We start from the raw sequence: 132,298 nt of genomic DNA, 5'->3' as shown, positions 1-132,298 counted from the left end.
CATTGAAGATAGAAATCATGCACCGATGGCATTGATAAAAGAATCCTGGTGCAAGATAACAGGTGACGGTAATGGAGGTGGTGAAGGAATGGTCACTGGCGGGATCTCCAGGGCATCAAGCGGAGGAGGGAAAGGATGAGAGTGCTGTTTCCTGATAGAGAATTGATCTCGTACGAAGGGAGATATGTCATGCACATATGCCTTGCCTGCGACTAGAACAGTAATGTATAGACAAGAAAAAGATGCTTTCCCCTTTGCAGTTCTAAGAAAAATCAAATGGGCCAGAAACTAAGACACTAATGTCATCCTCCCACATCCTTTAACAGAATCGGATTCCACAATATATAGAAAAGAGAAGGATCCTGTTGTAAATCAATCTAGATAGAGAAACGTCAATAACCCATTAGCCTTTTTTTTTTCCTCTCAAATTCTATTATTGCCTTTCCTATCGTCTTTTCCATCACCGGATCAACCTGTCCTCATCCCGGCACCCGCGTCCAGGGAAGGTCATCCGACCAAGAGGATTAATGCTGTAATGGCTTTTCATGGTTTCTGCTACTTTGCAGCTGTAATGAGACCTCGACCAAGAGGAGAGCTACGTTGGCTGTCTATGAGCTTGTTATGAACTGAAACCAACAACCACTGTAATAGGAAACAAAAGAGGGGTGTGGAAGGTGAGTGTTGTTCGGCCTAAAGGTAGAGAAGATAATGAATGGTGTCTTTATTATTCCAGAATCTCAAACACCCCAACTGGTTCAGTCTCAAGGTACAAGATAATGAACAATGTCTTATTTTGAAGAAGGATAGTTTTGATATTTTCAAAAAATTTCCGTTAATGGAAGTGACCAACTTTACACTTTTTGAAAGTTTAGATGTAGTGACACATTTGAAAGTTCCAATACTAACTTGACACTATCCCCAAAGTTCAGGGTACTAAAGTGAAATTTTCCCTATAATTTAATATAGTCATTTTTTATTGGGCTTTATGGTCCAACTAAAGAGTAGAATTGAGATTTCTTTTGAAAATATATACATGTACACATGTATATATAATAAAAAGAAAGATATTTTCATATAATATAATACATATATTTATAAATTTGTTTGGGTGGGCTTGGATTGATATAGGGTTGGGTTGGGTTGGGTTAGACTTAGATCGGGTTCGGGCTAGGCCTCAACCCAAATTCAGGCTAGGCCCGATAGTTTCTAGCCCAGGCCCAACCCATGCAAAAACTTGGGGTTGGGCTGGGCCTGCCCAAGTTGCACCTCTACAATTCTGTCGGTAAATAAAAGGGATAGAGGCTAAATTACTAAAATTCCCTTTGGGGTTTCATTTATATGCTAAAACCTCCCTTGGTAGTTACCTATTCCTCTCCTTTGCTAGTTATTATTAATTAGTTCATTAATGATTGAAAATATCAATTTGATGATATTTTAGGCTGCTTTTGGCATCCCTTATTTTAAGGACTTATCTCCTTTTTTGCAGTTAAAAACTCAGTGTTCATAGAGCATTTTAACTGTAAAGAAGAGACAAGTCCTTAAAATAAGGAATGCCAAATGCAGCCTTAATCGTTTTAAAAATATACATACATTTTTTGGGAGATGGTGAAATTTGCAATTGGTGGAATCTCAAAAGAGGTATAAGTAATTTACTCCAAATAACAAAAATAATTAATTGTTTATAAAAAATCCAAAAGCGCCTTTTGATAAACAAAAAGTAGCCTGAATTGAATGACTTATTACTTTGTATTAAGTCATTTGGCTAGTTCAGCCACTTCAGCAATTATCAAATGGCCTCTAATATTACTACATTGAACCGGTGGCGAGTTATGTCTATCAGGTTCAGGCTGCTCAGCTAATTCTTTGACATGAAAGTGATGCTACGGGTGCAATTTGGGCAGATCCGTCCCAATGTCTAGACCAATCTAGTCCAAAAATTTTACATTGGTTAGGTTTAAATTTTCGGTCCCTGGGTTAGGCCTGGGTCTCAAGGTTTGTTTATTATTTATTTATTGGGTTGAATTCAACTGTCTAGATATAGCCCTTAGATAGCCCATCGTGGCTCCATTATATATATATATATTGGAATTGGCGTTTGCATTTATTATATTTGGGAAGAAGGTAAATTTGTCAATACAAAATTAACCAATTTTTGCAATTTATATGGACTATTTTACATTCTACATATTTGCATCGTTTTGTAAACGCAGCCTTATATATATATATATATATATATATATATATATATATATATATATATATATAGATAGATAGATAGATAGATAAATAGATAAAGAGATAGAGAGATCTAGATCGAGATCAGATTATTCCATATATAAATAACAGATAAAGCCACAATATAAATCGTCAAGTCAATGACAAACACTGTAATAATAATGCTTAATTAGCACAATAATTAATGGTGACATAATTAGGCAACGAAACCTTTCTGCACGAATTATTAGTTATTGGTTTGGTGCTGTGTTAATTAAGGACGTGGCATCGGTTGGGTGGAATTTGAATTCTTTGCAAAGCGGCCCTTTACCCGTGGTTTCATTTCAGCATTAGCACTTCTCACTGCATAACGAATTTGCTTCTCATACCTTCTCTTACTCTTCTTCTCTTTGTACCTTAAGACCCTTGCTTCTCTCTGTGCTGCATTGTCACCTTGGCCCGTTGAAGCCGCTGAATTCCCCATGTCGTTACTGTAAGTATTTCCACTTGAAGCGTCCAAATACATTCTCCTCGACGATGGGACCTACCAGCAAGAAAAATTCAGTCGTTAGATGGGAAAGTGATCATTCCAATGGAATCTTTTAAGAAGAACTAGCTCATTGAGATCGTTTTGTTAGTCGGTCGATTATGTAAAACTTTGCAACTAGATTTTTGAATATCAATCTTCTTATTTCTTGGAAATGTTGGAGAATAAAAAACTATGCAGGGACACCTTTACTAAAAGCTCTTCCTTTTAGCTAGGAAAGGTTCCTGAATGGATTTTATTCTCTAGCTAGGTATCAGGAAAGAAGTTTTTGGTAAGACAAAAAGTGAATTTATCACAGAAAAGAGCAAACTACACTGATTCTCCTTCTTCAGCACTGATATCTTCTAATAGTGTGCAATTTAAATGAGTCATGGGTGAAAGAAACAAAGCTTAATTTCAGAGAAAAAGAGAAGCATTAATTTACTAGTTGTATTGAAAAACTAGGTGCATGCATGGTTAATACTACGCAATTCAATAGATCAATCTTTAGTTGTTAAGCTGATTGAATGGGTTGAAAATTCAGATTTCCTGTCTACGTTGCAATCCAAGATGTATTTGATTGGAGCTATACTAAAAATATTCCAAATGATTCAAAAAAAAAAAAAGAGAAAATCTGTCAGATTGGCAAAACAAGGTAAAAGAAACTTGTTAATTTGCTTGATGAAGGCCAAAAGACAGGACGAATATGGAGTAAATCATGCATAATATATATAACAAGACGGAGACTGTAATGAAGCCATTTACTTGCACCAGAAACCAGTTCTGCTTTTAGTACTTATGTTGTGATACCGATTTCAAATATTCTTAGATTTTTAGGGGAGAACTGTATACTTTCCACCAGGGATCTTATTGATTTCATGAACAAAACTATCAACAAACAAAAGAAAAGAAAAGAAAACGATCAGAGAGAGAGAGAGAGAGAGAGAGAGGTTGTTTGTAAATAGAAAATCTAGAACGGGCCATGCAACTATAAAACAGTAATAATCCCCTCTAGATATATACTAGGTCCGATTATATTACTCACAACGGTGGCACTAGAAGCAGCCTTTCCAAAAACGGACACCTCTGCCGGAGATGATCCACGAGAAGAATCCGACAAACTAGTGGTGGTGGAACAAACACCAAGTGTCAAATAGCCGGAGTTGTTGTGTAGGCTTTCCTGATACTTGGTGACTGGTTCCTTCTCCAGTGAAGGTCCTGATCCATGCAACCATGTTACTGCATCATCATGTTCGAAGAATGAAAATTCATCAAATCCACTCTTGTAGTGCTTGGCCGGGGAGAAGGTTACTGCAGGCTGACTACTGTCATGATCATTAGCGACCTGGGGCATGTATAGTAAGCTGAGAAAAGTAGAGGCATGGCCACAAGAAGTCGTCCCGGCGGAGCCATGGCATGCATTACATGACTCAGAAGATGGAAATGAGGTGGTCATGGTGCTGAGGCCGGCGACGGCGTAGCAGGCGAAGGAGAGGGACGGGAAATGGTGTAGGATTTTGGTCTGGAGTCTTGGAAATTTAACTGAGGGAAGGGCAGTGAGAGAGAATGAAGGGGGAACCAATGAGAGCCAAGCAACTGATTTGAATGATCTATGTTCTTCCAACGTAGCAGATTCTGTATGACACTTGTTCGGGGATAAAGAATTGGATGAGAGAGTGAGAGGCAGCTTCCTTGTTTGGATAAGTGGATCTCTATGTGGAGTTCTGATATGCTGACCACAAGACTCCGGCCACATATCCTACAGCCGCAAACAGGGAACATCCTTGCTACTTTTTATGTTATGTTATGGACAAGAGAAATTCGAACTTGTTTGAGGGTGACATTAAAAAAATCATTCCGTACTAGCTTGGGATACTGCGTGATGAGTAGGATCACAATTTCTACGAGGGTGTTTGGTTTACGTTTGTTGAGTAAATATTTTTTAATTGACCTTAAAATCGTGAATAATAATTAATGAGAGCAATTATGACACACATAGTGCTATTTGACAGTGTATCAGTAAAATGCCAATAAATGCCTACCCATATCGGAAAGGTTCATTAAACTTCAAAATGAAACTTTCTCAAATGGGGAGAAGCTAAAGTTAAGCTTGTTTTTGTAAACTCCAATACATACAAAGGCAATTAATGAGGCATTTGCTGCCGGGGCGGCTATGTGGCACCATCAATAAACATATGCTCAATTAAATAGAACCAAACATATACTATGTCTAGTGTGATGGGTATTCGCTTCTTACCTTCTAGGGATGACAATTTCTAGTATGATGGGTATTTGTTTCTTACCCGTTGTCATGGGGTGGGTTTTTTATTATTATTTTTTTTAAAAGGACAGATTTTTGGGTGGACATGGGTTTTGGGATTCTATGACCTATACAGGTATGGATAGAATATGGTATTAGGCTAAACCAGACCCTCACCAACTTGTATATTAATTATTGGAAAATATATAATTTTATGTATTAAGTTTTGAATTTAATAATATTTTAAATTTCATGTGAAAGATAATTGAAATAAGATGATTGTAAGAAGGGTAGGGTTGGGGGAGGTTTTCTACTTTCATGTGTGGGATTGGTTTGGATTTTCAAAATCCAATCGACTATGGGTTCTTGAGGCATATACAGGTTGAGAGGGTTAGGGAGGTGGATAGGGTCTAGGATTTACAAAACCCTCCCGAACCCACCCCATTGTCATCCTTAGTGATGACCTTAGAAGTAAAACACAATGGATATATTTGGATAATCATGGCCAGCCTGGCCTGGGCTTTGGGCCTGAAGCACAAGTTGGAAGAGTCTCATTACAGGCCTAAAGTTTTTGTGTAAAACATTTTAAATATATATAACATTTTATATTATTTATGCATATAACCTATAAATTTTTGTATCACGTAAATTAGATACTTGCATTGGTTTTGGTATAGGTTGTAAAAGTTAATTTATAACTTATATTTTTACCATTTTGTTGGGACACAAACTAAAGAAATACAAGTGTACAAGAAAAGGCCACGACATCCTTTAAAGATTGTAACTAACATCCAACCACTAGATCAAAGATTGTAACAAACTAGACAAGTGGACTGACAGGTGGAGAGGCTGGTACAACAGAACTGTAACACCTGTATAAAAATTGTAACTAACAGCCAACCACTAGATCAAAGATTGTAACAAACTAGACAAGTGGATTGACAAGTGGAGAGGCTGGTACAACAGAATTGTAATAGTTGTATAATAGCAGTGTATAAATAACATCAGGCTATAATCGAATGGGATTATTGAATTGGGAATACAACCTCTCTTCTTTTCTCTCTCTCTCTCTCTCTCTCTCATTCTGGAGGTAGGCTCCCTTGAAAGAGTCCCTGAGTTAGGCAGTTCCTAACAAGTTGGTATCAGAGCCAATTCAGAGCCAAGATGCCAAGCACAAAATCATCAGCAATGGAGAACATAGTCGATTACATGGAAGGAGAAATGCAAAGAATATCAGCCGATGTCAAAGAAAGCTTTGCATTCTTGCTAGAAAGATTGGCACAGGCACCACCGGCGCAAATTCAGGAAGAATGCAATGACATCAGTCATTGAAGTGGATCAAGAACTGCAAGAATCGAGTTTCCCATCTTCATAGGAGGAGATCCCACTTCCTGGCTTCTGCGAACAAAAAGATACTTTGATTACCACGACACACAAGGCCCTGATCGTGTTCCACTAGCCTCTACACACCTGCAAGGAGAGGCGATCTTCTGGTACCAATGGTACCGACGAAGACACCCAAGGGCCACATGGACCGACTTCACTGACGCCTTAACCATGCGATTTGGGGTCTCAGCCTTTGAGAGTTATGATGAAAGCCTCGCTAAGCTACGACAGACCAGCTCTGTCCAAGATTATCAGATGGCGTTTGAAAGATTGGCAGTGCGTGTGCAAGGCTGGCCGAAAAACGTGCTCGTCGGCAGTTTTGTGGGAGGACTTAAGGAGGAATTGCAGCTGGAGGTAAAAGCCATGCAACCCACCACCGTTCTTGAAGCAGCAACAATAGCCCGATTACATGAAGACAAAATAAACCGGGCAAGAAGGATCAACCGACCCTTGGGAGCTACGATCAGACCTGGTGTAACCAACCAAGAACCTAGAATCTTGGGTAAACCAGAGCCTAGATCAGGAGTAGGAATCACAAGCAAGGATGCCAGCTCTGGTTCAGGCCCCGGCTCAGCCAAGAGGTTAACCTGGGTTGAGATGCAAGCCCGACGAGAAAAGGGCCTTTGCTACACATGTGGAGACAAGTTCAGGCTGGGCCATCGCTGTAAGGTCCCGCAAGTTTTCTTCCTGCAACCTGAAACTGAATATGTCGAGCAATCAACCGACATTGAGGAGCCAAGGGATGACCAAGAATGGGTACAAGGGACAAAGGAATTCCCGAAAGTATCCCTGCAAGCCTTGACCGGTCTTGCTTCTTCTCAAACGATGCGAGTAACTGGACTGATACAGGGGCGCCATGTATCGGTTCTGATAGACAGTGGCAGTACCCTCAATTTCATCACCCAAACCTTGGTCAGGCAACTAGGGTTTCCAGTCCAACCATGTGCAGCCTTTCGGGTGCACGTAGCTAATGGGAGCAACCTGGTATGTGACAATACATGCACAAAATTAAAGATAAGGATACAAGGACATGAGTTCGAGGTGGATCTACACCCCCTGGAAATCAGTGGAGCAGATGTCGTTCTCGGAGTCCAATGGTTAAGGCAACTAGGGCCGATGATATGTGATTGGGCCCGCCTCACCATGGATTTCCAAATGGGCAGCTCACAGGTACGTATTCAAGGGCAACGATCTAAGGGCCCAGGACCTATCAGCCTTGCCTCCCTAAGGAAGCAAGCAGCAGACCCAGCCCACATCGTTTTAATGCAGATAGATTCCCATACAAATGGCCCCATTCTAGCCCAAGACAACAGATCCGAAGAGGGCCGCACACAACTAAGCAGCTCCTTCAGAAGTTCTTAGTGATCTTCCAAGAACCTAAGGAACTACCACCAAAGCGTGCCCATGACTGTCACATCCCCTTGCTGCCCAGGGCTGCACCTACAAATGTAAGGCCCTATCGTTACCCCTATTTTCAGAAACTAGAAATTGAGAGGCAAGTGCAAGAGATGCTTGATAGAAAAATCATACAACCTAGCCAAAGCCCATTTTCCTCGCCAATATTACTTGTGAAAAAGAAGGATGGGACGTGGCGGTTTTGCATAGACTATAGGGCCCTGAACAATATCACTATGAAGGATTGGTTTCCGATACCAGTAATCGATGAACTACTGGATGAACTTGGCAGGGCCACCATATTCTCTAAACTAGACTTGAGATCAAGATATCATCAAATTCGGGTCCAAGAAGGAGACATCCACAAGACTGCCTTTCGTATACACGAAGGGCATTATGAATTCCTAGTTATGCCGTTTGGGCTTACCAATGCACCAGCTACATTCCAGGCCCTTATGAATGACATATTTCAACCCCATTTGCGCAAATTTATACTTGTATTTTTTGATGACATACTTGTATGTAGCGCTACATGGGACGAACACCTAATACATCTACAAATCACCTTGGAATTGTTAAGGAATCATAAGCTCCTTGCAAAGGAGTCAAAGTGCGCATTTGGACAAACACAAATACATTATTTGGGGCACGTGGTCGAGAACGGCAGGGTAGCACTAGTAGCAGACCTGGAAAAGATCTCAAGCATGAAAAATTGGCCCCGACCTCAAAATGTTAAGGAGTTACGAGGCTTCTTGGGATTAATAGGATACTACCGGCGATTCATTAGAGGGTATGGACTGATTGCTGTCCCCTTGACCAATTTGCTTAAGAAAGATGGGTTTTGCTAGACTAAGGAGGCCTAACAGGCCTTCAAGACACTCAAGACAATTGTCTCCTCCCCGCCAACGCTCGTACTTCCCAACTTCTCAAAGGACTTCATCATTGAATGTGATGCATCAAGCCAAGGAGTGGGTGTAGTCCTCATGCAAGAAGAAAGACCATTAGCATTTTTCAGCAAGGCAATGACCGCACAAAAATGGGCCAAATCAGTATATGAACGCGAATTGATAGCAATTGTTCTTGTAGTTCATAGATGGTGTCCCTACCTCCTGGGAAGGAGATTCATCATACGAACTGACCACCAGAGCTTGAAATTTCTGTTGGAACAGCCCGTACTCTCCCCAAAACAGCAGCGATGGATAGCCAAATTACTTGGCTACGATTATGTCATTAAATACAAGGCCGGACACGCTAACAAGGTGGCAGATGCATTGTCACGCCAGCCACAACTGTTCCCATTACTTCTCACGAGCCCTACATGTTCCATCATGGGACGGCTAAGGGAGGCAGTTGAAAAGGCACCCACAACTGTGCAAGCTGCGCACAGAGATCCAAGAAGACCCTACTAGCCACCCAGGGTACACAGTGGAAAACAACTTACTATATAAATGCTGAGTGGTGATACCACAGGATTCAGCCCATATTCAGTAGCTCCTAGAATTGTTCCACTCATCCCCAGTAGGAGGGCACTCAGGGATCCTACGCACTTACAAGAGACTAACCACCCAGTTCCATTGGAAAGGCATGAGAAATTTGGTCAAAAAATTCATAGCTGAATGCGTCATTTGCCAGAAAAATAAGGCGGATACCTAGTCTCCAGCGAGACTGCTACAACCACTCCCAATCCCAACACAAGTATGGGCAGATATATCCATGGACTTTATAACGGGACTCCCCCTTTCCTATGGCAAGTCCATCATTCTCGTAGCAGTTGATAGATTCACCAAATACAACAATTTTCTCCCTTTGCCCCACCCCTTCACAGCCTCCATGGTTGCTGAAATTTTTACTAAGGAGGTGGCACGACTACATGGTACCCCCAACTCTATTGTCTCCGACCGTGACCCTATCTTTATGAGTCAATTCTAGGCAGAACATTTTCGACTACAAGGAGTGCAACTCTTAAAATCGACCAGCTACCACCCTCAAACAGATGGACAGACTGAAGTGGTCAACCGGAGTTTGGAAACCTACCTAAGGTGCTATGCAGGGGAAAGGCCCTGCCAGTGGCTCAAGTGGCTTCATTGGGCTGAATGGTGGTACAATACTACATATCACAGTGCAGCCGGAATGACTCCCTTCCGGGCTCTATATGGTCAGGACCCACCTCCCCTACTTCCCTATGAGAAGGGTCTATAGCAGTAGCCGCAGTAGAAGACCAACTCCTCCAACGAGATAGGGTGTTACAAGATCTCAAATCCCACCTCCAGCGAGCCCAACAATGGATGGTGGACTCCTACAACAAAAGACATAGACCTGCCCAGTACCAAGTCGGGGAGCAAGTCTTCCTTAAATTACAACCATACAAGCAGGTTTCAGTAGCAGGCCACCGGTGGAACAAACTGAGCCCGAGGTACTTTGGCCCATTTCGGATTGTGGAGCGCATCGGATCAGTGGCATACAGGATGGACCTCCCAGCAACATCAAAATTACACCCTGTATTCCATGCATCCCTATTAAAGAAATGGCCAAAAACAGGAGCAATAACAACAACCACCCTCCCATCATTCTCGGAAGAGGGCCAAGTTCAAACTAAGCCCACTCAGATAACAGATTTCAGGTGGCTACACAAAGGGAATCACATCGAACCAAAAGCCTTGGTGGTATGGTCAGGCCTCCTAATTGAGGATGCAACTTGGGAACCTTACTTGGAGTTACATAACAGATTCCCACATCTTGACCTTGAGGGCAAGGTCGAATTTAAGGGGGGAGGGACTGTTGGGACACAAACTAAAGAAATACAAGTGTACAAGAAAAGGCTACGACAGCCTTTAAAGATTATAACTAACAGCCAACCACTAGATCAAAGATTGTAACAAACTAGACAAGTGGATTGACAAGTGGAGAGGCTGGTACAACAGAACTGTAACAGCTGTATAATGATTGTAACTAACAGCCAACCACTAGATCAAAGATTGTAACAAACTAGACAAGTGGACTGACAAGTGGAGAGGCTGGTACAACAAAACTGTAACAGCTGTATAACAGCAGTGTATAAATAACAACAGGCTGTAATCGAATGGGGTTATTGAATTGGGAATACAACCTCTCCTCCTTTCTCTCTCTCTCTCTCTCATTCTGGAGGTAGGCTCCCTCGAAAGAGTCCCTGAGTTAGGTAGATCCTAACACATTTACTAATTGCACACTTGCCATTATGTGTGGGTTGGGTCTGAACACAAAATTTGGGACTAACCCTAAAATTTCTAGGTTGGGTTTTGCAGTTTTAAATTTGTCACTTAGGTTGTGTTTGGAAATGGTGCAAATAAGTGTGAATGCAAATGTGTAGAGTGTAAAATGGTCTGTATAAATTGCAAAGTTAGGCTAGTTTTGCATAAACAAATTTACCTTCTTACCAAATAGGCTTTTAGCTACAATGGATGCAAACACAAATTCCAATAAAACATATGCTTTTTTTTATCAAAAGCCCACTTGAATGCAAATTTACTTATTTTTTATTGATGTACTTTTACATCTTATTATCAATGTAAATATGCATTGGGAAATGTGTTTTTTGTCATTTGTCAGTGCATAAATGTAATGCTGTCAAACACAAGCAAATGTGAACTAGAATGCAAATTTGTCATGAACCGAGATTTACACTCCATTTGCAACGTTTCGAAACACAACCTTAGCATTTATGGATGGCATGGGACATTATTATTGGCAAGGTTTTTAAAATTGACCCAGAAACCGAACCGGTCCGGGGTTCGGATATCGGGTTGAACGGTCCGACCGTTCGGTAGAATGCAAATTTGCCATGAACCGAGATTTACACTCCATTTGCATCGTTTTGAAACACAACCTTAACATTTATGGATGGCGTGGGACATTATTATTGGCAAGGCTTTTAAAACTGACTTGGAGACCAAACCGGTCAGGGGTCCGGTTTCCGGGTCCAATGGTCCAATCGTTCAAACTGAACGGTCAACCCATTCTAACAAAGAAAATAAAAAAATGGTCAAAACCGTTCAAACGATTAACCGCCCGAGTTAGCGATTTATTGACTAAAATCAATGGTTTTTGAAGAAATTCCGGTTTTAAGGAAAATCGAAACCAGTCACCTGATCGATTCTCGATTTTTGTGATCCGATCGTCCGATCTGATCCGATTTTAAAAACCATGATTATTGGTTCACAGCCTGTTAGACAGCCAAATGCGTGTTAACTTAATCCAAATTTCGCCAATGACCCAGTAGTTGAGATGGTGCCTATAACTTTGTTTTGCAACAAAGAGGACGCCCCTATATTTCTGGATTCTGAACACTTTATCCCCGTCTCGTTAATGACAGTTGACAGCAAATGTAAAATTATTAAGTTGTCCATTTCTTTGAATTTAAAAGTTAAAACAATTCACTTCCCAGTTCCCACTATTAAAATATGAAAAAAGAAAAAAAACTGTTGACATGCAAATATCCTGAACCAGCAGACCTGACTCTGACACTTTATCAAACTCAATGAGCATATAAAACTATCTCAGGAGAGAGGACTACAGTCGATGGTGGCTCATTGTCCAAGGCTTCTTCATTGTAATAGAAATCAAGTGTTGCGAACAGCTATGGTTTGTATGAAACGAACTCGGTTCCACATCAAAGGTTGATTAGGAGTGGCACTATTAGTGACCTCTTTATAGAACATAGTTTTGCTCAATTATTCCACACTTAAATCAAGAAAGGAGCAATAGAACTCAAAAACGCCACCACATTCTTCAATATAATTAACCAACTCTTCTATATTATTAATTAAAGGGAAGTAGCCAATAATGGGTTTGATTTAATGAGCGTTTATTAACGCCATTACATCATTGCTACATAGGTATTGGCATTTATTGTGCGTAAAACCATTGTTTATCAAATAAAGACTGTGTTTGGAACTGATATCATAAGTGTAAAAGCATATCAATGACATTTTATAGCGAGCCATTTGAATTTTGAAAAGCATGATAAAAAAAAGAAATCAGAGTTTTACTCTACTTTAGATGAAGTTTTACATCGATTTATGATACAAAAATCCATTCCATCAAAATACATGCAAAATCGAACCGAAATAGAGTTTTATGTTAATCTTGATTTACATTCCTTCCAAATGCCGATAAAACCGAACCAGTGTAAATATTTACATTGATCTTGATTTACACCACTTCGAAACACTGCCTAAAAATCATAAGCGCTTGGATTTTTGTGTAGCATTTGGGGAAACATAAAAAAATCTTATTTCTCAGAATGCCCTAATATTTCTTAAAACTAAATGATTATGTGGCACACTTGTATGGGGTGTTGATATGAGGTGAAAAGTAAAAAAAATGTTTAAATAATGTCCAACCAAACAAAAACAAGGTGTTGTGCAAAAAACATTTAAAGCAACAAGTGACCCTTCTATAAATGCCGACCGAATGAAACATATAATATGTCTTAGCTTTCAGCAAACATGGAAAAATCCTTTCGAAAATAACTCCAGAAGCCATCGGTTAATACGTATGAAAAGAGAGGAACAACATTGCCTTTCAAAATCTCTCTCTCTCTCTAAGAAGTTTGCGCCAAAGTTGAGAGGGGCTTGGTTAGATGGGCATTCACTTAGGCTTGAAGTTCTATCATTCTGTTTCTTATCGGGGCAAGTTGATTAGGGAAGGATATTTCAGTTTGCAATTGCTCTCTCTTGTATCTGGTGCTTTTCTTCTTCCTGTATGATGGGGAATCTCTCCCTTTTTTTATCCTTCATTAATACAATTTAAACATTCAAAAAAAAAAAACACTATATCTATGCCTATTAGTAGAATACTTAAAGAATTCTTTAGCAAATCATTTGAACTATTCTTTATTTTTCTGACAATTGACAAATTCTTTCCCTACTGCTTGGAATGTTGATTTTACCATCCATTGTTTTTTTTTTTTTCAAAACAAAAATCACAAGATCCAAAATTTTAAAAACTTTTGACATTTTATTGGAGAAAGAAAGAAGGAAAAGAATTTTCTTAGAGATCCACTTCAAAAACTTTTGGCATCTTGATTTGTAGATTAATAGCGGCAGGTCTTACTCGTCAAGCAATTCGTGCATTTGATGACATGGAAAATTTCATAGAGGTTTTGACAAGATTTTGCATCTAGTGAACATCCAGACATAAGCTGAATTTGCAAAATTAGCTTTCCTCCACAGTTGGTGCAGAAAGCTTAAATCAGTTACTATACATACCCCACTAGATTCCTTCCTTTCCTTTGGAGGAAGGTGCTGCACTGTTTTAGTGAATATTGAAGCTGATGTTTCTGAAAAATTGGCATGGTTTTTAAAACCGACTTGGAGACTGAATCCCGATTATCGAGTTGGTCGGCCCGTTCTAACAAAAAAAATTTTAAAAATAAAAAACGATCAATACCATTCGAATGATTAACCACCCGGGTCAGTGGTTTTCTGACCAAAATCAATAGTTTTTTAAGAAATCCCAGTTTTGGGGAAGAACGAAACCAATCACTTGACCGATTCTCAATTTTTCCGGTCCAACTGTCTGATCCAGTCCGATTTCGAAAACCATGAGAATTGGTGCTGCTGGAGGACAAGGCTATGGATGTTTCTCCATACATATTTTCTGTGAATTTATCATCTCCGCACAAAAAGGGCTTTTGCCCAACGCTGGTCCTATTATCCTAGGTCTTGGGAAGGGTGGACATACAGAACCTAATCACTGGCCTTTATTCACACAAAATGTAGTCTTTCTCTACTCAAATCAATATGTAGTTTAATTCTTATCAGCATGAGATTTTTACCATTGCACCAACCAAATGTATGTCTCCTAATTTATCATTTCCCTATCTATGTTATAGTTACTTTCTTTTAGAATGAAGAATCTTAACAAATTCTTTAGCATTCCATATGCTACACTCTCAAAGGGCAAACGTAATTATAAAAATACATTGCAGTAATAAAAACAAAACGGAATATTCATATCCATCAATATCTTTACATTCATTTTAAATCTCCAATAGATTAAGTACCTGTTAGAAAAAAAAAGATGGATGACAATTTACCAATTACCATCAATAATTGATTATTAAATATGCTTCAGCATTCTTCCTTTATAAAGGTGGAAAGGTGGCTTTCTTGTCCATTGCTACTCAGGGTTTTCTGTGAGTTTACTAAATAATGACTTTTACTTAGTATGGGGCCATTAATTAGACCCATTTTGTTTGACACCCATTATTAATATTGTAAATTTAAGTCAGTTTTTTTATTTGTTTTTCTTTTAATTTTTTTTGGTAAAGGACTTTTTGATAGATAAATTTCTTATTTAATTTAAGAGACTAAATCATGTTTTATTTGTCATTAATTAATTACCCACTTTATCTAGGAGAATAGGTCCCACATCATTGACTGTTTTGTTTGAGATTCACTACTTATGCTGATGTGGTAAAGTTGATCTGTGTTTCTTATTTAATTTAATACACGAGTCTTTAATTGGATTAGGAAATTGAATTGAAAAAGTTAACTTGGGTCTACATCATTTGAAGTAGGTAGTTATTTTTATTTATTTTTTGATATGTAGCCTTGTGCATGAAGAGAGACTTTTTTGAGAGTGGAGTTACTCCCTTTTTTTTCTAAGAGTGGAAAGCACCCCTCCTTGAATGTTATTTCTTGAATTGGTAGTTGACTGTTAGGCTGTGTTTGGAAACGATGCAAATAAGTGTGAATAAATATGTAGAGTGTTAAAAGGTTCATATAAATTGCAAAATTGAGTTAGTTTTGCACTGACAAATTTACCTTCTTACTAAATAGACTTTTAGCTGTAATGGATGCAACCATGAATTTCAATAAAGCATATGCTTCTTTTTTATCAAAAATCCACTTGAACGCAAATTTACTTCTTTTTATTGATGTACTTTTACATATTATTATCAATGTAAATATGCATTGATCTGTCATTTGTCAATGCATAAATGTAATGTTGCCAAACACAGGCAAAAGTGAACCAGAGTGCAAATTTACCCTGAACTGGGATTTACACTCCATTTGCATTGTTTCCAAATGCAACCTTAATTTTTATTATGTAACTAGTGCTTTTTAACATTACTACATATATGCATGGCCATGTTTTAATATATACAGATTTGAGCAAGACAACCAAATGATTTCTAATTGGGTTATATTGTACCTTTGTTACTAAAACAACATTGATGACATTTGAACCAGTACCGTTTCAATGATAAATGATCTAAGGGCCTATAATGAATGCCATAAATGGGACAAGACTATGATGATGATGATATAATAATTTTCCTTTTGTTAAAAAAGGAAATTAAGATCCAAACTTGCATGAATGAATTGCCATTTTATTTATATTAACATAGCGAAGGGGGCCCTGCCTTGCAGGGGCTCGCTCACAAACTATTAGGTTCAAGATCGATTCGAATTAGAGGCTTGAGCTTGAGCTCGGCTTAAGTCAAAAGCTCAGAAGTTCAAGCTCAGCTACCTTTGATTGCATGTCTCTCAAGTAGCCGAGGTCTCCCTCAATTGTTGAGGTGCCAAATTGAGGTCTCCCTGAGAAGTTCGAGCTCAGCTCAGCTCAAGCTTAACTTCCTTTGATTGCAAGCCCCTAACAACCAAGATGTCGAGCTGAGGTCTTCTTCAGTTGGAGAGAGAGTGGCATTCTTGTAATTTATAAGGAAAGAGAGAGAGATGGTAGGAGAGAGGTGACATTTTTGTAATTTGTAAGAAAAAGAGAGAAAGAGAGAGAGAGAGAGAGAGTCGGTAGAGAGTGGCATTCTTGTAATTTTGATGAAAAAGGCAAAAAATACTGTTATATTCCATTTCCCTCATCCTTAGGCCTTCTTACGTACACATTTTAGTTTGAGCTCGAGGCTCGAGCTCGAGCTCGAGCTCAACTCGAGTCAAAAGCTCAAAAGTTTGAGCTCAGCTACCTTTGGTTGCAGGCCTCTCAAGTAGCCGAGGTGTCAAGACGAGGTCTTCCTTAATTTCCGAGGTGCCAAATCGAGGTCTCCCTAAGTTGTTGATGTGTCAAGCTGAGGTCCTCCTTAGTTGTCGAGGTGCTGAATCGAGATCTCCCTCAGTGATTGAGGTGCCAAACCGAGGTCTCCCTCAGTGGTCGAGATGTTAGCTAGCTCGAGCTCGATTCGAATTAGAGACTTGAGCTTGAGCTCAGAAGTTCGAGCTCGACTCGGCTCGAACTCGACTACCTTTGATTGTAGGTCCCCTAACAGCCGAGATGTCGAGTTGAGGCCTCCCTCAATTGGAGAGAGAGTGACATTATTGTAATTTATAAGCAGAGAAAGATGGCAAGAGAGAGAGATGAATTCTTGTAATTTGTAAGAAAAAGAGAGATAGAGAGTTGGTAGGAGAGAGAGTGGCATTCTTGTAATTTGAAAGAAAAAAAGCAAGAGAGAGAGAGAGTTGATATAGAGAGAGTGGCATTTTAGTCCAATTAGGGGTGTCAATTAGATTGGATTTGGTCCAATCTGATCCAGTCCAATGTGACTCCATTATAAATGGACTAGGTCCAATCCAATGAATGTTTTAGACCATTTGGACCAGTCCAATTCAATGTCTAGACCGTCCAATCTATTTAAATTCATTTTGATTTAGATTAGTTTCAACCCGAACCCAATCCATTGACACATGTATTCTTATCTTATATCAATGGACCAGATATTGGCTTAATCCAATCCAATCCCATATAAATTTGTTGGGGACGGACCAGGTCCAGTCCAATCTAATAAATATTTTGGACCAGATTGGTCCAATCCAATATGTCTTATTGGTCCATCCAATTGATTTTGGACTAGACATGGTCCAATCCAAAACTGGCCCATTGACAACCTTAACTCCAATCACATCTAGATCTACACTCACAGGACACTGCAGTTGTATATTGATAACTATAATATACAAGTACAAAAGATGTTCCCAATATTCGACTATAATGTCTTGTGGGTAATGTTGTTGTAGATAGCGGATCCAAGTGCACTCCAAAACCAGATTTCTTCCTTTTTTCTCTTGACTTGAGCAGAACCTTTGAGGTAGAGAGGTCGACATGTCTTAGTTGTATGAACAAGGCATAATAGATAATAAATAATTATATAGTATTTTGATTACTAGCTTTTATCTCTCTCTAGCTTGGGGCAACATAACATGGGGTAGTCCATCCCCATCCCATTAACATGGGATTTGATCCTAGGTCTCTACTAGATTGAGTTAGAGAATAGAGATCCTATCCAAGGTTCAAAGTATCGACATGTATCGTCCCATATCAACCAATACATATCGTTTTGGGACCCCTCCAATATGCCCCTACAGTGGATGTATCAGGGTTCTGACCAGTTCAAGGGGTGGAGGAGCCCTAAAACGACCCCCCTGAACCAGTTTTGAAAAAAAAAAAAAAGTAAAAGAAAAGGTATCGACTCGCATGATACGCCCCTACTGGCGTATCGGGCATATCAATATTTTGAACATTGATCCTATAAACTAAGGCCATGTTTGGTTTATTGCTCTGAGCCACGTTTTTTTTTTTAATTCTGGCTCATTATGGGCAAGAATGAATAACATTAGAGCATTTGGTTACAAAATTCTTGACATGAGACTCATTCTTTTCAGAATGAAAAATAATCATGCCCCATCTTGATCATTTCCATTCTTTAAAGAAACTCTATGCCATAGTTTTCAAGGCATCAAGGCAATAGGGGGGTGCTTAGTCACTGCCCGCCTCCGCATTGCCTAGGCGATGGGTTTTTTTATGTAGAAAGCATAGATCCTAGGGTAGTTCCCTAGGCACCATAACCATATTTCCTTAATAATTATTCATAAGAAAAGTATAGAGTTCATGTTGGAGTATAGAAAATCAACATATTAATGAGAAGTAGAAAAAGAACATTCAAAAAATATAAGGGCTGAAACCTTATTATAATAGGAAAATAAGAAAAAAAGTAGTAGTAGAAAATGTGTTGATTAGACAAAATTTTAAGCTCTTTCTTACTTTGGTTTAGGTTTTAAAGTCTTTGAGGGTTCAATACAGTATTTAACAATGTTTGTATTGATTAAACCCTAACAAATGAATATATATAAACACACAAAATGAATATTTTAGTTTAATAGTGCCTATTTTATAATTATAATGTCAAAAAATAAAGAATAAAAAGTATTTTATAATACATAGTACAAAACTACTTGGCAATTAAGCAAGGTGAGCCTCAAAGGGCGCCTTGTCACTTAGGCATCGCCTTGACAACTATGCTCTATGCCAACGTTCATAAACTACCATCATATATGTTTACTAACAGATTGTCATGAAAACTTACACTGTAGGACATTGACAACCATCCACTGGTAAACATCTATGCCAATGGTTTTGGAGACTTGGACAGGTGGTTTATGACCACTGACAGAATTTTCTTTTTGAAGAATGAAAATGAACAACATAAGGCACTTCCAATCTGAAAAGAATTCAATTTTTAAGAAAAAAAAAATATTTGATTCATAGCAATGTTCTCATTTTGCCCAATTTTTCCATTTTTGTCCATATTATAATTTTATCTTGGATAAAAATGAGAATCGAACCAAACATGACAAAAGCCACCATCAGTTGGAAATACCCTTAGCACTATCATTGCTCCTTGAAAATGCTTTGCTACTGTGGCAAGCATGGTCTACATGAATCATACCTAAGAACATGGAACTGTTGAACACCATACTTAAAATGCACAATTCGTGAATTATAGAATCCTGCTAGATTGGATCAGCATACCAAAATTTACCCTCGAGGACAAGGGTGTTTCCAAGGGAAATGTTACGTACCCATTGTGACATGGTTGCTTACTCATACATGTGGGTTATGTTGGAGTTTAGTTTGCTTGAGTCAAAGTAGTGGAGTCATTGAAACCTGCCGAAAATAAAGATGTGAGATTTATGCTAAAAACATATCTATACTACTTATAAAAGAGTGAATTCCTCTTTTTTCTAGAAGTTTGATTGGGCGTTTTCTATCCCTCTTATCTAAACACAGCAGGCATAAAGAGGGCATATATATATATATATATATTCCTTTACTCTCACTTCAGAAATTGCCCACTCATAACTATTTAGAAACTACCCATTTATAAGTTATAACCATTCATAAGCTGTCCATGAATTATAAATAGTTTTATTTTAGAAATACTGCTATGTACGTGTAAATGCAGTACATATTTACTAATAGATAAAGGTATAAAAACCGGATGGTGTTCAAAACTTAGGAGCATCAATGAAAACAAGGCTCTTCCGTTATGAATTAAAAGGGGACCGGGTAAGCTACCAGAACTGGCATATTCAAAGGAAATGGTGGTGAGGGAAGATGCAATGTGGGAGGTCAAAATCCTTTTATCTTTTTCTTTATCTGTTTGGTGTACAACTTTGACAAGGAATCTACACTTTACTCGTTGAGATTGGTGGAATTGAGGTGGGGCCGTGGGGGAGAGAGAGAATCTTGTTGTGCTCCATGCGGCTTTAGTTGATGACCAGAAGATTTCCTCGCTCAACACCACAAAGGGAAAATTGAGAACAACTTCTAAAGAGAATAAAGCAGAAGGTTCTTTATGGCCACGTCTTTTATATGACATAATAGATAAGTAGTCTGGAAATCATGTCTAATTATGATGTTAAGTAAAGTACAAGCCAAAAGAGAAATTAATTAAAAAAACAATAACCCACCGGTTATTATCGCCCAACGTAGAATGTTGGAACTGTTTTTATGGAGGTTGGATGGACTTCAACAGATAAATGTTCGAGGATACCAAATTTCGTCCAAAGAGGTTACCGGCACCTTTCTCTTTACTCTTGGCTGCTGAAGAGGACGCTGCATTATGAGCGCACCATCACAAGTTTTCTTTCTTTATTCGACTCTTGGCAGCTGTGGAGGGCAGCGCATCATGATAAATCATTGAGCGCACCATTGATTTTCCGACAAAAAAAGGAACGCACATCACTGTCTAAGTTCCAGGCACATCCAAATTCGATTCAACTTTTGAAATTCAGCCCCAATCCAATTTAACTTATACAAATATAATAAATTTATATAAGTATAAAATATATAATATATTAGTTTCGTGAATAAATCATCTGTCACCCGTTAGAAGTGATTTATAAATTGAAGGGACCTGGGGACAGGCCAAAGATTTAGATAATAATGATTTAAGTATTCATAATTTAATAATGAATATAATACCAAACAGGTAAAATAGGATTCATGCAGGCAATAACATTTTGACCTTTAAATCTTATTGTAACTTTTATGGGTAATAGTAAATTGGAAAATTTATGGCATGTGAGTGTTATGGGCTCGGGCGTAGGATCTCATCATGGGTCGGTCCATCAGAAAAGACTCCTGTTTTTCCTTACCCTTCTCCTTGCGTACAAACCCTATTGTGCCAACCGAGTGGGTGATTTGTCCAAGAGATCACCCGAACTCTCCTGACACCTTTCTTGAACGAAAAACTGAATGCCTCTATTTCAACTCAGCGTTCCTTAAATAGGAGATTACAAAAGGGAATTCTTTGTTGGATTCGGCTAGGCTAGAGTAATCCAACTCAAACTCAAACTTCTACTTCTAAATAAATTACCTACGTCTAATGGTAACACAACTCCTACTTCTAGTGGTAAACAGAACTCTTACTAAGAAGATAAGATAAGATAAGGATAAGGGATGAGGGATCATGCAGCTGGCGGCGAGTTGGCGAGCGGAGCTGTTGTGCCAAGATAAGGGTGGTCCCACCTTGCTGAGCCGTCGTGTGGGTCCCTCTCTAGTGCTGCTGCCGGATGGCAATGCGTGCGTCTCCTAAGTGCTGCTGCCGGGCGGTGCATGTTGTTGTGCGTGCTGCCGCCTATGGTTGCGCGCATCCATAACATCACACCCCTCTTGGACAATGAGCTTGTCCTCAAGCTCAAGATCTAGGTAGGCATTGTGAAGATCGGTCCAGGGAATCCAGGTGGCCTCAGCTAATGGTAATCCGTCCCATTCCACTAGTACCTCGAAGGTACCCTGATTGATGCGTGACCGAACAAGGGCTCGAGGTTGGAGGATGGGTCTGTCGTCCTTTTGAGGGGGTAGGGAAGGCATTTGATCAGGGGGAGTCCCTGTAAAATGCTTCAGTAGGGACACATGGAAGGTGTCATGGATTCTGCTATGCTCCGGTAGGGTTGGAGCTTCAGCCAAACAAACTGTCCCAGCTCAAAGGTGACTTCATGGTGGTGATGATCGTAAACGTGCTTCATGCGCGCCTATGCCTACTGCAAGCGTAAGGAGACTTCGGCCAAGAGGGCATCGCGATCTTGGAGGCTGCGATCCACTTCTTCCAGTAGTGGTGAATCGGGTTCGTAAGATAAAAGACAGGGAGGGTCTCGGCCATACACCACCCGGAAGGGAGTCATGCCCAGGGAGGAGTGGTAGGACGTGTTGTAACAGTATTTGTCCCACAGAAGGCACTCCACCTAACGTTTGGGCTGGTCTCCCACAAGGCAGCGGAGGTACATCTCTATTGTTCAGTTCACCACCTCTGTTTGGCCGTCAATTTGTGGATGATAAGTGGAGGAAAAGGCCAGGTCTGTTCCCTGCAGTCGGAAGAGCTCCTTCCAGAAGGCGCTGGTAAAGATCGGGTCCCTGTCACTTACAATGGATTCGGGTAGCCCATGTAATCGGAAGATGTGGGCGAAGAAGTTGTGGGCGACTGAAACCGTGTTGTAGGGGTGAGATAAGGGAAGGAAGTGAACATACTTGGAGAAGTGGTCCACCAACACAAATATCACTGATTTCCCTCCAACCTTGGGTAAGCCTTCGATGAAGTCCATGGAAATATCTGCCCAGATCTGAGTGAGGAGTGAGAGAGGTTGGAGAAGGCCTACTGGTGCAAGTTTTCCCACTTCTGTTGCTGGCATGACGAACATCTCTGGATGAAGTCCCGTACCGAAGCCTTCATACCTTGCCAATGGAAATCCGCATGGATGTGGTGCAGTGTTTTCTGGATACCCTCATGCGTGGCGTTGTGTATGCTGGAGATAACGGAGGGAATTAAGGGGCAGTCGGTCGGGAGATAAATTCGTCCCTTGTATAGGGCCAAACCGTCGTGCACGGACCATTTTGGGTTTGTCATTCCGGCTTGTATTCTCTTGATCAGATCGTTCCATTCGGGTGATTGTGGCAGTTCGTTCCGAATGTCTTCCAGCATGGAGGCTCGAGGCTATGAAATTGCATGGAGGAGCATATCTTCTTCTTGGTGGGACAAGGCATCGGTGGCACGGTTCAAGGCTCCTACCTTGTAGTCTACCTGAAAGTCGAACCCAAGAAGTTTGCTGACCCAATGCTGTTGCGGCGAGGTGGTGAGCCGTTGTTCCATTAGATACTTGAGGCTGTAGTGGTCCGTCTTGACTATGAAGGTTCTCCCCCACAAGCACGGCCTCCAGTGCTACACTGCCTTAGCTAGTCCAATAAGCTCTCGCTCATAGGCGGGTGACTTAAGGTGGTGGTCGGCCAACTTGCAGCTGAAGAAAGCAATGGGGTGCCCTTGCTGCTATAGTATGGCGCCTAGGCCAGTGCCGAATGCATCACACTCCACTATGAACTCAAGATCAAAGTTTGGCAATTGTAGAACCGGTGTGGAGGAGAGGGCTTCTCTTAATTTTACAAAGGCTGCATCAGCTGTACCGTCCTAGAGGAAGGCATTTTTCTTGAGCAGATTTGTTAGTGGAGCCGCCAACAGTCTGTAATTGTGAAAGAACTTGCCGAAGTAGCTTGTCAGCCCTAGGAAACCTCAGAGAGCCTTGGCCGATTGCGGTCTGGGCCATTCCTTGATGGCCTGAATCTTGGAGTCATCCACAGTGACCCCTTGGCCATTGATCACATGTCCTAAGTAAAGGACCCTGCGTTCCCCAAAGGAGCATTTTGATCACTTGAGGAAGAGTTGATGTTGTTGTAGGAGTTCAAGAACGATCCGTAGATGCTGCACGTGCTCTACCCACGATTTGCTATAGACTAGGATGTCGTCGAAGAATACCAAGACAAATCTGCAGAGATGGGAGTGAAACACCTCGTTCATCAGGGCCTAGAACGTGGAGGGAGCGTTGCTAAGACTGAAAGGCATGACCAGGAATTCGAAGTATCCATGGTGTGTTTGGAAAGCTGTTTTCTCTATATCTTCTAGTCATTCTGACCTGGAAGTATCTTGATCAGAGGTCTAGCTTGGAGAAATACTGCACACCATGGAGCTTGTCCAACAGCTCTTCTACGATGGGGATAAGAAATTTATCCTTGACCGTCCGACTGTTAAGCTCCCTGTAGTCTACACAGAATCTCCAAGTTCCATCTTGCTTGGGTACCAAAAGAACTAGAGAGGAGAAGGGGGAGCGGCTGGGGCAGATGGTCCCTTGCTGTAACATGTCTGCGCACTGCCTCTCTATTTCATCTTTCTGCCAATGTGGGTAGCGGTAGGGCCGGACAACAATAGAATCTGATTCAGATATCAAAGGGATTCGGTGGTCATAGGCTCTGGAAGGGGGAAGCCCCTTGAGCTCCTTGAATACTGTAGAGAAATCCGTAAGGAGCCTTTCCATATCCGTTGCGCGTGAGACCACACCCTGGAGTGTATGCAGCTGCGCCTTTGTTCTTACTCTAGTTCCCTGCCACGTAACCGGTTTCCCATCTGAGTGGAAAGTCATTGTTAGGGTGCTGAAATCCCAAAGGATGGGCCCTAACGTGATCAGCCACTTGACCCCCAAGACGATGTCAAATTCATCCAAGGAAAGTACGAATAAATCAGTGCAAAAGGACTCTGATCCGACCTGAATTTTGGTGTCCTTGCAGATACTGGGGTTGTGAACTCTTTCCCCATTGGCCACGGCTACCTGTAACTGCGGTCTAATTTCTATTGGTAATTTTAACTGGCGGGCAGCTTGTTCACTAACGAAGTTGTGAGTGCTTCCAGAGTATACTAGAATACGGACTGGTTGTCCTGCTATCAATGCCCTCAGTTGCATGGTTTGGGAAGTTTTGATCCCTGTGATGGCGTGGAGGGAGATCTCTGGTTCTGATGTTGTAGGTTCGTCCTCGTCCTCTTCGGGTTCCTCTACCAGAAGACAGAACAACTTCTTGCACTTGTGCCCAGCGGAGTATAGGTCATCACAGTTGAAGCACTGCACCCTTGCGCGCCGTTCCGCCATCTCGGCTCGGGTCAGCCGCCTAATGGGGGGTGTAGTCTTGCTACTTCCTATGCTTGATGCTGATCTGGAGGGGTTACCCGTAGGGAGCCTTTGTTCTCTGCTGGTGATCGAAGAGGGAGTCACTCCTATTGTCTTCGAAGGTGTCCATGTTGATGTCGACCGTCCTATACTGAGGTTCCTGTGGGAGAGCTACATCTTCCTTTCGAAGGCACGTGCGAGGTTCATAGTTGTGACTAGATTAGGAGGGTGTTGCATCTCGACGTCCACTTTGAGGGGTTCCACTAACCCTGCTGTAAACATGTCGACTTGCTAGTCTGGGCGTATCGAGGCTGCTCTGGCGAGAAGGGTTTGGAACTGGCGTTGATAATCCGCTACAGTTTCGATTTGTTTGAGGTTGATTAATTCACCCAGCAGATTACTTGTCAGCGAGGGTCCAAATCGGAGGAGGCAATAGGATTTAAATTGTTCCCAACTAAGCCCGGGTTATTCCTGTTCTAGACAGTAGAACCAGAGCTGTGCCTCTTCTGTGAGGTGGAAGGCAGCCGGACTGACCTTGTCTTTGTTATCGGTGTGCTGGTTGCGGAAGAACTGCTCGTAGCGATACAACCATCCCAGTGGGTCTCCAATGCCGTTGTAGGATGAAAATTCTAGCTGACTGTATTTGGGGATAACAACTATAGTCAGGGCAACGATCTGATGTTCGCTGGACGCTTCTGCCCAGTCTGGCCTGTAGTTGTTGTTGGTGGCGGTTCCTTCTGAGTTTCTTTCTTTATTGGATAAGAACATCTCCAGCAAGCGTCGAAGCTCCCGGACATCGTCCTTGACCTCACGAACCTCCATGCTGGTCTCTGCAAGTTTGTGTTCTAGTTCATGGACCCTATAAGACAGCGGCTCTTGTTTACCCATGACAGTAGGCTCTGATACTAGAATGTTATGGGCCCGGGCGTAGGATCTCGTCACGGGTCGGTCCACCGGAAGAGACTCCCACTTTCCCTTGCCCTTCCCCTTGCGTACAGACCCTATTGTGGCAACCGAGTGGGTGATTTGTCCAAGAGATCACCTAAACTCTCCTTGCACCTTTGTTGAACAAAAAACTGAATGCCTTTATTTCAACTCATCGTTCCTTAAATAGGAGATTACAAAAGGAAATTCCTTGTTGGATTCGGCTAAGCTAGGGTAATCCAACTCAAACTCAAACTTCTACTTCTAAATAAATTACCTATTTCTAATGGTAACACAACTCCTACTTCTAGTGGTAAACATAACTCTTACTAAGAAGATAAGATAAGGATAAGGATAAGGGATGAGGGATCATGCAGTTGGCGACGAGTTGGCAAGCAAAGCTGTTGTGGCAAGATAAGGGTAGGCCCACCCTGTTGAACTATCATATGGGCCCCTCTCTAGTGCTGCTGCCAGATGGTTGTGCGTGCATCTCCTAAGTGCTGTTGCCAGGCAGTGCATGCTGCTGTGCGTGCTAATGCCTATGGTTGCACGCGTCCATAACAGTGAGACAGTTGGACGAATTTGAATCTGAACAACTGACTTGAATATTTGACTTGATAAAAGAGAATAGGGCTTAATTTGTGAGATCTTAAGAATAGGAGTTCTTGCAAAATGCCGACCCGTGGGTTGGTAAGGTCTCTTGCTGCACGTGACAGAGATTTGGGATCAAATCCTGCCTACACCTGGGTTGGGGGGAGGGGGGGTTATGGATAAGCATTTATTTGTGTTTAGAAAATCAGCTTGAATAAGTGTTTATTTCTCATGAAGGAATAAGCACATTTCATTTTTGAGCTGTCTTGGCCTGCCATGTCATTTTGAAAATACCCATACTATCCCTATTTGTAATAAGTGCTTTTTCACCAAATGCTCAAGAAAACTTGTTAGAACAAACACTTATTCAATAAACACTTATTTTTCAATGCACTCCCAAACTCCACCTAGAATGAGACAATAACTAGAGATGCTCCCAATGTGCCCCTGGACTCCCATACTTTCGGTACAAGTTCAATCCTTGCCTAGAGACACGAAAACTATTGGTATCCCAAAAGATATGCTTGGGATGGTTGTACTCGTCATACCTGATAAAGTGGTCAGCAGGCAGATGGCCGCCTTTTACTGCCCGAGACGGTCCAACAGGGCTATCGCATGGATGGGCCATCATTCACATATATTACGACCATGCCTCAACTTTTTCCTTCAATCTCGAGGCAAAAATTTGATGGTTTTGTTCTGTGGTTAAGATTAATTTTGGGCATCTGAGAAGTGAATATTCTTATATATCTCTGGCCATGTCCAAGCCAACAAGGAAATCATAACCTCCCATCAACATAACTTTCCTTAAGATTCTGCAATGCTCGTCGAATTGAATCCTCATCCTGAGTTGAGTATTTCAAACATATCAACCTTTGAGCAACGTGGTAAGCCAATTGAATTGGATGATACTGCATGTGATTTATTTCCATTCTCTTCATTTCCTACCAAAATGGAAAACAAGATGTCAAAGTAGCATGGCAAACTTCCATATGCTAAGATGCAATGTGTAAGAAACTAAGAAAGGCAAGAGACAACAGTGAAGAAAAATTTAGGGTAAAAAACGACAGTTCCAGAAAAAGTAACAAGGAACTGATGCATCACTTCAAAAAGTAATTTAGAGTTCTAGATGTTCCTCACTTTATTATACATTTTGTCAGTATCCCTGCTCATAAGGATATGGATTTCTTTATCTTGTACTAAATCAATTACTTAGTATATTTTTGGCATCGATGCTTCATTTCTTTATCTTATACTAAATCAATTACTTAGTATATGTTTGGCATCGATGCTTTGGTCGGAAAAAGGTGCGGTATATGTGTGGGTTGGAAGCACCATTTTCTCTATATTTTTTTTTTTTGTTTGGAAACATTGTTGCCAAGTAAGATGTTTCTTGGAGAAACAGCAATACCTTCTGTTTGGTACCAATGCTCCATACCTGTTTTCAACACCGGTACCCATTATAGTAAGTCCACGTCACTGCCACACCATGTCCTCGTTGGCAGCAACGATCTCCAATTTGAGAAAACATCAAATTCGGCGTTGCTCCAAACCACACATTCTCAATTTCCAAGGTGTGGCTTGGAGCACCGTTTTTTATGAAAAAATGGTTCCAAACATGTTGATGGTTCCTGGAGCACCGATTTTTCCAATGTGGTGCTGATGTGTCACCGTTTTCTGAAGCAACAACATCGATGCCAAACAGACGCTTAAACATCCCTTGTGTGTGTGTGTGTGCACATATGTGCTTTGTTTCTTGGACAAAGTCCGAAAATGATGCCAAAAAGACATGATGCCGAAAAAACTTGTAACCAATCAACCAATATCGTAAAGGTGGTAACCAATCAGGTGTACGTAGATCCAAATTTGATTCATCTATAATTGGATTTGAATCAGATTGTATCCATCTAGATCCAAATTTGATTCATCTATAATTGGATTTGAATCGGATTGTATCCATCGGACATCTAGTGGATTCATATCAAATTCGGATTATAATTGGATATTAAATAGCATCAATAAATTAAACTAAAAATGATCTTTTATAAAATGAACAAAAAAATGGCATTATTATTATATTCTATGAACAAAATGAATTGAAAATTACTGAAACTTTCACCTATGACAATTTAGTGAAAATACAACATTCAAACCATCTTTACTGATAGATTTAACATAAATTAAGTATAAAACCCTTCCAGTATCATGTATTTTCAGCAGCATAGTTCTTTCCATTTTTTATCTCCGATATGTAAAACCAGGTCTTCAGGTATCTGAAAGGTCATTGCCACTTGACATTATCGAAAAAACAAAACACAACACCCGCCCCAAGACTCATAACTGACAAAAATGCAACCCACTCACCCCTAAATTCTTAATCCAAAACCCTGGGATGACCAACTAAACAACTCTACACATGCCACCATAACTCCACATACGAGATCACGCAACACTTAATCTACTAAACTTTTTCAAAGGCTTGAGTGTGGTCACCTCTACTTCTAACAACCTTAGGGCTCCTCTCACATTCCACATTTGCTTTATTCTCAGTTCTGTCAAAACTTCTTGAATTCTCCACATTAACACTCTTCTTAGTAGAATCACTTTCATCCTCCATATCTTCTACAAATAAAACCTCCCCATCAGCAACCAATTTGTCATCGACACTCTTTTCAGTAGAATCTTCCTTAACAAATTTCTACTCCAATTCTTTAAAGGTCTTCCTTCCGAACTCTTACCATCCTAGAAAGAATAAGTTTGCTGATCTCAACCTCAAATTCAACCACCTCCAAATCAGTTGATTTTTCTAAAGTGTGGGTTTTGCCAATTACCACATGAGATCCAACCTATCTTTTATCTCCTGATCAAAATTGTCCTTATCTTCCAGCAGTTCTGTACTCCCTCCTACAGTAAACCTGGGAAAGATCCAATTCCCTACCCTCATGCTCTAATAAATTCTCTCCCTCTTATTCTTGGAAGAACTCTCCCCTTTGTGCATTGTCGATTTGAACCCCCTTTCCCTACCCCTTGCTACTTCTACCAAAAACCTTTCATCTTCTTCTCTACACTAACCTCTTCATCTTCTTTACTGTTACATTTATTAACAACATCAATATCTCTCCCCTTTCCCTCACCTTGCACAACAGCCTTTGCCACAGCATCCCCAACTTTATAAGCATTTAAGACGGTGATTTAAAAGGTGTGCCTTAGGTGCACCTAAGCACACAAGGCAAGGCACATTTTAGGGTACAAGGGGAGGGAATTGGATGGATGAATGAATGAGCAACGTTGGCATTTTCTTTACATACTTTTTGTTTTTTTTTTGAATATTTTACATTTTTGCACCTTGCTTCAAAAAGGCATGTGCCTCGTCTTGCACCTTGGGTGCAAAATAGCCCTTGCACTTTTTTTGCACCTTTCACTTTAAAAACACTGATATAAGGATATACCACAAGACTCTTTAGAACAAATTGGTACAGAAGCTCCCATGTCACAAGATGCTATCTTACAAGACTTTGTAATCTCTTCTGTTCCACCATCGAGAGCCTCCCTCTTGACATAAATAGGCCTACCAACCAATGTTTTAAAACACGAAGGCGTGACGCGAGGCATTCCACTACCTAGAGGCATGAGGCGTAGTTCAGAATGCAAGAGGCATAATCCTCCCGAACACAAGGAGGCGTAAGCCACCTTAAGAGGAGGGGGGTTAGGAGGAGGATGAAGAGGAAGGGGGATCTCATTTTTCTTTATATTTAATAAAAATCTTTTATATTAAGCGGGTCTTATTCCTAAGCATCAGTTTGAGGGGGAGTGTAGAGACAGTGAAATCTAGTCATAGGGCTATTTTTGTACTTTTACTTTTCTTTTCTGTATATCTCTCTTGTACATTAAGGGCAGATTTGTCATTTTACAACTTAATATAAATATTTCTTTTAGGGTTTCGACTGACACATGGTGTCACACCCGCCATTCGGCTGTGTTGTCTCTCTCTTTCTCTTTCTCAGTTTTTCGATCTAACTCTAACAAGTTGTCTAATGTCAACAACTCACCCTCTAAGCAAAAACAATGGAGAAAGACTCCCAAAACTTAGTTGCTTTGATACCAAGTTGCAATATCTAGGGTTTTGTCGAGAAAGAACAAGAAGAAGAGGAGGAGAGAACAAAAAGGAGAAAGAGAGTTACGAATGGAGAAGAGAGAGTTACTGTTCACTCTCTCAAACTTGTTATTTTATATTTTTGAGAGAAACCACAAGTTAGCCCTCATATGGGTGCCCAAATACAAAAGAGCATGAAATGACAAAAATACCATTGCCCAAACAATCTCAACACTTACTTTTACAAGTTACTATGTTCCTTCTAAAAGGGTACAATATCTGGTGGTGGATCTTCTATCAAATACAAAATTGGACCAATTTGCATTTGTATAGCCTTATACCTCAAGCATTCCACCAAGTCTATAGAATGGTCCATGACCTGGGACTCCCTTCAAGTATTGTACAATTATGATAACTACATTCCAATGTGGAATTCAAGGACTCAACAGAAATTGGCTCACCAAACTTACTGCAAAGGAAATATGTAGTTGAGTAATAGTTAAATACTTCAACTTGCCAATTAATCTTTTGTACTTGCTAGGATAATATATTAGTATTGAGCTTAACATTAGGCTTTGTTAGAGTCAACAATACAAGGGTATTTTGGTCCTTTGTCTATCTAATTGACAATGTATAGTCTGTTTTGTTTAAGTTTAAGTTGTGTCCCATACTTAATGAGGGACAATACTGCCTTTTGTAATTCAGCTTATACAATATAAATACAAAGTGGGTCGGCTGAGAGATGTTAGACAGTTTTGTATGCCCTTAGCTTCAATCAAAATTGATGTACTTTATGAGTTTATTGTAAATAATTAAAAGTACAAATTTTAATTCATGTTCCCTTGGTATGTTTCTGTGTAATACCCTTAAACTGGACACTTATTGAGACTCGTATTAGTTTAGAATGTTCACAGCCAGTGGGTCGGTCTGGGGAGACCTATCCTGACAAGGCTGACACTGTGGTGCCACCAAGTCGGTTGGGGTGGCTTGTCTCAGCTACCGGGGTGAGACCCTAGGCACATACAGTGTGGGATTAATTGAATCTTTGAATTGGACCAGATTTCCAGTATTGCCCTGGACCTTGGAGATTGATGGGCAAAACTGGAAAGTTACACCCGACCCCTAGACTCGATTATGATACTACACTAGGTGTCGGATCAGGCTGTCTTTGATGTACCAATCAGTGAGATCCTTAGCGGGGGTCAAAACTTGGGTATGTTGGGACAATCTGAGAATTCATCTGAGTGGGTGATCATAGTGACAGGATCAGCCCCTTTGTCGGACAAAGGTAATGATCGGGGATGCACTCTTACTGTTGGAAACTAAGACTGCCGGCAGCCGATTTCAACCGTTGAAATTTGTTTTGCAAAATATATTTTATATGAGATATAAAAGTATATATATTATGGTTTCTAAAATGTTTGCAAAAGGTTTTAATTCCCGGGATCCATATAAGTGGAGAGTGCAACACTGTTCCTTGCAGCCGAGGGAGAGGTCCTCTCTTGTCGGGCAGTGTAAGATCATTATGGGCTGAGAGGTTAAATGTAAGGCCATTGAGGATAATACCTGATGGGCTAATCTTGCATCTGCCCACAGTCCCTGGGTGTTACAAGGTGGCTTGGCCCAAGGACCACTTAGGGTAAGTGTTGGGCCCATAGAGCCCATTTGATGGGTTTTAGGGGGTGCACTGTCTTTAACAGTGTATTCAACTAGGCCTTGTAACAAAGGCTAGGCCGAACCCATGTGGCTGATGTGTAGATCAATGCTTGGGTCCCACGCCATACAAGGAAACCCAACTGGGCAGTAGTTAGGAAGGTTAAGTGAGCACATAAGCTTAATGGGCCTAAAGCCCATTTCAAACTGGGCTATTAATTTAGTTAATTAAAGGGGTGAATTCTGAGATGGATTAGCAATTAGGATAGGGTCTTGATCCTATCCACTAAAAAAGTCCAGATCTGAATGTGATTCAGATCTAGAAACCTCCTAATAAGATTAGGATAAAGCTAATCTAATCTGCAGATAAGATAAGGGTTTATCCTTATCATTAGAAGAGAAGGCTGATCCAAATATGATTTGGATAAGCACCTCCTAATGGGATTAGGAGCTGATCTTTTCAAGTTAACAAAAAGAAGGAGGGGGCGGCAGCCTTGAGAGAGACGAAGAAACACATCAGATCCTCTTTAGTGCTAAAATCAAGAAGAGAGAATTCTGCACTCTGCGAATACTCTCTTGCCGCCTCCCTGCTCTTGCCGCCCTGTTTGCCAGTTTGATCTCCAACTATGAGAGAAGTCAAGATTGGATCTTGACATCAATTCTTTGAGAAATGATTGAAAAGGAAGCTGTGCTCACGTTCCATCCTGCTGTTTCTTGCGAATGACAGGGTTCTTGGGGAAGAACACTGCTGATTCTGCTCCATCCTGCACTGCGCCATCTTCAGTGGGAGCAGTCTTTAGATCCTTCCTTGGGCGTGAACACCTTCGTTGGGAGATATTGCTTCTCCTTATCAGGTATCATTCTCTCTCATTCCTTTTGGTTCAGATCTGATTCAATTTAAGGTTCAAGATTTATCCTTGAAAATGTGATTTTCTAAATAGGGAATGTGATTCCCAGTTGAAGGGAGAGAAAAATTTTTGAAATTCGCCCCTTATTCCGCAATCTTTGGGCATCCATGTGATGGATCTCTCAACCCTTCAGGAGAATAGACATTTTCTCTCCTTGACCAAACCCTTCTTCTTCTCTTTCTCTCTTTATATACTTTGGACCTAGAACTGAATAGTATTAATCAACCTATTCATAGGCTCCATAGGTGTTTTAATTGGTTTAGAACACAATAACCCAGTCCTCTCTAATAGGTTAAGAACATACTTTCTTTGACATAGGTTGATGCCATGCCTTACTTAGCAGCTTTTACACTAAAAAAATTGCTTGCCAAGATCTTTTCTTTGAAAATGATCTTGTAAGAATCCTTTTAGGCTTGCAATACCTAAAGTATCACTACCAATGATTACAATCTCATCTACATGTACCTCTAATAGGATCTTTCCTACTGCAAAATCATAACTAAATGCTGGATGATCAACTTGGCATTACTTCATTCCAAGTTCTTACACCACTTCAATAAATCCATTTAACCAAGCATGTGGGGATTGTTTCAACCCATAGATTGCCTTTTTTTAGTTACATACCTAACCATCATCCTCCTAAGCAACAAACATGGTGGTTGCTCCATATAGACTTTCTTAGGTAGATCACCATGTAAGAAGGAATTTTTGAAATCAAGTTGAGATAGTGGCCAATTATACATTACTACTAGAGAAATCAACACACAAACTAAACCAATTTTTGTAACTTGAGAAAATGTTTTTAGGTGTTCTACACCATCTTGTAAGTATTTGGCTATGTACACCCACCAACATGCTTTCCAGGAGGGAGAGTGGTAAATTCCCACATATGACTATGTTCTAGTGCATAAAGCTCCTCCTCCATTGCTTAGATAGTCTTAGGAATATACACAAAAGACAAAAAAAAAAAAGAAACAAAGTGGCACTGTGAAGAAGAAAGGTGAGAAACAAAAAATAATAATAATAATTAGATATCGGATGCAAAGTACAACTATGTTTACCTTTATGTGAAGCTATTGGAAGGCCAAGGTTAGAAACAAGAGGTGAAATTGGAGTAGGAGCAATAGTCGGATCTATTAGGGGAGATCCTTGGGTCAAGAGAGATGGTAAAAAATCATAAAAATATCCCAAAATGGTAAAAATCTTCAAAACAGAAAAAATAGTATATAATACAAATTTCTTAGAAAATTTTCATAAAGTAGGGTTAGAATAGATAGTTGTAGAGGTTGTGTTTTAAAAACACAAGGTACAAAATTGCAAAAAAAAAAAAACCAAAAATTCCAAAAAAAATAAAAAAACCAAAATATTCAAAATATGAAACATTATAAAAAAATATAGGACGTTTTACGAAAAAATTAATAAGGTTTTATTGATTGAAAAAATTAGATATATTTTTAAATAAATTACAAAAGCAGTTAGCGGGACAAAAAGTTCAATCCTTTTGACCAAATTGTCCCTCCTTAAAACCCCCAAAGACTACCTTTCCATCTCACAACTATTTGCTTCTCCCGTTCTCTAGTCTATCCTCTGCATGTTCGATAACTACTTTGTAATGCATTAGCAAGCAGCCTCAAACCAACTCTCTCTCTCTCTCTCTCCCCCCTCTCCCTTCAAAGGATCCTTAGAAATAAATCCATTTCCATTTCTGGCTTTTGCACAAAGATCCTCTCCTAATATTGCAATTTCAGTGGTGATCTTTTTTTTCCTGCATCTTCTTCATTTTTTTTAAATTTTTCTTTAGCAATTTTCTTGGTTTCTTGCTTCGATCATACAACGTGACATCAATTTCTTGGTTGCCAAGACTGCATTATGTATTGTTTAAACCAATTTAAGCTTATCGAAGAATAAAATCTCAAATTTCTATTTTCATTTACGTTGCTGATTATTGTTATAAGTTAACAGTTTTTCTTGAGTTACTTTTATTAACTTTTGTTCTTATGTTGAAATGCTCATCTAGATTAACACATGAAAATTTGTTGAATTGTCCATCTAGATTGGTGATTACAGGTTGTCTGAACTTTATTCTTATGTTTAAACACCTCATGGGTGGCCTGTTCTATGTGTTCATCACAGGATTCCTTTGGAGGTCAACAAACATAAAGTGTTTTTCTGAATTATAAAACTGAAAATGGAACCCAATTAAGACCAAGTGGCTTGCAAGTTGCAACCAAAGACCTCATGAAAATCTGACTGCATTGTAATCATGGCCATGTGATCTATGAAATCATCAGCTGATACATCTCCTACATTTATGTTTATTGATTTCTTTATCTTTAATCCATAACTTCTTGCCCAAGCTCAAAATAATCAATTGATGTTTTATGGGGCATCTACTTGATGCACAGAAATTTCATCTTCACCGTTACCAACCATGTAAATCTTGAAAGAGGATTTGGGGGTGTTGGTGTGAAAATTTAAATAAATTCTCATGCAACATAATTAACTCAATCAAGTGATTGAGTTTTTATTATTTTGGGTAAGGCCCACTCAGGGAATCATATGGATTGTTCCCCTTAACTACATCTCCACAAGAAAGTAGAGAACACCTTTTGATTTTGACTTGGAGAAACGAACGCATAGAACAAAAGAAAAGAAAAATAGGATACTTAAAAAGAACTTTTCATTTGTTTTTCTTTTACATCAAGTGTACAAGAATGAGAAGAAAGAAAAAGAAAATACAATAGCAATACATTTTTCTTTTCTTTTTAATATAAAGAAAAAATCCTTCTCACTCTTTTCTTCACAATAAGCTGTAGTCAATCAGATGAAATTCTGATTGTAGACAGCCTTAATCCTTGGAATTATGCATACAAAAAGGGAACTATAGTCAATCAAATCGAATATTTGATTATAGACAATTTTCCTCCCTCTGCTCTTCAATTTCATTTGAAGGGAACCATAATCAACCAAGTAGAGGCACCTGATTGTAGATGGCTTATTTCCCTCTATTTCCTTTCTCCAAAGTAAAAAACAAAAGAGAGAGAGAGAAGGATATGTAGCAGAAGACATAAATAAGAAGTATTCGCAGAGAGGACTTTCCTTTTTTCTGCCTGCATTAGTGAGACTTTTCCTTCCTTGCCTTCCCTTGAGCACTTCTCTTTTCTTCTCTCCTTATCTTTGCTTTTCTTAAGAATCTCTTGTGAAAATTTTCTCCGAAGAGTCTCTTTGTCTGTGCTTCTAGCTCCCCCTTAAGGAGCTTAAATAGGGAGTGGGGTAGTTATGTAACTACCTCCTCCTAGGTGAAGGACACCTGTCCCTCCCACTTAAAGAGAGGGAACTCCCCACTTAAAGAGAGAGAACTCCCCACATAAAGAGAGGGAAATCCCATACGAGATGCTTTTTTATAGTTTTAATGATTTGGCTAGCAGACTAGCTAACCCACTTATTACATATTATTTGAATAAAAACATGACACAGGGGGGGAAGTTCAGCAAGAAGAATGAAATCATCCACAAATTTGGGACCAACCTTTTTGGGTGGAGAATCTTTGGCTCTTTGAATAGAAACATCTAAAAGTTCATGAGTTCGCAGATCACCACTTCATCTCTTCAACATGTCTCCAAAAACTCTTACTATGTATTCTTTCCCATTCCCTTGCATCGTTAGAGTCCACTTCTCATTTAAGAATGACAACACCACTACCAAGTTCAGTACTCTTCTCTCTTTGGTCAGGGTTTCAAATTCTCAGAATGCCAACATTCTAACCTACCAGCATGTAGCTCCGCTAAGCTCTTAATTCAATCCTTGGAGTTCAAACTTAACAGTTGAGATTAACGCTTACAAGTCACAATAAGATTCAATAGCGTGAGCCTCTTGGCTGTCAATGGAGGCATGAGAGAAGAAGTAAAACGTAGGGTCAAAGGCCTCTCACTTTTCATTTACTTTAAGGGGTAATATTATCCAATAAAATAATATTTCTTTCCCACTCATCTATTTGAACATTATTTTGTAAATGTCACTGATTTTGCCAATTAAGAAAACTTTATTGCTTTAAGAAAACCTATTATCTCAAATTAAAATACATAAACATGACATGTAAAACATATTTAAAACAAAAAGTGTAAAAATAAATTCAATATAAAACATATTCAAGCATGTAAACTCTTAATCTCTTTATTTTTTTTCCCAATTGCATTATTTCGAAAAGCTAATGTAATGTTAAACATTATGCATTCCTGATTCTATGAGTCGCCTCTGTACCAAAACCCTCAAGACAAGGCACAAGGTGTACCGGGTGCATGTCTAGGCGCACTAGGCGTGCACCTTTTGAAAACTGTGTGCCTGGGACCTAGGCGAGACACATACCCTAAAATGTGCCTTGCTTGTGCGCCTAGGCACGTCTTTTAAATCTCTGTGTAGACGGCAACCCAGTTCTGCTAGGTTAGGTTCAGATATGTTTGGCAGAAAGGATGAAAACAAATAGAATGGAACATTTTGGGTTTTTTGATGCAAAAAGAAGAAAACTCACTTAGATCAATTCCAGTCCTTTGAGAATGTTGAATGACCGTCTTTTGATATAAAAATTTATAGTTGTTAATAGATGTAATGGTTTCTTAAAGGATCCAGAAAAAAATAGAAAGAGGGAGAAGAGAGACAAAAATGCAAACTCACTCATGGAATTATCTAAGGCATGGGAATCACTCACCAAATAGCATAATCTATAACAATCTAGATAAACATCAATGATCTTTGTGTAAAATGTCCATACTTATTTATAGACTGTAGACTCACAAAAATCCTAGTAGGACACAAAAAAAAAAAAAGAAAAAGAAAAGAAAATTGCCGAATTGCCATTACCAATTTCAATTCAAATAAAGCAAACTCTAATACTACTCATTCAATGACTTTGAAACTTAAGAAATAAACCAACTAGAACTAGACAAATCATATGTTATCCATAGACTTTGTCAAATGGTAAATACTTTTACAGAATTACAGTCAAAAGACATGGGCAAGCGAAAACATGATAAACCTTGTGACAATAATATCATATGTGATAATAGTACTAGGATCTACCCTATCATCAATATCTAACGCCCAACTAATGCACATGCCAAGCTTATTGGACAGTAAAGAGCACTATTATTAGAATGTAATATATATTTCCAGCATATCCAACCAAACGTTTTCTTGATTAAACACTCTACATTTAAAACAATAAACATCTAATCTTGCATATAATGTTTCTTCAGTTCCATATTTTAATTTAACTTTCTACTGTAAAAAAGAGGTTACCTTCTCTTTGATCTTTGATGTGATATTTCTAGCTGTTTCAATTACTGAGCTTGGCAATCCAGCAACTCCAGCCAATAGGAGGCCATAGTGTGGCACTTGTCTTAGGCCATCTTTGAGTTGGAACTAATAACAGAACCGGTTTTTCAGTAAATGAAAGAATCACAAATATTTAGTGTTTCCAATTAAATAAATTTAGAACAGCCACCTTGAAATCTAAACGGTTGTTTTTGACATCAACATGAAAATGAAGAATTTTCACATTTGGGTAGATAGTTGCTAGCTCAGATAGGTTTTCCATATGAGTTGCAAATATTGTATACCTGAAGATTAAGCAAAAATCTGATGCATTAATTACGGTGAAAATAAGCTCAGACTTACTGAGTTGGGGCTAATTTAGCAACTTGGGCACAAGGACAGTCAGAAAAATTGAAAGAAAAGGAAAGGTGGAAATTACAGAAAACTAGAGAGAACTTTTCTGCATGACAATTTCTAATAGATTTCTCATTATTGTAAGCTAAAAGTATAGATTGATGTCATCCACCAGAAATTTGAAAATAAAGCATTACTAAAATCTTATATAGAGGGTCTTCAAAACTATTTTTTTAATGTTTTCGACTATGATGCTGGAAAGACATCATACAGGAAAAACTTATGCCAATCAACCGGCATCATAAAAGTGGTAACTAATCAGCTGGGTTTTTATCAAAATCCATGGGGGGTTTTGATTGGTCTAAGCAATTCAGTATCGTGTCTTTTTGACATCATAGCTTTTCCTTTTCTAACAAGGAAAATTTATATTGTTCAAAATTGGTATTTTTTATGACAAATTTCATGTTGATTGATGATTTAAGGTTGAATGTACTGTCGAAAAAGTATAAGGGGCTTTTTGGTCTTTTTCTTGTATCTTTCAATTGAGCCATCAATCCAGTGTTTAACTATATACACCCACATGCAACCCACTAGAACTTTATCCTCAGGGGGTGGAACTATCTCGCAGATTTTGTTCTTTATGAGGTCCTTCATTTCTTGGTTCATAGCATCCTTGCACTGAGGGGACTGCACTGCATCTGTAACATTACAAGGAAGAGAAATAAAGGATGGGATAGGCATAATAAGAATATGAAAGGGCATCATAAGAAACATAGTGATGGGATAGGCAGTGCATTTTCTTTTTCCTTTTTGAACTACAATAGGTCAAGGTCAAGTTGTGAGATATAAGGTTCAGTAAAATTAGGAAGAGGAAGTTCAGAGTTAACAAGAGTCTCAAATTCAGAGTTGCTTTTAAAATTACCTGAAACCGGGAGATTAGATTGTTGTGGAATGTGGACATTCCGCCTCACAAGTAACCTTCCTTTTGTGCCTTATGAACCATTGCTAAGAAATAGGGGGAGGATGAGCAAGAATACTACCACTGCAAGTGGGAAGTGAAGAAGATGAACTAGGAATATCCACAAAGATAGGAACAGAAAGACAAGATGGAATAAAATCTTCATTGACCTATTGTAGTTCAAATCTTCACGAGGTGAATGAAAGAACAAAGTTGACTGAAGAAATGTAACATCCTTAGACACATACTGTCAGCCGAAGTGAGGATCAAAACACTTGTACCCCTTTTGGACTGAGTAACCCCTAAACCACACCTAATGGACTTGAGGTCAAGTTTGAGGCGAGGACTCAAGTCATGAACAAATCAGCTACAACCAAAGACTCTAAGATGAAGACAGAAAATATGATCATTAGGGAAAAGAAGCTGCTGAAGAGATTGGAGGTGAAGAGTCCATAAAGGAAATCTATTAATAAGAAACACCATTGCTTCAACTATATCTCCCTAGGACCAAGTGAGCACATGCATCTAAAAGAATAACGCTCTAACAACTTCAACCACATGCCTATTTTTCCTCTCTGCTACACCATTCTATTGTAGAGTATGGGGACATGAGCTTTGATTATTGCTCATTTTCTTCAAGGAACAGTCGTAAAAGCTTTTCAAAGTACTCCTTAGCATTGTCAAACCTTATTATTTTGATGTTCTTAAATTGAGTTTCCACCATTCTAAAGAAATTCCTAATGGAGGGAACCTCATATTTACTCTTCCTCAAATAAAGCTAGGTGTACTGAGAAAAATCATCAACGAACAAGATAAAGTATTTATAGCCACCAATGCAAGGAATAGAATATGAGCCCCAAACATCAGTATGCATCAAATTAAAAGTAACATCACCATTTTATATTACTTACTATTGAGATTGTTTGGGTGCAAGGGCTTACTTGTAATATCCCTCAATAGTATAAAATCCTAAGTTTGAGAGAGTGAACAGTAACGCTCTCTTCTCCTTTTGAACCTTTCTCTTCTCTTCTCTTCTCTCTTTTTCTTGTTCTTGTTTTCTTTCTCAACAAAACCTAGATATTGTAACTTGGTATCGGAGCAACTAGAAGGTCATGGGAGAGTCTTTTTCTACTGGCTTTTGCCTGGAGGGTGAGCTTCTGACGTCAAGCTTTCGCCTGATGACATTAACAATCCGTACAAGTAGCAGGGACAATCTCTAAAAATTGTATGGTTGGATTCGCCTTGATTTTTTTGTGAATTTTTCAAGCTAAAAATCGCAAAAATTCCATATCTGGTTTAGAGGCTTGTTTCTCTTGTTTGATGGGCTTTTTATTCTGCAAAACCTAGTTCTACTAGGATGTTTTATATTTTGGGAATGACGGGAAGTGGTTGAGTATTTTTTTGAATCTTAAAAAAATTTTGGGAGTTTTCGTCTCCATTTATTTTACCGCTAACCGAGTTTGACCCTTCCTTTTGGGTTTGTTTGTATTTTGGTTGGACGTTGGGGTGCTCCTTGCTTGCCGAAATAGTTGTTTATGAGGTATGGAATCACCAAAAGATGTACAAATGGGTTCCAGTGTGTTTCCTGGAAATGTTGATGTTTCCTGTGGTATGATAACAATTGTAAAACTCAATAGGACCAATTTTCTGGAGTGGACCCAATCGGATAAACTTACTATCACATGGAGAGGTAAGTTGAGATTCATTACAGGCAAAGAGGTGAAGCCGAAAATTGAAAACCCTAAGTTTGCAAAGTGGGAATAGGATAACTCACTAGTAATGTCTTGGCTGGTTTGTTCAATGCAACCACACATTGCTCATAACTACATGCTCCTCTCAACTGCTAAAGATATTGGGGACAAGGTTGTTGCCACTTACTAACAGTTAACAATACTTCTAGAGTACATCATCTTAGGAGAAAAGCTTGTACTATGCATCAGGGGAAGAGAACAATGACTATGTATTTCTCCTCTCTACAATATTTGAGAAGAAATGGATCACTTGAAAACTTTTGAGTGGAAGGATCATATAGATGTTGAGTAGAATAGGGTCATTGACTTTATAGTTGGCCCGAATCCGGAGTTTGATTTCACTAGGTGACATATTCTAAGTGTGGGTATTGTCTCTCTAGCTATTGCTTTTTCTCTTGAGCAAGGGGAAGAAAGTAGAAGGGCAGTTATGATGAAACCCTCTGTGATTGAGCACTTTTCCTTTATGTCCTCTAAGCCTAGGCCAAGTGGCAGCAAGCATCCTACTACCGAGAAGTCTAATGATGTCATCTATGAATATTGCAAGAAGCCGAGGCATACCAAGGAAAGAGGTTGGAAACTCAATCCTCACTTGAAACCAGACAAGTTTAAAACTGAAAAGAAAGGTAATGCTTATCTGGCCTCAATTGGTAACGAGGATTAGTCTTCTGATGCGACCATTCAATCTTATTACTCCTCTGATGTGATGGATAAACTTCAAAGTCTTCGATTGCACTTGGAAAAGAGTAGGGCATCATCCTCATCTGGTTCTAGTAATCCATCCAATGCATATGCTAACATAGGTACTACACTTGCTTGTTTCACCTCCAACCCATGGATTGTTCACTCTAGGCTACTGCCCATATGACTGGTATGCCTTCACACTTTACTTCATATAAGTTAACCCCTGGGAAGGGCAAGGTTATTGTTGTAGATGGATTTCAGACCCCTATCTCGGGTCAGGGAGAAGTCAAACTTACCCATAACATTTCCTTTGGATCTGTTCTTCATGTTCCCCAATTGCATAAAAACTAATTATCTGTTAGTTTTCTTACCAAGTCCCATAAATTTTTTGTAACATTTTTTCCTACCCATTGTGTTTTTCAGGATTTGAGCACAAGGAAGATGATTGGAAGTAGGCATAAAATCGATGGAGTTTACCTTTTTAATGAAGCTTCAGAAAATGGATTGATGAGCCAGGATGAATCTTGTTTAGATAAGAAATTGTTTAGTTCAATGTCCAACTTGAGTGCTCAATGTGAAGTTTGTCATTTATCCAAACAATGTAGGACAACATATTTTGCGAGTAACAGAACAAGTAATGTTGCTTTCCATTTGATTCATATTGATATTTAGGGCCCACATACCATTCTGTGCATGGGTGGGTATAGATACTTCATTCTCTTCATTGATGACTACTTGATATACATGGTTCTACTTGATGAAACAACGTGATGAAGTTCCTATGATTGTTCAAAATTTCATAAATATGGTGAAAACATAGTTTGAGAAAAGAATTAAGATAATAACATCTGGCAATGCAAAGATCTGATGACTACACTCCATATACCACCTTCGTGTTTTTCTTGAAGAACAGGGCACTATTCACCAGAGCTCATGTAGTCAAACTCCACAGCAAAATGGGGTTGCTGAGAGGAAGAATAGACATGTGGTTGAAGTTGCTCATGGGTTATTGTTCTAGACTCAAGTTCCTATTCATTTCTGGGAAGATGTTGTTGAGACTGTTGTGTATCTTATTTACCATCAAGGATGCTAAATCTTCGATCCCCTCACCATATTCTTCTTCCTGATAAACCCACCTTCAATTTACTTCTTAAGGTGTTTGGATGTGTTTGTTTTGTTCATGATATGAGTCCTTCGAGAAATAAGTTTGATCCTAATGTGTCTTCCTTTGCTACTCTCCTGTTCAGAAAGGTTATAGATGTTTTGGTCCTCAGTCTAGTCAGAGGCATGTTTCAAAAGATGTTACCTTCCTTGAGTCCTCATCCTTTTTTCAACTATCCCGTTTGCCTCTCCAAGGGGAGATTGCCAATGAAGATCACACTCCATTCTGCCTCCTTCCTATTTTTGTGTCTACTAGTTCTTCTTCCTCTCATTCTTGTAATGAGGGCTTTCCTTCCCCTCCACCTCTTGTGTATCGGCCTCGATCCTGGCATCAATTCTTCATCTAGCGCAACAAGAGGGTAGCTTGTGAAGCTGAATTCCCACAAAATCTAATCCCTAGGACTCAAGTAATCTTGAACCTCCCAGTACTTATTGACCCTAATCTTGATCTTCCTATTGCCCTTCGGAAAGGAAAGAGAATATGTATCAAGTACCTCATTACTAATTATGTGTCATATGATGTTCTCTCACCCTCCTATTATGCCGATATTTCTGCCACCACCCCTGTTTCTATTCCCCACAGTGTTATAGAAGCAATGCGATCTCCTCATTGGAAGGAAGCTATGGACAAAGAGATGGAGGCCTTGTTAAAGAACTAGACTTGGGAGATTATGCCTCGTCAAGGATAAGGTTCCTGTTGGGGTTTCTAGATAATCAACACCATAGGTCTGAGTATACCGTTTTGCTACCAACCTTGACTTGTACCTCTCTATCTTGCCATCGACCTTATACTTCACTGTAAATACCCATCTACATCTGATTGTCTCCTTGTCTGGGGGGAGATCAACTATTTCCCAAGTTTGGTTTTTGACCAAAGCATCCATCTCATCTTGCATGGCTATTTTCCACTCAGGTTTGGAGAGAGCTTCAGTAACATTCCTGGGTCTTGACACAGAATCCAGGGAAGAAAGAAAAGCATAGTAGGAGGGTGATAAGGCATTGTAGGAAACATGGTGTGAAATGTAGTGGGCTATACACTTTCTCTTCCCCTTACGAAGTGTAATGGGAAGATCAAGGTTAGTGGGATCAGCTACAAAAATGGTGTTAGAGACAGGAACATTATCATCAGAAAACATAACTAGCTCAAGCTCAAGAGGAATATCTGGAACTATATCTACCAAGTCTGGAGTTTTAGAAGGACTGACAGAGAGTGGTGTGGGTTAAGGATGTGTGGAGTCAACCATCATCTACCGGCGTTGCTATTTCTGAGTCTGCCCATAGTGGCTCAGGTAATGAAACTGAAGGTGCAGGTGCTGGCTGAATTGATGGAGGTGCTGGTTGAACTAATGGAGGCACCAAAAAAACAGGAAGAGGAACAAATTGTGAGTTCTTCTCCCCAAAACTCTCCCCCTGAGGAGAACCACTCGAAAAAAAGAAGGTAGATTCAAAGAAGCTAACATCCATAGTGACAAATCTGCTCCTCAACACTGAGTCATAACAGCAATACCCTTTTTGGTTCTGAGCATACCCAAGAAAAACACATTTCTTGGACTTAGGATCCAAATTCTTGCGATGAGGGCCAAGAATGTCAACAAAGGAAACACAACCAAAAACCCTCAGAAGTATATGAAATATCTCCCCATCTGGAAAAAGAAGACTAAATGGCACCTTAAACCCCAAAGTCCGTGAAGGAACAAGGCTAATCAAATGCACGGCTGTAAGAACTGCATCTCCCCAGAACTGCACAGGAACTGAAGCACACACCATAAGACTCCTTGCCACCTCCACAATGTATTTGTTTTTCCTTTCAACAACTCCATTCTGTTGTAGTGTATATGCACAACTGCTCTAATGAACTACACAATGTTCTAAGAGATACATGATCAGGTCCTTCTCAAAGTACTCTCTGGCATTATTTGATCTAAAAGCCTTAGTTCTCACTCCAAATTATGTGAGAACCATCTGGTGGAACTATCGTACCAAGTTAGGAACCTCATCACGTGATCTCATCAAATATATCCAAGAATGTTGTGTCTAATTATCCACAAACAAGAGAAAGTAACGGAATCCTCCCACGGAAGGGATATGATATGGCCCCCATACATCAATGTGAACAATATTAAAAGCAAAAGTACTTCTTTTATTACTTGGTTTAAAAGACTATCTACAATGCTTTCCTAACTGACAACTCTCACACTCCAAAGTAGATAATTGAACTGACTCAAACAACTTTGGGAAAAGACATTTCAAAGAACTAAAAGAAAGATGTCCCAAGCGATTGTGCCAAACCATAATCTAGTTCACTGACTTTGACCCACTACTACTGTTGTTGCTAACAGGATGGACCTGATGTCTAGGAATCTCATCCAGAATGTAGACTCCATTCACCTCATGACCACTCTCAATCATCTTCTTTGACTCCAGATCCTACAAAACACAATTACCGGGAAGAAAGAACACAGAATAATTCAAGTTTTTTGTCGAAGAACTAATAGACAGTAGGTTGGTATGAAGTCTAGGGACATGAAAAACAGAAGACAGAGTTATATCATTGGTCACTCTAAGTGTCCCCTTCCCAACAATAGGCATATGTGAACCATCTACTATAGAAACTCTGTCTCTACTAGAGCACAACTAATAGGAACTAAAAAGGGTAGGGGCATTAGTCATGTGCTCAGATGCTCCGGAGTCTATAATCCAAGGAGGTCCCTCCTTATGTGAAGTGTGTTGAAACTGAAGAGAGGAGAGGAGACTTGTGTGTTTCGGCAATGAGGGTTCTGAGAAGAAGTTTTCGAACAGTCTCTATCTCAGCCCTCTAACACTATTTTATTAGATATTTTGAGTAATTACAAAGAGGCTCTTAGTTGGGCAGAATTTACAAAGAACTTTAAAAAAAATAACTTAACATTGACAGGATGGGCCCAAAATAACAAGAAGAATAAACAACCTATGGGCCATTCGGCCCATCTTCTCTACACTCCCCCTCAAGCTGAGCATAGATGTCAATCATGCCAAGCTTGTTAGTATCATGCTGAAGTTTTGCCTTGGGAATGCCTTTGGTAAGAAAATCTGCCAATTGTCCTTCAGATGTGATGAAAGGAAGACACACTTCACCCGAAGAGACTCTTTCCCTAATGAAGTGTCGATCAACTTCAATATGCTTGGTTCTATCATGTTGCACTGGGTTGTGAGCAATGTTGATGGCCGCCTGATTATCACAGTATAACATCACTGGCTTGTCATATTCAACTCCAAGTTCTTCCATCAAAGATTTTAGCCATAATAATTCAGAAACCCCATGTGCCATGGCCCTATATTCTGCTTCAGCAGAAGACCGGGCAACAACCGATTGTTTCTTGCTTCTCCAAGAAACAACATTACCAGCTACCAAGCTGCAATTCCCAGATGTAGATCTTCTGTCATCAATGTTCCCGGCCCAGTCAGCATCGGTGTAAGCTTCAAGTTTCATATGACCATGCTTGGCAAACAGAATACCCTTTCCTGGGGAGCCCTTCAAATAACTTAGGATTCTCTCTGCAGCTGCCAAATGAGTGTCTCGAGGAGCATGCATGAATTGGCTAATGCAACTGACTGCATATGCAATATTTGGCTGAGTCATGCATAGATACAAAAGTTTCCCAAGAAGTCTCTGAAAGATTCCTTTGTCTTCTAACAATGTCCCTTTTGAGGCTGAGAGTTTATGACTCGTATCAATAGGAGTAGCAGCTGGTCTAGCACCCATCTTTCCAGTTTCAGAGAGCAAGTCAAGAACATACTTTCTTTAGGAGATAAGAATCCCATCCTTGGGTCGAGCCACTTCTATGCCAAGAAAGTATCTCAATTCCCCCAAATCTTTAATCTCGAACTTTGTATGCAGAAAAGATTTTAGATCTTGAATTCCTGAGGCATCATTACCCGTCACTACAATATCATCTACATACACAATGACGTATACTGCCAGAGGTCCACTCCTCTTCACAAAAAGAATATGATCGGACTGTGTCTGCACATAACCAAAGTTAACAAGTGCTGTTCTAAATCTCTCAAACCATGACCTAGGGGACTGTTTTAGTGCATAAAGAGATTTCTTCAGCCTACATACATTCCCTTTTATATCAATTCCATACATCCCAGGAGGAAGAGACATGTAAACCTCCTCATGTAATTCACCATTCAGAAATGCATTCTTCACATCCAATTGATAAAGGGGCCAATCAAAGTGAGCAGCTAAAGATAGAAGAACCCTCACAGATGTCATCTTGGCAACAGGTGCAAAAGTCTCTAAATAATCAATCCCATATGTCTGTGTATAGCCTTTTGCAACCAGCCTGGCCTTGTCCTTTCAATGGTACCATCAGCTCTGTATTTGATAGTAAAGACCCACTTGCAACCAACAGGATCCTTTCCTTCAGGCAAATCCAACACTTCCCATGTGTCATTCTTGTGTAGGGCATCTATTTCAGATTTCATAGCATCTCTCCATTCTGGAATCTTAAGAGCTTCTGACACAGACCTGGGAATAGGACGAGAAGCAACAGAAGAGAGATAGGCAAAATATGAATGTGAAAGCAAACTGTAAGAAAGGTGCTTGGAAATGCAGTGTGCAGTGCACTTCCGTTTTCCTTTTCTAACAGCAATGGGAATATCAAGGTCAGGGAAGGATGAATCCAAAGGTGTTGAACCAGTACTTGTTGTCTCTTCTGTGACTGGAAGTGTAGGAGGCTCATGTGTTGTAGGAGAAACAACCTGCACATTTATGGATCTTTGCCTTTGATACACCTTGGGATTGAGGACATGACGAGGAGGTAGGGTACCAGGACAAGGAGAATGGAACGACTGATCCACCCTTGATTCATTTGAGGGAGAGGCAAACACATCAAGGGACTCAACAGGGACAGGAAGAGGAAGAGCAAACACCTGTGTCAAATTCTCCCCCTGTGGACAATGTCCTTCTGGAGAGGAACCATAAAAAGGGGAAGACTCATCAAAGGTGACATCCATTGAGACATACCGATTGCCAGACTTTGGATCAAAACAACAATAACCCTTCTGTTTGGGGGAATAACCAAGGAAGATACACTTTTGGGCTTTGGGTTCAAATTTATGCCTTTGGACACTTGGAACATGTACATAACAGGTGCAACCAAAGGCACGAATAGGAATAGGAAAAAGATCTTTGTCCGGATGAAGAAGAGTGAAGGGAGACTTAAAACCCAAAACCCTGGATGGCATGCGGTTTATGAGATAGGTAGCAATAAGTACAGCATCACCCCAAAACCTGGTAGGAACATGTGAGGCAAATAAGATACTTCTTGCAACCTCAACAATATGCCTGTTTTTCCTCTCAGCAACCCCATTCTGTTCTGGGGTCCTAGCACATGAGCTTTGATGAATAACCCCCATGTCAGAAAGATAGCAGGATAGGTTTTTCTCAAAGTATTCTTTTGCATTGTCTGATCTAAAGATTTTAATCCTGGTATCAAATTGGGTTAAAACAAATTCATGGAATTGTTTTACAAGTCTTGGGACTTCATCACGGGATTTCATCATGAATATCCACAATATTAAAAGGAACAGAAGATCTTTTATTTCTCAAATGACACTTGCTTCTACGATGCTTTGACAATTCACAAGACTCACAATGAAGACTGGACAGACTAATTCCCTTAAACAGTTCAAGGAATAGATGACTCAAAGCCAAAAAAGACAGATGACCAAAAAGACAATGACACAACATAATCTGACTAACAGACTCTGAAGAGACAGATCTAAGAGCAACATTCCCAAGATGATCAGTGCATTGTCCCGGAGTATCAAGCAGGTATATTCCTTTCGCCTCATGGCCACTCCCAATCACTTCTGAGACTCCAGATCCTGAAAAACACACTAGGAAGGAAAAAAGGTTAGACAACAGTTTAGTGACTTGGTTAAACTGCTCATAGACAACAAATTTGTATTTAGTTTAGGTACATGAAGGGCAGAAGGGAGGTACAAGGATTCAGTATCCTTGATGGTTCCCTTACCAGAGATAGGGGCAAGTGAACCATCAGCTAAAGTGATTTTATCACGTCTAGGAAGTAAGTCATATGAAACAAACAAGGTAGACAGATTGGTCATATGGTCAGAAGCACCTGAGTCAATAATCCAAGGGATCTTGAGATTATTTGAAGAAGTAGCATGATTAGCAGAAGCCCTTATACCTGAATGAGCAAATGCTGTAGTAGATTTTCCTGAAGGGTTGGTAGCAGAGGTCACATCACTCAGCTGACTGATCATCTTCCCAAACTTTTCATATTCTGCTCTCATGGCTGCCAACTGTGCAGAAGCAGGCATCTCTTCACTATCTGGTCCGGCAGCTACATTTGCACTTCCTGATCTTTTACTATCATATTTTTTCTGAAACCTGATGGGAACAAGATTAGGATGTAACTTCCAGCACTTGTCTTTGGTGTGCTTCGGCCTCTTGCAGTACTCACATACAACTTCTTTCTTTCCTGTGCCACTAGAAGTTCCAACATTCCCTTTAGGTTTAATCCCCATATTGGCAAAGTGATCATTAATATCAACCCCTTGAACCTGTACAGACCTTCTACTCTCTTCACTACTCACCAATGCATAAGCTTGTGACAAAGATACACACTCCTTGGAAAGAATATTCTATTTTGTGATATCATATTCCGGGTTTAGTCTGGTTAAGAACTCAAATACCTTGTTTCTTTCAACCAATTTCCTGTAGGTCTCTGCATCATCGGTGGTGTCCTAGGTTACAGCTTCTATCAAGTCTATTTCTTGCCACAAAGACTTCAAAGTTGAGAAGTATACAGATGTTGAAACTGAAGAGAGGAAATGAGACTTGTGTGTTTCGGCAATGAGGGTTCTGAGAAGAAGTTTTCGAACAGTCTCTATCTCAGCCCTCTAACACTGTTTTATTACATATTTTGAGTAATTACAAAGAGGCCCTTAGTTGGGCAGAATTTACAAAGAACTTAAAAAAAAATAATTTAACATTGACAGGATGAGCCCAAAATAACAAGAAGAATAAACAACCTATGGGCCATTCGGCCCATCTTCTCTACAAAGTGGATGTAAGATTTGCAGTTGCATATGAACTACCTGTATGTGCAAAGGAAGTGGTGTAGCTGGCTCCATTTTTTTGTTCATTTGGAAGGCAAGAGATAGGTGAATCTTTCTTACTCATAAGCTGTCCAAACCTCTCCAATTTTGTTCTCACTACTGCTATTACAATGGATTCCCAATCAGTTTAGGAAAGAGGGGCTGAAGAGTCTCCTGTAGTGGCTACATTTGCATTTCCCTTCTTGTTTCTTATCCGAGTAGGTATAAGATTTGGATGAAGCTTCCAACAAGTGTCCCTGGTATACTTATGCTTCTTGCAATAATCACACACCAAGTCCTTCTTATCTTCCCTTCTAGTCTCACTACTCCCCCTATCTCCATTTGGCTTAAGTTTTGTTGTACCAACCATAGCCGACTGATTAATCCCAAGTTGTCTTAGCATTACATTCCTCCTACTCTCCTCTCCAGAGACAAAGGCATAGACTTTAGAGAGTGTCACACCCTCCCTAGAAAGAATATACTACCTAGCAATGTCAAATTCAGGGTTCAGCCCTGCTAAGAACTCAAAAACCCTACTCCTCTCTATTAGTCTATGATAAGTTGTTGCATCAATGACGCATTCCCATACCACCGTTTCTAAGTGATCTATTTCTTGCCATAGGGTTTTCAGCATGGAGAAATACACAGCAAGAGATTTTTCTCCATGTTTCATACTTATCACCGGATTTCTTAACTGATAGGCTCTAGCTTCATTTTGCTTCTAAGAGTAGGTTTCATTCACTCCATCCCAAATCTCCTTAGCAATATTAGCCCATAGGAAATTTTGTGCAATATGAGGTAACATAGAATTACACAGCCAGGACATTACCATGTAATTCTCCTGCACCCATCGGGAAGAGTCTGTATCAGGTTTCTTCTCCTCCCCAGTAAGATACCCTAATTTTCCACCCACACCAATAGCCATCTTAGCTGATTGTGCCCACTCCAAATAATTTGTATCATCAAGTTTTACTGTAGTAATGATCTCAGACCCAAAAATATCACTAATACCTAGGGGTGTCAATTGGACTGGATTTGGTCCAATCCGGTCTAGTCCAATGTGAGTCCTTTACAAATGGACCTGGTTCAATCCAGTCCAATGAATATTTTGGAGCATTTTGGACCAATCCAAAGATTGTCCAATCTGTTCAAATTCCTGTTAATTTAGATTGTTTTCAACTCAAACCTGGTCCATCGATACCTATGTTCATATTTTCTATCAATGGACCAGATATTGACTCAGTCCAATATAAATTCATTATGGACAGACCAGGTCCAATCCAATATGTCATATTGGTCCATCCAGTCTGTCCAAATTCAATGTCTTATTGGTTTGTCCAATCCGTCCAAATGGATTTTGATTTGGATGGAGTCCAACACAAAACCGGTCCATTAACACCCCTACTACTACCTCCAATACCTAGCCCCACAGTATCGGTAGATTTCATCTCGGTATTCCAACTCTCCATCTTACTTCAAACAGTTCAACAGTAAGAAAAAAAAATAGATTGGAGACCTTCAAGAAATAATTTAATATCACACACACAGAACTGAATCCTTCCAGAAGAAGAAAACCCTAGTTGGAGAGAAATCTCTCTCCTCCCCACGCCTCCCAACAGAGAGAAAAGTGAATCAATCACTTCGGGAGGCTTAGAAAATTCCATAAACCAAACCGCCTTCTTCAGCAAATCAAAAGAAAGCTAACAATACCTGGGCACCCAAGATTAAATAAAAAACAAAGAGTCCAACTTTTCTAGGACACTTCCCTGTACTCCAATTCTTACTGATTTTGATGTTGAACAGTAGATCACCTTCCTAATGACTAGATCCCACCTTAAAATCCAAGAACTGGGCAATCTATAGCAGATCGATCAGCCCTTTACAACTTCATGCAGTCGACTGATCTAGGGCTGCATGAGAATGCTTCAAGAAACCCTAGCCGATGCTCTGATACAAAGTAGAAATCTGCTGAATTAAAAAAAAATATGAAAGAAAAGTAGTTTCTTGAAGAGAGAAGGAAGAGAGAAGGAGAATAAGAGAAGTTGAAAAGAAAAGAGAGCAATGATCTGACCGCCCCCTTCAATTATTATTTATACTAAAAATAATAGAATAATACAAAGACAACTATGCCCTTATAGGATGGAAAAACATAAAACAGCATATATAACACTCAAAAACATAATAAAATTTGGACCCACATAACTACTGTGGTCCCCACCTCCTATCTAACAACTAACATAAAACATCTACTTAGAAAAACATCATAAAACTGATTAATCTTCAACAATACTAATAGATTATATAGAAAATATGTCAAGGAAAATATGACATTGGTAATTACACTTTCAGTGATAGTAGATGCTCACAACAACTCCACGCAATTGCAAATCCATCAGAAGAAGAAGTAGCTCTCCCAAGTTCATCCATAACAACCAAACTCCTGTAGAAGATATTTTAGGCAAGACATGCATAAAACTATGAAAATGCCACATCTGAACAACCAAGGACATTGGTTCCCAGTGTATATTATATGCTTGATGATATAGTATACTCCTACGCTACCTTGGGGAGAGATTTTGCATAACAAAAGCTGTCTCCTTCATCTCGGTCATGAACTGTAGTATCAATATCATATGTTAAAAGACAAAACATGTAGTATCAATATCATATGTTATGAACAATATCATATGTTAAAAAATATTAAAAATATGATTTTGGCCACATGAAAATTCCTATCATGAAGAAAATTAATACAATAATTCTTTTGATAGCTGAATTAATACAATAATAAGCTGGAAGATTTAGAGATGTTGAAAAGAAAAGAATTACAAGTAGAATTAAGAAGGGGCCCTTAAATAGGCGTCCAAATTGAGCATAGATATTTGTCATGCCTAGCTTGTTCAAATTGTTGTCGAGCTTTGATTTGGAAACACCTTTAGTATGACAATCAATTAACTAGTTTTCAGACCTCACAAAAGGTAAACAAATCTCTCCACTGGCAATTCTTTCTCTAATGGAATGTCGATCAACCTCTATACGCTTTGTACAATCTTGTAGAACAGGGTTGTGGGCTATGTTTATGGCAGCTTGATTGTCACAATATAATATCATTAAAGTATCAATCTGCACTCCTATTTTTGTTAACAAGTTCTTCAGCCTCAACAATTTTGAGACTCTATGTGCCATAGCTCTGTACTCTACCTCTACACTAGGTCGAGCCACAACTAATTGCTTCTTACTTCTCCAAAATACAACATTAATATATTGATTGTCACAATATAATATCATTGAAGTATCAATCTGCACTCCTATTAAACAAAATATGATTTTCCCCTTCAGAACAAATATGAAAAAAAGAGAATGGACTCTACAAAGGTGAAACTAATGGAAATAAAGCAAGTACCATTGATAGGATCATAACAACCATAACCCTTCTTTGTGAAAGCATACCCAAGGAAGATGCATTTTCTAGCTTTGGATTCAAAATTATACAATTGGGAACTAGGAATATGTACATAAATGTGCATCCAAAGACTGATAGGAATAGAAAAAAAAAAATCCTTATTAAGAAAAAGGAGGCTGAAAGGGGAACTTAGAACCAAAAACTTGTAAAAGTATTTGATAAAAGTAATAATAGCATCCCCTCAAAACTTTAGTTGAACATGAGAGACAAACAAAATACTCTCGTCAATTTCAACAACATGACGATTTTTTCTCCAACCTACCCCATTTTGTTGAGGTGTATATGAACAAGAGCTCTGATGAACTACCCCAAACTTTTCAAAGTATATAAACCTTTCTCAAAATATTCATTTGCATTATCAAAGTGAATTATTTGAATGTAGGTATCAAACTGAGTAAGAATAAATTCATGGAATCGTTTAACCAACATTAGAAAAACATAACTAGGCCACATTAAATAAATCCAAGTGTATCAAGACAAATAATCAATAAACAAGAAAAAATATTTATAGCCATCAATAGAAGGTAATATTAAATGATGACCACACACCAAAGTGTACAATATTGAATGGAAACTTTAATCTTTTATCACTCAACGAATAAGAATTTCTACAATGCTTACATAACTAATTGGATGCACACTACAAACTAGACAAAAACCTTTAAACATATCTAGAAAATATAAACGTAAACAAAAAATGACAAATGACCTAACCAAAAATGTCAAAGCATAATATGATTAGCAGTCTCTAACACGACTGACTCTAAGACCACCTTCTGGGATAGGTTCTTCACAAGCACATTGAGCAAATATATTCCATTTACCTCATGGACACTCCCAATCATTCTTTAGACTTTAGGTCCTAAAAAACAATGTGTAAGCATGGTTCAAAGTATCAATACACCCTGCTATGTAGGAATGGGTGCATTGACACTTTAAACCATGCACATCTTATTCTTTTAATTCTTTCCAAAATTTGACAAGCATGCTTTTATGCTATTTATTTATTAAAAAATAGTTCATAAATATACTTAGAAAAGGGGGTATTGGTGCCCTATAGATACAATACTATATGCCCAATACGCAGTGTATCATATCGATACTTAGAACCTTGTGTGTAAGAAAGAAAGGTTATGCAATAATTCAATCATTTAATTATACTACTAATAGAACTAAGGTTAGTAAGGACTGAAGGTAAGGTAAAGGTTTTTGAAGTCCTAATGTCTCACTTACCAGAAATGAGAGCAAGACAACCATCAGTTCAGGAAATTTTGTCTTGGCTAGAAAGGAGCTAACGGGTACTAAAAAGATGGGATTTGATCAGAAAAACCAGAACCTATAATCCAAGGGATACAATGGCTAACTGAGGTGTGGAAGTAGGATTTCTTATAGAACTGAAAGCAACCTCTTTCTCCAAATGATTGAGGAGTTTCCCATATTTTTCAAACTTTGCTCCCACAACAACCAATTGCTCCAATATTGATCTATCCTAACCATAGTTTTCAAGGTGCCAAGTTGAGGCGAGGCGACAGGGGGGCCCCTTGTCACCTACTCACCTAGGCGATGGATTTTTTTTAAAAGTAAAACCATATATCCTAGGGTAGTTCCCTACATTCCAAAACCATCTTTCCTTAATAATTATAAATAATTTTCATAAGAGATGTATAAATTTCGTGTTTGTCTAGAAGAAGAAGAAGAAGAAGAAGAAGAAAATGTGTTGATTAGACAATTTTAATTTCTTCCCTTGCTTATTGGTTCAAGGTTTTGAAATCTTTGAGGATTCAATCAAGGATCAAAATTTCAATACAATACACCCTGTATCGAATGTATTGTATTTTATCTTCGGTGTCCTGATACACATGTTTACAGATGTTTTCAGGAACCCATTTTTTTAAATAATATATATACATAAATGAAATTGAAAACCAAAGAAATAAAAAAAATAGGGGGAGTATCGTTATAAGAACTAATACACCTTACCGATACACAGAGGTGTAACGGTACCAATGTTTTAAAATGCGGAGGCGTGACGCGAGGCGCTCCACTACCTAGAGGCATAAGGCGTAGTTTAGAACATAAGAGACATAAGCCTCCCGATCACAAGGAGGTGTAAACCTCCTTAAGAGGAGGGGGTCAGGAAGAAAAAAAGGAAGCGAGGATCTCATTTTTTCTTTATTTTTAATAATTTTTTTATATTCAGAAGAATAAAGATGCATCTTCTCTTTTCTTCCCTTGCCTTTCCTTTTCTCTTTTCTTTTTCTTCTCTTTCTTTCTTTTTCTTTCCCTTCCCTTTCTTTTCTTTTCCTTTCCTTGTTTTTTCTTTTTTCTTTTTTTTTCAATCTTTTTATATAAGGTGTGCATGAGGCACATGCCTCTAGCACGCCTCATGAAAAAAAGCGCATGAAGCGTATGCCTCTTGCACCTGACACATACGCCTCAGAGGTGTCAGCGCTTCTAGCCTATGCCTCGGGGCATTTTGGAAGCACCTCATCTGGAGCGCCTCCATGCGCATGGCCCCCTAGCCTTTTAAAACACTAATTGATACTTTGAACCATGGGTTCAATACAACAGTTAGCAATGTTTGTGTTGAATAAACCCTAACAAATAAGAAAATAATAAAAAGAAATTAGTATATAAACACATAAAATAATGTTCTAGTTTATTAATGTCTATTTTATAATTATAATGTCAAAAAATTAAAAATATAAAAGTATTTAATAACATAGTGCACAAAACTGCTTGGCAACAGGGCGAGGCGAGCCTCCAAGGGTGCCTTGTCGCCTAGGCGTCACCTTGACAACTATGATCCTAGCTAGCCCCCTTTTCTTCCTCTAGTACATTGGCAACATTTGCATTTCCTCCCTTTTTACTACTTTTTGTTCGGACTAGCTTTAGATGAGGATGTAATTTCTAATATAAATCATTAGTATGCTTTGGTTTCGTTTAGAAATCACAAATGATCTCCACTTTCTTCTCTTCATTCCCTTTTGGTTTAACACTCACATGGGCATAGTGCTATGGCGTCACTAACTAAATTTGTCTCCTACTCTCCTCACTACTAACCATAGCATACACTTGAGACAATGACACATCATCTTTTGCAAATACATTTTGCCTAGTAATATCATACTCTAGATTAATCCCAAATAAGAATTCAAAGACTATTCCACTCAACCAACTTCATGTAAGTCCCAGCATCCTTATTATTTTCCCAAACTATTGCCTCCAGCAAATCAATCTCTTACAACAAGGATTTCAGCATAGAATAGTACAGTGTCGGTGGTTTCACAACCATCCAATAACCATGTAAATCTCCTGCATCCACTTCTCATATGTGAGATCCTTCTCATCTAATTTCTTACTAATGGCTATAAGAAAACCCAATTTCCCATGCCACAAACATAGATTCATATAGAATTATAGATTGAGAGCATTCTAGATAATAAGTCCCATAAAGCCTAACTATAGCCACTACATTGTAGAAACTATATGCAGGCATCACTGGACCAATCCCGGATTCTGTGACCTAGAAAAACTGATCTACAATCAGTTCAACACCTGAATCTAGGGTTTCACCAACTCAGAAACTCAGAAGAAAGAGAAAAACTGCAACCACTCCTAGTAGTCTTCCCTGATCTCTGTCCAATAGCAACCTCCCTCTATGATAGGTCAATTTGCTCCTACAGAACAGAACAAATATTGTTCTTAAGCAAATATGAGTAGAAGAATATTAAGATCAATAAAAGATAGAGATGAGAAGTAGGGTTTGGAGAAAAGCAAATTGTGGCTATCTCCCTGCCCCTAATAATGTTTTATTAACTCTAATCACAACTTAAAGTATGATTAAACTTAACGGGGTAGCTACTAAAATAAAAGAACAGATGGGGCTTAAGCCCACTACAACTAAAGACACTACATGCTTAATAAAGACACTACCAGTATAAAAGTTGAGTTTTGAAGAGTTTCATTTTTTGATAAATAAAATTTGAATTGCAATGCCGTTTTCCATGATAGAATGCCGTTACAGTTAAATGGTATCAACTCAATCAATTTCTTATGGGCTTTCTATTTGTGGTAAGATTTTGGTAATGAATGGAAATCCATAATGGAACACACCCATCAAAAAACAAAAGGACAAAATGTAATTTAGAAATCATGACAACTTTTACATAGTCAATGCAATTATGCTAATTAATCTTAAATAGAAAAATAAAGTTTGAAGCTATATAAAATACCGTACTGGAGTTGGATTCAAGATTGTCCCCTGTTCCCATCCGTGTAAATACGCGATCAACCACCCTTAAGGATGAAAAGCGGGCAGGAACATAGCAACCAATTTGAGCAAGGATGACCACAAGACATACTTGCTGAAGATAAGTACTCTTTCCACTCCTAGAAAAGAAAATGGAGGTCAACAAGCAGAAAATAGGCTGAAGATTTTTACCACCTAATGGTTAATAGATAGATTAAAAGCAAGGAACATTATTTCAAAGTTGACTTCAATAACAAACAGAATCCATGAGAGAAATATTTTTCACAAGGATTCCTTACATGTTTGGCCCTGTGACAATTATCATGTTGGATGCTTCAGAAAGGAAAATATTGTTAGGCTACAGGAAGAATGTGAAATCATTAGACATTAAAGCAATTGATGAAGTTTATGATATAAATAATGAATGCTTTAGATGCACTTCTATAAGAAGGAACTAGAAAATATAGTGGAAATAGAAAAGGAACATACAACAAAGTTGTGGTGTAAGCTCTCTAGGATAGGGTGTCTTCCACCATCAATAGCTAATGGACCATTATCTATCAGTAATATCACAAATTCAGCATAAGTGAAACATCCTTCCACTTGCACTTTGATATCAAATTTCCAGAGAAAATAGATAAGAGACAATCTATACCTGTAAATTGAGGTCTGGTATATCGATCTACAGGCTTAGTGGATATTACTTGAGCAAATGAATTTACAATCATGTCTAAAAGACATAAGGCCTCTGCAAGCAATGTGAGCACAGAAACATCCTCCCGGATTCCATCAATCAATGCTGCACAGTAAACTAAGCACCATTAACAAAAAGCAAAAAATGAACAACCATAAATAGAAAGTGAAAATTTCCCATCTCCAACATGTGAACTAGTTCTAATGAGATGCAAAAAACTTTCCCATCATGAATACAACCATGAAGACAGATCCAATTGGATAGGCCATTACCCAATGATTGTACAGGCTATGTTTGGTCTAGGGAGAGGGGCAGAGTTGGCAGACTGGATATGGACCTAACCAAGGTTCAAAATATCAATACACCCCAATACGGACGGAGTGCATTGGCACTCTGAACCTAACACTCCTTATTTATTTATTTTAGTTTTCTTAAAAATTTGAGAGATGGTGGGAAATAATGTTAAATTAGCATTTAAAGCAGAGCTATTTTAACCTTAAAAAGCAATGCATCAGTGACTTGCTGATACGATACATTATACGTATCAGCCAATACATGTCAATACGTTGTGAAATTTTGAACCTTGGACCTAACCTTTGGCATGTTTTTCCTCAAAATATAACCACTCTCAGACTTGAACCTGTGTTCTCATACTTTCTTTTATCAATAACCATTTTCCTTGTTGATTAAAACAAAAGATATGTATGAATCTTACATTCGACATTCAGAGAGCATAGTACAACCATCTCTCCCTTAACACTTTCTAGAAATTGTGCCCAAAGAAATTGTTCCCAGCTTACTCCCTGATTTGCTAAAGTAACAACCATTTCATCCAATGATCTTTGCACCTAGTGAAGTTGTACTTGCATTTTCCTTGTTATCCATTTAAATTTCTTGATTTCATTTCTGTCACTCCATAAAGTTGTCTCATTGTTGAGTAGCCAGCAGTCACCACCTTGGAATCCCCTTCAATAATTACTTTTCTCAGTTGCAGCTCCTTTATTGGCTGTACTGCCTATAATAGTGCCATCAAGTTTATCTTAACGACTCACCTGATCCAATAGAACTCAAAAACAATTCCTAAAGGCCTCGGATTTCCCATTCTACTGCCATCAAATGTAATTTTTGGGTGTGAATACTAATACACCCTCTTCTCCCATAACTCACTTCTTTTCTCTTCTTCTTCCTCTTCCTCTCTTCTTCCCTTCCTCCCACACTCTTACAACTTGGTACCAGAGCAGGAAGGAATCTCCAAAGAGTCCTTTTTGTCAACTCCCAAACACAGGAAGACCTGCTGACATCAGAGCGTCATCAGATGATGCCAATAGTCCATATAGGTACCAGCGACAACCCTTGAAACTAGTTTACTTTGATGTGCCCTAATTGTAGGAATTTTTCTGGTATGGTTCTCATCTTCATCTGATGCTCCTATGATTTTCCCGGATTTTACAATCATATATTACAGAAAATCACTGATTCAATGTTTGAATTTTTTGCTATCCATCTGAGATTGGTATTTGCTTGAAAGTTGTTACGTTTTGATTTAAGTCTTCTTGAGGTATTGGAAATGGCTCCGCATTTTTCTAAACCCTAGCTATTTTTAGGAGCTTTGTTAGTCCCCATATATTGCCACCAATTTAGTTTTTGGCCTCCTATTGGACACTAATCGAATGTTGCCCTGTTTTGGTGGGTCTAGTGTGTGTCAATTGATTGTTGGAGTGTTGTAGAGCTGGAAAGAAACCTATCCAAATCCAATGGACTTGCCTAAGGAAGTACAGACTGTTTCTAGAGTGCTCCCGAACAATGTTGATGTCTCTAGTGGTATGATAACCACTGTGAAACTTGACAAAACCAACTTACTAGAGTGGTTTCAATCAGCCAAGTTTACTATCAGAGGTAGGGGTAAGTTGGGATTCATTACTGGGAAGGAGAGGAAGCCAAAACCTAATGACCCCAAATTTGCCAAATGGGAACATGATAGTTCATTGGTTGTGTCATGGATGGTGTGTTGTATGTAGCCTCATATTACCCATAACTACATGTTCCTCTCCACAGCTAAGGATATTTGGGATCGTGTTTCGGTTACATACTCTTAAGCAAAAAAATACAACCCAAGTCTACCAACTCCAAAGAGAAGCCTGTAATATGCACTAGGGGGAGAGGACTATATCCATGTACTTCTCTTCCTTGCTGTCTCTATGGAAAGAAAAGGACCACATGAAGGCCTGGGATAGAAGAATCCTGAGGATGGTGAACAGTACCGAAAGTATGTTGAGAGGAACCAAGTGCTTGACTTCTTGGTAGGGTTGAATGCTGACTATGATTTTACCCGACAGCATATCTTGATTGCATATATTGTTTCTCTTGCTACTACATACTCCTTGCTATAGGGAGATGAGAGTAGAAGGGTTTCCATGATGCAAACTTCAGTGGTGGACTATTTTGCTTACATGTCTTCCAAATCCAAGTAGAGAAAAAAACAGAAATGGTGTTGATGAAAAGCATGAAGAAGCGGTATGTGAGTACTGCAAGAAACCAAAACATACCATGGATAGGTGTTGGAAGCTAAATCCACATTTTAAGCCTGAAAATTTTAAAACAACAAAGGGAAATGCTCATCTTGCTACTATTGGAGTTGATTGTCCTCCGCCTAATGTACAAGCTCCTACACATGATTCCTCTGATGTGATGGAGAAGCTTAGGATCCTCCTACTTCAGCTTGAGAAGTCTTAAGTTTTCTACCTCTACTAGTTCTAGTAATCCTTTTAGTGCTTTTACAAAAGCAGGTACTGCACAAGTTTGTCAGTCCTCTTCAGCTAACTCTTGGATTGTGGATTCTAGAGCTAGTGCACATATGACTGGTATGCCTTCCCACTTCACCTCTTATAAATTGGATCCAAGGGAAGGCAAAATCACTGTACTTAATGGACTTCAGACTCCAATTTTTGGTCTAGGTGAAGTCAAGCTTATTCATGATCTTTCCCTGAGCTCTGTTCTTCATGTTCCTCAATTATACAAAAACCTTTTATTTGTTAGCTCTTACCAAATCTCATAATTATTCAGTGACCTTCTCCCCTTCTCATTGTGTTTTCCAAGACCTAAAAATGGGGAAGGTGAATGGAACTAAACATGAAGCTGATGGAGTTTAACTTTTTGATAAAGTCTCCAAGCAAGGATTATTGCGCCAGACCAAGTCATGTCAAAAGGAGAATCTGAGTCATTTGAAGTTGTGGCATTATCACTTTGGTCATGTGTCTTTTAAGTTCATTAGTTTTAGTTTTCAAACTTGTGTCAGTCTTTGTCTATTTTGAGTATGCAATATGAAGTATATCATCTCTCAAAACAATGTAGAACTACATATCTTGCATATAATAAATATATGAGGGATGTTGCTTTCAGCTTGATACAAACTGATGTTTGGAGCCCATACTCTATTCCATGTATGGGTGACTATAAATATATTTTATATTCATTGATGATTACTCAAGATATATGTGACTATACCTGATAAAGAGTAGAGAAGGAGTTTCTTCCATTGTTCAAAATAAGGTCTGAAAATGCTAAGGAATATTTCAAAAAGCATCTACAACTCTTCCTTGAAGAAAAGGGGGCAATTCATCAAAGCTCATATTCTCATACTCCATGACAGAATGGTGTAGCAGAGAGAAAAAAACAGACATGTTGTTGAAGTTATCAGAGGCCTACTCTTCCAGATGCATGTGCCAACCCGCTTCTGGGGACATGTAGTTGAAGCAACAATGTATCTCATTAATAGACTTCCTTCGCGGACCCTTTGCCTTTCATCTCCTCATCTTCATTTCCCTAAAGACCCCATTTTTTGTTTGCCTCTCAGTGACTTTGCTTGTAGCTGCTTTCTTCATGACATGAGTCCTCATCTCAAACTTGACCTTGGTTCTATCAAATGCATTTTTCTGAGCTACTATTCAGTCCAAAAGGGGTACAAATGCTTTGATCTTCACTCTGGCTGATGGTATGTATCTAAGGATGTTACATTCCTTGAGTCTACTCTGTATTTCCAGCCCATTCATCCTTCTGTTCAAGAGGAGAGTGTTAGTGAAGATCAAACTCCTTTTTGTTTTCTTGTTTTTGCCTCTATGGACATTCCTAGGCCATCTTCTTCCCTTTCCACTTGTAGTAACAGTATTCCTACTCCCATTCCTCAACAACAGTCCTCACAACAGTGGTTCATAAGGCACAAAAGTAAGGTTACTCCTGAAGCTGAATGTGCACAACGATCTAATCATCCACCTCCAGGTAATTCTGAAAACAACCTTGAACTTCCTATTCCTACTGTTATTGAGCCTAATATCTCACAATATGACCTTCACTTTCCAATTGCAATTCGAAAAGAAAAAAGAAAATGCACTGCCTATCCCATCACTAACCATGTTTCTCATGATCCTCTTTCATCTTCCTATTATGCCTATATTTTTGTCATCTCCTTCATTTCTATTCCTCGTAATGTTTCAGATGTAGTGCAGTCCCCTTAGTGGAAGGATGCTATGAACCAAGAGATGGAGGCCCTCATAAACAACCACACTTAGGAGCCCATTCCTCTTCTTGAGGGTAAAGACCCAATGGGTTGTAAGTGGTTGTATACTGTTAAACACCGGGCTGATGGATCAACTAAAAGATACAAAGCTAGGTTGGTAGCAAAAGGGTACACCCATAAAAGAAGAAGGATCACTCACCCAAAGAGGAGGAACACCAAAGTTTATAATAGATTCTCTTCTATAGGTAGAAAACCAATCTTTTAAAGGAGAATCCTATTACTAGAATAAAAATCACAGTTGACATAATTAAGTAACTTTGGACAAATATAATGAAAATATGAAATGCCTTCCACAGAGAAGCTTATGTATTTCTTGCAAATGGTCCAGCATCCCACCCATTGTATCCATAAAGCAATGAATACTTGCTACCACTCATACCACTTCCCCAACAAAGACATATTTCTCTTACATATATTTCCAATTGACAACCCTCCTTGACTCTTACTCCTACTAACTATTTTAGCAATTTCATGCAGAATTTTGACAACAGACAAATAGTAAATAGGAAGATTTGCCAATATAATCCTTATCACAGTTACCCTACCACCCAAAGAAAGGTAGTTCCTTTTCCATATAGCCAACCATTTGGAAAACTTTTCCAATATGAGGTTATAGAATCTGTTTTCTTTTAGGTTAGGCCCTAAGGCTCATTTTGGAAAGAGTACAAATACAAATATGTAAAGTGCAAATACATACAAAATACAAAATACCAAGATTTGCACTATACAAATTTGTATTTGTACTCCTTCCAAACTGAGCCTAAGGGAAGACCTAGATAGTTCATGGGCTATGAAATGACACCACAGCCTAACAAGTTTGCAAACATCTCAAGCTTTCTTCCACACTTACCCCAGTCACACAACTTTTATCTTAGATTAATTCTCAAGTTGGATATGTTCTCCAAGAGCTTCACAATCAACCTCAAATCCCTAACCATTTGTGTTTCATCTCCTTCACAAAAAAGAATAATGTCATCTGAAAACTACTAGATGAGCAATCACCACATTACCTCTACCTACTGTAGGCTAGGAAAAAGTCTCTAACTCATGTTTTTTTTGTCAATAACCAATTGCTTTATTAATTTAAAATAGAGAACGTATACAAACTTTACATTTGGTACACAGATTGCATAGAAGAACCATCTCACCCTTAGATATTTTCTTATTAATTCTTAGAATTGAGCCCAATACATCTGCTCCCAACTCACTCCCTGTATTGCTTTAGCATCAGCCATACAACCACACCATTCAGTGATTTTACCTTGCATGTTGCTTGTTAGCAATTTAAATTTCTTGATTTCATTTCTGTAACTCCACAAACCTGTCTCATTGTTGAGTATCCAACTAATCATCACTTTGAAATCCCCTTCAAATAATTAATTTATCCAATTTCATAGATAAAGATTAATTTTAAAAGAAATAAAAGCAAAGACCTTTTGAATACTTAACGACCTGGTTGTTGAGAATAAATCTTAGGTAGAAAAATTTCCACTGAAGAAGCAATAGGAGTAGAACTATACACCGATCCCTAACCCTAAAATAGAATGAACAGAGATCAAATTACCAAAATTGCACAAACAACTTGAAGTGATGCAACTAGAAGATAGACACATTTAGAATTTTACATGTTTGAATTGTTGATGCTTGAAGCACTTTAGTTTGATCCATGTTTGTTTTCTTTTTCTTTTACATTTACTTTAATTTGTTTTATATGTCATTCTTCTTATGCTTTGACCTAATAGGTTTTTTTAAAACATTTAATTTCTTTTAAAATTCAGGTTTTGCATATTTTTTATGTACGAATATTTTTTTTCATAAATTTATGGCTTCCTTTGTTTAGGTGCGCACCTTGCATTGTGCCTTGCACCTCAGGAACTAGAAAGGCCTAGTGCTTCTTTGTGCCTCAATTCAAAACACTGGTAAAAACAAAATGAACTGAAAACAATACAACATACATAAAACAAGTAACTATAGAATATATAGGGCATGCTCCTGTAATAGCTATTTTAATTTTAAATGGTAAGAAAGGTATTATTCATCTGGAGAAGCCCACTCCTTGTTAACCATTAGATATTCCTAGAATCTGACAGAATCAAAGGAAAAGTTCTTCTCGATTGTCAAAAATAAAGTGGGGAAAAGTAAAATATTTGAACCATTAGAACTAAAAGATAAATTTTACTAAGAAGTTCAGCACAACCTTCAAGGCAAATTTCTGTTCTTATATAGCACTCTGCAGCTGCAGACTTGTTCCTAACATTCAGCTGTAAATTTTAAGCAACAAATCAAGATGAGTTGAATACTTTTCCAAAAAAAAAAAAAGGATTAAGTAAACAAATGCAACATGGAGAACCTACAAATGCAACAACATAGCATTGATACAAGTCAACATTTACAAAAAAGCAGGAGTCAAGTGCTATGTACAAATAGAAAAAAAAAAAAACCCAAATAAAAATCATTAGTAAATAGTATTGAGATATTAACAAACATACAAACATATAGATTGAATGGAGATTGCAATTTAATTGACATGATGCAGTTTCACTATGTGGTTACAGGTCCAATACCAACTTACTGTTCTATAAGGGAAAATACATGTAGATAAAACAAAGATGCAATACGTCACATAGCATTCCATTGGCCCTGTTTTAAACAACATAAGAATCCCCACATTTTGTGTGTCTAATCATTGTGGTAACCCTAGATACTCAAACCATTTCAGGAAAGTAAAAACTGGTATCATTGCAGGATTTCAAGAGAAAAAACTCCCAAGATTATGGGTAATAAAGTACAAAGAAAGCCCAGACATTGAGATAGCCTAACCCCAACCTTTTCTAATCACATAAGCAATACATAAAGTAAAGAGCCACTCCCCCAGAACCAAATTCTCTCTTTCAACCCCTTGCCTTGCTAACCATCCGCCAGCCCATTGCAGTTCTATTAGTCCACTGAACAGCAACAAGCCTATCCCTTTTTAGCGCGGTAATCTCCATCATGATGTCTCTGTACTACCAAGGACATCTTCATTACAAACCCACTCCACCACCACTTCAAAATCCCCTTCAATTATGATATTGGTTAATTTGATTCTCTTGGCCAGCTTCAACCCTTGTAATACTGCTAGGATTTCAACTCTAACTGCATTCTGTTGACCTACTGGTCCAAAGTACATTTCAATTATAATCCCATCGTTATTTCTAAAAACTCCTCCAATGCCAAGAGGGTCCTGGATTACCTTTGCTACAGCCATCAAATGTGAGCTTTCTCGAAGAGGGAGGAGCCCAAAATGGCTGAATAGTGACTCTGAAAAGAGTTAGCTTTCAATCCCCAATTCCTGAAGATGCCATCAAAGGTAAAAGTGTTGAAAAGGCTTAAAGTATTCACCCAATGTACAACGATTATAGTAATAAGATTGATGATATCTCTTCTATCCTGGATGTTATCCCTGAATAACCTTCCATTTCTTTCCTCCCAAACTGCCAAAAGAATTGCAGCTCTAATACATCTCCAAAGAATCTTCCATCATCATGTGGGGAGCATAAAAATGGAATTGTTGAATAAGGAGATCAAGTCCAGCAAGGGGGGGGGGGGGTCCACCTGCACCCAAATAGAGAAAAAAACTTCATCCAAATATCAGTTACAAAAGAATTTCTATTGGAATGGTACACCTCCCAACAAAAAACCCTCACTTTGGGTGGGGTTGTGGCCCACTCCACACTTCTTTTACTGGGAACCTCAAGGTAGTGGGACTGGAGGACAAAGAGGATCAAGAAAAGATTCCAAAAGGGCATGGGGACAACATTTTAATGTCAAGCCTAAGAAGATCCAAAAGAACATTCTCAAGTAGCTCCACAAGTTGCAAGCTCAAAGGTATCTCCACTTCCACAAAACCCTATTAAACCCAAAGTTCCAAGCCAATCCATCCAAAGAGGAAGAGACAAAATGAAATATGCTTTTATAAAGAGCATACAGAATCGAAAATTTATCTTTGAAGGCAATATTCCCCCATCAAAGATCCTCCCCGAAACGGGGCGGAAGCACCTCTAAAAGCTGCTAATCTTATTATTTATAGTAGGGTTTTATGAGATGGAGAGCAATGACAAATCTGTCTCTGATTAGCGGGCAAAAAAGAACATATTAGTGCAAAAGAGGTCCAGGCCCATTAAGCCTATGAAAGAAACATAAAAGGGGACGCCATAACATAAATGATAAAAGCCCAAGACCACAATGCTAGGTTTCACAACACACATCCTCAAGCTGAGCATAGATATTTTTCATGCCCAGCTTGCATAACAGCTCCATAAATCTTGCCATGGTGAGCCCGTTGGCAAAAACATCAGCCAGTTGTCTTCTAGATGGAATATAAGGAATACAAAGATCCCCAGAAACAATTCTTTCCTACACAAAGTGTCTATCAATCTTAATATGTTTTGTCCAATCATGTTGGACTAGGCTGTTAACAATGTTGACTACAACTTGATTATCACAATACAACTTTAAGGCCCAATTGCATCTATCCCTAAATCCCTTAGAAGAAATTGAAGGCAAAGCAACTTAGCAACTCCATGAGCCATAGCCCTACATTCAGCCTCAACGCTTGATCTTACTACAATAGTTTCTTTCTTGCTCCTCCAAGTAACAAGATTACCACCAACAAAGGTATAGTATCTAAATATAGACCTCCTATCTCAAAGAGAACTTGCCCAATCGACATCAGTAAAAGCTTCAACCTCTATTTTCTCATGTTTCTTCAACAGTAATCCCTTCTCAGGGCATGTCTTCAAGCATCTCAAGATCCTTCCCACTGCCTTCATATGTGGAACTCGTAGAGCATGCATAAATTGGCTAACCACCTGGATTGCATATGCAATGTTAGGTCTATTGAGGGATAAATACAACAGTTTACCAACTAATATCTAATATCTCTCTTTGGTCCATCCATCATACACAACACAACAATCATATTGCCAAGGCCTTCCTAGCAGCAATAGACATGCGTCCATCTGTATTACATCACACCATACTTGGTCAGTATTCGACTTACCCATGGTGAACTGGATCAAGCATCGTTGGGACACATTCACTTCAGTTGGTTCAATTAGGAAGGAATTCTAAGAGTCTTCAGTCCAAAGTTTTCAGGGGAGACCATGGTGATTTCAAGTCTTGAAGCTCTGCCATTTGAGAGACATGTGGTAGAGGCAAGTGTATTAGTCAACAAAAAGGACTTTCTAGTGAATTCTTGTTTAAAAAGAAGCTGGAGATCGATTGAGGGCTAGAACTGATAAGTCGATCAAGGTTTCAATTGGTGGTTTTAGTGGGGACTAATTTGTTAAGCCAAAATTGGCCCGCCCGGCCATTGAATTGAGAGCATTAAGGGTTTGGAAAGGGAGGGATTGTAATTTTAAAAGGCCAAGAACGGATAAGAGGTTGGGGTTTCCAAACAGGGAGAGGGGTGTGAGCAAGAATAAAAGGGGTGAGGAGGAAGAATAGGTTTGGGTGATTACCAAGTATGGCAACATTGGGCCAAGGATCAAAGTATCGGTATCGAGTATCGTACCGAACAAGTCAGATATGGATGTAGATACAAATACGCTTTGGAAACGCATGGATACGGACAAAAGATATAGAAACGCTTGAATACGCTAGGAAAATGCATACAAATCACATAAATACATTAATAATACTAAATAAAAAGCTAAATTATCTATGAATGATGTATAAACTCATGAAAAATGCATACTTCAATAGGTTATATGAAGAGAAACATTATAATCAACAATACCATAACTCTAGAACGTTCAAACATCATACAATAATTATCACTCTACTTTAATTTTTATAAATATAATTTTCAATTTTTATTAATTTTTGGGAATATTTATTAACTTAGTATTTTTACATAAATAGTAACATTTTTAAATTATAAATAAGTTTTCATTTTAAACATATAATTGTTTTATTATGAACATAATTATAAAATAAAACATATAAATCATTTAGGGTAGATAAAATAAATTATTTATAATTTTCAGTTTTTGTTAACTTTTTTGGGGAAACTACATCTTAAATTATTCATTTCAGTTTTTATAGTTATAATTTTCTTTTTTCCATTAATTTTGTTGGGAAGGTTCATTTGTTTAGTATTTTTATATAATAACTCTATTTTTTTCAAATAATGACCATGTTTTCATTTTTAACATATAATTATGTGTAAAATAAAATATATAAATCATTTAAGGTAGATGAAATATATTATTTTTATAACCTTTTGTTTGTATTAAATTTTTTGGAAAAAATAAATCTTAAATTGTTTTTTTCAGTTTTTATAATTATAATTTTTAATTTTTATTAAAGATGAAAGGCAATCCAAAAGTAGTTAATATACAGTATTGTCAAATTAGGCACAAACATGCTTCTGTATCTATGTGTATCGGACCGTATCCACTGATACAATGTGATATGGCCAGACAAAGAGGAGTATCATTCTGATACGCATGACTCATGAAATATGTACCCAATTGTAACATATTCTGTATCCATGATTATGGGTACGGATGCGATATGCCCCATATCGGGAGTATCGTATCGATACTTTAATCCTTGCACTAGGCAGAGGAATGGTGCTTTTAAGGTTGGAGTTTCATCTTGCAGCAACAGAAGTGGAGCAATAAGAAAGAGTGTGGATTCCGATGAAAGAAATAGCATGCGATAAAGGCCAGGAGATGCTCATTCTCATCTCTAGTAGAGAATTTGCTTTGTGCTCTCCCCTCTCCTTCTCAACTCTATAGCATTTCAAAAAATAAACCTAGTGGAAATAGCATGATGAATGTTTGCCTCTAGGGGAGGAGGCAGCGTTTGGTGTGACATTTGTGCCAGAGCCAGGTACTTCTATCTTGATTAATGAAGATAGGGAATCATTTAGTAAGGTAAATTTTTAAGGGGTCCAGGATGTTAGGGCTTAAGATCTTGGCACAACTGTTCACTCTAGAAGCAATCTCACAAGTTTGTCTGATCAAGTTGTTGTGGTGGTCCATTTAGTATAAGCTTTCACTGGAAAGATTGGAGTTGATTTGGGTAGGAGGTTGGAGATGCAGGTTCAGCCAAAGAGTTGGTGATGGAAGTGAATAGTCCTAGAGGAGTGAATATTCCATCTCATACATGTTATAGAGGTTACTTCATGCTTAAGAGAGGGGTTTGTTGGGGCTGGTCCTAGTAATAAATACAAGAGAGTATTTAAGAGAAGAGGGGTTAATGTGAGAGCCACAACCATTAAGAATTTTGATGGGGTTGGTTGTGATGACCAAATCAGGCCTGAGGGACGTCCTTCAAGAAGGGTGGTAGAGAAGAGTGGAGCTGTGGAAGGGGGGGAGAGTGCAAAGAGTTGGGGAAGGAAGACCAAGTCAAGTTTAGAAGGGGAGGATAAGAAGGATGGTAGTAGGGGTTTAAGGAAGTAGGTTGAGAGAGAAGTGGAGATTGGCAAGGCTCTAGGTTTGCTTTTTGGGGGTAGTGAGGCTTTTCTCAAAAGGGCCTTTGAAAGAGTTCAAGAGAAGGAAGAAGGAAGAGAGGTTTTAGGAGGATGTAACAGGGGAAGAAGAAGAGGTTTGGGGTGAAGAGGAGGGACAAGAGGATGAGTTAGATGGGGAGGAATAATTCTTCTTTTTGGGTGAAGCCTAGAAAGTTTGTTTCTTCTGAAGTTGGAGAAAAGAGTTGGAATGCTTTTATTCAGTACTAATTGTTGTTCTTATTGGGCTGTTTTGTCCCAGGAGTATGTAGCATGCCTCTCCTGGGTGATATCCTATCACCTTTATTATGTATTTTCTTTTTTATTTTAATGAAATTTATATCTTTACCTTTCAAAAAAAGAGGCAGAACCACCAAAGATAAAGCTTTTTATTGGGAGGTACATGATATATCATTGAATATCAATACAATTAAGTTCTACAAATAAAGAAAATCTAGGTGGCACCTATCACCAAAAGCATGCTTTTATGTAATAAAGCAAATTACAAGACTACTTACTAGTTACAACTTACTAATCTCTTGCACCTTTTGGCATTTGGAATTTTTTCTCTCTTCTTGTTTGTAGGTGGACCAACCCCCCACCCAATAGGGGTACATAGTCTCTTCAAGGCATCATTCTTTTCATTGCCAAAGAAAAGAAGCAAGATCCCATTGACATGCACTAGGGCCACAACACTTTGGACAATGTAGGAGGAATGAAATACAGGTATTTTTAAAGAAAAGGCCAAAACCAATGAGGTTGTGATAAAGAATATATTTGTCAAAGTAGCTTATTAGGTGAAGACATCAGACAGATTTAAACCATTCTCAACAAATTATAGGATGGTAAAATATTGTAGCCTTATCCACAGGCCACAACAAGAAACATCACTTCTAGTGATTTGTTGCCTCTTGAGGAGTTAAGAGTAAGGGGAGTGTTCATGATAGATGCATCCGCAGCTCCAACTTATAAGAATCTAGGGGGAGTTAGGCATAGCAGGTTATTTACAAAGACTCCATAAGGGTGGAACTTCCAGATTTGATACAAGAAATACTAGATTCTCCATCTGCCAAAGGAAACAAAAATACATAATTGCCATCATCCGATCATGTTGATGTTGGCCCGGGGGTCCCACTTAATGGTGGAGTAGTTCACTTAAATAAGCCATATTAAAAATATAGGAACCATAGAGCATTTTAGAGTTCTTTTAGGATTAAAATTTCCCAATTATTTTCATCTTCAGTTCTTATTAAAATTTCCCAGATTGATGCTATATCTGAAAAAGAAAGGGAAGTGATGTGGAACATAGGATACAAAAGAAATCAACTATAATATCTTTAAAACAACACCTATCAAAAAATATTTTCAAATCACAACATTTTTTAACAAGACATCAAATGTCTTCTGAAAGCTGACATTGTCATCCAAATCATAAAGGTCGCTATAGTGAGTAGACTTGTTCAGGGGCTAGGCTTCAGGCCCAATTTTACAGTCTTGGGCTGTAGCTTCAGGTCAGGCCCATTAGAATTTTGACAAAAGCCAAGCCCGAGCCCAGCCCTGAACAGGTTTGATGGTGAGTTACCATTGAAAGATGGTTATAGTAAAAACCAGATGTAAAAAATGAATATTATCTAATGAAACTACAAAAGTAACAAAAAGAATTCAGAATTAAACATTGTAGCTATTCTAAATGGATTTAAAAGATAGGTTTTGCCGCTACAAAGATCCAAGAGCTTTATGCTTACAATGTCAGAATATAACATTGTAGCAATTCATTCAGTGTTATTTTCATTATGATTTTGAAACCACAGAGCTTAAAAGGAGGCCACAAAACCGGTGAATTCAGACACACGGAGAGAGAGAGAGAGAGAGAGAGAGAGAGAATCTCAGATTATCAGAATTCTCACTGAAGCAAGTTCAAGAGTTGAGCAATGTATGTGGCTCCCATGTTTCAAGACCTGGTATCATCTTGCAAAAATATATGACTTTAGCCAGAGTCATTAAGATATATGTATATAAAAATGAATAGAAATGATGATCATATCCACAACCTGAATAAATTTTCCAGGAAGTTTTCCACTTATATCCTTATGTGGAATGCTAAAGTAAAACCCCTGCCTATTGTTGAAGGGAATTTTCAAATTTGGCAGACTGAATTCTTCACGGTATTTGTTTGCAAGGTTATGTACAGCTGCCATTTCAATGTTGATTAGCATTCAAGTGTACAGCATCTAAAAGAACAGAGATGAGTTACTCTTAGAGTTCTAACACCTTCACTAGTATCACAAAATAATCTCCTTGCAACATCCAGAAGCCCATCTATGCCAGCCTTCACAGCAAAACATTGTTGTGTTCGTGCAACAAAAGGAACCCGTGCATGAAGTACATCCTCATTAATAACATTACAAATCCTGAAGGAAAGCCAGTAGATTATTCCGGAAATAAGTCAAATGGTTCAATATTTTACCTAGCTATTTGATCTCAAAAAACAGCTGATCTCCAGGGATGCATAGTATACATATCTTTGACAAAATACAAATGATACAAGAATATCGAAGCCTAAACTATAACCCTGTTACTTTGCCAAGCCATTAACAGCATCAAAGAGAACTAAGGGCCATGGATGAAGTATATCCTCATTAATTTTTCTGACAAATAACAATCAACTTTATTGTAATAAAGAATGTTTAGTATTTCCAAGAAATAAGTTCCAAACATCTCAATTGTCCCTAGGTAGCCTTAGTTATCATTCCCATTTACACCCTTTCTATTTATTTAGTTTTACAGATTCCCCTGTGCCACATCCCTTAAAATGCCTACAGTTATATGTTAATCACCATACACCAGAATATCCATAAAATTTAGAGACTTTCCCAGATATAAATAAACCTTGATGCAAACCCAGCAGTTTTGCCCTTGATTAGTATCCTTGACCTATATTCCCTGAAAAACAATGCTAAGATCACTACAATAATGTCATAAGCATCCTACCAATGCCTGATCTTCCAGGATACCCTACACTACTCCCATCAAAATTTAGTTTAATTAAATGCTCGTTGGGAAATTTCAAATAACAAGTTATTTCCTACCCTTCAATATGTCATCCATGGAGAATGGGACAAATAAAGGTAATGTTTTGACCCAATAAGCCACCCTTATCAATATAACATGCTGTTTGTTACCATCTTATTGGACTGTAATTATTTCCTTCAAGATCCTTCCATTCCTCTCCTACCGAACAGCCCAATACACAATATCTCTAGCATATGTCCATAGGATCTTCCTTCTCTGTTTTTGAATGGTTAAAGAAAGAGTCCTAGAACAGCCTTCCCACACTATATGGAGGATCACACCCACAGTACAACAAGGAAAATTGGATTCCCAAATACAAGAAGTGTAGCAGGAGACAAGCAAGTTGGAAGTGGTTTCACCACTTGCTCTATGGAGTAAACACATGTGAGGCAAAGTACAAAGGCTTGGTTGGTCTATTTTTTTGCAAGAACTCAAGAGATAGTGCGGTGGTAACTCATTTACAACTTGCAGATGACATTATCTCTCAAAAATGAGAGGGAATGGAGCTAGGAATCTAACGCTGTTGGTGAGTATGTTTGAGAAAGTGCCAAACCTAAAGGTGAATCTTAATAAGTGTGGTTGATGGAATCAATTGGGGGAGGAATTAGATTTATGGACTAGGGAACCAGGGTTCTTATCAAGTGTTTGGCCTCTAAAATATTTAAGACTTCCTCTTGGTGCCAATCCTGGATCCTTGACTTTTTGGAATCTGGTAGTGGAGAAGTTTTAAAAAGAAACTAGTTGTGTGGAAGAGGAATTATATCTCATTTGGGGGTAGGATAACCCTTATTAAGTCCACTCTAGCAAACTTTCCAGTCTATTACCTGTCGGTGTTAAGCATGCCTCAAGCTATAGCTGAAAAGTTATTAAGTGGAGAAGTTTTAAAAAGAAACTAGTTGTGTGGAAGAGGAATTATATCTCATTTGGGGGTAGGATAACCCTTATTAAGTCCACTCTAGCAAACTTTCCAGTCTATTACCTGTCGGTGTTAAGCATGCCTCAAGCTATAGCTGAAAAGTTATTAAGTGGAGACAACGCTCCAAATATCTGTGGTTAAAACAGGGGGGTAAAAACATAGCTTTCTTCCATAAAAAGGTAAATGGCAGAAGGAGAACTAATACTATTAAGAGGCTGGAGGAAAGGGGGGGGTGATTGAAGGGGAAGAAACGATCAGACAAACAACAACTAATTATTTCAAAAATATCTAAAAAGAAGAGTGGAGAAGAAGACCGAAGCTGGATGGGCTAGCTTTCAAGAGTCTTTCTCAGCTTGAAGCCAACCAACTGGAAGCAGTTTTCTCGAAAGAGGAAGAGCCACAATTGAGGAAATGGAAGGTGACAAAGCACCAGGTCCAGATGGATTCACAATGGAATTTTTTAAAAGAAGTTTGAGTTTCATAAAAGAGGACCTAATGAAAGTTTTCCAGGAGTTCCATCAGAATGGGACATTCGAAAGAAGTCCAAACTCTACTTTTTTGGCTTTAATTCCCAAGAAGAAAGGGGTGGTGGGCTTGAAAGATTTCAGACCAATAAGCCTTGTTAGCAGTGTCTATAAAGTGGTGGCAAAGGTGTTAGCTAAAAGAATGAGAGGGATGATGGGAAAACTAATATCAGAATCTCAGGGAGTATTTGTAGATGGGAGGCAAATTACCAATGGCATTTTAGTGGCAAATGAACTCATTGACTCCAGAAGAAGAAGTGGGGAGGAGGAGGTATTGCTCAAAGTGGACATGGAAAAGGCGTACAACCATGTAAATTGGGAGTTTTTGGATTACATGCTTAAAAGGTTCAACTTTGCGGGGAGGTGGAGGAATTGGAGAAAGGTGTATGTAACAACAGCCAACTTCTCTATCTTGGTAAGCGGTGTTTCAGTAGGCAGATTACAGAGCTCAAGGGGTCTAAGGCAAGGGGACCCCCTCTCTCCCTTACTATTTATTTGTGTATCGGAAGCCCTAAGTATGATGCTGAATAAGACAGTGGAAGGAGGATTACTTGAAGGCTTCAAGCCTTCAAGGTGGGTCAAGATGTGGAGGTAGCACTGCTGCAGTACGCTGATGATACTCTCTTCTTTGTCAATGCGGCAGAAAATCAGGTGGAAAAAATCAGAATGATTTTGGTTTGGTTTGAAGTGTTCTCTAGCCTGAAAGTCAATATGCATAAAAGTGAGCTAATGGCAATGGGGAATGGTCCAAACTTGTAAGTAATAGAAAATACTGTAGGATGCAAGGTTGGAAAATTGCCAACAAAGTGTACTTCTAAGAAGTATTGGGACCCGGTGATGGAAAGAATGGAAAGGAAACTTGCCTCTTGGAAATCGAGGTATCTTTCAAAGGGAGGGAAACTTATGCTATTAAAAAGTGTTTTGTCTTCTCTTCCTACCTACTTGTTGTCTCTCTTCTTTATTCCAGCTAGTGCAGCTAAGAAGTTGGAGAAGACAATGAGAGATTTTCTTTGGCAGGGATGGAAGGATGAGCTTAAATTCCATTTAGTCAATTGGAGCAAAGCTTGTAAATCTAGAAAGGAAGGAGGATAGGGTTTAAGGAATGTGAGAAAGTTTAATTTGGCTTGTCTTGGGAAATGGTATTGGAGGTGGAATGAGCAGACCACAAGTCAATGGAGGAAAGTAATAGAGGCTAAGTATGGCTCAAGGAACTCAAATTGGGACCCAAGGGAATCGAATTTATCTTATGGATGTGAGGTCTGGAAGGGTATTCAGAAGTCAAAGAAGGATTTCAGACAAGGTTTAAGAATGGAAGTAGAAGATGGTTCTAGAGTCAGATTCTGGAAGGAGGTCTGGTGCGGGATCACCCTCTTAAGGATAGATTCCCAACCCTTTTTGGTACTGCCATCAACAAGGAGTGTTTGGTGTCAGAGGCGTTTTCTCAGGTCGGAGGGGCAAGTCTGTGGTGTCCCAGTTTTAAAAGGAACCTGAATGATTGGAAAGTGGAGCAATGGGAGGAGTTGATGCAGATCCTGAGCACGATAAGAGTGGATAAAACAAGAGGGAACAGGAGGATTTGGGCAAAGGAGAAATCAGGTAGTTTCTCAGTCAAATCTTTTTACAACAGCCTTTTCCGGGAGGAGGAAGATAATTTTCCTGAAGAACTCATTTGGAGGGCAGTGGCTCCTCTAAAAGTCTACTTCTGTCTATGGGTGACGACCTTAGGGAAGTGCTTAACAGCTGACAATCCAACAAAGAGAGGTTGGGTAGTAGAACCAAGCAGATGTGTCCTATGTGGCAACAACTCTGAAAAGTTGGAGCATCTTTTCCTGCACTGCAGATTTAGTAGGGTAATTTGGAAGAAAATGTTAGAGGTTTTTGGAGTCCAGTCGTGCCTCCCAAGGAATGTATTGAATCTGTTACGGGGTTGGGGTCTAAGGGTCTGTCAAGAAGAGGTAAGATTGTACGGGAAGGTGCTGCCAGCAGTGGTGGTGTGGTCAATCTGGTCGGAAAGAAACAAGAGACTCTTTGAATCTCAGTTGAGATCAGAGGAGGAAGTGTTAAGAAGCATTTGGGGAAGGTTACACTCCTGGGTGGCAACAAACAAACTGTTCAAGAATTGTACAAAGCTTTGCCATGCTCAGTTCCTCAGTAGGCAAGGCTGTATCTTTTTTCAGTCTTTTGTTAATGAAATACTTTACCTTTTATCTCAAAAAAAAATAATGAGAGATTTTCTGTGGGAACCAAGAGAGACAAAGAAAGATCACCCCATTAGATGGGAGCTGGTAAGTAGGAGTTTGGTGATTTAGGGATAAGGAGGTTAAAAGAGATGAATATAGCACTGCTAGGAAAATGGCATTAGAGATTTCTGCGGGAATCAGATAAACTGTGGCAAAAGGTGGTGGCTAGCATTCATGGGCTCTCAGATAATGGTTGGGACGTTGGAATTTCTATTAGTGTCCAGTGCTGCTCATAGGAAACCTATCCATAAAGTTTCTTCCGTTGTTCTTCAATCATATCAGGTTTGATCTCAACTAGGTAATAGAATAAAGTTCTGGGAAGACTTATGGGTGGGTGAAGCTCCTCTAAAGAATTTGTTTCCATCACTTTTTACCCTTTCCTTCTTTAAAGGCAAACCCACTTGAGAGTTTTTGGAGATGTATGAGGGCTGCAGTGATCTAGACATTACGGGAGGAATGAAATCCTAGAATTTTTTAGGAGAAGAAAAGAAGCAAGGAAGTTATGATAGAAGGGAATATAGTATGGGTGACATATTGGGTTAAGGATTTAAGTCTATGGTGATGGAGTTTATTAATTAAGTCTATGGCAGGAAGTTAGACAAGTATGGGCCATGGTGATGGAATTTATTATTTGACAATGAGGTTAGTTATTCGGTGATATGTGGAGATTTTCTAAGGGTTCTTGGGCCAGAATGTTCTTGTATACTTCCACTGTCTTTTATACTTCTTTAATGAGTTTTTATTTGCTAAAAAACACATAATAGCATATAAACACATATAACACAAGCAAAAGTGTAGCTTAACCTCTTTCTTATAGAAGCATATTTTTCATTTTCACAAATGGAGTTAGAAATGTTTCGAAGAAGAAAACATTTTGCATCCTTAAGCACCTGAAATGTTTAAAACAAATAAGTCAGACAAGCATCATAAGAGAGTTTAGATCCTTGTGGTATCATGAGTGCAAAATACATATTAATATACCTTTGCAAGTAGGGGCAGAGCATCCAAAGCAGTCTTAAGAACGATAATGCTTGATATCAGTACCTGACTCCTTCTAGCCTTATCAACACCAGAGGCCACTTTGGCAATTTTGTTTGGCTTGAAACAGAAGTGACAGAGGACCCTATCTGGAATGGTACCGCCAGTTCACTTCTATAAATATTAGAAGTATGCAGCTTCTAGAATACTGCAACCTAAAAACTTCTCTCTCTATTAGACTGCATCTTATGTACTATTTTCAAGAAATTCTGCTTACCAGTTTCTTTAGGAAACTTACGAAGAACCTGTGAGAGCCCAAAGAATAGTTCCTCATTGCTCATCAACTCATCCTGGAGGGAAGATTCATCAGATATAGTGTAACAAACATAAATATTGTAATAGCAGATTTCTATTTGTGGAATGATGCTCCATGTTATATCTTTAGAAAACATTTGCTGAAAACCAATATACACGTATTTTATGAGAATATGTGAAGGATTTTTTGCAGAAACTTCAATGAGAAACACGAATTGTTAATTCTATTTATTTCCCAATAAAAACTTTAAGAAAAAAAGGAACAGCAAAAAAAGAACCACCTGATCAAGCTAGAGTCTAAAACAGAACTAGTCCACTAAGTTCCATATTAAGGTAGCACAAACTAATTCCCCAAAAGCTAAAGGCAGAACCCACTAAAGAGCTGTAGTCATGTTATTCTATCATGGCATATGATAATTTCTAACCACTGCCGAAAGAACAGAGATGAACTTGACTGCCACAGATAATTCCAAAACCTATTTCAAGGCATTATCACGGATCCAAAGCCTCCTTACATTCATCTTTGCTCCAGCTTATTTTACTTTAAATACCCTGGTTGACAAGTACCCAAAGTTTCTAGTTCAGTCCTAGGAATTAGATCATTTAATAAATTTTCACAATAATTTCTCTTTTACCTAGTCATCTCTCATCAACACCATTTGGTCATCACTTTTGTCACATCAAGCATTCCTGGTCTTTTGGAAGCAATTAAAATTATAAATTTTCAAAAGAATTTTTTACAGTTTGATATTAATTAGAAAAAGCAGAGAATAGTTTTTCTGAACAAGAATCCAATTGACATGAAGAATAATACAACCGTTGTACAAGAAAATGTGGTTATCCGACTGATAAAAAAGTAGTTATCCTAAAAGCCTTGTTCTTCCTATGGCTGTATCTTATTTCGCCAAAGCAAACTTCAATCTTGCTCACATCTTCAAGTATGCCAATGATAAGAAAATAATAAATCCTATCAGAGTAAATAAAGAATGCAATTAAGAATATTATAAGAACATTATAACTCATATAATGAAATGCTGATGAAGATGCCTACCTCTTCAGTAATAAGATTATACTCATTAATTAACATCTGACAGAAGAAGTTGGCTAACATATATTTCATATTGTACCAGGCAATCAAGACGAGCATTGATAGTCTCGATGTCTTTTAAAGGCTGAAGAAGATTGGCTCGGAGTAGTCTAGTCCTGGATAGGAAATTCATTATAATAGCCAAATTACATGGGTCATATGCAAATATTCTTGCAGTTCAAGCATCATTATAAACTTTTTCTTTTCATTGGTATTGTTACAAATAAATGTTCCATGTCATAAAAGAACAAATAATAAGCATACATGTGTGCTGACAACACTACAAGAAAAAAGCATGGCCTTCAGAAGATAGCTCAAGCATCTCAACCAGTGTAATGGAAAACTAGAAAACTATCTACCCCAAAGTAATAAATTTCACATTCTAGGCCATATGCCCACATTATCTATAAAATGTGAACTTATATAGGTATAATTTAAAAGATTTGATAAAATTTTAATAGGTTCATGTTAAAATAATTTAGTTGTTGGTGTTAGGGTCTGTTTGGATAGTTAAAGTGTTTTTTTATTTCGTTTTTTCACTTCTGTTATGTCTGTTATTGTACTCAGGGGCACAAGGGTCTTTTCCATTGTTATTTCTGCCACCCTATATATATTATAATAAAGGCTGGCGCCGCCAGCACTGTTACATTGCAAACCCCTTCTCTTCTGCTCTCTCTTCTCTCTTCTTCTTCTCTTCTCTTCTCTTCTTATTTCTGGCCGGCCATACTGTCAAGATGGTATCAGAGCAGGAGTACTGACTAAAGAGAGCAGATCGAACAACCTTTACTGAGAGAACAGATCGAACAGACCTGCTGAACCTGGGCGGAACAGAGATCTGAATTTGGACTGAGTAAAACAGCTCTACAACTGGTACAGTTCTTCCGTTTTCTCTTCTTTACCATTCTTGGTCGTGTACCAAGTGAAAACCAAATGAATCTGGGCTGCTGAATGCTGTCGGATCTGTATACCTCTGTTTTTTTTGGATCATGTGATCCTGTTCATGTGTTAAGACGACTGTAGGTCAAGGATGACCTGTCATCTCAATAATTTGACTTGATTATAAGTGATAAGGATCTCTCTTGCTGATTAATGGCTTTAGACATTCTGGAAGGCTGGTAGGTTGGGACTGTTAACACCGTACAGGTCTGAAATCTGCCGAATATTGCCTCTGTTTTGTCCAGAATTTGGTACTGTTTGTGCTCAACCTGTTTTTAAACCCAAGTGTGTGGGTGTGGACTGAGTGGAGCATTGTTTTGTGGAGTAAGGAGGGGTCCTAAGTCTGGTGTTTGGGACTGATTATCTGTTTTGACCATGTCGTCTGAGAATTCTGCTACTTCAGAGATTTCAGGGAGCCACAATGGAGTGAGTGGGGGAATGGATATGAGTTTTCCCATGGCTGTTATTCCCTTTGATGGTCTGAACTACCTTGAGTGGTTTAGGGGAATAAAACTCTACATCACTGCTAGGGGAAAAATAAGATATACCAATGGGAGAGTGAAGGAACCGAAGTATGGAAGTGCTGAATATGATAGGTGGAACCAAGAGAATAGTATGGTGATGTCTTGGCTCTTGGTTTCCATGCTGCCACAAGTAAGGAAGACTTTTATGTGGGCTGAAACTGTTTGTGAGATATGGGAACAAGCGAAGTCCACTTATTCAGAGCAGAGACACTATGCCAAGATATATCAACTACAAGCTGAATCCTCTACTTGCAAGCAGGGGGGAGGAGTCTCTCGATGTACTATTCTGATTTGACATCGATATGGAAAGAACTTGATCACTATTAGAATGTGAATTGGAAGTGTGATGAAGATGCAAAGGCATATAAGTCACTTGTATCTCAGCAACGAGTTTTTGCCTTCCTCCTAGGGCTGAATCCTTCGTATGAGTCCATCAAGGTGCAAATCTTGGGTAGTAAAGACTTGCCATCAGTTCAGGAGGTGTATGACTTGGTGCAGTCAGAAGAGATTAGAAGAAGTGTGATGAATGGTGTAGAAGGGGAGTCAGTTGCCCTAGATGTCCGGGGAAATTCAGACACAAATGTCGGAGGTGGTTTTAAAAAAGGTGACTCTCATAAAAAATAGATGATAAGAGCAAACTTTAGTGCACTCACTACCAGAAGACACGACACATGAGAGATACATGTTGGGATCTCCATGGAAAATCTAAATGGGCACAGGATTTGGGTAAGAAGTCAACACCTGATCAGAGCAAGAAACTAGGCCAGAAAAATCAAAAAAGGTATAACTCAGCTAATATGGCATCAACAAAGACTAGTCCTTTGGTAACTCAGGAGAGGCATCCCAGTTCTGACCCTAAGGAAGATATTATCAACTCCTTTCGTGAACATTTAAAATTGTATGGTAGGACTCTCCGCCAGATGGATTCTGGTCCTACCCCCTCTACCCCGTTTGCGTCTACACCAGGTAATGCTGCCACAACCTTCCATGTGTCATCTCATACCAATGATTCTCCTTGGATTATTGACTCCGGAGACTCAAACCACATGACCGGTAAGTCAACTTTGTTTCAGACATATAACCTTCTCTCTGGAAGAGATAAGGTAAGACTAGCTGATGGTTCTTTTTCTATCATAGCTGGCCGAGGTACCATACCTCTCCCACTTGGCCTTACCCTTCCTAATGTACTACATGTTCCAAAATTACCTATTAATTTGCTGTCCATTAGTAGTCTAACTCACTCCTTGAACTACTTGGTCATTTTTTTCCATCTTCATGTGTGTTTCAAGATTTGGCCTCGGGGAAGACGATTGGTAGAGGAAGCATGGTGGATGGTCTCTACGTGTTGGAGAATAATGCTGGTCTTGTGGCTACAGAGTCCATGAGTTCTTCAAGTGAGAGTCAAGCCTATTTATGGCATAGTCGTCTAGGTCATCTTTCTTTTGAGTCATTAAAAGTTATGTTTCCAAAGTTGTTTGAGTCCTTGTCAGTGAGTCAGTTACAGTGTCCGACTTTTCAATTGAGTAAGCATTATAGTTCTTTACTCTTTCAAAATAAAAGATCTGAATTTCCATTTCATATTGTTTATTCTGATGTTTGGGGCCCTGTTACTCTACCTACTGACACTGGCTATAAGTACTTCATTACCTTGATTGATGATTATTCTAGATACACTTGGATTTACCCTATGCGATCTCGAGATGAAGTGCCAAAAATTGTGAAAGATTTTCAACGCATGGTGTTCACTCAGTTCCAAACGAAAATCCATATCTTCTAATCTGACAATGCGAAGGAATATTTCCATAGTGATCTCACGGAGTTTTTTGCTTCGAGTGGGTCACTTCAGCGAAGCTCTTGTGCCAAGACACCCCAACAAAATGGTGTGTCTAAACGAAAGAACCACCACCTTCTCAAAGTAGATCATGGCTTATTAATTCATATGAATGTGCCAAAACGGTTTTGGATGGATGCAGTCATGTGTGCTACATATATCATCAATTGCATGCCCTCTCAGCTACTAGAGTATAAGGCCCCACATCATCTTTTGTTCCCTATAGCCCCGTTTCCACCATTCCGATGCGTGTTTTTGGGTGTCGTTGCTTTGTCCATAACCTGTCCCCTACTCGCGATAAGCTTGATCCTCGGGCTATTCGTTGTGTTTTTCTTGGTTACCCTTTATCTCAAAAGGGGTATCACTGCTATGATCCCATCTCTCGCAAGTACTATGTCTCATTGATGTACCCTTCTTTGAGAATCAACCTTTTTTCTCGGTTTCTCCTCAGGGGGAGAGTAGGGTTGAGGAGAAACAGGCGACTCAAACTCAACTACCTCCTTTACCCGATCCTCCTCCATTCCGGATTTTTCATCGTCGCCATAAAAGCCAACGGAGTTCAAGAGCCGTGGAACTTGACACTATGCAACCAACATCATCGGATTCACCCGAGGCAGATCTGTCTCATCAGCCAGGTACACTTGCTCCTGTTGATATGTCTGTTCCTCTAAATGTTGATTCACCTATCATCAATGATCTTAATAGTCCTATTGTTAAGAGAAAGGGTGTTAGTTCTTGTACCACTAATCATCCTATCACTAATTTTGTGTCCTATGATCATGTTTTACCTTCATACCGTGCCTTTCTCCCTTTTGTGGATAGTGTCCCCGTTCCTAAGAATGTGGTAGAAGCTTTATCTAAACTTGAATGGACAGATGCCATGAAGAAATTGATGCTTTACACAAAAATGGCACTTGGGAGTTGGTAGACCTTCCTAAAGGTTAGGAACCAGTGGGTTGCAAGTGGGTGTTCACCGTGAAACACAAGGCTGATGGAACCGTTGAAAGGTACAAGGCTAGACTGGTAGCAAGCGGCTTTACACAGGTATATGGAGTGGACTATGCAGAAACTTTTTCTCCAAGCCAAGATGAACTCTATCAAGATTCTTCTTTCATTGGTAGCAAATCTTGGCTGGGAACTTTACCAATTGGACATCAAAAATGCTTTCTTGAATGGTGACTTGGAAGAGGAAGTGTACATGATACAACCACCAGGGTTCTGTGCCAAAGGCAGTGAACAAAAGGTGTGCAGGTTAAAAAAATCTTTATATGGGTTGAAACAATCACCTCGGGCTTGGTTTAGTAAGTTCCATTTAGCAGTTCAACAGATGGGGTTCAAACAATGCCAGTCATATCATATTCTGTTTGTGAAACGAGGTAAAGGTAAAATTGCAGCTCTTATTGTGTATGTGGATGACATAGTGATCACAGGAGATTGGGAGGTTGAAATACAGAGACTAAAAAAATTCTTAGCCACTCAATTTGAGGTGAAAGATCTAGGCCCCTTACGTTACTTCCTTGGAATTGAAGTTGCCCGCTCTCACAAGAGCATCTGTATTTCCCAACAGAAATATGTACTAGATCTACTAGAAGATACAGGCAAGTTGGGGGCAAAACCAATTGAATCTAATCATCATCTGGGAGACAGTCAGGGAGAGTTTTTGAAAGATATGAAGAAATTCCAGACTCGTGAGGAAACTTTTGTATTTGTCTATGACCAGGCCTGATATTGCCTATGCAGTGGGTGTCCTTAGTCAATTCGTGCATAACCCTAGGACAACTCACTTTAAGCTGCAGAGAGGATCTTGAGATACCTCAAGAAGTTTCCCGGAGCTGGTTTGTTGTTCCAGAAACATGGTCACTTAAAGGTGGAAGTATATACTGATGCAGATTGGGCAGAAGCAGTCAATGACCGAAAGTCTACCAATGGGTATTGTGCCTTTGTAGGAGGAAACCTGGTCACATGGAGAAGTAAAAAACAAAGTGTGGTGGCTAGATCTAGTGCTGAAGCAGAGTATAGAGTGATGGCTCATGGGGTTGCTGAAATCATGTGGATAAAAAATTTGTTAGGTGAACAGGGTTTTGCAGTGAGCAATCCTATGTCACTCTACTATGACAATAAAGCTGCCATCAATATTGCTGCTAATCCAGTCCTGCATGATAGGACGAAACACATTGAAGTGGACAAGCATTTTATCAGAGAGAAACTTGAAAATGGAGAAGTGTGTACATCATATGTCAGCTCAGAAGAACAACTTGCAGATATCTTCACCAAAGGTCTTCATCATGTGCGGCACAAAGATTTGTGTGACAAGTTGGGCATGATTGACATCTATGCTCCAACTTGAGGGGGAGTGTTAAAATAATTTAGTTGTTGGTATTAGGGTCTGTTTGGCTAGTTAAAGTGTTTTTTATTTCGTTTTTTCACTTCTGTTATGTCTGTTATTGTACTTGGGGGAACAAGGGTCTTTCCTATTGTTATTTCTGCCGCCCTATATATATTATAATAAAGGTTGGCACCGCCAGCACTATTACATTGCAAATCCCTTCTTTTCTGCACTCTCATCTCTCTTCTTCTTCTCTTCTCTTCCTCTTATTTTTGGTCGGCCATACTGTCAAGAGTTCACAACTAGAAACATGTGAACCTATAGGAAGCAAAAATCTAGAGGACATCATAGTGCCAGAACTAGAGTTCAATATTCGTAGGAAGCAAGAAGGATGTGGCTGTGGTAACGAAGGCATGGAGGATATTGAGAAGAAAGCACCATTTATGGTAATTGTGAAAATTTGAGAGAAAAAAATGAATTGATTGTATTGTCTTGGAATGAGCATATACACAACTTTATATAGAATTACAGAGCTAATTTACAGGGTGATAAAATAGGAAACTAACTTTTCCTAAAAAACTAATTTCTATATCAGTGGGATTCTCCAATTAATATCCCATGATTCTAGAAAATTAAGTTTCCTAAACTGATGGACCTAAAACTATGGAGAATCAATCAGAGAGACAATCTTCTACTTTTCAACACTCCCCCCCAAGCTAGTGAATATGCATCTTTCATTCCCAACTTGGAGATAAGTCCTTGGAATGCCACACTGCAAAGCACTTTTGTCAGCACATCTGCCAGTTGACCATTCGTTGAGACGTATGGAGTGCAAATTAATCCACCATCCAGCTTTTCCTTTATGAAATGCCTATCTATCTCAATGTGCTTTGTCCTGTCATGTTGGACGGGATTGTGAGCAATGTTAATAGCTGACTTGTTGTCATAGAATAATCTCATTGGACCTTCCCATCTGATCTTTAAGTCTTCCAAAATTATCTTGAGCCATAGTAATTCACATACTCCCTGAGCCATTGCCCTGAATTCTGCCTCCGCACTTGATCTAGCTACCACATTCTGCTTCTTACTCCTCCATGTCACAAGATTTCCTCCAAGGAACGTACAGTAACCTGTAGTGGACCGCCTATCCATGGGAAAGCCTGCATAATCTGCATCGATGTATGCCTCTAGGGTTAATCCAGTGTTTCTTTTAAACAAGATTCATTTGCCAGGATTAGCCTTTAGGTAATGTAGTATCCTATAGACCACCTGTGGGTGAACCTCTTTGGGGTAGTGCATAAACTGGCTAGCCACGCTCACGGCATATGCTATGTTTGGCCTTGTGTGGGCAAGATATATAAGTTTTCCTACTAATCTTTGGTACATTTCCCTATTCACAGCTGGATCTTCATTTGCTTCTCCAAATTTGTGATTTGGCTCAATCGGTGTGGAGGATGGTTTGCATGCTAACTTTCATATCTCTCTTAAAAGATTTGTTACATATATCTGTTGTGAGATAAAGATGCCTTCTCTGGAATGAGCTACTTCAATCCCTAGAAAATACTTCAATCTCCCAAGTTCTTTTATTTCGAATTCTCTGACTAGGCATCTTCTCAAGGCTTCCATCTCCTTTTCATCATTTCCTGTCACAATTATGTCATCGACATATACCAGAAGAGCCGTGACTCCCCCTGCATCCGAATGCTTTATAAAGAGTGTATGATCTCCCTGACTTTGTTTGTATCTGATGGCAAGCATAACTTTAGTAAATCCTCCAAACCACGCCCTAAGTGATTGCTTGAGACCATATAGTGCTTTCTTCAACCTGCAAACTTTATTTCCTTTTAGATTTCCTTTGAAGCCCGGAGGAATATCCATGTATATCTCCTCCTCTAAATTACCGTGAAGAAAAGCATTCTTTACATCAAATTTCTCCAAGTACCAGTCGAAGTTAGCTACTAGTGACAACAAAGTTCTTATCGTATTCATCTTAGCCACTGGAGCGAATGTCTCCTGATAGTCAACACCATAGGTTTGTGTATATCCTTTTGCCACGAGTCTAGCCCTGTATCTTTCTAGAGAGCTGTCTGACTTGTATTTTACTGTGAAAACCCACTTGCAGCCCACAGGTTTCTTTCCTGGTGGTAGGTCAACAATTTCCCATGTTTGATTCTTATCTAGAGCCTGCATCTCTTCTCTCATAGCATCTTTCCATTTCTCATCAAATAATGCCTCAGATAAAGTATTAGGAATATGAATAGTGTTTAGACTAACTAGGAAACTCCTATGTGATGGCGAAAATTTTTTAAAGGACACAAAATTTGCAAAGGGATACAAGGGATGTTTAGTGCATTCTCTTGTGCCTTTCCTAAGGGCAATAGGAAGATCCTGGTCAGATGCTAATTCAGAAGAAATTTCTGGAACTGTGTTTACCTCATTCTCGGGATTAGGAGTTGAATCTTGAACCTGCACAAGATTAGGATCCTGGTTTCTTCTTCTTGAATACACCTGCAATCTCATAGAGTCACAAAGTTCATCATTCTCTGTCATGGGTCTGGTATGAATTGGTGAAGAAGTTGGTTTGGTTTGAAGTGGTTCGATAGGTGCAAATACGGATTGAACCGGTATAGATGTTGAGTTTGGGTGTTGAGAAACTGTAGGTAGACCAAGCGGGAACAAATCTCTTTCCTTATCTTCAATCAATGACAAGGACTCCCCCTAAAGATAAGGTTGAGTGAAATATGGTGTTTTTTCTTCAAAAGTGACATCAATAGAGACAGAATTTTTTAGTAGGTGGGTGGTAACACTTATAACCCTTTTGGGTGGACGAATAACCAACAAAAATACACTTGACAGCTCTTGGATCTAACTTCCTTCTATTATGGGTATGAACATGCACAAAAGCAGTGCATCCAAAGATTCTTGGGGTGAGATTATTTGTTGTAAGTAGATCGGGATAAAATTGAGAAAGTGTTTCCATTGGTGTTTTAAATCCCAACACCCTCGAAGGTAATCGATTTATAATTTATGCGGCTATAAGCACAGCTTCCCCCCAATAGGTTTTCGAAATATGCTGGTGGAAAAGTAAGGCTCGGGTTGCAGCTAGTAGATGACCATTCTTCCTTTCTGCTACTTCGTTTTGTTGTGGAGTACTAATGCAGGAGGATTCATGGATAATCCCTTCTTTTTGAAAATATGGGGATAAAGTTTGGTTGAAATAATCCCGTGCATTATCGATCTAAATCTTTTGATTCTGACCCCAAACTGATTTTGGATCATGCTATGGAAATTTGGGAGTACACTACTTACATCTAATTTAGATTTAAGAAGAAAGATCCAAAAGACCCTAGTGCAATCATCAATAAAAGAGACGAACCATCGTGAGCCAGACACATTTGGAACTGTGAAGGGTCCCCATATATCACTATGGATCAAAAAGAATGGGACTGAACTTCTCTTGTTACTGATTGGAAAGGACACATGCTTGTGTTTTGCAAATTCACACACATCACAATGAAAATATTCAACACTCAATCCTTTAAACAAGGAGGGAAACATAGTTTTCAGAATTCCAAAAGATGGATGTCCTAGTCTAAAGTGATGAAGCAAAATGGTGTCTTTGTTGGATGATGAAAGGAATGACAGAGATAACTTATCCTGGACAATATTTGATTTGCATGATTCTTCAAGATAGTAGAGTCCATTCTTCTCCTTAGCAAGTCCAATCCTCTTCCCCGAATCCTGGCCCTGAAATATACAGTAAGAAAGATAGAAAAGCATATTACAGTTCATGTCATGGGTGAGTTTTTGGATGGATATCAGGTTAATGGACAATTTTGGAACATGAAGGACACTTTTTAGTGTAAGTGATGGATTAATATGGATATCCCCAAGGCCAGCTACGGTAGTAAGGGAACCGTCTGCAATGGCTATTTTTCGATTGCTTGGACAGGGGGTATAAGTGCTAAAATGTAGTGAGGAGTGAGTCATGTGATCTGTGGCTCCTAAGTCAACAACCCATAAATCCCTAATAGGTTCATCTGAGACATTTAGTCCATGAGGAATAGAAAACTTACCTGAGATTGCAAGAGAGCCTGTACCACTAGGTTTCTCCAACGATCCAAGAAGCCCCCTTAACTTTTTGATCTCCTCCTTATTGAACTCGGTCTTGTCTGAAGGCTTTTCTTGGCTCGGCTGATTTGTGGTGAAGTTAGCTTGACTTCGACTTTTCTGTTGTCCTCCTCTATAGCCCCATTCCCTATTCGATGGTTTACCATTCAGCTTCCAACACTTCTCTTTGGTGTGCCTTGGTTTCTTGCAATAGGTACACCAAAGAGACTCCTTGTTGTCCCATGCAGAGGACAAATCTGTCTTCATTCCTTCCAGTATTTTCGGTTGTTCCATCCTTGTAGTCATGGCTGAACCTTCTAGTACTTGGGGTTCAAGCATAACCCCCCTACGGCTTTCTTCAGCATGAATAGGAAAAATAGTCTCGTTTAGAGATGGTACCTCTTCTTTGCCGAGAATCTGGGCCCTAACTTGATCAAATTCTGCGTTGAGTCCTGCAAGAAAGTCATAAACGCGATCTTTTTCGATAAAACTCTTTAGGATTGCTGCATCCGCTGCACATTTAGTCTCAATGCACCGATAATGATCGAGTTCTTGCCACAGGTTCTGCAGTAAATTTGCATACTCGGTAACTGTCTTGCTACCTTGTTTAGTTGCTCCAATCTTCACTTTGATTTCATACACTTGTGCTGCAGCACGTGCTTTTGAATATGTTTGTCGGACGGCATCCCAGATCTCTTTAGCTGTGGATAAAAACATACATGTGTCGCTGATTTCAGGGTTCATTGAATTCCATAACCATGACATGATCATGGAGTCAGCTTCGTCCCATGCATCAAATCTTGGATCTCCTTCCTTCGGTCCCATCCCTAAGAGATGGCTATGCTTTCCTTTTCCTTTTAAATATGTTCGAACAAACTGAGACCACTTCAAATAATTTTTCCCGTTCAACCTACATGCTGCCTGAATGTTTTGCAGGTCGCCAGATGCTTGATGTGAGGAAACTTCTTCCGATTGTGCAGTGGTATTTGATACAGTGGTTTCTGACATATTGGACGGGCTTCAAGAAAGAGAGAAAAACAGACAATGAAGGTCTGAAAAACTTAGTAAGGGTTGGCGATGAAGGCCTAAAGAATCTTTCAGCCAATGTAAAAAAAAAAAAAGGCAATTGTAATGCTCCACCAAACTGAAGAGTGGATCGAAACCACTCAAAATCAAAACTGATTCAAACCAAACCAAAGGGATTCAGTAAATCTGCTCTGGGCAACACCAGATCAAAGATTTCAGACTGATCTGATGTCTCTACAAAGAGATCCAAGAAAAAAGGATGAATCCGATGGCGCAGCAGTCCAGAAGAAGCAAAAATGTGGAGTTCAGATCTGTAGCCGATCTCGAAGAAGAACCAAGGACACTCAAGAACCTCCCAAATACTGTTAGAGAGTTCTTTAACCAGCAGCAGAGATGACCAAAGAGATACTATGTGTGGATTAAGTCGTGACCAGCTCTGATACCATGTGAAAATTTGAGAGAAAAAATGAATTGATTGTATTGTCTTGGAAGGAGCATATACACAACTTTATATAGAATTACAGAGCTAATTTATAGGGTGATAAAATAGGAAACTAACTTTTCCTAAAAAACTATTTTCTATATCAGTGGGATAATCCAATTAATATCCCATGATTCTAGGAAATTAAGTTTCCTAAACTAATGGACCGAAAATTATGGAAAATCAATCAGAGAGTCAATCTTCTACTTTCCAACAGATATGACTCTATCAACATCACGGAAAAGGTAAGATAATTTTTGTAACAAAATAAATGCAAATCAATTAAAATAAAATGCAGGATATGATGGAAGAGTGTTGACAAAGCCACCCAAATATACAAACAACCCCAAGCCCAACAACTAAAAGGAACATTCAGCATTCCCTTAAACCAGATGAACTAATAACCCATCAAACCAGATAAAACTAAAAAACCAACCTTTCATGGAGTAAAACAAAGTAAAATTTATTAAAATGAAAAAACATAATTCTAATGTTAGTTCAAGTCCTTTTTTTGGGGGGGTGGGGGGTGGGGGCGGGGGTGGGGAGGTAATGAAAAAACATTGTTAATGATGGTATCAAATACATTTAGGTCTAATCAGGTCAGACCTACAATTATCCCGGTTAATAATTGGTTTGGTTCTGGGTCTATCATATATAACTAATCAACAATTGGTTCTCAACCCTGTCCCAGACCCAGACCTGACCCATTGACAGCTCTAGAAACTATGCTTGCATATTAAATTTTGAGTAATCGGACATATCCTTGTTCTTTTCTCAAAAAAGGGCAAATCCTTACCATTCCCAATAAGACAGCTTACTGAAAATTACCATGCCTATTGGCCCTAATCCAAGCAAAAACAGAATACCACACTCATTCAATCCATTTGCAACAACTAAATTAGCTCTAGGCAATGAAAATTACATTCAAGTGATAAAATTTGATATTTTGTTTTTTTCTCAGAAATTTCATACCATTGGTGGTAACTCCACATGAAGTATTAGTGGTGCTTACTCCACCAAGGCCACCAGTAGAAGATAAGTGTTGACCTTGATCTAATGTTCAAGAACCATTCTTTTCAGACCCTTCAAGTCTAGTTCCTAGTTACTGATTTTAGTTCCTTGTACATAGTCATTTAAGTCCTTGATTCTTGATTCTTTTTCCTTTTCTAATTTTATCAGCAACAACTCAGAGTTGTATTAATAAAGAAAAAAGGTTCACTTAATGAATGGTATTTCGTTAACGTGTGCATACAAACTAAGAACATCTCAACACTTATGACTGAACTTAGTCTACCAACCTTTACATCCAAAATATGTTTCAATCAAAAGAAAAACCCTTCCATTAACAAGCTGCTAACATCCACAGGAAAAAGAAAATATTTTCCTCGCTCCAAATGGACTTCTTCCTGGTGGTAAGGTAACTAAGTCAATTGTTCGCTTAGGCCGAATACCAGTCACCACTTCAAATGGAATCCTTCCTGTAGACCTATTTACTAAGCTATTGGAAGCACTAGATCCCATCAATAAGTATAATCACCACCTAGACAACATAAAAAATCTCCCAAGCTTTTATTTAGTACCTCAATCTGACCACCTGTTTGGGGGTGAAACGATGTAGAGAATTTCAGCTGAGTATTGAGTAGTTTCCAAAGTGTCTTCTAAAATAACTCATAAACTTGGTGTCCCGATCTAATACAATAGTAGAAGGCACGCCATGAAGTTGGACCACTTCTTTGAAAAATATAGTAGAAATATGTGAAGCATCATGTGTTTTATTTCAAGGTAAGAAATGAGCCATCTTGTAGAAATAATCCACCACAACAATAGATTGTATCATGACCCCTAGCAGTCTTGGGCAACCCATCACAAGGAATAGGTAGTGGTGTATATAGCCCAATGTTCTGCTTTCGTCCTATGGCAACTTGGCAAGTTGGCATGTCTTGCATTGCTTTAATATACGAGCAACATCATTCTTCAAACTAGGCCAACAAAATTCATCTTCCACCATAGCAATGGTCTTATCTCTACCAAAATGACTTGCTACACCTCCAACATGTAACTCCCGATGGCATTGATTTCATAATATCTCACTACCCATTAAATAGGAAGTGATAGGTATTCTCCCTTTCAAAATGGTTGATATCCCTATCATACAACCAAGGCCTTCCAAGCAATATGTGTGTAACATTCATAGGAATAACGTCACACCAAATAAAATCAAAATGACTACCATAAGAAATAGGAACAAAAGCTCATTTAGTTATTGGAAATATTGTCTTATCAACCCAAGCAATTTTGTATGGTTGTTGATGTGGTTGTGGTGTCAACTTCAGCCAATCCACAATGCCTTCAGAAATCACATCCATACTACTGCCACCATCTATGATAAGCTTACAATACTTGTCTCCACTTTTCACTGTAGTTTGAAATACAATTGTACGAAGCCAATCTTCCTGGATTTCTTCCTTTGGGGGATGCAAGAATACGCCAAACTATACCAACATAGTTGTTGTCTTCATCTAAAGCATGATCATCAGTGAAGGAATAATCCTCTTCTTTAGCCAAGTCATCATTTGGATCATCCACCACTTCAATGCCTTCTTCATAAATGATATTAAGGCTTTTGGTAGGACATTGGTAAGCCATATGGCCCTTTCCTCCACATCCAAAGCAACTAGTATTAGGCTGTTTTTTTCTGAGTAACACCACTAACAACTGATTTACTCTTATAGTCAGCCCCTTCACAAGGTCTACACCTACTAGGCTTATTAGAGCTGGCATTAGAATATGCCAGCCTAGAAGTCTTTTCCCCATCAGCTTGCTTACAAGCTGCATACTCCCCGGCTTGTGATACAAATTGCCTTGTATTTGTTTGCTTTAAACTCTTTGACAGCAACTTAGTAGGCATCCTCCAAGTTAAATATTCAAACAGTTACCATCTCTTTCTTGATTTCAGCCCTTAGTCCATTCTTGAATCAAGCCAACTTTTGCCTCTCACTTTCAGTAGTATCACGTCTAATAGATAATTGATCAAATTTGTGCATGTATTTAACTATAGACAATGTATCTTGATTGAGGTTAGTCAATTCCTCATATTACTCATCTTGGAAGTCCATTGGGAGGTACTTGTCCCTCAAATGTTTCTTCATTTCTGACCATGTAGAAATAGGACCATCACCTCTATTCAATCGTTGCTCTATGCTTCTTCGCCATACTTCAGCATGACCACCAAGCTTCATATGTGAAAATTTGATCCTCCAATCATCGGTCATGTCATATCAATCAAAACATTCCTCCAATGTAGCCAGCCAATCTAAAAAAGATTGAGAATGTAAATCTCCATTAAAATCAGAAACACCCACCTTTACCTTCTTGGTTATATCATCTGCATAGCCACCATGTTCAGCTTGTTCCATCATCTCATCAAATAGATTTGTGAGCGGAAGTTAAAGAAGAAGAAATCCAGCAAGGAGCACCCCTAATCAATGAAGGGGATGGAAGACAAAACAAGGGAGCTATCCATGAAGATGATAATGGTGAAGATGAAGGATCTGTTGATCTCAGTGTTTTAAAAGCACAAGGCGCAAGGCGAGGCGTGCGCCTTTTTGAGGCAAGGCGCACAATTTAAAAAAAATGCAAAAAAAATCAAAAAATTACAAAACATAATATTAATAAAAATATTAACTTAAGTTTTAAAATAAATGTTTCAAAAAACCTATTATCTAAAATTAAAATACATAAATATAATATGTAAAGCATATTCAAATGAGAAGTTAAAAATGAAATCAAACATATAAAACATTTTCAAGCATATAAAACCCACAATCTCTTTTTTTTTCTCATTTGCATCAAGTAGCTAATGTGATATATTACATTCCTAATTCTACGAGCTGCCTCTGTGCCACGCCCCTCGAGGCAAGCCCAAACAAGTCCATGTTAGGGTCTTAAATTCTTAGATATCACACAAAAAATAATAATTTTATAGTTTTAAATTGCTTTTAAGAAGATATTTTATTAAGATGAATGAATGGACAACATTACCAAATAGGGGGTTCTTGAATCTAAGAACTTAAGACCCTAACATGGACTTGTTTGGGCTAGCCTCGAGGGGCATGGCATAGAGGTCATGGGGCGGAGCCCCTAGCCCAACGGCCAGACTCAAAAAAGGGAAAAAGCAGCAAATTTTCAAAAGGCACGCGCTTGGGCTAAGGTGCAAGGCGCACACCTAGGCGCACCAGGTGTGCGCCTTTTGAATGGGCTGCGCCTAGAACCTGGGTGAGGCCGCCTACCCTAAAATGCACATCGCCTAAGTGCCTAGGCGCGCCTTTTAAATCACTAGTTGATCTTAGAAGACGACAAAGAGCTGTGAAGTAACTGCACAAGCTAATTAAGCCCGGAATACCAATTAAGGGATTGATCAAGAAGCATTGCTCACAAAGGTGAAGAGGAAAGGTAACAAAGGGTCTCCTTGTCTAAGTCCCCTCTTTGCAGGAAAGAAGTCCCTAGCTATTCCATTCACTAAGATTGAGAAGTGATAAGGGGTAATACAACCCTTCATCCAATTACACCATCTCTCCCCAAAGCCTCTATTCCTCAAAACTTCTAGCAAGAGTTCCTCAACACTTATATCTAATTATGAGTGTGCTATAGTATGACACCCTCTTATTATGCCATCCATAGAGAACTACTTGAATGATTTCAAAGTTTTAACCTAATGTGCTACTCTTTTAGTGATGTTTTCTATGATGACTTTCTTGGAAATTGCCTTCTTGATGAAAATTCTTACATTTCTCTCCTCCCGTATAGTTCAAATAATAACAGCCCTAGTGCATCTCCATAAGATATTTCCCCTTCTTCAGCTGAATTGACAAATGGTACAGAGAAGATAGTTTTCACATCTCCAAAGACTTAATCGTCAAAGAAAGAAAGGACCTATTCCGAAATGCAAAAGGTGAAAAAATAGGAGATAAAATTCCTATAAAAAAAAAGTAGGAGATAAAAAGATCAGAAGTGGATTCACCACTTCCATTGCAAAGAAAGTACATATGAGGGGAGAGGAACCAATTAGGCCTCCTCTTCTGCAATTATAAACTACCATTTTTATGTTACACTTTTCTTAACCAAACTCAAATTCAGTGTCAAAAGTTAATGCACTAAATTATTGAAATGAGAAAAAGCATCATGAAAAGAGAAAAGAAATGAATAAATAAGAAAATTGAAGATAAACCAGCAAAGAAAAGTAGAACGGGCAGCACCTGAAACCAGAAACTGAAACACAATTTCGATTGGTGCAGCCTAGGTAACCCAGAGCAATCAGAAATTGCATTAGTAACAAGAGATGGTAAGAGCAATATTTGCCTTAGTTTTTCAGCCCCAATTGGGCATGGAAATACACTGAAGACAGAACTCCTAGCCCTTATCAAAGGTCTAAAGCTTCTCTCCACGCAAGGGAGCATATACATAATAGCAGAGGGAGACTGTCAAACAATCATAGCATGGATAAGAGCCCAATAGGACATCCCTTGAAGTTATAGGCCATTTGTAAGACAGGTGCAAGCACTCGGAAATAATTCAAATGGCTCATTCAGGTGGGTCCTAGGACTGCTAATGTCTTGGCTGATACCATAGCTAAGGAAGACTCTTCAATAGAGTTGTATGTTTAAAGTGTTTATTATTTAACAATATGATGCAGAGAAGAATAGAATTGTAGAGTGGTGTTTTATCTTCTGTAACAGCAAACCATGAGGTTAATTTAACATACCCTCCAATGGTTCTTGTTGTCTTAAGCATATGAAATAGACTTCTCTTTTTGTTGCCAGTGCCCCAAAGGGTGGAATGCAATGGCTCAATGATTTCCAAGTTCTGAACACTGCTAGAAAAGGTTTGTCATCAAAGAAATCAAATAAAAGTAGAGCATACAAAAGAATATATCATTTTCTCAATGACCTTTGAATGCAAAGCAATGTCAATAAAATGAATAAGCTATTACAAGAATCTATTTTTTAACTGATAATTCAACACATAAGTACTAGTTCTATTGATTACATTAGAAACTCACCTCGTAGCATCTATGTTCATATGGTCAAATGAACCATTAAAGGTAACCTGGGAAAATTGGTGACAATAAGGCTAGAGGTTAGAGTCAACCACAGACAAGACAAAGAACAACTTTTACCATCCTAAGACAAGCACATCAAGCACCAGCCCTTGTGTAACAAAAGCAAAGTTTTTACCTTGAGCAACCTATTCTTAAATCTTATTTTTAAAATGCTATCATACAGAAACATATCAAAGTGGAAGAACTTAAAACTTCGGAAATAATATACTGAACTACATATATTCAAACACAGGCAATGCCAAAACTTGTATGCAACATTAAAAAAGGAAAATAACAACTTTTGGGGGCAAAAAAGTCATTTTAGATATTTAATTATTTACCCAAATATGATGGTTTCTTCATAAACAAAACAAAACTACAAACTGGAGCAAAAGGCAAATGAACAAAGATGAATAAGACAAGCATATCCAGGTTATATTGTAATCAAAAAGAAAAGTATAACCAGCAAGATACAAGGAAAACTAGCCAACTTCATAAAGCAAAAATGCCCCAAACAAAATTGAGAGGAAGTAACTATATCATTGTAAGATTATATGCCTCTTTGAGAACATGAAGCTTGCCTATGAGCACTAACAACAAGCTGGAGTTAAACAGTAAATGCATGAAGAAATGACAATCATAAGACAAAAGTGCCCCAAACAACATGGAAGGATGTAGCTATAGCACTCTAAGATTATATGCTTCTGTGAGCACATGAAGCTTCCATGTAGTGCTAACTACAAGTCTAAAAGCCTGTGTACAAAAAAACTGCATTTACAATTATTCACTAGCCTAAGCACCGTCATCACTACTGTTTAAAAGTATATGAATGTAGAAATGATGATACTGAAAAACACAAAGAAAACAATCTCTTTATAACCCTTTCATTAATTATATAATACTTATTCTTGCAAATATATGTATGTCGAAATAATGTTAGTGAGGAAGAGAATGCAGAAAAATCTTGAGATGCCATAAGTAAAAACAAAAAAAAAAAGAAAGTGGTTCTTGAAGGATTTTTTAAACCCAAATAGTATTTAAATAGTTTATAACCCATATAAGTAGCTGCCTAGCTGGTTAGTGTGCTAGATAAATCATCAAAACCAAAGGTGCCCCATACAAGAGTTCCCTCTCTTTAAGTGGGAACGGCAGGTGTCCTTCACCTAGGGGGGAGAGGGTAGTTGGCTAGTTGCATAACTACTCCATTCTCCATTCATCAAAAAAAAAAAAAAATAGCCACCCCATTCCCTATTTAAGCTCCTTAAGAGGGAACTAGAGTGTCCTATTCAGAGAAAATTGTGTCTCAAAGAAAACCACTTTAAGAGTTGCTTAAGAAAATCCAAAATAAAGAGAGAGAGAGAGAAGTTCTCAAGAGAAGACAGGGAGGAAAAAAAAAACTCACTAATACAGGCACGTAAAGGAAAGTCCTCTCTGTGAATACTTCCTATATATGTCTTCTGTTATGTATCCTTCTTCCTCTCTCTTTTGTTTTTTTTCACTTTTAAGAAAGGAAATAGAGGGAAAGAAACCATCTACGACCAGGTGCTTTTACTTGGTTGATTATGGTCCATCTATCAAGTCAAGTTAAGGATTAAACCATCTATAGTTTAATTCCCAAGGGCTGACTATGGTTCCCTTCAAACAAAAATGAAGAATAAAGGGATAAAAACCATCTAGAATCAAATATTCAGTTTGAATGACTACGGTTCCCTTCTTGTATACAAAATCCAGAGGATTAAAGCCGTCTATAATCAAAATTTCATTTGATTGACTATAGCTTATTGTGAAGAAAGAAGTGAGAAGGAAATCTTCTTTGTATCGAAAAGAAAAGAAAGAGAGAAATGTATTGTTGTGAAGTTTCTCAATTGTTTTTTTTTCGTATTCTCATTCTTGTACATGTGAAGTATGTAAAATAAATGCAAATGAAAAGTTCCTTTTAAGAAGTACACAATTATTCTTTTCTTTTGTTCTATGTATTCATTTCTCTAAGTCTGTAATTAAGGGGAACATCCATATGATCCCCTGAATGGGCTTTACCAAAATAATAAAAACTCAATCACTCAATTAAGTGAATTATGTTGCATGAGAATTTCTTAAAATTTTCACAACAAAACATGGTAAAGGATTTCAAGGAGAACAGGGGAGATTTTTTTCCATTTTGTTGACACCATAGTTTTCAAGGCACCAAGGCAAGGCAAGGCAATAGGGGGCGTCTTGTCGCCTAGTTGCCTTTAAGTAAAAAACATATATCCCAGGGTAGTTCCCTAGGTTCCATAACCATATTTCCTTAATAATTATCCATAATTTTCATAAGTATAAATTTCATGTTGGAGCATAGAAAACCAACATATTCATAAGTAAAATAAGAAAGAAAAGATAACTCAAAAAGTATGGAGATTGAACCCCTATTTTATTATAGGAAAAGAAGAAAAGAAAATGTGAAAGAAGAAGATGAAGAAGAAGATGTGTAAGAAGATAATATGTTGATAAGACAATTTTAAGTTTTTCCTTACTTACTGGTTCAGGTTTTGAAGTCTGAGTGTTAAATACAGCATTTAGAAATGTTTGTGTTGATTAAATCCTAACAAATAAGAAAATAATAAAAAGAAATTAATATATAAACAGACAAATATTTTAGTTTAATATAAGAATATAAAAGTAGTTTATAACACAATGTACAAAACTACTTGGAGATTGGGCGAGGCAAGCCTCCAAGGGTGCCTTGTTACCTAGGCACCCACCTAAATGTCGCCTTGACAACTATGGTTGACACCCAAAGTTGTCCATTGTAGGTGGAGAAGATAGTCGACACTCAAAAGCGGATGGACGATCTGATCACCATTAGGACCTTTAGGGGATTCCCTTTGTTCATTTGTTAACCCAAGATTGAAAGATACTAGGTGACTAAGGGAAAGAAGATATACTAGATTCAAACTAAGAATGCATATCAGGACCCCCTACGTGACCTGGACTGAGCGCCTTTTCAGGTTAATAATAAAAGGGTTTTCTATAGAAAAGAATTTTATTAAAAAATATATATATATATATATAAATAGAATGTAAGAAATTTCACCAAAACCATCAAAAGATGCAATGAATCTCAACAAAAAAAAAAAAAAAACACTTAACTACACTGATGTCCCTCCATTCTATTAACCAATTCCAAAAGAACTCATTGATCCAATTGAAAATCACTTACATGTGCATCTTTAAATTCACCAAGGGATAGAACCCAATCTGCTAACATCAAACAGATATCTGTTATCATTTTCCACCTCTGACTATTCTCATCTTCAAATGTTCACCTAATCCTATCTTTTCAAATTCCTCAGCACACCCCAAAGGGGCTGGACAACAGGACATTCAGCCACTTACTACCTCAGTTTGGGGCCAAAATAACAAATATCTCATTCAGTTGAACTGGAACAAAGCTAAAACAGATCCATAGCTCTTAAAAGCCCTGCAAAAGGACTCGCAAATGACATCTGCAAAGCTATATTTACAAAACAAACGAAGCACATGGTTAGCCCAAGTGTATCTATCAACGGCATCAAGGTTTCTGGTCAAAGTGGGGAATCTCTCTCTCACAGAGAAAGTATGTTTTGGATGTGTTAAGAGGAAACCAGTTAGTTGGGATCCAAACCGATGGAGACTCCTCTGGATCCTAACGTGAAGATGACTAACAATCAAGGGGAGTCGTTAGAAGATCCAGCAAGGTATAGAAGACTTGTAGGTAAGTTAAACCACCTCACTTTCAGTATACCTAACATCTCATTCGGTGCAGGAGTACTCCCACAACTACTCATTGGAATGGTGTTATGAGAGTGTTGAGATATTTAAATGGTGCCCCAAGTCATGGGTTTTTGTATAAGAAAGGGACCAACTGGGCAAGGTCCCCAATGGACAGAAAACCTACTACAGGTTATTTCATGTACTTTCTTGTGTGGGAACCTTGTAACTTGGAAAAAGCAAGAAGCAAAGTGTGGTTGCTAGGAGCAATGCTAAAGTCAATACAGGGCAATGACTCATGTTACCCATGAATTGATCTGGTTGAAACATTTTTCTTCAGGAAACTAACATTCCAGTTGGTCATCCCATCAAGTTATTTTGTGATAACCAAGTTGTCGCACATATTGCCTCCAATCCGGTGTTGCATGAAAGAACCAAACATATTGAAGTTGACTGCCATGTTGTAAGAGAGAAAGTGACAAGTGGGGATATTATCACACCATATACCAAATCAAAAAACAAAGTAGCCGATATCTTCACTATAAGCCTAGGTCGGTCAAGGCTGGACTATATTTGTAACAAGCTAGAACTATATGATATATATGCTCCAGCTAGAGGGAGAGTGTTGAAGTTAGTTGGCAGGGGTAGTTTTGTCCTTTTCCTATTGTTTCCTCTATTCTGTATTCAGCTTATATTTTGAGGGGAAGAGTTGTAATTTTCAAACTGTTAATGAATAGAAGTAAATCATGGATCGACGATCAAGAGAGAGACTTCTCTTGACTGTTATTCCCTTTTCTTCTCGACTGTTATTCCCTCTTCTTTTTCTTTTCAGGTCAGCATAATGACGAGTATAGTACTCAAGGTCTTAAATTAGTTAGTTAATTTGGTTAAGGATTCAATAATTAAGCTAGGATAATAATACTTATTATTGACCTTCCGGTTGTTTTAAATGCATTAACTAGGTCTTATTCTTATACAATAAAGAGCTAGCAAAATGAACATTGTAAACAAAAAAATGCCATTTGATCAATTGGAAGATGATGTGCCTGAGTAAGGAGATGGTGGGCTTGGAACTTGTTGGATTGATGCTAGGGTATTTTTCATTGCTTGGGGAAATAATGGCAGAGATTCCCAATTGAATCTGATACGAGTATCAATGGGATGGAGACATGTGGCAGGGATGCAGGCTTAAATGCTAAAGTTTTTCTAGCTTCTCCTTCAAAAGACATCTCTTCTCTGCTGAAATCATTCTTAAGTTCTGTTTCTTATGAGGGCTTTTTAGGAGCAACTAGATGTCAGGAGATCCTGTGGTGGGGAGCTTTTTATAAATAACAGATAAAATTTTACCAATCAACTAGTAATAACAAAAGTACAGTACAAAACACCAACCACAAAGCCTCCCCAGCCAAAAGGAGATACAGACAAGAAAGAAAAAACAAAAGTAGTAAAACATCCAAAAATTAATTACAGATTACAACCTGGCCTTGGACATTCCCATTCCGACTGTCCTTTAAAACACCTGCTCTTTCCAAAGCATCTGCCTATGCATTAGCACTTCTAGGACTCCAATTGAATGAGGTATTCATAGAATCCCCTAGAGCAAGTGCCTGCCTTACCTTTGACTTAAACCTCCAAGGCAGTTCACCTTGGTTCTTCAACCAGCCAATAACTGTTTGACAGTCCCCTTCTCCCTTGTGTTTTTGTTTCCCCTATCTTTACTCCAAATACTCAACTCAATTAAGCCATGTCCCAACTATATGGGCTCAGCTACATGAATCCTATTCCACCATTCTATTCTGTTAAGTGGCATGTAGAAAGGCCATTACCCGATGTTGGTCCTAGCTATCTGGGGGTTGAACTTTTGGCATTCTTTAGCACAAAGCCAAATCATTTCTAACTACTACAACCCATGTCCTTTTTTTTTTTTGAGAAAATTTAACCAAGATTTATTGAGAGGGGGGGGGGGGGGGGGAAGGAGAACAAGAGGAGATATACAAAACAGGGGGGGAACCCCTGCAAGTTACAAAGGAGGAAGCTTGTCGCTATACAGATGCTCCAAATACACACCAAATTTAGCTAGGCCATCTGCAGTATGATTGTATTCCCCAGGACCAAGAGGAGATATACAACCCATGTCCATTTTGGTCTACCCCTAGCTCTTTTAGACCTTTCAACTTGTAACAGATCAATTCTTTAATCTACTTTCTCTCATTTTATCACCTCTCAGAGCCACAATTTGCAATGTCAGTGATATTTGGAAAATCTCTCCAAATTTTCCCCATTTTTCAAGAGGGTCATACGAAATTATCCAGGAATCTTTTTTCCTAATATCACTGATATATTCTCAATATTTCAGATTTCATTGAAAGACTATAAATTTAAGGTTTAAAATTTTAGAATATTATTATAAACTTTCTGATATTTCATTAAATGATCATAGTTTTTGAAAACTCTTTTCCTAAAAGAACAAATGATGATTCAGTGATTGAGTGATTGGTTTGCTATTTTGATATGATTCAGTTACCAAGTATAATCCAAAAGAAAAAGAAGGAACACAACTACAAAACAGGATCCTCCATCTACTCAAAACATATAGTGACAAAATAGACAAATGTCAAAATGGAAAGTAAATGACATACGTAAGAAATAGAAAATAAATAAAAGATTAAAAGGAAGACAGAAAGAGAGTGATTGAAGTCAGTCTTCTCTATTTGATTCATATAGTCGTTTGTTATGGATTTTTAGCCTTAAAATGTGCAATTATACTTCTCCTAAGGTTTCTTAACAAATTCATGTTTAAAAAATAAAAATCTTGACTTTTTATATTTTCCAAATATCTTAGTGAAATTACTAAAACATACCCAAAATTCCCAATCTCTACATGTAAAAATGTCCGTTGGTATCGAAATTGCAAACCATGTACTAGTTGCTTTCCTACACCTCCTAAGTTTATCAAGTTAAACTTCAATGGAGAAGGTATGGGCAATCCAAAAGAGTCCAGCATCATGCCAAAAAAAAAGAAGAATCAAGTATCAAAGGAGTTTTAAAATGCACAGTAATATTTTAAAATTCAAAATGAACAAAACATTACCCGGCTCTTTTTGTTTTAGGGAAAAAACATTGTCAATTGAACTCTATAACCATGCACCCAGAGGTTGGGGTCAAGCAAGAAGGACATTTGAACACATATTAACACCTAATGCTGATATATACCTAAGCAACTATGATCAACATAGCAATCATTCAAGCGTCTACTAATCAAGAAAAATGCCATGCATCAAAAATAGAGTCATACCAATAATGAGTGGTTTGTAACAATAACCCCTTTCTCAGTTTCCGTCCTGCAAACAATACAATTGGAAATTGTGGTTCAGAAAAGTCAACTAATACAAATAATCATGAAACAGTGAGACATGACAACAGGGTAGAGAGGAAAGAATGAAATTGCTCAAATGACATTCTCAGAGATCAGTCCGGATAGGTAGGCACACATGGTGAGAACATTGAGTAAGCACTTAGAAAATTTTTTGACACCTATCCCTTAAAATTCCCCCAGCCAGCATACCCTTGAAAAAGATTAAAAACAACTTTTGATACAGTTGTCAGAATATTTATTAACTGCTCATTGAATGTGCTTACAATGCTGTGCCTACTAGACCCAGACTCCTTAGAGATGGCCCCCAGTTAACCAATGGAGAATTAAAGTGACATGGAAAAAAAGTCAACAGAAACACGCACACACACAATTTAGTGCCTAAAAGCATTAACAATTTCTAATAATCTGGGGGCAACCATAAACATTTTTTCCTTTTTATTATTGCTGAGATTTAAAAGAAGTTTTTAAAGAATCCTTTTAAGGTTGAAATAAGCATCTTTATCTGAAAAATGATTACGTTGTCAATAATACAAGCATATAAGACCAACCCAGATCTAGGAAAAAAAATTAACTAAGGACACAAGAACTGCATTAACAAAATTATTTATTTTTCTTTATGGTTAAATAAATTATTCCATTTGAAGAGGATGAGGTGGAAATTGTTCAGCAACAAAAATTCATTGCCACATGGAACCAATGCTAAAGCCGACATTAAGGTGATGGTGTCCACTGCAATAAATTAGTGACTACTATCAGTTCATACAAAAAACAAGTATGAGCCACCCGTAAATAATTATTAAAGAATAAATAATAATGTTTTATTTTAAACCCATCAGTAACCAAGACTGATTGTTATAAACAGAACTCAAGCTATTCAGTTCCCTAGGAGTTCCTAGATCTAGAGTACCACTTGATTGTAGCAGCAGCAGCAGCCAAGCAGAGATAATATTGCTTGTAATAGGTGTCTAAACCAAGTGCAGATGGCTCCTTGGCTGCCAGACCTTTAACCAGCACAGCTCCCTATTAACATTGAGGAATAACATAAATAGCAAGTATAGCAAAGAAATATAGATGACATCACGAATGTTTTCAAAAGTGAAGACAAATAGTTGAAACGGTAAACAAGTAAGATGCATCTCTTACAACCTTGGTGTCATCAAAGCAACCACGAGACATTACAACCTGCATAGTTCAAAACAGAAAATGTAATTTTACTTGAATGCATGCATTATACACACAAAAGGATTTGCAGAATCCAAAATACTAGAGTTACCAATTGATCAAAAAAATACTAGAGTTACCACCTTCTTGACTGATGTATAAAACCTATCCACCAGCTCTGCTACTCCAACCATACTATCCGGGGCAAGCTTGTTTGGGGGCACAATGATCACCATGGGATCATAAAAATGCAGCAAGGTCTTTGTGTTCTGATATGTACTGCTAGTTTCGATGAATTGAGAAAGATGTAGTGCAGCTGACCTCAAGTCAAATGCAGCCACTCCAACCTGTAATCAAATTGGTGTTGTATAATCATTGAAAAGCACATAAGTGATGGCCATATGACAATGCATTCTCAGTGCTGTTGAACTCTTAGACGTTTACTCAGTGCAGAACCCAAAGAAATTAGTGTCTGGGGACTTCCACAACAGGTTATCAGTATAATGTAGAGTTCAACATTAGTAAAAATTATGGGTAGCAGTACTATCTTCACCAAGTCTACCACTCTTACAATATTATAATGTTATAAATCATTGTTCTTTATCATCTTAATAAACTAGATGACCGGGTATACTAAGTGGAAAACAATAGTTTTAAAAAGTACTCCATACACCAATTGTTCTTTTGTATCAATCCTAGGAAGGAGAAATCTAAGAAATCACACTGAAACTTCACCAACTTACAGTAATTTAAAAAATAAAAAATAAAAACTAAGATATCTCAAAAACAGTAACCATTTTTGTCTTTTTATTTTCTAGGTGGGCGAGCAGATTAGAGGTTAGTAGGTCCGTAGATAAAAACAAATATCAAACCCGGTTTTGGGATATCAAGAATGAAAAGTTTTACCATACAAGCTAGAAAACATGTAACCTTGAAAATAAAATAAAAATTACACTATAAAAACTCAGTAATGTTTCCATGCATTTAATATTTTTGCCATAGGGTGGATAAGCTGAATTGGCCAGTGAACCTCACTGCCAATTGATGGAGAGAAATCCTCCTTGAAACTTGGAAGGAAACTAATTATTTGATACGGATGCAGTTCACCAAATGTGAGATAAGGCTACCTCCTTAAAATTGAGAAAAGAATGTTGCAAGCCATTTCCTAGGGAATAGATCCCAAGAACCTTCGACTTGATTTGGCAAAGAGCAAGTAAATGCACAAGTACAAAGTTGTCGGGAAGAGAAGGCCTTATTTCGATAAATAATAATTACAATCACAGGTTCGAAACAATCTCCACTGTTACATTTTTAATTATTCAACATTTGCTTAACATCTGAAGTTCAAATATTACAGAAGACTCATTTTTGCAGCATTTGAATAGGCTACTTCTCATTTTCTATACAGATTCATCCTTATAGTTTCTACTGTGCTAAAAAGTATAACAGGTGCCTTTAAATTCAAGATTTTGCTCTTAAATGTATAAACAATTTCCAGTTGGATTTCCACATGAGAACTACAGAAAATTCGTTTTCTCAATTTAAATTACAGGTAAGTTCTCTTAGTTCATAGATATCTGGACCATTAACTTTAATCCTCGCAATCAAGTCTGGAACCGTTAATTCTGAAGTCTGAGCTCGTAGCACTGAAGACGAAAATAAAGTAAATAGGATTTTCAAATCCAAATTTCGAGATTAATAAGTTCCCTTTTAGCCAATGCTTACAGGTAGGAACACAGGTTCATACTCGAGAAGCTAGAGAAGACCTGAACACTGATCAACGTGAAGGAGGAAAAGAATAAAATAGTTGTTGTTTCAAAAATCTTCAACCTCGATAAGATCACAACAGAACATTAGAGCAAGCGAGAGACAGAGAGAGAGAGAGAGAGAGAGTGAGAGATGAGATCTTGGATCAAATACGATACCTCCTTTGCTCTGTTCTCGATCAGACCGATCACGATGCTCGACTTCTCACCTTCGTCCTCCATTCTCCTTTTCTGCCGGTGAGAACGGATAGTCTTCCTACTACTGCAAAAAAGAGCGCCAACTCCAAGGTTTTTATATACATGCGATGCGACATGCCTCTTTGCACCGAGTATTTATAGACTGTCGTGGCCCGTGGTCGTGGGATGTGGGAACTTGATCTAATAGGACGAAAATACACAGACATGATATAGAATTCATAACTTAACCCTTAGATTGGAATCTATGGTTGTTGTCATAGGTACATCTAACACCTTTGAGTGTATATTTTGCAATGCAGGAAGATACGAGGCTTCCGCTTCCTCGGCTGTAATCTGTAAAATGGGGCTATTTTTACGAGACCGGATCTATTATTCCGCACTTATTAATCATTATTCTTCACGAGAGAAGCTCCCAACGCACGGTGATGTACCTGTGAGGCGCCCAATTGTTAGAAGCAGATCCGCTTCTATTTTTACACATCGAATAGTAGTAGGTAGTAGCCAGCGAATACGTGGCGGACTGCCGGTGATGGCAACAGGGAAGATTTCATTCAAATTATAGCCGAAGCGAATGCTTGCAATAATGGCGGGAAATGGAAAAACAGATTCATCAACTCATCGTTCAGACTTCAGACTTGCATGCATTCGTTAACTAAGCTGGAAAGAGTTAGGAAATCAGAAAACCCTAATCTCTCCTCCTTTGCAGCATCTCTGCATTCTGCAATGGTGGAACCGGCTTCCTACTCTCATCCTCTTCTCTCGCTTGCATTTCGCGCGTTGTCCGTCTCCACATCCTTGCTTCAATAAATTTCAAAGGGCTCTCGAATCTACTAGAAATCATAGATGAACGAGGTTAATCAAAGTATCAAACGATGATCAGGTGTCAGGGAAGAAATATTCGGATGACGGGTCCTGATAGTTGATATCGAACTCTGCAATGAAAGACGAACCGCATCAGGACGAATCTTTAGCACATTTGCAATAGAAACCAACGAAGAGTGAGCCTCTCACTGTCCCGTTCTAAAACATCACACGTAAGTAGAAGTGTTTCATCAAGTAGAACTGTTCATACGCAAGGTAGCCCGGTCCGGCCCGTTTTTTATCAGGCTTGGACATTTAAGGCCCGTGGGCTCGAGCTCTGGCTCTAAACAAGGCAGAGGTGAGGCAAAGCTAAGCACTCGAGACGTTTTGAAGACTAAAGCCTTTGAACAAAAAACATGTAATCCATTAAAAATAAAAACACAAAAAACATAAAACAATGTAGGCGATTTTCCCCCTAAAATCTAAATGTCATATAAAATACTGGAACAGTTCGGGTATCCTGGCGGTCTGGCCCGGTCCGGCCCATTTTTATCGGGTTTGGACATTATTTAAGGCCCGTTGGCTCGAACTCTGGCTCTAAACAAGGCAGAGGTGAGGCAAAGCTCAGCACTCAAGACGTTTTGAAGACTATGCCTTTGAGAAAAAAACACGTAATCCATAAAAAATAAAAACACGAAAACAAAAAACAATATATCGGTTTTTCCCCTAAAATCTAAATGTCATATAAATCCAACTATTCAGCTAAATGATATAAACCAACAGTGTTGTTATAAGAGTAAAGCATTGTTGTTTCATTTCTTGCACTTATAAGAATATGAACAGTGCATCAAGCTATTTTCATATACATTTGTATGTATTTATTTGTTATTTTTATGTTTATTTATTTGTGCAATATGCCAATACAAAACAAACATTATTTTTTGTCTTAAATTTCCGTTTTAACAGTTATATAAACTTTCAATGTTAGCATGCTAAGCTCTTACTCAAGCCATGGATAATATAAGGCCAAAGGCCCAAAGGCATAGCCCTTAAACAACTCAAGGCCTAAACCTTGTTAGTGAAATATGAAGAGAAGGAAGATCCATCACATGGATGGCCAAACCATGCAGGGTGGCTGGGTGAAATTTCAAAATTTTCTTTCTCATTTCCAAGAATCCTATTCTCTTATTTAAAAAAACTGCATTTTTCAAGATTCGTTTTTGAAACAAACCAGTCAAAATCTGAAACCAAGATTATTGAGAAAAATACCTAATACGGAATCCATGCAAAAAAGCTCCTCCCAATGTACATGTTCATGCCCAAAGAACTTACTAAATCATTTCTACACTAAATACGACACAGCTTTGGATGAGGCAAGACTAGTAGAGAGATTCTTCAACAAAAACCCCAATTCTTCAACAAGAGTCAAGCAGGGATGTGAGCACAGCTTCAACATTGATTCTTCCAATAAGAATCAATATCAAGATCCAATCTTAATCACTCCATGAACTAGAGATCGAACAAGATAGGCCGGCAAGAGCAGAATGAGAGAGAACTGAATGCAGAAAATTGTGAAACTGTATAACATTTTTCTAGTTCACCCTCCTCTTTTTATATAATCCTTAAAGAGTTAACATCCTAATCTGAATATGAGTTTCTTGATCCAAATCTTTATTTGGATCTAGACTCTTTTAAGTGATAAGGCTTATCCTTTATCTTATCTGCAGATCAATATTATCTTCTCCTAATCCAATTAGGAGTTTCCTAATCCAAATCTTTATTTGGATTTTGACTCTTTAAGTGGATAAGATTTATCATCTTATCCTTATCTACTAATCCATACTTAGATTCGCCCCTATTTAATTAATCAAATTAAACCCAGTTCGAATTGGGCTTTAGGCCCATTAAGCTTTTATGCACATTTCCCTTTAAGTGCTAGCTAGCTTGACTCTCTTTGTATGGTGTGGGGCCTTATCATTGATCTTCACATAAGCCACCCAGGTTCAACCTAGCCTTTGTTATAAAGCTTGGCCGAATTCACTATTGAATACAGTAAACTCTTGAGTTCATCAGTATGGGCTCTTAATGGGCCCAACATTTAGACTAAATGGTTCTTGGGTCCAGCCATCTTATGAAGGCCCAAGGACTGTGGGAAGATGTGAAATTAACCCATCAAGTAAAATCCCTAAATGGTTTTACACTTAATCTCTTAGCCCATAATGATCAAACACTGCCTGACAAAAGAGAACATCTCCCTTGGTTGCAAAGTACAGTGTTGCAGTCTCTACTCACATGGATCCCAGGAATTAAAACATTTTTGCAAACATTTTGTGAAACCATAATATATATATATATATATTGAAAAAACAAATCTCAACAAATTTGAAATCAACTACTACCAGTTTAGGTTTCTATTAGAGAGAGTGCATTCCCCAATCATTCACTTTGTCCAACAAAGGGGTTGATCCCGTCACTATGATCACCCACTTAGGTGAATTTTCGGACAGCCCAATCCAACATCTAATGCAATACCATAATCGAGTGTAGGGGTCAGATTTAACTTTCCAGTTTTGCCCATCTGTCTTTAAGGTCCAAGGCATAACTAGAAAATGGTCTGGTTCAGGGTTTCAAGCAAACCCACACTACATGTGCTTCAGGTCTCACCTTGGCAATTGAGACAAACCACCCCAACTGACTTAGCAGCATATTAGTGTTAGCCTTGGCAAGATAAACCTCCCTAGGTCTATCCAATGGCTGTCAAGATTCTAAGCTAGCATAAATCCCATTAGTATTCAGTTTACGGGTATTACATAAAATACACCATAATAACACGAATCAATTATTTAATTTATTCATTTACAATAAATGTCAAAAATACATCAATTTGATTGGAACTAAGGACATACATTATCTAACAAGATTTGAGGCTATCAAGGCCAACCCTGTTTAGACCTTTGTCTTCACCTCAACAACATTTTAAAACAATGCATAAAAGTGTCCCATTGGAACTTACACATTCCACTCACATCACATACTTTTTCCATAGAACCATAAACTATTTTCCTGTTTTAAGGTGATTTTGGTATTCTAACATTGAAAAAGCATTGTTAAGACATTTTGTTGTCACATTAGTGGCATATAAGCATTTTAACCAAACTTTTGGTTGGTTGGTTGATCAAGTATAAATATTTTGTATTTTTTTAGATCATATAAAAGTGACTTTGGGGAAAAAATATCATTTAATTCATAAGTATTGTGTGGGCATATATTATGTGGCATCTAATAGTCAACTAATGGCATTTCTATGTAATAAACAACAATGAACAATTTAACATTATGCATTTATACTTTGTGCCCAAAACAGTTTTTCCCCAATTTCCAATGGATTCAACTATGATGCAGAGAAGACACGATATCAAAGAAACTTGTGACCAAATCATCCAATATCGTAAAAGGAATAACCAATCAGGTTGTATTTATCAAAATTCGTTGCAGGCGATCGGTGAGAACATTTTCCATATCATATCGTTTTCAGCAAATAGATTTTCCCTTTCTCAATGCATAAACCCTATACAAACACAACATTTTTTGCAACACCACAATACAAGTACCCTTTAAAATATCATTAGTGGTGTTATATATCATTTAACTTCCAAAAATTAGATAACCTATGCGTCAACTAGGATCATAAAAGTTATAACCAATAAGGTGACATTCATCAAAATACATATAGGGTTTGATTGGTAAAATCATTTCTGGTATCATACCTCTGTGGGTTATAGATTTACTCTTTTTTAGGTACTTCTAAAATCAGCAACAAGACAATCGGGACAAGGCTTGGATGAGGATGATTGTGATATTAGAAAAATGTAATATAAAAATGTATATTTTTGAGAGATCTCTTGGCCATGGATGTCGATGCAACAAGTTTAGTATAGTTTTAGCATAATTAGAACCCAAATCCAAACCAATTAAGGGAGTGTCCCTGTATTCGGTAGTGTGGATATTCCATGGATCAATCGGTTTTTGAATACACCACACTTATTAGATAATTAGATCTTTGGTTTTGTGGATATTCCATGGATGACTTGATCCTGAAACATACCCGTTATGCATTTTTTTAGGTGCATGGCACATTTATAAATTATATGTAATTGGTTTTGAAACAATGTTTTAAAAATAAGCTCAGAATTGGAACCGTTTTAGTCAGTTTTCAAGTCAGCAGTTCGATCATTTGGTTCAAATTGACAGTTTATTGTAATTTTAAAAAATAAAAATAATTAAAACAAAAAATGGTCAAAAATCATTGTTTGGATCAATGATTTGACCTCCAGTTATAAAGTCATTGACTAATGAACGGTTTTTGGTAAAAGACTGAATCTGGGATAAAATGGAATTGATTGCCTAGACGTTTTTCATGCAAAACAGTCCAACCGTGTGGATCAATAATACTTCAAAAACATTTTAAAATACAAAATATCAAAATTTCTCTTTCGCACCAAAATTGAGTAAATTGATTCACACCAGGTAAATTCAATCATTATCATTATCTATTGCAATAAATAATCAAGATATTTTATTAAAAATTTTGTTAACAATGTATTGACACCACGGTGAAGAACAAATTAGAGAATCGTCTATGCTTTAAGTCATATGGTATTGACCATACCACAAGGCCCAATAGATTTAAATGCACCACACTTTATAAGGGCCACAGTATTGAATACCCCCATATTCTTTGTGGGTTGTGGCATGTTCTGCAATAATTTATGGAAGGCTCTATATTCATTCTTTGTATCTAATACTGTATTAATTCGATTCCCTCTTGCCTGCGTTGAGCGACAAGCCTTTTTCCCCTCATGTTATCTTCCTTCCTAGTTTCTTCCGATCTCGAAAGAGATCCCCTTTCTACACTTATATTTGTCCTTTTGTACCCCCTTCCTCCCTCCCTAATGGAAGAAGTAAATGCTCAGATCGAATAGCTGGATGATGAAGAATTTCAGATATTTCAAAATCTTTGCAACCAGAAGCACCAATGCGTCTAGCGGCTAAAAAAGAAGAGGTGAAGATAGACGGTGACTGGCAAAACTTTCTTGTCATATAGGTCCGGAGTAATAAGTCGGTTTGAGTTGCAGGTTTAAAGTCAAGGCGTGGGATTTAGAAGAACACTCAAAAATTATCCCTTATGTAAATAAATCCTTTTTGGTGAAATTTGCCTCAAAGTATGATAGAAACTCTATTTATGATGTTGGACCATGGAATTTTAATGGAGATGCTATTCTTATGGAAAAGTGTAAGATTGACACTACACCAAATGCTTACAATCTCACTGTGGTGGAACTTTGGGTGCAGTTTCACAATTTACCTCTGGCCTATCTAACTTCAGAAGTGATGATGAATATTTTTAGACCCCTAATGAAATGAATTCCATACACTCTTCTTGGTGGAGAAGATATCTGGGTAGATTGTATCTATGAATGACTTCCAAGGTTTTGTAGATTGTGTGGAAGAATTGGTCATGACTTTGATGGTTGTAAGTTAGGCAAGACATTTTAGAGAAGATTGACAATTGTAAAATAGAAGATATGAAGAAGAAATTTTAAACTTTACTGAAAGAAAATTATCCTCCTGCTTTGCGTTATAACCCACCGATCATGAGGCCCCCCACTTCTTATGGGAACATCGCCGACCAGCAATGTTCATAGTGATCAGTTTGACTCAGTGCATATGGAAGTGATGGAGGGGCGTGATGGTAATTTTGTAGGTGATACAGCTAAGAAAAATAAAGAGTCATGGATTGTTAAGGAAAGCAAGCCAGAAAAATAGAAAACGTTAGTGATCATCTTTATCTCAACAGAATCATTTATTCATCATTAATTTGGAAAGTGGCAATTTAGAAAATTTTGAAGATTCAAAATTTGGAAAGTAGTAATAATAATAATAATAATAATTATTATTATTATTATTATTATTTTAAAATTTCTGTACATGTACATTTAGTACAAATATTTAAATTTATTTTTAATCATATTATTACTTTTATTAATTTTTAATTTATATATATCTTAATTATGATATATTTAAAATTTAAGTAATTAATATAGAAAAACAATTCATATATACATATACAACACATATACTTAATTACTAGTATTCAATACGTCAATACCTCTCTTCTCTTCATAAAAACAGTAGGTAGTGGCCACAATCCCGTCTTATGTGACAAATTCAAGTGGAAATCTTAAGCTAGCAAAGCTATAACATTTTTTAACGGAGTCTTTGATATTACCTGGAATATAATATAGGCTTAAGCGGTGAAAGAAACATCATTTAAACGATTTGGGCTTTCTTTAAGCAAAGCTTGGCTCAAATCTCATAGATTGGACGATTTTATCTTAAACTTAGAATCCTTTTAGAAAAAGTTTTGCGATGATAAGAAGTCCCTAACAGAAAAGATTTGAAAGGATTTTTAGACCCCCACCATTCTAAACTTTAAAATCCCTACTGGTTGGATGTGTAGGCCATGCTGTTTGACAGAAAACAAGAGAATAACATAAAGTTGGAAGAAAAGTTCTCGGAGTTTACAACTTACAAATTAATTTATGTAACTTTCCCTCAATTTTTGGTTCTCACTTATTTTTCTATCCAATGAAAGCCTTAAATAATCTATTTGCCTCTAAATTTGGTAAAAAGCTAGTTGCCAACTGGTTCATACATCCTGAAAGAGGAAATCAGACTTCATTATCACAAAACCATCCTCGCAACCCCTTGCACTGTGTATTTGAAATTTCTCCCAGGAATAATAAAAATATACAACTAGAAAGATGTTTCCAATGCATGATGGGAAAGGTTTTGAGGACTGTGTGGGGATGGTTTTGTGAGGATGAAATCTGAATTCTGGAAAGAGGAGTTGATGTTATTAAGGGGGCGTTTGTGTTTTTGAATTTTGAGAGGGAAAAGTTGGTTAATTGGATTTTTGTTTCCATTGATCAAGAAACTCATGCTATTCTTTTATATTTATGTGGAGATCAGGAAATATTTATTTTCTTAGGTATCTAAGTGATACCCATCCCCTTGATGGATAAATAACAGGGAAAAATTGCCAATACTTTGGTAGAATAAAAATTACCCTTTTAATAATTAATTTTTATGACTAAAATGGTCATTATCTTATTTACTTGCAAAATAAAAGAATATGGGTAAATACACTTACCCTGTGGAATACTTACCCGGGTAATTGCATTTACCTAGGGCAAGTAAGGCCATGTTTGGTTCGCTGCCACTGGCCTTGTTCTTTTAATTCTTGTCAGATCTGAAAAAAAAAGGGCAAGAATAAATGAGATGTAGGTGTTTGGATAACCATTTCTTGCCGCAGGACTCATTCTTTCTACAATGAAATTTGGGTCTCGGCAAAAAAAGATTTCACTCCGCCATCCATGGTTGGACCATATGACCAATCACCTGGTCCATCCCCCGGGTCGTGGAACCTCTGGGTTTCAAATTCAGCAAAGGTAAGCAATCCCGGTGTTTACTTGCTTACCAATTCAAACAATTGTCATGCCATTGACCCAACTAGTCAGACTCAGACCGCTAAAAGTGAACATACTGTACATGTATTGTGGGTACATTGCAGACCGGTCCTAAGTTCTCAATTGGGGCTATAGTTGTAGCCCATGCCTGTCCTGTCCAAAACAAATAAGCCCAGAAGTCTCCACGACCACATGTTCCTTGTTTGCTTCGTATGGAAGCGAAACAGTTGTCTTATTTCCCCTCCACAGCCATCCCCAGTCTTCACTGATCAATGAAGGCACCTCACCATGGGTAATGGACCTCATTCTATACAGCCCAGTTCATAGGAACTCTAGTGCAGCTGTGCAGCGGTGCAGGCCATAGAAAAGCAAGCAAATCACAAGGTTTTTCGAGCTTCCAAACAAAAAATAATTTATCATATATTGATGTAGAATTCTAATTTTTGGATGGGATCAATCTAGAAATTTCCCCTCTTAAATGTAATATATTATCTGCTTCTATACCTACAATATAATATTTATACAAAATCAATCTTCTTCATCCCAATGGTTGTGGTACAACTTTTTTCTCTGGATAATTTTGAAAAACAGGAAGTGATATGAGTATTTAGTTCATCTCTTCATCAAAGATAATATGTACATTCTTTGGATGCAGAAGATAGTGTGCTTTTGTCCCCACATAATACTCACCCTATTTTTCTGTTCAATCTTGTTCTTGGCAAGTCAACCTTAGTTGTGATTATCCAGCCAAATTAACCAGGTCGTCCCACTGTTGTGGCAAGGTTGTCACCAATCTAAAGCTGGGTTGGTTCTAACCTTTGCTTATTGGCCAACTGTTTGTATAGGCTGAATTTGTTTCAATCCGGCCCCCTCATGGACCAGATTTTTATGAGGAGAAAGGCTACCCGGTTCAGTTCATGGCTATAAGAATATTGTTTAGATTTTACACTTTAGAAGACATTACAAAAAATGGGTAGTTGAGTAGTGAAGCAAAAGGCACAAGGAACAAGTGATGATTATTGGGACACGCGAGGGCCTACAGTTCTCCATGATCAAAACTACCAATAATAAGTATTTCTTGAAAACTATTAACAATTGAAAGCATAGGAAAAGGGAGAGAGAATGATTCACATATTGATCAGTGTAAGACAAGGATCCAACCGGAAAGGCATATTCACCTTCTAAAACCGGATAATGACAATTGAGTTTGCTTAAGAGAATGGATATACTCAGTGGTTTCACACTGCTTCAAAATGAGGGAGACCGAGGTCCCCACACACAAGGACCATGAATCACACTTGTATGGAAATCTGAGTCCTAATCCTATGGATCACAGATTCACAGTCACAATCCATTTAAAATCACAGTCACTGATTATTGTGTATCAGTGTACGGTAAACATGAGTCAGAAATGTATCAGCTGGTATAAGATTATTGTGGCCTGTGGGGACCGGGGAGCCAGAATTGGTTCCATATTTGAAAAATGTATACATTATTTTTCAGTTTTTGGACTCGGCAAAACATTCGATATTAGGAATTAGGATATGCCATGTTTTAAGCTTGACATCTAGAACCATTATTATAGAGAATATCGCTCCTTTCAATTGTGCAATATCACACGGGTAGAGGGGAGTATTGCCGTATTGGTCCCGTAAGGCTCAGTTTGGAAGAAGTACAAATGCATGGGATTGCAAATGTAAAAAATGCAAATTTTTGTTTAATTTTATTTTGCATTTTATTTATCTTACTTCATGTTTTAATTTTTTTTCATTTGCATTGAAATCAAACAAAATAAGCTATAATCTGAAATAAAAATAGATCATAATTTACACTTAAATCATTTGCACTGCCATGATTTTATATCAGTGCAAATTTATTTACATTACAACCAAACACATCCTAAAGTACAAAATTTACAAGCAGAGACTTAGAATCCATAACCCGAAATTAACCTTATTAAGAAAGAAAAATGCAAATACGCACCTTGTAATTAATTCGGGTAGACTCGCGCTTAAACTTCCCACTCCATACTCAAACTTCTAGAAATATACATTTAACTTAAGTCAAATTCCATTAAGCTAACGTTATGGTGAAGGATAAAATTACAAAAATACCAATATTCTGATTCTCTTTCTTCATTATTTATCTTCTTTTGCTTTGATCACAAACCAGCAGTGGCAAAGTAAGCTCACTCTAATTCGTCCATTGTAGGTAGTTTTACTTTCAGATGCTTACTTTGCAGTCATTGGTTTGCGTCCAAAGTCCAAAGTTAGAAGAGAGATGAACAGTAACAGTAAAAAAGAGTCGGAACATTACTATTTATATTTTATCACTCACTATATTGTTAATTTAATGGAGTTGGACTTACATGTATATTTCTGAAAATTCAGATACTAAAGTGATGCATTTGAAAGTTTAAGCTTTAAAATGAAACTACCCGAAAGTATAGGATATCTATCTACAAGTTACCCATACATTGAATAGAATAAACTCTAAACCAGCGAGCACAAGTTCACTTGCTCATTACAAGCTTTGATTTGGTTAAACCCTTAAAAATAATCTAATTAATAAATAATCATACTAATGGATATTGATGTTATTCGATCCGAGGTATAGCTAAGTCAAACATGTAGTAGATAATCCTGCCAACTTGGACAAAGCCAATGTGGAAGGATGAGGTGGTGCATCGAGTGGATCTGCAGATAGAAGAAAGTTAGAGGCCCAAGGAAGAGGTCCCCAGAAAAGGCACTCCGGCAATCAAGCCAATAATTGAGGATGAATTCCATCGGGCTGAGCTTTTAAGGGGTCTGAGACAATGAAGAAGCATAAGAGCAATGAGAGCAAGAGAGTGAGAGAGGTAAAAGATAGATGAACTTGGGGGTAGATGCCTTTAAGTAGCCGAGTGTTTGTGGTGTACTCGGACATGCTCCTTGCGGGGTTGTAGGGATGAAGCCACCCACCAAGATCTTTGCTTATCCTTATCCATGTGGGATTACGCTTCTCTTTGAGGCCTTTGCTTATGTGATTATCCATGCTTCTTGATAGGTGGCGTGCTTATACGTTGACGTGGTCTAAGGACACTGGTCACAAAGGCGTCCACTTGGCAACTTCGACCTAGGGGTGCTTACAATTTGGTTAACTGAACCATGTGCCTATTTTTGAAATCAAACCGGTACTACCGATTTATGGAAAACCGATAACCAAAACCAAACCAAAGCCTATTGGTTAACCAATTGACCAGTTCGATTAACTGGTGGTTCAGTTTATTAGTTTTTCAGTTTTTATATGTATGATATATATTATAAAACTATATAAATATATAATTAAAAACTAGAATATATAAAATATTATGTTTTAAATAATAAAAAATATATTATATATTATAAATATATATATATATATATTTATTTATATATAGTGCATTTAAATTGATTTAAATATATAGGAAATAAAAAATATATATAATATAGAAATATAAGTTTACCGGTGGGTTCAATTAACCATAAGTTTTCTATATTGGTTAATCGAAACTGAACCGATACCTTTGTTTTTTTAAAAGTACTGAATCGATCAATTCAATTAACCGGTTTTTTTATTCAATTTTGGTTGATTTTTCGGAGTCCGAATTTCCTACACAATCTTTCCTGAAGACATTTCTATACATCAAATCAAAAAGTGTCATATCAGCACTCTCTTATATTAAAATTTTACATGTATGAGTTAGAGTAACATACATTTCAAATGTCTTCTCCGTTTTTAATATATTAAAATTTTAAAATAAATAAATAATACGGGTTAGGATTTCTTTTTCTTATTTCATTCAAATAAAAAACAATGAAAATTAAACAATCGAGAATATGAGTTCCGCTTTGACTTCCTATTTCTAAGAATTAAATGCATGAAAGCTCAGATGACTCTCTAATTGATAACCAACCAAGTAGAATCAACAATCGAGGTAAAGTATTTAATTTACCTTTCTCTGTCAATTTTAGCAACGTGAGAGAGCCATCATCTTCACAAATCTCATTCCTGTAGCTGGTATGTTCTATTGTTTATGATGAATGCATCGTAACTTTTTGACCATCTAAACCCATTACTTCTAAAATGAAACGGGAACCTAGAAGATCCTAGTAATCTACTCAGAGATATGGAAGAAGCTATTATGTAGGAAGTCTGATTTGAGTCTATACTATTTTAGAGATAGGCAAGGATTTCGATTAATACCTTCAGCTATCGTGTCATGTTCCATATTTCTGCAGTGATGTTAAGCTACAAAGTCAATGACTTATCCAAGAACTGGGAGTGGTTGCTTGATCCACAATGAGATGTTATCATAGGCTAGTAGAACCAACTGCGCCATCATTCGATCAAATGAAATGGACTTAATCAAAAGCTCACTTAACCCCAGCAACTCCAACCAAATAGTTGGGATACCGGTGAATTGTCCTGCTACCATAAGCTTGTTCTTCATCTGCAGTCATACTATCATCTATATTTTTCTATTTCTATCTGAAACTATGTTGGGAAAGCGGTGGAAGTGAATGGAGTTCTGGGGAACCCAATTTTCTATAGGGCAACATATTGGAGGTGCCGTCACCGGAATTACCGGCATCAGTATCCCCATTGATCTCATGAGAGTTAACAAGAGTACCTAGATACAGAGTTAGTTGCAGATACGCTTTTAACTTTTTTATGGGTATCGTGGGAGCAATCAAAGATGATGACTCTCTCACGTTGCTAAAATTTTCAACCGTCCGGATCAATAGCGATTCGAAAAATCATGATGTATATAAAGAAAAACTTCCGGTGGAGATGTTGCTCTAATAGAAATTCGACATCGAAAGATTATAAAGATGCATGAATTCTAAATGACGAGTGGTGATAAATATTCTGTTCTTTTGAATCTTTTATTGTCTATCTACATATTAATATCGACAAAGGTCAATTAATTACTTTACCTCCATTGTTGATTCCAGTTGGTTATTAGTCGGAGAATCATCTCAGTATTCACACATTTAATTCCTGAAAATCGGAAGTCAAGGCGGAACTCTTATTCTTGTTTTTTTAATTTTCTTATTTTTTATTTGATTGAAATAGAAAAAAGAAACTATATTTTTTATTTATTTTAAAATTTTAATATATTAAAAATAGAGAAGATGTATAAAACGATGTTATTATAATTCACACATATGAAATTTTAACATAAAGTGCTAGCATGACACTTTTTGTTTTGATGTACAGAAAGGTGTTCAAGAAGGAGTGCATGAAATCCGGACTCGATTTTTCGGTTCGGTTTAATTTATCGATTTTGCTTGTTCACCCCTACTTCGACCGACTGAGGCATGGCCTGAACAGATTTTTATAAATATTGTTTTATGCTAACACTGATATACAATGATAAGATAAATTTATAATGTTATTTACTAAAAGATTTCTTTTGAATATTTAATTCTTAACGGCCAGACTTAACCGTCAGACGCGTTGACCCACAGGCCACAGGCTATGGGCCACAACGGCAAGCGCGTTGACATTCCCTTCAACTAGACCTGTTCATGGCTGGACCGGGCCGGGCTTTCGCTCTGTTTTAACAGATTTTTCTAAGGCTCGAGTTTGAGCCTGGCCCGACCATCGGGCTTGTAACTTGGGCCCGAGCCCTGCCCTCATAAAAAGCTCAAAGCCCGGGCCTGTGCCCGAGCCTGAAATTTAGCCCATGTTGTTATTATTGTTGAAGCGGTTGAATAAAAAGAGAGAGAGTGAGAGAGAAATTATAAAGAAAAAAATAAAAAAAAATGTATATACTAAATTATAAATATATATATATATATTTTTTTAATAAATATTATATCATTTATATATTTTTTATAATATATAAAATACATATTATGTATTTTATAAAATATATAATGCTGAGTCGGGCCAAGCCGTGCTCGGGCCGGGAAGTTACTAGTAGCTAGGTGAGGTTTAGACTTTAGACCATCTCCATGTGATGCGGATATGATAAAAATCAATGTGACATGGTTATAAATCAAGAAAGTAGATCATAGGAACCATTTAGGCTCAGTTTTGAAGAAGTACAAATACAAATACTATATAGTGTAAATAAATAGAAAATAATATAAAATGCAAAATTTGGCACTCTATATATTTATATTTATACTCCTTCCAAACTGAGTTTTAGGGAGTGTTCTATTTTTTGGATTTTGAGAGGGAGGAAAGTTGGTCAATGGGATTTTGGTTCATATTGATTAAGAATCTCATGTTCTTTTTTTAGATTTATGTGGGGATTAGGAAAAGTTTATTTTTCTATGTAAGTAATACCCCATTTCCTAGGTGGGTAAATAACTTTCCCATTTAGGGAAAGTTGTCAAAACTTGAATAGGACAAAAATGCCCTTTTTAATAATAGATTTTTATAATTAAAATGGTCATTGCCTTATTTACATGAGAAACAAAAGAACATGGGTAAATGCACTTAGCCGGGTAAGTGTTTCTCAAGAAAAACTTACCTGGGAAATACTTACCCAGGTAACTGCATATATCTAGGTAAATAACTTACCCAAAAATGAACAAGGCCTTAGTAAAAACTAATTAAGACATCCTTTGACAAATAAGTTTTAGGGGTTTTTATGATTCAGACAACTTTTAGGAAATTCTACATTCACTTAGGGATGGACTGAATCCTGCCCATAGATTAATGTCAAATTCACGAGCAAGACGTGGTTTATAGGGGGCTATAAATAAATTAGGAGGGGGCTGCAAAAATGATTTCTAAGGGTGAGTGCAGTCCTAAAATCCCTAAATTTCATCATTCTTTTGACCACGTATGTATATAGCACCGAACATAATGATGAAATAGGTTTAATAAAGTCGACCCCACATAGTTTGGAACAAGGTTTAGATAATGGCGAACCTTTCTTCGGCCACAACTGTTATCATATATCAAAAAAGATGACCTATTAGTTGTAATAGAGGTTCTGTTCTGCTTGAAGAAAGAAAACACACATAATTTTGTTTTTGTTCTTGGGTCACTTTTTAGAAGCTTTGAATGATTTGGTTGTCTGTTCTTCCATCACATGCTCTCAAGACCTCCACCCCAACCAAAAATTATAACATTAATGAGGTGTTCCACAGTGTGAATGTGAATGGTTATATTTTCAAAAATATTAAAAACAATTATCACAACACCTAAATAAAATCATACATGTTAGATTTTAATCTCATAAAAGATTAAATCCAATGGATTTGATTGGTCAATTACATGAGAAATTGCACATGTACATTTGTTTAGAAAATTAGCTTTTTTCTAACAAAACTAAGTTTTGAACTTATCCCACATTGGAAAATTATAAGTTTTGTTTTTAGTATTTTAATAGAAACTGATTTACACTCCTTAGAAATAGTAAAGAGTATGGGGTTTGATACTGCGCAATGTGTGTACACTCCTTAGAAATAGTAGAGGAGAGTATGATGGTTTGATATCGTGCAATGCGCGTGCACACGTGTGTTCGGCGCAATAAGGCGCTTTAGAGGCACACTTTGCTCGCACTTCACCATTCGATCGGGTGTAATCAAGAGGCACAATTCAAAGTTAACAATCATTAATTGTTAACTACTTTTTAAACACTATTCAAGGTGCCTTCTCTGAACCAACACCTACATTTTCTTCATACCTCTTCATAAACTATTTAAGGAGCATAAATCAGACTTCAAAAATACACATTTTTTAAATCAACTCTCTCTCACCCTCTCAGTCCGGTCTTCTACAGTCTCACAGAAGGTTTCTTCGGAGATTTTCAACTTTGTTGGTTGTAGATTCTCGCCCAAGGCTTTATTATATCATGGGAACGGATTTGCCTGTAACCAAACAACAAACTCAATGAAACTGAGTGAGGGCAAATAACGTTATAAAAACAGTATCTTCAGACGTGCCTCAGAACTTCTCCTCCAAAGTTACAGTGACTCCATTTCCCAACAATACACTTCTGCCAAACACCCTCCCCCCTCATTGTTTCTCCAATTTAATTATTAAAGTATCTTTACACAATGTTTGATGTGGTAAAAACAAAAACCCAAAAATGCAATAGAAAATATAGGCCCCTCACAGAGCTCATCTACACCGACATCACAATATATCTCATGGCGCATTAGAAACACTCAAATACGGGAGATGTTCCCAATGTGGCTGGAACGTGCTGTAAGATTAGTGTGAGGCGTGTTGTACTACAAGGAGAAAATCCAGATTCCCTTCGGCCAAAGCTATATTGGTGCAGTGCACGGTGGTACAAGGAAAAAATGTCTTAAAACTAGCAATGTTGCGACGAATTGGGATATATTCCTCATACAAGGTGCCTTATAACGATCTCACAAGCATATCCCACCATGCATTGGGAATATTTCCTATAAATAGTAATACATAAATATGGAAAATGCTCCTAATGCATGGTGAGATGTGTCTGTAAGGTCGGTGTGAGGAGCAGATCCGATCTCCACTGCAAAACTCTGTTTGTTATAAGATTTAATTCGAGTTTGGAGTTTGGAGTTTGAAATTTGAACTGGTAACTGGTCACAGTTGCGAGCATTAATTGTGGCTCCCCGTTTTGATGGTTTTTAAGAGCTGACTAGTATCCTTACCACTGAATATTATAAGTGCATTACTAATATCTCCCTTGCCATTCACCGAGAGAACGGTGATAATCTTTTATGGACAGCGCAGGAGATCCGGAGTGATATGGATCACTGATCACTTGCATTTTTTTTTCACCTAAGGCTCTATTTGGAAGTAGTATAAATACAAATATATAGAATACAAAATTTTATATTTCGTATTATTTTATATATATTTGTACAGAATATATTTATATTTGTACTCCTTCCAAACTCAGCCTAATTAGAAGACTATAATCCCAAAAGTTAGAAAATTAGGGTGTAAAATGAAAGATTTGTATGGGAGGTGTACACTTTCACTAATTCTACAACTTTAATGATTGCACATAACCGGGTCAATTTCATTTGCACTAGTGCAAAAGCATAGTGCAAAAGGTGCAAACTTTATTATATTTGTGTTCTACTACTTTTTTCTTATTTTATTTATTTGCATGACAGATGACGTAAAATAAAAATTGAAACAAAATAAAGGAGATTGTAAGGAAAAGTTAATCAGATTTTTCATTCTTATCATTTGTACTCCTATACATTTGTGTTAATGAAAATGAAATTGCATCACAAACAAATCAAGCATAGATAAGACAGCTTATTGGTGAATTGAGGTCTTTGCTTCAAGTCGTTTTATGCTTAGGTGCAGTTTCTTTTTTCGAATTTTGTTTTTGTTATTCTTTTTTGAGAAACGTCCAACTGCATTTGGTTCAATAAAACATATCGATTCGAATTTGGATTAGATGAAGGCTTTAGCTGTGCAACAATCTATGGAACTAATGATAGCTTCCACATACATGGGGCTCATACTGAGAGCTTGAATGATTGTGAGGTCCATGTATTTTATGACTGATGGAGTATTACAGCCTACTGAACGGTGAAGTGTTAATCCAATATCTGTTGATGGATGGACGAAAATGAATGACAACATGTGGTGAGAAGAGCCATCAAATAATGAAATAAGACTGAATTCGGCGAATTAAGCCTCTGTTTCAATAAAATTTTGCTTTTGAGCTTTGAGTTAGAAAAAAACAAAAGTGAGTCAAAAAAAAAATTAGGCTCAGTTTGAAAGGAATGCAAATGCAAATATGTACGATATAAATACATAAAAAATAATAGAAAATGTAAGGTTCTACACTCTACAAATTTGTATTTGTACTTCTTCCAAACTAAGCCTTAAGAATTGCTTTTAAAAAACATAACAATTTAAAACCGAAATATGAATTTTGTAAGCACAAATCTTAAAACTTATTCAAATACAACCTAATTTACACACTCATCTCGCCTATGCTGCAAGCCCTAATAATTCCATTCTTCACTCGGTGTAAGAAGTCTTATGATGTAGAAACAGACTATTTGACAAAAAGGAAAAGAAGATGATGACTGATGAGTGTTCTGGACGGGTCATGAGTCATGATTTCGCCAAAGCTGTGTATATTGGGGAAACATAGTGGACCGTGTTGAGTTAAATCCCAAGCGTGCCAATTGGTCGAGAGTCCACGAGGAAGTGAGACACAGCCCCTTTTCCTAAAGAATGTATTATATATCGGACCCAAACTAGACTAACCGATTTTGTGCAAGTCGTTTTCTCACTTGAGTTCAATTCTTCCATCATCTTCTCGAAGTTGTTTTCTTCATATCATAGCGGAGCCTCTTGTTCTATCCCAATCCAAGAAAGCATGAATAGCAATTGGGAGAGGTGATTTTGGTGAATTGACATTTGAAGGGTGTGTTTGGGTTTGCTTGTGAAAGCACATCCCATGTTTTGTTAAGGTTAAATTTCTAGTTTTAACAAGTTCACATGGGCATTCGGTTAAAAAGCACTTATTTCAAATAGGGATAGTATAGATACTTTTAAAATGGCATGACGGGTCAAGACAGGCATAAAAGTAAATAATCACTTAAATATTAACCCACAATTTGTGGGTTAATATTACGTGCTTATTATCATGAATAATCACTTATTTTTAAGCATTCCCAAACATAGCCCAACTCTGATTCTTAGACCATGTTTGGGAGTGTTTATGTTAAAAAAAGTGCTTATTGGATAAGTGTTTAAAAACAAATGCTTATTGAATAAATGCTTAAAAACAAGTGCTTATTTGATTAAATACTTATTTGCATTTGGCATCCAACTTTTTCAAGTACTTATTTTTTAAAATAAGCACTTATTTCATATTGGGCATTTGTAGTAGTATTTTCCTCCGGTGAGCACCTAATTAAGCATTTGTGACTATTTTGTCCTTCATTTTCTTTCAAATTTTATGAAAATATTTTTGCAAAAGCACTTTTATGAAATCACTTTTACAAAATCACTTCTATAAAAGTATTTATACGAAAGCACTTTAATAAAATCAGTTTTATGAAAGTATTTTTATAAAAACACTTTAATAAAAGTACTTTCATGAAAGCACTTTTATAAAAGTACTTTTATAGAACTTAACTACGAATAATTTTATAAATGGTATTTTAAAATTCAGCTAGGGATAATTTTGGAAGAAAATTTGAATAAGTGTTTATTGTAATAAAAACTTAAAAAATAAGCCATTGTTTTTAAAATAAGCATTACTTATTTCGGGCTTATTTCCCAAACACCAATAAGTATTTAATGGTATGGTCCCAACCCAAATAAATACTTATTTCAAATAAGCACTCCCAAGCATGGCCTTATAATGTCAATAAAAAATGACTCTGGTTCTTATAATGGAAAATGCAACGGGTTCTCGGCACAGAGAAATTTAGCACGACCTATTAGTGTATTATTATAAAAACAATGGCCAAACTAGACTTTAGCCTTTTAAAGGTGCTTAGAATAATACATAGCCAGTGGCCCAGTGCAATTGAATCTTTAACACAAAAGCCAGTTTTTCTTCTTCTTTTAAGAAGAGGAGGTGGGGCGGGGAAGAAAGAAAAACACACTTCAAACGGATTTTCTCTACAGTTCTCACCTTTGACTTGAAAAAAAAAGAAGGTAATTTGCCTTTTGAGCGTATTTGCTCTTTCTAGAAGAGATCTTGGTATATATAGAAGGAAGGTTGTAGAGATGCAGAGAAGATGATCATCCTCAACATCATCTAATAAGCCTTGTTCCAACTATATGTGATTGGCTACATGGATTCTGTTTCACCATTTCATTCTGATGCATACAGAGAAGATATTGTATTTGTCAAATAAATGTATTTCATTTTTATTCATGCACTTGAATACCAATTACAGAAATATCAGAAAAAGAAAAATATGGCTCAAAGTCCAAAGAATACATATTGCACGACCCCTTCTAAATGTATAAAGCCATTAACAATGTTATTTTGAGCTTGAAAGTTTCATAGAATGACAAAAGATTTCCTTGATGATTGAATGCCAGAATTACAAAATCTATAAATTGTAAAACATGGCATAAGCATGATATAACACAAACTCCAATTCAAAACTTTTAGGGATGGCAATTTTTCCTATTTTTCTGATTCCTGTAAAGATCTGTCTCAAATGAGGCATGGATGGGATGATTTCCCCCTTACATGGGCAGGGATGTGGAAATTTTCATCTCCATAGGTGAGGATGGGAGAGTAGGGCCCGCTCCAAGAAGATGCCCCCTAAGTAAAATTACAAAAAGAGCCTTGATTTTCACGGCTCCGAAGTCCAAAACTTGGGAGTTATGTTAAAGCGTGGGTGGTTTTCTTTTGAATTAGCTAATGAATTTGTGCTATTATCTAAAATTATGGTTGAATATGCTGGAATGTATTTAAATATATTTGAATCAATTTTAATAGGTTTGAAAATTACAATTATTTTTTTTATTTTATTAGTAATGAGATAGAAATTAAAAATAAAGTGAAATTGACATCATATGAAAACTTGGTGGGGGATAGGAGTGAGCAATTGGTTTATTCAGTTAAAAACCGAACCAAATAAACCAAATTTTTAAAAACCAAAACCAAAATTTCTGGTTCAGTTTTCAGTTAAAACTTAAAACTCAATTTATTTAATATATTAATTAATGTACATTAATATACTATTATATAAATTATAATATATATATAATATTATATATTCTAACATGTAATATAATATATTATAGATATTCTATATGATATGTAACATATCATATAGAATACAAATACAAATATGTAGACGGCCGGTTTTTCTTCTTTTAAGAAGAGGTGGGGCGGGGAAGAAAGAAAAAGACAACTTAAACGGATTTTCTCTACAGTTCTCACCTAGGTAATTTGTCTTTTAAAAGTACCTAATAAAAGTGTTGGGATCACACATTAGGTGGAAAATAAGTGCTTGCGGGTGTTTGGTAAAAAATACTTATTTGATAAAGAAGTACTTATTAAAAAAGCCACTTGAGAGTTACTTTTTTTATGTACTTATTAATAAGTGGACCTGCATAAATTTTGGGACTAAAAAGTCCCTATTTAATTTTTTAAATACCAAAAATGCCCTCGTCTCTCCTTAAATAGGGGCGAACATACCAATGACGACACCTTCCCCTGGAGCGATCGACGACCGCTGAACAAGCTATAAACTCGCCGGTGATCAGGTTGGATTTATGTTTGGACTTGTTTTCTACATATATTTTTGAGTATTTTGGTTTTCTTTTGATATTTTAAATGCCTAAGACCCTCTTTACCAGATCTGTTTTTTGGGCAATTTCAGGCATTCTCACTATGCTCTCACTAGCAACACTTAGGACAGCCATCCTCCTCCCTTGTCTTTGTTTTAAAACTATTTGTGCTGCAATATTTTGATCAAAACCGATTTTTTATATTTTCAGAGATAAATCCAAAATATTTGCTTGGGTTTTTTTTTTTTTGTTTGCATTGTCTATGTGATAGTTTCCTAAGCATGAATAGATTTTTTCTATGTTTTCTTGTTAAAAATGATACAAGCATATGTTGAAATATGTGGGTTACATTTTTTTTCTTGATTTTTGTATGAATCATTAGTTAAATGTTTATATTTTTAATGATGTGTCATTGCATTTTTCTTTATTTTTTATATGTATAGTTGTGATGTCTTTTATATTTTGTTGTGATTAATATTTAGTTAAATGTTTATATGTATTCTTGGTTTGTGATTGCATTTTTCTTTATTTTTTATGTTAATATTTGTTATGTTTTGTATATGTTATTGTGATTTAGTGAAATGTTTGAATTATTTTTTGAAAACTTGCGAATAATTGTTATGTTATGTTTTGTATATGTTTTTGTGATTTTTTTGAATAATCCAAATTATAATTTGTTGCATTATCCTATTTTATTTTTTTTAAATTGGATATTGGTGGTGTTTTTTATATTTTCTTGAATAATCAAAATTTTATTTTTGATTTATTATTAACATGAATACTTAATATTATTCTATTTTATTTTTCTTTAGCTTCTCATTGGTATTGGTGATTTTTTTGCTATTTTTTTGAATAATCCAAATTTTAATTTATTGCATTATCCTATTTTATTTTTTTTAAATAAGATATTGGTAATGTTCTTTATATTTTTTGAATAATCCAAAATTTCATTTTTTTATTTATTTTTAACATGTATACCTATTACTATCCTATTTTATTTTTTTTTAATTCTTATTGTATATATGTATGAGTGACGTAAGGGTTAAATTATCATTTGTGTCAATATAAACACTTATGGAGAAAGTAGCTTACTAAACATCCCAACCCCAATAAATGATTAAAAATATAATAAGTGATTTGGCAAATTGATCATCAAACAACTTTTAATGGTTTTTAAAATAAATACTTCTAAAAAGTACTTATACAATAAGTACTTCTTTTAACAACCACTTAATCATCAAACATGACCTAAATCTTCATCCAAAGGATAGCGTTTCACATCTGCAATATATAAAGCCTTGAATGTCATTTCATTGGTATCTAAGTATCAGATAGTGGGTCCAAATTAGACCAAATTCTTTGTTGGGTACTATCGTAAGGACTCATTTTTTAACTGGGTCCAATATGTTGGGCAAAGACCCTACTATTCAGGGGGCAAGCACCGTGAATAATGAGGTCATTGGGTCAAGTTCCCGAAATTCCTTTAACTGGTGAATCATCTTAAACTAGTTTGGCACTTTATGAAAATCCTAATGGGTGGATCGAGCATTATGGTCTCCGATTTTTGACGAGATGTGTTTCTCACAAATGGTCTTTTCGTGAATACTTTTTAATAAGTATGGAAAATGTTCCCAATGCATACTAGGATGTACATGTAAATCGTGAGTGAGTCACCAGTTGTGAGGAGCAGATCAGTTTCCTCTGATTTAGCCATGAGAGAACATTATCTCTAAAATAGAAATGGCATAAATGATGCAGATCCCAACAAAAGATTCGGAATGGCTGAAAAAGTGAAAAGGCTGATTTGTACAGAAACGGTTAGAATTAGAATGTAACCGAGTTCTTATTGATAAGTCCCGCTGTGGGATCTTGTGAAAGACCTAACGATCATATAAAGCGTGTACGATATTTCAATTCCAACGGGGGGCCTTCTTTGTCCAACTTTTTTTTTGTCATGCAAATAATAATAAATAAATATTTTTATTAATTAAGTTTAAGGGAAATTTTCTGATCGATACCCCGTACTTTCTCTAACATATAATAATTAAGTTTAAAATGCAATAATAATTAATAATATTTTTATTAATCCAGTGCATACTATTAACGGACCATCAATCAACATGCAAAAAGATGTAATTACCCTTTCGATTTTCAACATGGTGATTGAACGATTTAATAACTTTCCGTTGAAGAACTCAGAAGAAAACACCTTGATAGAAGGTCACGTGTAGTCAAGTAGGAGTTTGATGGTGAAATTCTTGGACAACGATGCCGGCAATGCCTCTATTTTTGCTTGGACATTCAGGTATTAAGCTACAGACGACCTTGAATATTTGCTTGCAACGTCATGGCAGCACCAACAGTTGTGTGGATTGGGTTGCAGCAGCGGACTCGATTGCAAAGGAGGACGGGGGAAGGAAAGGGTGAGAGAGAAAGAAGAGGATGGATTTAGTTCAGATAAGAAGAAGATGGAAAGTGAAAGGTTAGAAAGTATCAGTTTTAGGGGAATGAGAGGAGGGAATTTTAGATCAGGTTTGTTGGACGGTAATGACAGTGAAGAAGAGAACGAATAACAGAGAGAGAGAGAGAGAGAGATCACATTCTTCGAAGAACATCAACAAGGCGAGGGAGTCTACAACACCATTTAGACCAGGCGGAACAGTGGTGGAGCCGGAGAAGAGCTGAAAGCGATCTTAAAGCTGCGGCGATACACGACTTCTTGTAAGGGGTTCCATCTAGAGGCATTATGAAGGGAGACATCAGTGCTGGCAACAGTGAGGTATGAGCGGCGAAAGAGCCGTTGAGACGGATGGCGAGGTGAAGAGGGGTTTCACGATGAGGAATGTTGCGACAGCCGAGATGGATGGAAGAGGGAGGTTGCTACCACCACTAGTTCGAGTTGCAGTGGCGGTGGCGAAACATGGGTGACAGGAAGAAAAGAAAAAAAGAAAAGGAGGGAGAGAAGGAGAGGAAAAGAGAAAGATGATGGGAGAATGAGAGAGACAGAGAGAGAAGGGAAAAAAAATGAGAGTGAAGGAGTTCAT

At 37.7% G+C, this 132,298-nt stretch overlaps 2 protein-coding genes across 7 annotated transcripts; both read right to left on the bottom strand.

Moving 5' to 3' along the window:
• Positions 1–2,309: 2,309 nt before the first annotated feature.
• Positions 2,310–4,254, bottom strand: LOC148848276 (uncharacterized). Its single transcript, XM_088948000.1, has 2 exons — positions 3,786–4,254; positions 2,310–2,758 (listed from the first exon to the last, which is right to left on the bottom strand). Exons 1-2 carry the CDS (start codon positions 4,194–4,196, stop codon positions 2,489–2,491), a joined length of 681 nt encoding a protein of 226 aa, XP_088804126.1. The 5' UTR covers positions 4,197–4,254; the 3' UTR covers positions 2,310–2,488.
• Positions 4,255–19,421: 15,167 nt separating this feature from the next.
• On the bottom strand, positions 19,422–108,489 carry MSH4 (MUTS-like protein 4). 6 transcript variants are annotated; one of them, XR_016100185.1, is made up of 25 exons: positions 107,668–107,867; positions 105,886–106,089; positions 105,728–105,763; positions 105,489–105,601; positions 104,501–104,546; positions 97,438–97,484; positions 97,141–97,251; positions 80,186–80,261; positions 79,021–79,093; positions 78,747–78,892; positions 78,570–78,655; positions 73,285–73,424; positions 73,065–73,204; positions 72,921–72,971; positions 65,713–65,776; positions 58,904–59,047; positions 58,738–58,805; positions 58,548–58,606; positions 58,232–58,388; positions 53,096–53,148; positions 52,875–52,973; positions 38,706–38,820; positions 38,501–38,623; positions 27,100–27,495; positions 19,422–19,715 (listed from the first exon to the last, which is right to left on the bottom strand). XR_016100185.1 is itself a non-coding variant. In XM_088948025.1 (24 exons), the coding sequence occupies exons 1-24, from the start codon at positions 107,728–107,730 to the stop codon at positions 27,331–27,333; spliced, it is 2,379 nt and encodes a 792-aa protein (XP_088804151.1). In that variant the 5' UTR covers positions 107,731–107,867; the 3' UTR covers positions 26,771–27,330. The 6 variants fall into 6 exon arrangements, 3 of the variants coding, with proteins under 3 accessions (XP_088804151.1, XP_088804152.1, XP_088804153.1); XR_016100187.1 differs by lacking the exon at positions 19,422–19,715 and having other exon boundaries at positions 26,771–27,495; positions 52,900–52,973; XM_088948025.1 differs by lacking the exon at positions 19,422–19,715 and having other exon boundaries at positions 26,771–27,495.
• Between the last annotated feature and the right edge of the window lie 23,809 nt (positions 108,490–132,298).

This window comes from Nelumbo lutea, chromosome 6, assembly GCF_056320005.1.
Source record: "Nelumbo lutea isolate HS-2025 chromosome 6, American lotus-T2T, whole genome shotgun sequence".
Taxonomy (NCBI): Eukaryota; Viridiplantae; Streptophyta; class Magnoliopsida; order Proteales; family Nelumbonaceae; genus Nelumbo; species Nelumbo lutea.
The sequence above is the reverse complement of the archived record's forward strand: the minus strand, read 5'-3'. Positions and strand labels throughout refer to the sequence as shown.

What these genes read in the sequence shown, in the direction of transcription:
- LOC148848276 (XM_088948000.1), bottom strand. Translation starts at nt 4,196, where the DNA reads ATGACCACCTCATTTCCATCTTCTGAGTCATGTAATGCATGCCATGGC. An exon ending in CTGCTTCTAGTGCCACCGTT is followed by an intron (nt 2,759 to 3,785) that starts GTGAGTAATATA and finishes TCTTGCTGGTAG; the next exon opens with GTCCCATCGTCGAGGAGAAT.
- MSH4 (XM_088948025.1), bottom strand. Translation starts at nt 107,730, where the DNA reads ATGGAGGACGAAGGTGAGAAGTCGAGCATCGTGATCGGTCTGATCGAG. An exon ending in GCTGCTGCTACAATCAAGTG is followed by an intron (nt 104,547 to 105,488) that starts GTACTCTAGATC and finishes TATTGTTTGCAG; the next exon opens with GACGGAAACTGAGAAAGGGG. An exon ending in GCTTACACCACAACTTTGTT is followed by an intron (nt 58,607 to 58,737) that starts GTATGTTCCTTT and finishes TTCTTCCTGTAG; the next exon opens with CCTAACAATATTTTCCTTTC.